The sequence below is a fragment of the Jaculus jaculus genome, chromosome 6 (assembly GCF_020740685.1).
Source record: "Jaculus jaculus isolate mJacJac1 chromosome 6, mJacJac1.mat.Y.cur, whole genome shotgun sequence".
Lineage (NCBI taxonomy): Eukaryota > Metazoa > Chordata > Mammalia > Rodentia > Dipodidae > Jaculus > Jaculus jaculus.
The window spans coordinates 40267031-40388926 of NC_059107.1; the positions used below are offsets into that span (position 1 = coordinate 40267031).

The window sequence follows — 121896 nt, forward strand, 5'->3', positions numbered from 1 at the left end:
TCACCTCCAGAGACAATGTAACCATAGGAGAGAGAAACTTAAGAACCCTGATTTGATGTAACAGGTTATATGCAGAAATATCACACTGTATCCCACAAGAGTGACTTGTTACTGATGATCAAAGGTTTTTTTTAAAGTCTGGGCTGGAGAGATGGCTTAATGGTTAAGTGCTTAACTGTGAAGCCTAAGGATCCCAATTTGAAGCTCGATTCCCCAGGACCCACATAAGCCAGATGCACAAGGGGGCGCATGTGTCTGGAGTTCCTTTGCAGAGGCTGGAGGCCCTGGTGCACCCATTCTCTCTCTCTCTGTCTCTCTCTCTGCCTGTTTGCATGTCACTCTCAAATAAATAAATAAAAATAAACAAAAAAAAGAGAGAGAGAGAGAGAGAGAGAGAGAGAGAGAGAGAGAGAGAAAAAAAAATACCCAGCTCAGACTACTTCTGCAGTGAGAGAGAGCTTGCCACCCGGCAGATGGCTGCATGATGAATGGTCCCAAAGTACCTCTAGGGAATCAAGAAATCCAGGCAGGCTGCTCAGCCTCACCTGGCCAGGGGCCTCTGACAAGTGACCAATGGCACGGAGTCTCAGGTCTGCCACCTATCAATGGGGATTGTCTGTTGGACAGCCTGACACATCTGCCACTTGCTACTCTATCCTTTCAACAAATAGAAAGCAAGTCTCTGGCGCTGAACATGTAACAGTATCCAGGGGAATTTTGTTTGTTTTTTCGAGGTAGGGTCTCATGCTAGCTCAGGCTTGTGATGGGGTCCAGGAACGTCCTTGACCCCCAAACCCTAGGTTTTGTTTCTAACTTTAATGAAGGAATTGAATAAAAAAGAAAACTGAGTAGGATAATTATTAAATTATTTGTTCAGTGAAGTAGATCCAAGGAAAGGCACCCACGTGGCTAGAGGTCCTAGCGGGGAAAGCGTGAAAAGAAAAAAGAAAGTTCAAGGGGCTCCTACCATGTGGGGAGCTGGAGGAGATAAAGATAAAGGAGGGGCCCTCCCAGCTGGGCCTGGGCTAGGGCCTAGGCTGAGGGAAAAACTCACCCACAGCTGGAAGTTCTCAAGTGATGAGAGAGAGAGGCTGCCTCCCCTGGCAAAGGTATTTATGACCTTATGGGGACGGACTGTCTTCAGGTGAACCAGAGGGACAGCTGGTTGGTTAGGGTTAGGGGCTCTTTCTGGAAGAGGTTAGGAACTGAACCTGAGCAACCACAATGTTTAAATCCTATGAAAGACCTCCCTCCCAGGAGGGGTCCTGGCTGTTTGTGGAAAAACAGGTTTGGGGCACTAGGCAAGAGATAAGAAGTCAGATGATCATTGATTTCTCACAAGCGCAAACTTTCCTGCGCTTTTCACCTTCAAGGGTCCAGTCACCCTAACTCTACCCCCCTTTCAAGCTGACCTGGAATTCCCTATGTAGTCTCAGGATGGCCTCGAACTCATGGCGATCCTCCTACCTCTGCCTCCCAAGTGCTGGCTTGAGGTTTTTTTTTTTTTTTTTTTTTTTTTTTTAAAGACAGGGTCTCATGTATCTGAAGGTGGTCTCAAACTTGCTATGTAGCTAAGAGTGACTTTGAACTTTTGATTTTTCTGCCTTTTCCTCCCAAGTGCTAGGAAGACAGTATGTGTTGCCTGTTTATGCAGCACTGGATCAAGCTCAGGACTTCATGAATGCTAAGCAAGCATTCTATCAACTGAGCTACATCCCCAATGCAGTAAATGTGTCCAGCTGGGTATATTCTGGAGCACTCCTTTAATCCCAGCACTGGGAGGCACAGATAGGAAGATCACTGTGAGTTTAAGACAAGCCTTAGACTAGAGTGAATTCCAAGTCAGCATGGACTAGAGTGAGACCCAATCTTGAAAAACCAAAAGTAATAGTAATAATTTCTTCTTTCATAATACTTGTTTCTATGATACACTTTATCAAAGAGTAGTGGCCATTCCTCAAGTTCATTCTAAGAAAATCTATCTAGTCTCAGCTAACCTGGAATTCACTATGTAGTCCCAGGCTGGCTTCAAATTCATAGTGAACCTCCTACCTCTGCCTCCAGAGTACTGAAATTAAATGAGTGCACCACTACAGAAAAATCTATTTTCAAAATTATTTTTATTTATTTAATTGGGGGAAGAGACGAGAAAGAGGCAGATAGAAAGAGAGTGAGTATGGGTGTGCCAGGGCATACTGCTACTGCAAACTCCAGATGCATGGGCCACTTTGTGCATCTGGCTTTACTTGGGTACTGGGGAATTGAACTCCAGTCATCAGGCATTCAGGCTTGACAATCAAGTGTCTTTAACCACTAAGCCATCTTTACAGCCTGAGAGAGAGTCTTTTTAAATGAGCAACCTGGGCAACAGTACTGGGTAGTGGAGTGGCTGAGCCCAAGGACTCCAGAGCCAGAAGGCCCAGTTCAAATCTCCAGTTGGCCTCTTCATAGTTCTGTGCCCTCAGGCTGGTTCTTTGCCTCTGTTTCACCACCTGTGCAGCGTAAGGATAGCCCCAGGATGTCCTGCCGGTCTGAGAACTGTTGTGAGGATTAATGCACAAAAGGTACCCAGAGTCAAGCCTGGAGCTTAGCCAGTGTTGCCTACTGATGGGAAGATTTTAAAAACAGAAACACTGGGGGACTGGAGAAATGGGTTAGCGGTTATGACATTGGCCTGCAAAACCTAAGGACCTGGGCTCGATTCCCCAGGACCCATGTAAGCCAGATGCACAAGGAGGCACATGTGTTTGGAGTTCATATGGAGTGGCTAGAGGCCCTGGCATGCCCATTCTCTCTCTGTGTCTCTCTCTCATAAGTAAATAAATATTAAAAAATAAAAATAAAAACACTGGACCCACAGTGAGCATGGTGGTGCATGTCTCTAATCCAAGCTCTTGAAAGACTGAGGCAGAAGGCAAGTTCCAGCCAGTCTAGGCTACGAAAGGAGTTCTAGGCTAGCCTGGGCTATAGAGTGAGCACCCTGTCTCAAAAAAAAAAAAAAGATTGACCCAGTCTGGTGGCTTGCAGACATTCAGCCTGTGAAAGGTGGCCCAGTTTACCTGGGTCTGCCCTACCCTGTGCTCTGAGGCCTGCTGCTACCGGCCGCCATCCTGTCAAGCCCCTCCTTCCCTGACGCTCTGCCTTCATCAGGTGATTAGCTGGGTGTGGTGGCACACACCTTTAATCTCCGCACCTGGGAGGCAGAGGTAGGCGAATTGCCATGAGTTCCAGGCCACCCTGAGACCTCATAGTGAATTCCAGGTCAGCCTGGGCTTGAGCTAGATCCTACTTTGAAAAACCACAAAGAAAATAAAAACACAAACAACAGGTGATTAGCTTTGCAGCCTTTGTGCTGCTGCTTGCAGAGACTCTGGGCCCATCCCTCCTCCCACCAGAACTCTGACCATCCCTGACACCCAAGGCCCCTGACCTGAGCCTCGGTCTCCCACTCTTGAAATACACAAGGACACCAGCCTACCCCTCAGACCCACCTCAGCTGTGGAGAGAATTGAAGCTTTCATTTCTTTACTCATTCATTGGTTCATTTGAGAGAGAGGGGAGGGGCCAGAGACACAGAGAGAGAATGGGTGTGCCAGGGCATCTAGCCATGGCAAAGGAACTCCAGACACAAGCGCCATCTTCTGCCTAGTGTGGTGGCACATGCCTGTAATCCCAGCATTTGCAAGGCAGAGGTAGGAGGATTGCTGTGAGTTCGAGGCCAGCCTGGAACTACAGAGTGAGTTGCAGGTCAGCCTTGACTAGAATGAGATCCTACCTTGAAAACACACACACACACACACACACACACACACACACACACACACAAAAAAAAAAAAAAAAAAAAGCAAAACAAACATGCACCATCTTCTGCATCTGGCTTACATAGGTACTGGGGAATTGAACCTGGTTCCCTAGGCTTACATAAGCAAGTGCCTTAACCACTAAGCCACCTCCCCAGCTCCCAAGAATTGAAGCTCTGACCAGCACATGAATTACGGTGGATTACCAGTACTGCTCCAGTTACTACATTCACTGTCTGTCTCAAACACCTGACTGCACCTTTCCTAGAGCAATGTGTCCTTGCCCCACACTGGAAGACTTCAAAAGCCACTTGTAACTGTTCCCATGTGGCCCCAGGCCTGGCCCCATGACACAAGATTCTCAAAAGTGCCTCATGTTTCCCAGCTCAGCTGCCAGCCCCAGAGAGACCTCTGGGGCCAGCCGCACCCATCACCTGCGGCCACCACCATCACCCTTCTGGACCTCAGGCTTGCCTCCCAGACAGAGCTGGGACTGGAAGGGACCAAGTCCACCTCAGAAGCCCCTCTCTGACTCCTGTTTCGCCACCTGCGTGCTGCCTGACCTTGGCTGTGCTGCCTGTCCCCAGAGCCTCCGGTTCCCTACCTGGATGACTAGGTAGTATTAGAGATTAAGAATATTGAGCAACTCTGACATCCCAGGCACCCAGCCAAATGCTTTTCCACCATGACCTCATTTTCTTCCCAGCAGGGCAAGGACCAGGGGAACACTGGCACTCGTGATCATGCCCCTTGAACTTCCTTATTTGGCCCTAAGAGTGCCGCAGGAGAGGGATTGGCTATATGTTCACACCATAATTAATGCCAGGATTTGCACATAAATATAGCCATTGTGTGCTATGACCACAGATACTCTCATTTCTTGTTCTTTACATTTTTTTTTTTTTTTTGAGTTGGGGTGGGGTGTTATGTTGCTCAGGCTGACCTCAAACTAGCTGAGAATAACCTGAAATTTCAAATTCTCCTTCTTCCACCTCCCAAGTGTTGGGATTAGAGGCATGCACCACCACACCTAATTTGTAATTTGTAATTTTTGTTTGTTTGTTTGTTTTGAGGAAGGGTCTCCCTCTAGCCCAGTCTGACCTGGAATTAGTCTCAGGGTGGCCTTGAACTCTCAGTGATCCTCCTACCTCTGCCTCCCAAGTGTTGGAATTAAAGGCATGTACCACCACGTTTAGCTATAACTTGTAATTTTTTTAAAAAATCTTTTAATTTAATTTGTTGGATTGTTTTTCCAGGGTACCTGACTGGAATTCACTATGTAGTCTCAGCCTGGCTTTGAACTCATGGAGATCCTCCTACCTCTGCTTCCTAAGTTCCAGGATTAAAGACATGGGCCACCACGCCTACCTCATTTAATTTTTTAATATATATTTTAAAGTTTTATTTACTTAATTTGTGTGTGAGAGAGAGAAAGGAGCAGAGAGAGAGAGAGAGAGAGAGAATGGGCACATCAGGGCCTCCAGCTGCTGCAAATGAACTCCACATGCATGTGCATGTGGATCCTGGGGAACTGAACCTGAGTCCTTTGGCTTTGTAGGCAAGCACCTTAATGCTAAGCAATCTCCCCAGCCCTCATTTAAATTTTTTGTTTTGTTTTGTTTTTTGAGGTAGGGTCTCACTCTAGCTCAGGCTGACCTGCAATTCACTATGTAGTTTCAGGGTGGCCTCAAACTCACAGTGATCCTCCTACCTCTGCCTCCTGAGTGATGTGCCACCATGCTTGGCTCTATCTTTTCTGCTTCTATGGTCCCAAAACCCAGAGAGGGTTGTGATTGTGGACTGTATGGGATTTTCAAAGGTCCAGCCCCTGCCTTGCCTGCATCTTGTCTGATCTTCAGCTCCCTCCCAACAGAGCCTGCTGTGTTTGAGGACTGGGAATTGAAGCACCTTTCCTTGGCCCTCTGTGAAACTGAGGCTAATCATACTCCATGGCCCAATATCTAGGTGCAAAGTGCCTGGTATTAAGCTCTGTACCTCACCTATTTCAACTATAAAATGGGATAAGCCAGGCCTGATAGTGTGTGCCTGTATATCCAGCTACTTGGGAGGTCGAGGAAGGAGGATTGTACCTTCAAGGCCAGCCTGGACCATGCTGCTTCTAAATAAAAGTAGATGAAAGTTTCAGCAGTTTTTTTTTTTAAAGCTAGGGGTGTGGTTTTGCCTCTGGCTCCTTCCTTTGCCATACTTCCCAGGCATTTAACCAGCCTTGGCCCCTACACATCTCACCAGCCCAGCCTTCCTGGCCTCATGACCCAGGAGCACAGAAGCTGTGGTACATTCCCCATCCTAACCCTAACTTTTTGTTTGTTTGTTTGTTTTGTGTTTTTGAGGTAGAGTTTCATTCTAGCCCACATTGACCTGGAATTCACTGTGTAGTCTCAGGGTGGCTTTGAACTGGCAGCGATCCTCCTACCTCTGCCTCCCAAGTACTGGGATTAAAGGCATGCGCCACCATGCCCAGCATAGCTCTACATTTGTTCCTATCCTAGCATTTTCGGGTGACACTACTCTCCTCTTTATCATACCCTGCCACCAGGCAAAGCAAGGGCGGACGAAAACACAGACAGTGCAAAGCCTCCTGCCCAGGGCCACACAGTGGCACCAAGGTCAACATGCAGGCTGTCTGTCCCAACTTGGGAATTGAAACCCAGAGCCTCGAAATCTACCTGAGTCACAACCCAAGCTTCTGAGCCCACCTGCCACCTCTCTGTCCTGGGTGAGACTCCTATTTGGCCCAAGTCACCTCATCCTGGGGGTTATTCGGAAATAGATCAACTGGCAAAGATCGGATGTTACTTACAGGACCCTTGGCACTCAGGGCCACCTCACATGTGGTTTCCTAGAGAGGACATGTGTGGCTCAGCCCAGGGAAGTTTACAAAAATGCCAGGAATTGGCTCTGCCTGCCAGGTTTGTCACAGTGGTGCCTGGTGCTTTCCCTGACAGGAAGGGAAGGGTGGGTCTGTGCCAGGCATGGAGGGTTGATAGTGGGTGGGGGGCAGCCGTGGAGACTGAGAAAAGCAGCTGTTGTTCCCCCAAGGAGGGGGAGGCAGAACAGAGGAGGGGTTTCCTCCTCTGTCCTGAGGGTGACGTACCTGCCCGCCCGAGACACGAGCTTACCGCTGGACTGTGTCTGCCGTTGAATCCTGTGGCCTGCTGAGGAGGGGATGGCCAACAGCCTTGACTCTGAGCTCTGAGACAGCTTTCGGGGCTTTCAGAAGCTTCTTCTCCCTGAGGGCTTGGGCTAGACCTCACACAATCGAGGCAGGAAGACAGACTCTCTTCCTCACCCATCCCACAGGACAGGAGAGGGACATGCAGAGGGATAAGTGCGTCAACATCACTGCCAGTCTCCCACTGTGGTGAGAATTTCACTTGCTGCCTTGGGTGACTGTGTCCTTGTCCCTTTCCAGCTCCTAATTCTAATCCCTACTGTGTCCCCAGAGCCCTACGTAGCACCTGGCATAACACATTTCCAGCACATGTTTGATGGATAAATGGACGGATGAATGGATTAATGAATGAGTCTGGACAAAACCGCTCATAACAGAAGCCCCTCAAATCTTTGCATCTCAGCACTCTGAATGATGGTCCCACCCTGCTCTGGATCCATCTAAGGAAACTGAGATGCAGAGTGGAATCTGGCTCAGGAAGCTCTGATTAAGGGTCCTGGGCAATAGGTATATTTTGGGGGAGGGGCAGATGTTTTCTTGAGACAGAGTCTTGCACTGTAGCTCAAGTTGACCTGGAACTCACTATGTGGCCCAGGATAGCCTTGAATTCATAACAATTCTCCTGACACAGCCTTACAGGTGCTGGGACTATAGGTATGAACCATGACATCAAGCTGGGGAACCACAGTCCCCCCGTGATCCACTTGTCATGTCCTCAACCTGCCTCTGGGCTGGAGAGAGGTCATGGATGGCTGTGGAGCTGAGGGTGTTTCCTGACCACTCTATCCCTAGTCAAAGTTCCCTTTCTGATCAGATGGCCTCCAAGGATAGCTCAGAGGTCTTTTTGTTCACGTACTCAGTGTGAAGACTCATGGGAGCTATAGCATCTGGAAATCATTTGGTGCTTTCCTGCCACTCTGAAGCTGGCTGATCCCACCCAGGCTTGTTAGCCTCTCTGAGCCCCAGTTTTCCCATGTGTAATACTGAGACAAAAGTCATACCCCATGGATAGTGAAAGTGAAACAATGGATTGAGCACTTTCTGTGGGGTACTATACAGCAGTGAAAATAAATGAGCAGTACCTACACATATCAGCAGAGATGAACCTCAGGGCCATATAGTATGTGGGAAAAAAGACAGGTTCCATAAGGACACACTCAGCATGATCCTCTTTCCATAAACAGTGAGGGGGTGGCACAGTGCTTGCCTGACACATACAAGACCCTGGCTTCAGTTGCCAGCGCCTAGCCAGGTATGGCTGCACATGACTGTAATCCCAGCTTGTGGGAAGCTTAGATAATAGAACTGCTGTGAGTTCAAGGCCAGCCTGAGGTACATAGGAAGTACCATACTAGCCTGGGTTACATCACAAGACCTTGTCTCAAAATCCCTCCCCCCCCAAAAAAAAAAAAACAAAATAAACAACAACAAAATAAAGCAAAACACCCCAAATGCATAATACAAAAAATACTAATGACATTGGCCTATATTCTTTGTACATAGACATGTGTGAATTAATAATAAAAGAAGAAAAATACTTTGATTTTATTTTTATTTGTTTGTTTGAGAGAGAGAGAGAGAGAGAGAGAGAGAGAGAGAGAGAGAGAGAGAGAGAGAATGGGTACTACAGGGCCTCTAGCCACTGAAACTAACTCCAGATGCATGTGCCACATTGTGTAGGTCCTGGGGAATTGAACCTCGGTCCTTTGGCTTTGCAGGAAAATGCCTTAACCACTAAATAATCTCTCCAGCCTAGGAAAATATATACTTTGAATGAGATACATCAAGTAAAAGACAGCCGTAGCTTTGGTGGGCCCACAGCGGTAGATCCAGATCTGCCAGAATTTGAGCTTTCTTGGCATTAGCTGTCCTCACCTATCTAGCTGTCCAGGCTAGTGATATTGCTGGATGGGGTTAGTATGGCAACCAAAGAAAGATCATTCTCTAGCAGATCTTAAGAACTTTTTTGAGTTAGGGGTTTGAAATGAGGTGCTATAGATCCAAGGCTGGCTTCAAAGTCACCATGTAGTTGAGAATGACCTGTTGCAGTCAGGTTCGCATTGCTCATAGAAATCACCCAACCAAGAGCAGCTTCTGGGAAAAAGAGCTTTATTTTGGCTTTCAGGCATGAGGGGAAGCTCCACAATGGCAGGGAAAATGATGGCATGAGCAGAGGATGGACATCACCCCCTGGCCAACATAAGGTGGACAATAGCAACAGGAGAGTGTGCCAAACACTGGCATGGGGAAACTGGCTAAACCTTCCATAAGCCCGCCCCCAACAATACAATGCCTCCAGGAGATATTAATTTCCAATTGCCATTAGCTAGGGAACCTAGCATCCAGAACACCTAAGTTTATGGGAGACACCTGACTCAAACCAGCACATGACCTGAGCTCCTGATCTTCCTTGTCTCTACTTCCTGAGTGCTGGAATTGCAGATCTATACCACCACACCCAGTTTATGTCTTGCTAGGAATTGAACTTAAGACTTTGTGTATGCGAGGCAGGCCCTCTACCAACTGACTTACATCCTCAGCTCCCAAGAGGAATTTTAAAGGTCCAATTTGAAAGGACATGCTCAGGGGTTGCACATGTATTTGAGCAATGGACTTAATTCTTGCTTCTAGGCCTGTTTCCTTACCCATGAGTGGGAGAAACACCCCCTTTCTGAATGGAGTGTCTCACTAATTCCAGGCGATGATGCACTATGCATGACACACCCACAGTGACTGTAGTCATTCTCAGCCTGTGGTACAGATGAGGTGATGGGCTAGGTGGGGTCCCTAAGTGTTGGGATCCCACAGCTGGGTAGCTCCTTGTCAGTCACTGAATCTTCCCAGCCCCTGAGGAGGAAGGTCAGCCTCAGAGAAACTTTGCCCCACAGCAATCCCTGAAAATCCTAGAGTCCCTCCCGTGGGACTCAGAGCCCCACTAATCAGTCACATGGCTGATCCCGAGCACAGAGGGTGATCCGTGTGCAAGTCTGCCCCACCTCCTCCCTCTGTTGGCAAGCCCTGCGCTTGGAGGTCTCTGACCAAGGCAGGGGAGGCCCTGTGTGTGCTGGAGAGCCAGGTTGAGGTCACTGCGCCTGCTGTGTCTGCCTGGGCTCTGGATGTCTATGGGCAGGGCCTGAGCTAGGCTGGGCTCTGTGACCTCAACTAGTACTTTGAGCCCCAAGCCTCTGTTTCTTCATCTATCACAGGGGTATATGGTGGTGCCCATAGTAAGGCAGCCTGGACACATTGAATTGCTATAATACCCTTCTTTCCTTTCTTTCTTTCTTTCTTTTTTTTTTTTTTTTTTGTTTTGTTTTTCGAGGTAGGGTCTCACTTTGGTCCAGGCTGACCTGGAAGTAACTATGTAGTCTCAGGGTGGCCTTGAACTCTCAGTGATTCTCCTATCTCTGCCTCCCAAGTGCTGGGATGAAAGGTGTGCACCATCACACCCAGCTTCTTTCTTTCTTTCTATTTTTTTTCTTTGACCTGGAATTTGCTATGTAGTCTCAGGGTAGCCTCAAACTCATGACTATCCTCCTACCTCTGCCTCCAGAGTGCTGGGATTGCAGACATGAGTCGCCATGCCCAAGCCAGCATCATAATTTTACCTGTCACGAGGTCAGAGATTTGTCTATGCTTTCCATTGTTAGGTTTGTTTGTGTTTTCCACTGCTAGATCTCATTGTCCAGAACAGGGCATAGTATGTCACCAACAGGATACACAACATGTGCCCAACAGGAGCCGGGAGAGAGGTGTTGGTGAGTCTCACTCCCCTATCTGCCTGTGTGGCGTAGCACTGTCCCCCTCCTGTCCTAAGCTGTCCTGAACATCCCACCACTTGCATCTGGAGGACCTCCCTGATTCCTCTGGGGCTGGGCAACTCCCTCTCAGGTCTGGGCACATCTGCCAGGGGTCTGAGGCATTGGTATGTGTGCCCAAAAGGCTCCTCCTGGTTTCTGCAGCTCTGCTTTTCCTCTCTGCCCACATGCCTTGTTCACTGAATTAGCCCTCTGATGGCTGGAGTACTTTCTGGAATGTCCATGAGGCCAGGGTCAGGCCTAGCCCAGTGGTCAGCAATGAGGAGGCCCAGAGAGTGGCCCAGGCTCCTCTCTGTCCCTTGCCACCTAATGGCCAGGCACCTACAATGTATATGCGCACTCCCTTGTGCTCACACTCCTGTGAGGTCCAGAGTACATTGCAGAGGGGGTGATATTTAACCCCCAAGGTTACAGCATACGCATTGTGACTGCTCTCTGGGACTCCTAGAAGCCAGCCACTGTGGGCAGATAGACGCCTATATAGGAAAACTGAGTTCTCCCACAAATAGCCAGTGTGCCAGCCAAGTTTTTGATGACAACAGCCCTAGTTGACACCTTGACTATGACTTTACTACATACCCTCCAACCTTCCCTCACTCAAAACCAGAAGCACCCAGCTGAACTACTCCCAAATTCCTGGTCACAGAGAGCAATAAATGTTACCTGTTGGTGGTATTCCATGAGGCTGATTTGCTACAAACACCTGGAGTTCCCACCGCCTTTCCAAGGACAGCAGGATTTTAGGCCTAGACTGAGCCCAGGTTGTCAGGGGTCAGCCTGCCAGGTACCTATTATATGCAGGTACCTATGACATTATATATATGTGTGTATGACATATATATTTATATATATCTGCTTAGGACCTATAATGGTATGTCCTGCAATCCCCTGCACCAAGACAGATGTATGTATATGTGTGAGGTGGGGAGTGGTAGAACATAAGCCCCAAGCTGGGGACTTTGTGTTCGCAAGAAGTCTACCTGACTGTTCTCCACATTGTTTTTTGGAATGGGCAGTGGGACTAATGCTCCCTGAGGACAGAGGAGTGAACTGTCTCAGTGATTCATGAGCTTCCTGGAATAGACCAGGTCCTGTGTGAAGACCTGCCCCAAGGTGCTCTGAGTCTGCAGAAAGCAAGAGTGAAATTTGGTGTGGAACTTACTGACAAAAACTGATCCTCAGGTCCTGAGGCCACTGGAGATGATGGGACACTTCTACATTGGCCCCCTGGTAAGTCACCTATTTTCCTGATCAGGGAGAATACAGAAACCCAGAAACAAAAAATCAGTATACAGTCTGAGACAGGAGCATCACAACTGAGGAAAAATCAGTCCTCCTGGTTTCCAAAGAAGGGAAAACTACTTGGCCAGCCCGGCTCTGACTCATCCTAACAGACAGCAGCAATACTGGAGAAGCTGTAGGGCTGCTCCCGGGTCCCTAAAGTCTCCATTACAGAGCCATTAGAGACCTCCAAAGTTAATCCTTGATAAATGTTGGCTATCTGCTTGGTCTTAAACACTCAGCAAGAAATGTATAACCAAAGATAAAGGGATACCTCAAATATATGAATGGCTTGTTAAGTAACACAAGAGCTTTCCAAGAGGGGAAACAAACAAGGCCTTAAGACATGTTGTTCCCAGCTCTAATAGTTCTAATTCTATAATAAGGAAAAACAATCATAGATGTCAAAAGGGTTGTTTTCAAATCTAAAATATTTATGGATGATTCTGACCAAGGGTAGCTTAATTCAGAAGACTTCCTTATACTAGGAACAATGGTGAATCTCTTCTAACTTGTGCCAGGACATCCATAAGTCCTGAGACCAAAAATATAGTTGTACAGCCTTTATTGGCACCCAGTGGCTCCATAGTACCCTTTGGCCCTGGCCACCCCCAGGACAAATTTAAAAAGGTTCACTCTGGAAGACTATTGTACAAAATATAGTATATTCACCATTACCAAAGTTAAATATTGTGTAGATGTTCCTGAAAAGTCTGCTAATATCTCATGTATTTTACAAGCCATACAGACAGATTCAGGCCTTGTCAGACACAACTGTGCCATTTGATGAACAGTTCTGAAAGAAAATCTTAGCCAGCTCATGCTCAGATGGTTCCAAGACAATCCAACTCCATCGACCTGGGTTCCCTCGAATGCTCCCCAAGGCCTAGAAGTCCATAAGAAGGAAAAACCCTGTAGACAACCAGTTCTCTGTGTGCTCACTTCTCATTAACTCCTTACTTCTTTCTTACTTCTTTCTCCCCAACATTTTCTTCCAAGATTATTTCCCCTCACTCCATCAATACACTTTCAGCCCTTTAGAGCAGTTCTCCTCTCTAGAGAGACTCTCTAACTGCCACAACTTCATGCCCCATTCAGCAGGAAATAGTTCACGATCTGACATCATAGTCCCTTGTCCTCTAACAGCAGTTAGAGTGTCTTCTCATGAGAGGGGGAAATAAGAGGAGGGTAGAGTTAGGGTGACTGGACCCTTGAAGGTGGAAAAGGCATGAAAGTTTGCACTTGCTTGAAATCAGAGATGATCTGACTTATCTCTTGCCTACTTCCTTAGACCTGTTTTTCTACAACCAGGACCCCTCCTGGGAGGGAGGTCTTTCATAGGATTTAAACATTGGGATTGGTCAAGTTCAGCCCCTGGAACTTGGTGTCAGGGATACCCTCTTCCTGAGACAGCCCCTAGCTCTAGCCAACCAGCTGTTCCTCTAGTTCGCCTGAGTCAGAAGACAAGGTCCACAACCATAAGGTTATAAATACCTTTGCAAGGGGAGGGCAGGCTCTCTGACCACTTGGGTACTTCTAGCTGTGGGTGAGGTTTTTCCTCTGCAGGCCCAGCAGGGATGGCTCCCTCACCCTTACTTTCCAAATGGGCTCCTTCATCCCCTCCAGCTCCCCACATGGCAGGAGCTCCTTGAACTTTGCTTTCTCTCTGCGAATTGTTTCCCCAGGCCCTCCACATGGGATCTCTAGCTATGTGGGTACCTTTCCTTGGCTCTGTACTTCCCTCAATAAGTATAATAATTTAATAATTAAAAAAGACACAACTGATCCTGAGCCAGGGGTGGTGGTGCATGCCTTTAATTCCAGCACTAAGGAGGCAGAGGTAGGAGGATCACTGTGAGTTGGAGATCAGCCTGGGCTAGAGCAAGGCCCTACCTCAAAAAACAAAACAAAACAAAAACCTGATCCTGGGCAGCAGCAAGAGATACAATTGGGCCTCTGCAATTTGGGACACAAAGAAGGAAAGAAGAGTGTATTCATAGGACTTCACCTGGCTGGACAATCTCGGCTATCTTGAGATAATATGAAAGACTCATGTGTCTCCCTGGAGCCAGGATCCAATAGTTAACCCCCACATGATTCTAATGATTGTATCTTATTTATGGTTTTCTGGGAAGCTGAGCACGAAAACCAGCCAGTATAACTCAGGAGCAGCAATTGCAGTTATGATGGGATGGATGCAGTCATGTCAAGTTGTCTCCATATAATGGTGTTTCTGGAGAAGGGGTTAAGCATGGTTTTAGAACATTTTTCTTCGTAGTACTGGGGCCAGAAACCCTCAGAAGCACTATCACTGTGCTACACATCCAGCCTTGGCATATTCTTTTTGGTCTTTTGAGGTAGCGTCTCACTCTAGCCCAGGCTGACCTGGAATTCACTATGTAGTTAGTCTCAGGGTGGTCTCAAGTTCTGGGCAATCCTCCTGCCTGACTCCCACGTGCTGGGATAAAGGTGTGCGTCACCACGCCCAGCCTGGCATATTCTTTCTTTCTCTCTTTCTTTCTTTTTTTTTTTTTTTTAAAAAAAAGTTTGTATTTCTATATTTGTGTGTGTGATAAAGAGTACCAGAGAAAGAGAAAGCATGGGCATGCCAGGGTCTCTTGCCTCTGTGAATAAACTACTTTGTACATCTGGCTTTAGATGGGTGCTGGGGAGTCAAACCTAGGCCAGCAGGGTTTGCAAGCTACTGCCTTTACTCACTGAGCCATCTCTTCAGCCCTCAACCCCCTCAAACACTTTTTTTTTTTTTTTTTTTAGGAAGTATCTCACTCTAGCCCAGGCTGACCTGGAATTCACTATGTAGTCTCAGGCTGGCCATGGCCATGATCTCACAGCAGTCCTCATACCTCAGCCTCCTGAGTGCTAGCCCTTAACATATTCTTTAAAAAAGAATTTTACTTATTTATTTGAGAGAGTGTGAGAGAAACAGGCAGATAGGCAGAAAGAGAATGGCTGCACCAGGGCCTCAACCAATGCAAACAAAACCTGGAACACATGAGCCACCATGTGCATGCAGCTTTTTGTGGGTCCTAGGGAATCAAGCCTGGGTCCTTTGGCTTTGCAGGCAAGCATGTTAACTGCTAAGCCATCTCTCCAGCCCCCTAACAGGTTCTTAACCAGAAATTATCACAAGCCCTACTAGGAATAGGTCAGATTGTTGTATTTATTGTAGTGTTCAACCTAACAGTTGAAGGTTCCCTGGACTCAGGCATACTCAAGTGGACTAGCTCCTCCACTCTTCAGGACCCAGGCTAGACACATAAATGTGAACCAGCTATGGTTCCTGCCCTCTGAAAGCTCAGCTCAGGCCAGTGAATGTGGATTGAGCCTCACCATGTGGGGGCTGGGTACTTTTCCATTGCAGCTATATCCTTATGCACTTGGCAAGAGCAGTAGCTTCTCACTGGGCTCCTGTCTCTGCCCCACCCTGACATTCCATTTGCCCAGTGGGCTCGATGTAGTCTTTCCAGACAGCAAACAACATCCACTCACTCCACAGCTCAAAATCTTATACGGAATCTGATGGGAAGCCCGAGACTTGGAGCTAGGAGTTGTGGTTCATACCGTAAACAGAACACTCAGGAGGTTGAGGCCGGAGGGTTGCTATGAGTTCTAGACCAGCCTGGGTAATGGAGTGAGACTGTATCTCAAAATAAACAAGCAAGCAAGCAAACAAAAAGAGACTTGTCAGCCCTCGGTCCCATCACGAGCATGGCAGTAGCCAGGAAGCAGACACAGAAGAAGCAGGTCCCAATGTCTCCTCCCTAGTGACCTCACCTCCTCCCCATTGATGCCACTTCCTAAAGGTTCCATTACCTCTGGAGGGACAAATCTAAATCCAATGAGGCTGTGCCATGTAGTCCATTCTCTGAGGCCCTAGGAAGGTTCAGGGTGGGCATGGAGCTGGGTTCTGGCCAAAGATACATAAGAGAACCTGTTGTGGGGCTGGAGAGATGGATCAACACTTAAGAGGTTAGCCTGCAAAGCCTAACAACCTGGGTCCGATTCCCCAGTACCCATGTAAAGCCAAATGCACAAAGTGGCACATGCATGTAGGGTTTGTTTGCAGTAGCTTAGGCCCTGGGGTTCCCATTCATATTCTCTTCCCTGCCCCCACTATGCTTGTAAATAAATAAAATAGATCAAAGAAAATCTGTTGTGGAGCTTTGGGGAAAGGTATTCCTTCTGGAGAACTAAAAGGGCCGGTGTAGGAGGTGGTTCAGGGATGAAGAGTGTTCGCTTAGCGTGATCAAAGCCCTGGGTTCAGTCTCCAGCACCACACTGAGAAAGAACATTTACATTCTGGATTTTACAAATATTGAAATGATAATTGTAGTGATTTGACTGTGCGGTGTAGCCCCCATAGCGTCATGCGTTTGTGATTAAGCTTCCTATTTGATCCCTCGCTGGTGGGGCTTTGGGGAGGTGGAAACCTGCTGCAGGAGCTGCGTTGCGGCTCTGGGATGGCACGGTGCCGCACAGCCTGCCGGGGCCAGGTAGTCACTCACTCACTCCTGCGCTTCCTTCTTGCCAGGGTGGGATGATGTGACCCAGCTTTCTGTTTTGCCATGCTTTCTCCTACCATGATGAAGCTTAAAACTATAAGCAGAACTAAACCCTTTCCTTCCATAAACTGCTTCTGGTTGCGAAAAATAATCCGATAAGCTTTTTTTTTTTTTTTTTTTTAAAAAAAAAATCAATGTTGGGGACTCTAAAAAGAATTTGTTTGCTTGGGTTTTTTCCTAAATATTATATTTTATTTTTTTAATATTTGATTTATTTAACTATTTATGAGAGAGAAAGAGACATATATAGAGAAAGAGAGAATGGGCATGCCAGGGCCTCCAGCCACTACATAAGAACTCCAGACACATGCATCTCCTTGTGCATCTGGCTTACGTGGGTCCTGGGGAATCGAACCCCTGTCCTTAGGCTATGCAGGCCAATGCCATAACTGCTATGCCATTTCCCCAGTCCTGGGGAATCGAACAGAGGTCCTTTGGCTTTGCAGGCAAGTGCCTTAACTGCTAAGCCATCTATCCAGCCCTGTTTGCTTGCTTTTTGTGTAGTCTCTGTAGCTCAAGCTGGCTTTGAACTTGATCTTCCCGCCTCAGCCTCCCAAACAGATGGTAGCACGATAATACCTAGCTACAATTTGAGTAGATTCATGAGCTGGGCATGGTGGCTCAATCTACCTGAATCTTAGCACTTGGGAGGCTAAGGCAAGAGGATTGCTGTGAGTTCCAGGCCAACCTGGGCTGCAAAGTCTTATTCTCAAAAAACAAATAAAAAGGTGCTGGAGAGATTTCTCAATGGTTAACGCACTTGCCTGCAAAGCCTAATGACCCAGGTTCAATTCCCCAGTACCCATGTAAAGCCAGATGCAGAGTGGCACATGCATCTGGAGTTCGTCTGCAGTGACTAGAGGCCCTCATGTGTCTATTCTTTCTGTGTGCCTTTCTCTCTCTGTGTTTGTCTCTCTCTCTCTTTCTGCTTGCATATAAATAAAAATATTTTAAAAAACAAATAAAATAGATTATAGATTCAGAAAATTTAAAGTAACAGCAATCAAACATGAAATGTAAACTTCCAGTAGATCCTGATACCAGGGATGGAGGGAGGGAGTAAGGGGAAGGAAAGCCTAGGAGAGAAGGAAAGGGGATAGGAGGAGAGAAGGAGGGAAGAAAGAATGAAGAGAGCTAGGGAAAGAAAAGGAGAGGGGGAGGAAAGAGCTGAGAGAAAGAGAAATAAGAATAATAGGGAGAGGAGGAAGGCAGGCAGGCTGCTCAGTGCAGAGATGTATAAACATTTGGGGGACAGTTTGAATATGGACTGAGGATTAGGGAGTGATTTTAACTTACTTTTCTCTGAAAATAATGGTAGTGTCTTATGTAGAAGAATAGCCTTACTCTCTGGAAACATATGATCAATATTTAGGAGCAGGAGTCATGAAGTCTGCAAGTTACCATCAAATGGCTAAACTAAGGGGGAAACTGCTAAAATATTAACAGGGGATTGAACCTGGATTAAATATATATGGCCTCTCTATTATATGTTATAGAATAAAAAGTTGGAGGTACAATGCATGAATTCAGTGCTTGTTCTTTTTTTTAAAAAAAATATTTTATTTCTTTATCTATCTTTCTGAGTGGGGGGCACTCCAGGGCCTCTAGCCACTGCAAACGAACTCCAGACACACGCGCCATCTTGTGTATCTGGCTTATGTGGGTACTGGAGAATTGAACCTGGTCCTTAGGCTTCAAAGGAAAGTGCCTTAACCACTAAGCCATCTCTCCAGCCCCCTTGATCTTTCCTCTGCAGGCAGTGGGAACCACAGAAAGTTCTAAAGGGACAGAAGAATGGCAGAGTGATCTGGAGAACTGGAAGATAAAGTGGAGACCATGGAAAAGCCTGGTTTCAAGCTTGCCTCAGGTGACCAGACTCACTTCTATCCATACCTCTTCCCTCTCAGGTCCTCCGACTGCCTTGTCTCCATACCCCTGCAGGAGGATCTGAGCCTTCTGGTGGCCAAAAAGACAGGCACCTCCTGCTTCCTTCTGGGGATGCAGGTGAGAGGTGGGCATGGTTTGGGTCAAATACACCTCACACTTGCAGGGAACATCTCAAGTCCTCCTGCCTTCCAGGAGGATAGGCAGGGTCAGCTGAGGCTTGCTTTAAAACTTACTGGTATAGGGCTGGAGAGATGGCTTAGCCATTAAGGCACCTGCCTGCAAAGCCAAAGGATCCAGGTTCAATTCCCCATGACCCACAAAAGCACAATATGTATAAAGTGGCACATGTGGCTGGAGGCTCTCTCTCCTTCTCTTTCTCTTTCAAATAAATAAATTTCTAAAAATAGAATTAAAAAGCCTTACTGATGTAATAACTCAGAATCCCTGAAATGATACAGGACCAGCCAAATGGTAAGCCACAGCAAGTTTAGATGGGTCCCTGTGAGATGCTTTCAGTATGCAGAAAGACAGCTTTCAGTTTCTCATGGTCAACTTATATTTAGGGTGGGTGGAGGGGGTTGGTCAGGAGGCTTGATGTTTGTTTGAATGTCTGGCCTCCTCAGGGTCTTCTGTCCTGTCTCTTCCCACCCTGAGGCCGATATTGAGGTGCTGTAGAGGCACAGTGAGGACCAGCCCCCACCCCTGGCCTCATGTCACTCAGTGTGATCATGAGCAATGCATCATAGCTAGACAGGTAGGCTGCTCTGCTACCTACTACCTGAGGAGAAGTTAGTAGCTGGGGGCTTCTGGGAAGGGTTTGGGGAGAGTGGCAGACAGCCCAGCTTGGGGACAGGAGGAGGGTCAAAGGGAGACCTAGAGGACAGAGCTGAAGGATTTCAGTATTCGGATGGCAAGCCAGGTGCGGTGGTGCACGCCTTTAATCCCAGCACTTGGGAGGCAGAGGCAGGAGGAACGCCATAAATTCGAGGCCTTCCTGAGACTCTATAGTGAATTCCAGGTCAGCCTGGACCAGAGTGAGACCCTACTTCAAAAAACAACAAAAAAAATTTTTTTTTTTTGGATGGCAATAGGGAGCCACTAAAGATTCTTTAGCAAGAGAGACATGGTGCACTGGATTTTTCCCCAGGGACCACGAGTGGCGGTGTGAAGCTGGTGAGGCCAGCAGCAGAGCCTAAGTCAGGATTTAGGGTTTGGGGCTCATCGGGTACTGTGGGCCTGGAGGAATCAATTGGCACTGATCATGTGGGGATGTTTAAGCCACCCAGAGGAGTAGGAAGAAGACGAGAGAGGGGAGGTCCTCTGCAATTCTAGGATGCCAGGCTTAACCCCTTTCTACACAGATGGGGCAACAAGGCCTCAAGCCAGGGACCCAGAGCAGGTCTGCAGCAGTCCTGGTGCTGGCCCCGTCACTGCGAGCTTCAGAGCCAAGTGGCCAGGGTTCCACCAGTGCCTGTTTGTCTTTCCCCGGTTGTCACGTAGGGACAGACGCTTCATTCCTGCTGGCACCTGAATGCAGGCGAGCAGTACCTGCCTGGCTGGACTGTTGTGAGGATCAGATGACTGGAAGGCAAACAAAGAGCTAAGAGGGAGGCTGGCTCTCAGTGAGTGAGGGCTTAAAGCATTCTTACATCCAGGAGCCCCTTCCCTTCTCTACTGCCTGCCTCAGCCTGCACGAGCTCTTTCCCAGGCTCCTTCTTCCCTTCCAGACGCAGCCTACCTGCCTGGTGGGATTTGTGTTTGTTTTGAGTTAGGGTTTCATGTAGGTCTTGCTGGACTCAAGCTCTCTATGTAGCTAGGATGACATTGAACTCCTCATCCTCCTGCTCGTCTCCTGAGTACTGAGTACAAGTGTGTGCCACCCTCCCTTTGTTTTGAATTTGCTTACTGAGGATACATGAAGCCTTGGGGTTCATCCTCAGCACTGAAAAATTAAATATAGATAAATAACTAAATAATCATTAGGGTGACTCTAATCCAACATGACTGATACCCTACAAGAATATGGAAATGTAGCGGTAACTCAATAGAGTGCTTTCCTAGCATACATGAAGCCTCGAGTTCGATCCCTAGCACTGCATAAAAACTGGGTATAGTACTGCTTGCCTTTCATCCCAGCACCTCCCAGGAGGTGGAGGATCATAAGTTTAAGGTCATCTTGGGTTGCCTAAGGAGTTCAAAACTAACCTGGGCTACAGGATTACATGAGACCCTATTTCAAAAAAAAAAAAAAAAAAAAAAAGGCCGGGAGTGGCGGTGCACGCCCATAATCCCAGCACTTGGGAGGCAGAGGCTGGAGGCTTGCCAAGTGTTCAAGGCCACCCTGAGTCTACATAGTGAGCTCCAGATCAGCCAGAGCTAGAGTGAGACCCTAACTCGGAAAACAAACCAAACAACAACAACAAAACACAAACAAGCTGGGTGTGGAGGCACATGCCTTTAATCCCAGCGCTACAGAGGCAGAGGTAGGAGGATCACTGTGAGACTACATAGTTAATTCCAGGTCAGCCTGGGCTAGAATGAGACCCTACCTCAAAAATAAAATAAAATAATAAAATAAAATAAAGGTGGTCGGGGGGGGGCAGGATGTGGACATTAGATTAGACACAGGTTGGCTAGATGATGACCCAGGCATATAAGGGAGATGTCAAAGGAGGACAAAGGCAGAGCAAAGATGAGCCACGGACCACAGAGGGCTGAGGGACGGACGATGAAAAGAGCAGATGCTAAACAAGAATGAAGGGTGGCACAAAGAACCCCAGATGCAGGATGCAGGGCACCTTCCTCCAGCCCCGGATACCTATGCTGTCTAAACCACTCACCTCGTGGCACTTCATTACTGCGGCCTGGGGGACTCATACGTTTCCTAATTTTTCTCAGCCAGTTTCTTTTCCAAACAGACCTACTTTTACACTGCTTGCACACACTTTGCTGGAAAGTAAAGCTTCCATTGCAGCTATAAATAGAAGACCAGTATCTTTTCCATAAATAGAACCTTAAAAAAAGAAGACAATGAAAAGCAGCAACCTAGCTGGATGCATTTGCTTGATAGTTGTGTTTTGGGGACAGCTTTGTAGAAATGAAGGCGTTTGGGCAGGCCATGGAGCTCAGTAGCAGGAACCTTGCCTTACATAGGAGTTTTTCAATTCAATCTCCAGCAATACAAAATATAAGAAATAAAGCTAAGTAAATGAAAAGGAGAGACGAAAGTAACAAAGGGCGTTGCAGACATGTGGTCACCTAAGTGAGACAAATTAATTGAAAAGAGAAAAACTTCTTCTTTTTTTTTTTTTTGTTTTGTTTTTTAAGCATTCTGTAGCTCAGAGTGACATAGAATTCACTTTAAGTCTCAGGCTAGCCTCAAACTCGTAGCTGTCCTCTTGAACCTCTGCCCCCCAACCCCCATGTGCTAGGATTAAAGGCATGCGCCACCACACCTGGCCAACTTCCCTTTTTAGTTGTAAATGTGTCCTTCTGGGAAGCTTCCAATGAATGAGGCTTTCTGGAGTAGATAATCAATTCTCTGCCACTCTCCCTTTATACCTCCGGAAACTCCAGCCCAGAAAGGTTGGGTGAGCTTCCCCAGCAAGCCAGAGGCCAGGTGTAAAATAGAGGAGCCCTTCTAGAGTGCAGTCCTGGAATCCACTTGTGGATCTCATTCCAATGTCCCCGCACTTACACAGGTGACCATGGGCTGTACACATGGACAAAGACTAGGGGCAGTAAACTTTGAAGGCCAAGTAAACAGATCACTCTGCATGTTGCAACTAGTGACTGTGGCAGCCAGTGGCAATGCAGGAGGGTCACAGTGCTGTTAAGGAACGGACGGACGCAGGCAATAATCTACCTTATGTGAAAGGTTACAGTCCAAGAGGTATCTCAAGATTTTGATCCTGTTTCACTTGACCTTCAGTGAGGAAAACCAGGCTCCATGCAAGGAGCTGTCTTCTTCCCTCTACACATGATGGAACCTCTGGTGACAACTCAGGGGCTCATCCAGACCCTTCCTTCTGTCCTGGCTGCTTAGCCATCTCCTAAAGTGTTAGGGGTGGCCTATGTTTTCTACATTTTACCATCACCGATGCACAGAGGATAAGAGATGTGCAGGGTTTGGGCTTTTAATATACAAGTGGAGAGCAATAGGTTTAAAAGCTTGTAAATTGGGCTAGAGAGATGGCTTAGCAGTTAAGACGCTTGCCTGTGAAGCCTAAGGACCCAGGTTCAATTCCCTAGGACCCACGTAAGCCAGATGCACGTGGTGGTGCATGTATGTGGAGTTTGTTGTTAGAGGCCCTGGCACACCCTTTCTCCCTTTCTAAATGCCTATTTTTCTCTCTCTCTCAAATAAATAAGCAAAAATAAAAAAAAAATTAAAAGCTTGTAAATTAGCTAAGCATGGTGGCACATGTCTTTAATCCCAGTACTTGGGAGGCAGAGGTAGAAGGATGATGTGAGTTTGAGGCCCACCTGAGACTAGTGAGATTTAGGTCAACCTGGGCTAGAGCAAGACCCTATCTTGTTTGTAAATAGCTGGGATATGGCTTAGTAGAAGAGCACTTGGCTAGTATGCATGAGGCCCTGGGTTCCATTCCCAGCACTGAACATACCGCAGCTAACGTACAAGCACGGGGTGGCAGTGATATACAGGAGACCAGGTTCAGGTTCTCACGTGGTGAGTTACCTCCCCGTCAGAGCCACTGCCACTATGAGGGTGCTAGCTCTGTGCCCCCCTTTTAAACTGTTTTTATTGACTACTTCCTTAATTATAGACCATAAACCATGATAATGCCCTCTCCTCCCCCACTTTCCTCTTCACAAATTTACTCTCCATCATATCCCCTCCCCCTCTCAATCAATCTCTCTTTTGTTTTGATGTCATCTTTTCTTCCTGTCATGAGGGTCTTCTGTAGGGAGTGCTAGGCACTACGAGGTCATGGATATTGAGACCAAGTGGTGTCTGGAAGATTGCACTGTAAGCAGTCCTACCCTTTAAAAAAAAATATTTACTTATTTGCTTTTACTTTATTTATTTGAGTGAGAGAGAGAGAAAGTGAGAGAGGCAGATAGAGAAAGAGAATAAACATGCCAGGGCCTCCAGCCACTGCAAACAAACTCCAAATGCTTGTGCCACCTTGTGCATCTGGTTTATGTGGGTCCTGGGGAATCGGACCTGGGTTCTTTGGCCTTACAGAAAAGCATCTTAACCTCTAAACCATCTCTCCAGCCCACCATATTTATTTATGTGTTTATTTATTTATATGAGAGACAGACAGAGAGAGAAAGAGGCAGAGAGAGAGACAATGGGTGTAACAGGGCCTCTAGCCATTGCAAACGAATCCCAAACACATGTGCCACCTTGTGCAACTGGCTTATGTGGATACTGGGGGACTGAACCTGGATCCTTAGTCTTCACAAGTAAGCACCTTAACCACTAAACCATATCTCCAGCCCCAAAACATTTTATTTTATTTATTTAAGAGAAAGATAGAGGTAGCAAGACAGAATTGGCACAGCAGGGCCCCCACTGCAAAGGAACTCCAGACACATGTACCACCTTGTGCATCTGGGCTTGTGGGTACAGTGGAATTGAATGTGGGTCCTTTGGCTTTCTGAGCAAGCACCTTAGCTGCTAAAACATCTCCCCAGCCCCAGCTCTGCTGCTCTTGATGGACTATCTGCGCTCTCCCTTCCTGATCTGCCAGCTCTTTGCCCGCCCATCCTCCAGGGCAGGCACCTGAGACCCAGGCATTGTGCCTCCATCCTCCCAGCATCCCAGGTCTTCTCGGGCCCATGTCAGCTGTTTTGTCATCGTGGCCAAAATAATCAAGAATGACAGTAATGAGCACGTGTCTTGACCTTCAGTGACCCCAGCTGGGGCTCTACTGCCATGCTCATCCTGGGACTGATCTCATACTTAAGATCACGGATAAGGGACAGGACGGAGAATCACAGCTGTCTCTCTGAATCTACAGCCCACACATCGGTTCCATCTATGTGACCTGGGATAAGTCACGCATCCTTGCTGAGCCTGTTTTCCTGGGAAATGGCCTGGTGGGGGATAGGTACTAGGGCCACCTAGAACTGAGGGATTTGGGGGTTGTAGGAGTGGAGCTTGGCCTACCCGACCCAGGCTCAAAATGACCAGTCCCCAGGGCCCAATCAGGCCAGCCCTGGATCAGGCCATAAGTGGGAGCAACGGGGAGAGCTGCCTCCCTGTTGGCTTTGTTTATTGTCTGGAAGCTAGGAATATTTTGAATTGTTGTGTTCGGGAAGGAAAAGAAAAATAACCAAATATAAGAAGTCAGCCTCTGAAAGGTCCAGGCAAGAATGCAGATGAATTAGGCCTACTTGGGTATGTCTTGGCAGCTGTGATGTTTTTGGGGGCCCAGCACCTCTAGAGTGTTTATCAGGAGGGTTCCCATGGGTTCAAGCCTCACCAGGGCTACACAGCTAGTATCAGGTAATTAGAAGTACATACTAAAATCCTGTCTCAAAACACCTAAATAAAGTTGGTGTGGTGGCCTTTAATCCCAGCACTCTTCAGGCAGAGGTAGGAGGATGGCCATGAGTTCGAGGCCACCTTGAAATTACATAGTGACTTTCAGGTCACCCTGGACCCTACCTCGAAAAACAACTAAACAAACAAAATTTCTGAGAGAGATACCTAGGCACTGGGATTATTTTTCTACTGTTCTGGATCATTTTTCTGTAGTTCTGCAGTTCAGGATCTCTGCAAGTACTCTTCCACTGAGCTCTACCCTACCCTGCATCAGGATTTCTCCAGCTTTCCAGGTGATCACAGTGGGCCTCCAAAACCGAGAGAGCTGAATCCTAGAGCAGATGTTATCAAATTTGAGCTGACTCAGGAATTCCTGGAGTGCTTGATAAATGGGATTACTGCTCCCCTCCCATCCCTTTCCAATTCAGAAAGCCTGGGTGGGGTCTGGAGCTCTGTTTTTCACACCAGTTCCCCAGTACTGAGGTTATTGGGCCGGGAAGGCCCTGTCTCATTAGATGTTCACCTCCTGTCAGGGGAGCTGTACAGAAATTCCAGATCTTCACCCTACTGTCCAATCTGCATGTTGAGAGCCCTGGCAAACAAGTGGTGCCTTTTCCTCTCAGTGGGCTAGGTCACCCTGGCTCAATCTTACCACAGAAGAAAACTGAGGCTTCGGTATAGAGCCACTGAAGATCTATTCAAATCTTGGACCCAGATCTCTCCGGGGAGGGTGAGCAGAGGAAAGACCTACTGATGGGTCTGAGTGTACCATTCTAAAGATGAGCTCCTTCCCCCTGTGACACAGAGTTATTTTGGGTAGCAAACTGTGGGCAACACCAACTCCATTCATTCAATAGCATTAGGGAGATAGATGGTGCCATAGGTTGGGGGTATTGAGCTGCACTCTATAGGCATAGCCTTGCCCACATGGGGCTGGCAGTCCAGTGTCAGAAACAGATATAAACAGCTTGCTAGATGAACTATGCAATACAGTCAGGTTGGTGGGGGCAGGGCAGGCAGATGGCTGCCTGAAAAGCAGTACTGGAGCCCTTGGAGCTGAGGCCCAAGAGATCAGAAGGAGCCGGTCCTGTGAAGGACTGAGGGACAGGTGCTATGGGCAGTGGGGCAAAGGCCCTGTGGCAGAAGGGCACTGGAGATCTGAGTGCCTAGGAATCGGAGATAGGCGTATGGGAGGGGGGATCACAAAGGCTGCCATGAACATGGAGCGGGCATGGCTGTGTGGGTCTGGGCTTTTCCTTTTGGCTTTTGGTTTCTATAAGGGATTGGTTCTAAGCTCCCCCATCCTGCCCCACAAATACCTTGTGTTCAATGATGCCCAGGTAGTACTTGTTTAGAACCTGGGCACATCCTCCTGAGAGATTTTCAGTCATCCCTAGACTGGCTGGTTGTGTAGAGCCTTTCTCAGACTGTGGGAGGCCTATGGTCCATCTTCAGCATTGCCAAAACAAAAATTATAATAATACCTAATGCAATGTAAATACAATGTAACAGTTGTTCTACTATACTGTTTAAGGAATAATGACAAGGAAAGAATCTGTATATGTTCAGAACAAATGAGACTTCTCTGTTTTTTACTTTTTGTTTTCTTTGAGACAGGTTCTACAGCCTAGACTGACCTTGAACTACTAGATGTAGTCGAGGATGACGTGAAATCTTGCTCCTCCTACCTCTACTTTCAAAATGGTGGGATGAGGTGGGGGAGGGGGTTGTAAAATGGGGTTCTCTGGCATCCTTTCTAGTCAGCCTCCTGCCCACCCGCACGTGGCCCTGGCTCCTAGGCCTCCGCACGCACCTTGTCTGTTTTCCATATAAGTGAGGCCCCAGGGAGTCTGGCCGCTCTCCCTCTGGTGTTCTGAGGCTCCCCGGTGGTTTTGTGCATCCCAGGAGCCCTTTTGCTTGAGCTGCAGTCTCTCTGTCTGCTTCTATTTTCCTGTTGATACAACCAGGACTGTTTCCATTTTTAGCTGTTATAAATTGTGCCACCACTCACATTCTTCAGGACTTCATTTCTCATTACCTGGGCATGGGATTGCTGGCTTATAGGACAGGGGCTCAGCCTTACCCGAAATTTCTAGACGTATCTGTAACTGCTGAGCTGTTTTCCACGGAAGCTGTGCCATTCTGTGCGCTCAGCTGGGAGTGAAGACGGGCTGGGGGTGGGAGGAGGCAAAGAGGGGGTGGTTGCTGCAGTTCCCAGACACCCTGAGCCCAGTCGCCCTGTCGCCCTGGCCTAGCAGGTCTGTCTCTGACACTTTCCCTGTCTGGCTCTAGGGCCAGTTTTTGTGTTTGTTTGTTTCTTCTTCTTCTTTCTTTCTGCTGTTCCTACTGAGAGATGAGGAAGTGAAGCTCAGGGACTTGCCCCCTCTGACCACATCCGGCAGTGGTTTCCCAAGCTCCTCTGCGCTGGCCCCATGCTGGGTACTGCTAGGGAGCCTGCCTCCTGGGTCCTTCTGCCTGGGGCCCCAGGTCTGGCTAAGACCCAGGCTGCAGGAGGTCAGTGGGCAACATGCTTTTCTTTGGAGGAAACCTAAGAAGACCAGAAAGCAGGATGGCCCAGGCACACAGGTGTGGGGAGGGCTGGTGGGTGCTTCATGTGCCAAAAGGCGGATGGTGCCAGAGACTATGCAGAAAAACTTCCCATAAGTCATCTCCACTCGACCCTCATGACGATCTGGGGTGCAGGGATTAGGTTTAATCTGGGTATACAGGTCAGGACAGGGAGGCACAGAGAGGTATGTTCTTTGTTCTCTGTAGGTCACACAGCCCATGGGGGAATGAAGCTACTGGCTGCAAGCAGACAGGAAGTGGGGTAAGCAGGAAGCAGATCCTTGAAGGCTTGGTGCTTTTAACGAGACTCTGTGGTGCGGTCATTGATACATGTCCAGAGATGTGGACATGGATTGTGCCCAGGAGAAAGTAACAGGGACAAGAAGAGACTGGCTGGATAGACCTCTATGTTCGACAGAGTTGTCAAGTGCCCTCCCCAAGCTGTCCAGATGGCCCAGTGTGCCACATTTGCTGTGGCATTGCAACAACTCTTGTTTGTGGCCTGCTGGATGAGACAGACACTCACTTGGCAAGGGTCAGGAAGTTTGCTCAAAGTTCTGGATCGATTTTATGTCACTATTGAAGGATGCTAATAACCACACTATCAGTAGCCTTTAAAATTCTCATTCACAGTCTGGCATTGGTGACACATGCCTTTAATCCCAGCACTCAGGAGGCAAAGGTAGGAGGATCACCATGAGTTCGAGGACACCCTGAGACTACATAGTGAATTCTAGGTCAGCCTGGGCTAGAGTGAAACCCTACCTTGATAAATAAATAAATAAATAACCAATGTCTCACTGGACCCATGAGGAGTGAGAGGCTGCAGACTGAAGCATGATACCTGGATAGGCCCTGTGTACATCCTGTAGTAAGTCTGCCCAACATTGATTTTCATTCCTGAAATGAGAGGAGTTAGTCCCAGTGGAATTTCAGCCAGTCCAGTGTTTGGCTCCAGGAGGGGACTTCTGCCGGGCTTTCCTTGAAGTTCCTCCTAGGTGCCAGTGTTTTCATTGCCCTGGTGGCTTTCTTCGATGTGTCTAGCTCCTGCCCTGCCCCAGAGCTGGGTCTTGTCAGCTCTTTGCTGCCAAGGAGCACCCTGGTAACTAGTGCCTCTAAGAGCCCATATCCCCTACGTTTGGAGTAATGGATGGCCTTTAGTCCCAGGGAAATGTAGACAGTGGGTGATGGGCCAGCAGGTAACCTCCATTCTTCAGTTTTTAAGCGAAATTAGGTTTTCCTTTTTTGGGGGGGGGTTCCTTTTTTTAATAACTTTTTAAATTTTCGTTTATTTATTTGAGAGTGACAGGCAAAGAGGCAGAGAGAGAGAGAGAGAGAGAGAGAGAGAGAGAGAGAGAGAGGGAATGGGCACACCAGGGCCTCCAGCCACTGCAAACAAAGTCCAGACACATGTGCCCCCTTGTGCATCTGGCTTATGTGGGTCCTAGGGAATGGAGCCTCGAACTGGGGTCCTTAGGCTTCACAGGCAAGTGCTTAACCACTAAGCTATCTCTCCAGTGCCCCTCCCCTTTTAAAGACATAGTTTATCGCTCAGGCTGACCTGGAACTCACCATAGCAATCCTCCTGCCTCAGCTAACTGAGTGCTGGGATTATAGGCTGAGCAATCACTACTGACTTCTTTCTAATTATTTTTGTTAAAGAGACAGGGTGTCCCTATGTTGTTAAGCTGGTCCCAAACTCCAGTGCTCAAGTGACCCTCTTGTCCAAGCCTCAGAGCAACTGGGGTGAGTGTGGAAATGCATTATATTTTTGGTTTTTGGAGGCAGGATCTCTCTTTAGCCCAGGCTGACCTGGAATTCGCTAGTCTCAGGGTGGCCTCCAACTCACAACAATCCTCCTACCTCACTCAGCCTCCCAAGTGCCAGGATTAAAGGTGTGCACCAGCACACCTGGCTCTCCTAAATATTCATTCATGGCAGTTAACACGGTGAAGCTGAATGGTGTAAAAGCAGTACATCCGGGAGCTGGACTCAGTGCAAGACCCTCCAACCGGCAGTCTCGCGTGCTGAGTGCCTGCTTGGACACTGGCCATACCCCTAGCCTGGGGTTCTTTATCAGCCATCACCCATTCTCCCAAAGCCCCCCAGACCCAGATGATTCCAGCCTGTGACTTGCCACTTAACTGTCTCTGAATAAGTTACTTATTTTCTCTGTGTTTCAGTTTTTCTTTCTTTAAAATGGGGAAAGATAGGAGAGCTAACCCCACGAGGTGTTCTGAGACTAGATGGAGGAGCCTAGTTATACATATTGAATTATACGTGCTATATAAAAGCATGTTAATTACAATAAATGCAGCTAGCTTGGTGGTCCACGGACACTTTCCTGTGGTCCCAGGTACCCAGGAGGCTCTGAGGTAGAAGGATCATTGGAGCCCGAGAGTTAGGTGCCAGCCTAGGCAGAGAGATCCCCATGTCACAATAGAAATCAATGCAAGCGGCATTTGTGGAGTACCTCCTGTGTGCCAGAGGCCTTTGAAAAGACTCCTGGGCTTGATGGTGGTACAGGGACCAGATCACATCCCCCTGAGGGAGCTAATACTAGAGGAGGAAGACAGATGGGTGTCCAAGCCTTGTCCTCTGTCCTGCACAGTGATCACCTGTGTTACACTATGTTGGTCTACCTAATAGGCTGTTCCAGAGATCTTTCCAAATTTCAGTCCCAGAGTTGCCATTTCCCTGTACCCTCCACTGCCTTGGCTCTCTAGGCTCTCAGCACAGTCCTGTGACATTTTGCCTTCAGTGCAGCTTCCTGTGCTGCTGCCCAATGGCCTTTGGCTTCCTTAAGTCTCCCCTTGGTTTAAACTTCAGCCACTTCCCCACTCTGTGACCTGCCCCTTGGCCTCAGCCCTTGTGGTCTGGCTGTGAAACATGCTCAGGGTGTTTGGGGAGTTGTGGATGGTTATTTAAAATATTTTGTTTGGGCTGGAGAGATGACTTGGCAGTTAAGGCATTTGCCTGTGAAGCCAAAGGACCCAGGTTCAATTCCCCAGTACTCACGTAAGCCAGATGCACAAGGTGGTGCCTGAGTCTGGAGTTCATTTGCAGTGGCTGGAGGCCCTGGCACACCCATTTTTTATATCTGTCTTTCTCTCTCAATCTATCTCAAATGAATGTATAAAACATTTTAAAATGTTTTAAACCTGGACCATCAAGCTTTGCATGAAAGCACCTCTAACTGCTGAGCCATCTCTACAGCCCTGTGGGTGGTTATTTATTTACTTATAGTTGAGATAGGGTGTCTCTATAGTCCAGGCTGACCTTGAACTCTGATCCTCCTGCCTCCGCCTCCTAAGGATTAGGGTTACAGGTATGTGCCACTGTCTGGGGCCCCTTCTCGCTTCTGGCCTCAGTTTTCTCATCTACAAAATGGGTGCCATTTCTCTGCTTCTAAAAGAAGAAGCAGAAACACTGGCATTTTGGAGGGGGGAGGCAACATTGGTCTTGGGTGTGTACCTGGGGCCACATCCTGGGTGGATGCAGGCAGGCAAGGAAGGGCAATGGTTAGGAGAGGCTACTGGAGAGCCTGGTGCAAGGACAGATTAGAGCCCAGTGCCTGGGAGTCTGGGTGAGGATGATGCTAGAGTGGTTGGAAGCTTCTCTTGATACTTGTCTGAGTACTAGGGCCCGCCACCGGGTTGCCCCTGAGGAGGCTGTTAGGTACATACCCTCAGGCAATGGGTCTAGGCTGGGCCAGGCCTAAAGAAGACAAAGGCCTGCTGTGCGGTGGCCTTCTGGTATTTCTGCTTAATTTTCTGTTCAAGAGGTAGAAGGATCGTTCGCTCTGCACAACAGCCTGGTAGGTGCAGAGAAGGCAACGAGAGCTAAGGGAAGGCTGGAGCTCAGAGAGGGGAAGGCCTTTCTGGAGGTCACACAGCAACACCTCCGGCTCAGCGAGACTGTGGGTATGGAAAATGGTCTCTCGGACTCCGCTTATTCAAATAAGGGCAAGAATAATGGCACACTCCCCATCTCCATTTAAAAATAGTCTCATTTGCTGACACTCGCTTGGCACTTCCTAGGTGCTTGGTGCTGTGTTAACCTTGGGTCCTTCCTGCTACCAGTCAGTAGAGCTAAGTTCCACTATTTTTATTTCTGTTTTACAGATGAGGAAACCAAGACACGAGAAAGTCTGAGTAATTTGCCCAAGGTCACGCAGCCACCACAAAGTCAGGGGCTCTCCACTGACAGTCTTGGGTGGCCTTGGAGCTACCTAGGACTTGGTTACTGTGCCTATTTTTAAAGGTGCACAGGCAGAACACGAACCCAGGCCTCATCACAAGAGTCAGGTGACGGGTGACGGCACAGTGGGTTGTTAGCCGAGGGAATGAGGTAAGGGTCAGCAACTGTCAATTCTCATCGCCGGGCTGTAGGGGCCTTGGCAGGACCTTGTACCGTTTGGTACCAGCGTTTCGATGGAGTCAATGCTCGTCGCGTCGTGTGAGGGTGCGCGCGCGCGCTCCGCGAGGCGAGCCCAGGCTCTTTGTGTGTCCGAGCCCGTGCGCGTGCGTGCATACGTGTGCGCGTGTGTGTGCGCGCGTGCGCGCGCGTGTGTGTGTGTGTGTGTGCGCGCGTGTGTGTGTGTCCGCGCGTGGGCGGAGCTGAGTACCCAGGCTCCGCCCCGCCCCCCGCCCCCAGCCCGGCCAAGCTGGTATTTTTCCACCCAGCAGGATGGGTGATGCTGAGAGCTGCCTGTTCAGACAACAGACACGCGAGGTCAGGAAGAAGCTGCTTATAAATTACCGCTTCCTCTGCGCCGCCGCCAGCGCCAGCCTCACGGCCCCGGCCACAGCCACGCTCCTCTGCCCAAGCCGAGCCGCGAGCCCCGGGACCTCCGAGCCTGAGACGCTCCAGGAGTCCGTGCCGAGCGCACCCGCCACGGGCCCGACGCAGCCGAGCCCCGCGCAGCCGGGCGGGTTCCGTGCCGCGGCCACTCAGGTACAGAGCGCCGCGCGGCTGCCGCCCTTCCCCGGGCAGCGCGGCGGACGCGGGTCCCGGCCTCCCCGCCCTGTTCTGCGTGCTCCGGTGGCCCTTTCATTAGCGAGGGAGGGTCTCTGGCTCAGCCCCGCAGACGGCGGTGTTATTGTTTCCCGGGCGTAGGTACTCGAGCTGCTGGTGCCTGGGCAGGTGAGCGTGTGTGTGTGTGTGTGTGTGTGTGTGTGTGCGCGCGCGCGCGTGTGTGTGTGCGCCCCCGCGCGCGTGTCACAATCATTGGGTGTATCCATGCTTCGGAGGGTGGCTGTTTCTCCATACCCGGCAGCCAACGTGCACATGTGCGCCTCAGGGTAGATGGTGTCTCTGTGTCCTGGGCTGTGTGTTTGTGTGTGTGCCATACCTGGATATGGTGTGGTTGTGTCCTTGGGTCTCTCCATGATGTGTGCACTTGTGTGTGTCTTGCCTGTGAACCTGTGCTTGAATGCCTGGATTCCTGACTGTGGTGTGGGCACGTGTGTGGCCCCGAGTATGGCTGTATCTCAGGGTTTCTGGTTGTGGACAACCTGGGCGTCTTCTGCAGTGCCTGAGAGGGCATCCCCAGCGCCCAGAGAGGGTCGCATGGCCAGTACTGGTTGTTCAAAGCCTGGGGGAGAGGTGATAAGGGGGCATGGCTTCAAGCGCTGCCTGTGTGTGACATGGAGGTGGTAATGTGGGCTGAGGCTGGAAGGGACCCGGCAATGGCCAGTGGGCATGATCCCTGGGATACATCTTCCTCTTGACTTCTCCCCTTCTTTCTGTGGGTTCCTCTTTCAGACTGGAGGTTCTCATCCCCTCCCACCAGGGGAGGCCGTGTCATCTCCTATCGTCCCAAAGCCCCCAGCCTAGAGGAACCTGGCTACAAAGGGAGCTGCCAGCCGTCCTTCCTGGCTCTGGGAGGGAGGCGTGTGTGTTCAGCAGGGCCACCAGTCTGGCTATTTTGGTCATTGCCAGGCTTCTGCCAGATACTAGCCTCCCCCAGAACCAGCCCAAAAGGCTTGGGAGGCAGCCTGGGCCCCCGCTTCCTGCCCAGGGAAATAAATCACCTCTGTGACTGCCCAGGCTCTTGGAGGGAGGGTCTTGGGACTGAGGTTCAGTGGCGTGTGCCTCCATTTAGATTTTAATAAATGGCCCCTGATTTGGCACAGCTGGCATTCAAATAAATGTCATGGAGGAATTTTTTTTTAAATTAAAAGAAAAAATTTTTTTTTGTTGTTAGCTGGGAGGGAGGGGATTTCATCCAGAGCCTCTAAGCCAGAAGGAGTTTATTTTTATGAGAGAGCGGGTGAGTGCTTAGCAACCTCACGCCTGCTTCCTTCTCAACCAGGGAGTCATTGGAGAGTGAGGGGTGTGGGGAAGATGTTTTGTCAAGATGGTGGTGGGAGAGGGCCTGGGGCACTGGCAGAGAACCCACGATGTCACAGTTGCCGGAGGATGTCTTAAACTTGGCCTCAGCCTCACAGTTGACATTGGGCATTTGTTTCTTTGCCTCAGTTTCCTCCTCTGTAAAACAGGTGGAGCAAACTGACCACTGGGCATGTAAACCAGGGACTCAAGAGCCAGGAGCTTGTCCTGTCTTCATGGTGACCTTGAGTAGTTCTTTGAGTATGAGCTTGGCTGTCCAGGCAGCAAGGACGTCAAGGCCAGCCTCGCCTTGTCCTTGAGGAGATTGAGGGAGATGAGGCTGAATAAGCTTGCCGTAAGCTGTAAAGCTGGGTTCAGCTCTAGAGCTACAGATTAGAGGGTGTCACGAGGTCCCAGGTCGTTGTGGTATGCAGCAAGGACCACAGCGCAGCCTTTGTCCTTTGGGGATATCCCTGTACTCCCCATGGTACAGATGCAGTCATTCTCTTCTCTCTACATCTGTCATGATTGGGCTACATCTGCTTGGCAGCGTCTGAAGAGTGCCCATTCCACAGATGAGCCAACTGAGCCGCGCCTAAAACCCTGTCGCAATTGCAAACTACAGAATTGGGTTTCCCAAAGCCTTACTACAGCGAGCTATGAGTTCTGGCTACATGTAGCTTTGACCACAGATTTGCTGGGGAGATAAAGGTGGACCAGAGTCAAAGAAAATGAAGAAGGAGGTGCTCCCATCCTGAGTTGGAGGCTTAGCAAACGGGGTTCCAGTGCTTTCTATTCCCTCTTTCTTTTTGCTTTCCCAGGGGACTGCCACCATTCCTGAAGCAGCTGTTGCCTCACCCCCCCCCATCCCCGACACACACGAGGCAGCCTGGGCCCTGGGTACCCTTTCAAAAATTATTGACAAGGGATGGAGAGATGGCTCAGCAGTTAAGCACTTGCCTGCAAAATCTAACGATCCAAGTTCGATTCCCCAGTACCCATGTAAAGCCAGATACACAAAGTGGTGCTCACATCTGGAGTTCATTTGCATGGCTGGAGGCCCAGGTGTGCCCATTTTCTCTCTTTCTGTCTACTTGTAAATAAATAAAATATTAAAAATAAAAAATTACTGATAATTTTTATACATGTGTATATACATTTTGATCATCATCCCCTCCTATTACCTTCTCTTGTTCTCTCTCCCAATGAACCTTTCTAACTAGTCCCTCTTCTACTTTGATGTTTTTTTTTTCCCTGTGTGCTTTTGTGTGTGTGCCCATCCCACTGAGTTTAATTAGGGTTGTTTGTGTGATTATGGGTGGGGGATTATTTACCAAAGCATATGTAATTTATCAGTGTATCAGTGGCTATACCACTGAGGAAAATGTCCCCCCACCTCGTCCTGGTTCTTTTCTTTCTTTCTTTCTTTTTTTTTTTTTTTTTTGGTTTGGTTTTGGCTTTTCGAGGTAGGGTCTCACTGTAGCCCAGGCTGACCTGGAATTCACTATGTAGTCTCAGGGTGGCCTTGAACTCACAGTGATCCTCCTACCTCTGCCTCCCAAATGCTGGGATTAAAGGTGTGCACCACCACGCCTGGGTTCATCCTGTTTTTTAACCCCAATTTGCCACAGATTTGGGTAGCTGTACTTTGAAAGTTTTCAAAGGTCAGGAATGATAAGGCACTTGTGAGTTACTAAGCACATTCCTGGACACCGGAAGGAGCAGTAAATTACAAGCACTCACAGGCATGCTCCCAGGCCCTGCTCTGGGCGGCGCACACACCAGGCTTCCCCACCTTCACTGTGGGCCGTGGGCGAGAGTCGGCATCTTTGGGGCTGCAGCTTGTTTTCTGGTGTTTGTCACCAAAGAGGGTGTTTGAATTTATGGACTGTGGGGAGGAGCTGTGGATCTGGAAATGTCCTGGGTCATCTTTGAGTAAGAGTAACCTGGGGCTGGTACTGGATTTAGAGTAGAAAGTTAGCTTTGGGGAAGCTTATTAGCCTGGAGGAAGAGCTGAGTGTGACCATTGCCATCCATGGGATGCCATGAGGAAGACCCAGGAATGAGTGAGTGAATACTTGGCGAGGTGGAGGCAAAAGCAAAGTGATGTAGAGTGGCTGTCTTGTGTGGTACACCTTCCAGGCACAGACGTAGCAGATGCTCAGTGGCATGAAGTAGCCATGTGTGTTTGTAGGCATGTCCCCCCAGACCTCAGCTGGATAGAGGAGCAGAGGCCAAGTTGGATCTAGTAAGAGCAGGTGTTAGAGGGTCATGAGTTCTGAGCAAGTGGGCATAGGGCTTTAGAGGACAGGGAGCAGGGAGAGAAATGGGATCCGACAGAGTCTGGGTGCGGTAGTGTAAGGAACCAGTCAAGGCTGACACCTAGTAGACCCCTGAACATGATCAAGGAACTAGGCTGGGCTCCAGGAGACTGAGGGTGGCCAATCACCCACCGTTGGGTAGGGCACAAAGCATTTTCTGTGCCAGTGAACCTGGCCTGGAGCTCTTTGTGTAAACATGGGGTGAAGCCTGGACATGCTGATTAACAGGTACCAGGCCATTAACTTGTTGGCTTCCGCCTCCTGAGCACGCAGACGTGGCGTCGTGAGGGTGAGTTATGGGCAGGGCTGCGGGCTTTCTTTTCCCACTATTCCTGCTCACAGGATTCTTTTGGAACCTGACCTGAAGCTGAAGCTAAGTCGAGGGCTTAGGGTTGGGGGTGGGGTGGGGAAGACAGCAGGTAAGAATTGCTTGCCATTTTTGTTCTTCTTTTTAATATTTTATTTGCAAGGAGAGAGAGAGAGAGAGAGAGAGAGAGAGAGAGAGAGAGAGAGATGGATTGATTGAGAATGGGCATGCCTGAGCATCTAGGCACTGCAAACAAGCTCCAGATGCTTGTGTCACTTTGTGCATCTGGCTGTACGTGGGTCCTAGGGAATCAAACCTGGGTTGTTAGGCTTTGCAGGCAAGCACCTTAACCACTGAGCCATCTATCCTGTCCCATTTTTCTTCTTTGGTGTTTTGGGGGTGGGAGGGGGTTTGAGATACAGTCTTATTCTGTAGTTCAGACTCATCTGAAACTCTGTAGCCCAGGCTGGCTTTGAACTCACAGCAGACCTTTGCCTTGGTCTCCTGAGAATGTTCCACCATGCTTAGTTAGGAATTGCTTTTCTGCTTCTAAGACACAAACTGCCCAAAGCAAATAACGGGTCTAGATAGACTTGCCTGGGACAAGCCCGAGGGTGGCCTGTACCCATAGTCTGCCTGTAGGCAAGTAATCTACCATTGAGATACAATCTTCAGACTTCCCTAACTCTTCCCATAGGTGGGTGGGGCCTCACTCTTGCCCAGGCTGACCTAGAACTCATTCTGTAGCCACAGGCTGGTCTTCAACTCAAAGTTATCCTCCTATCTCAGCCTCCTTGGGTGCTGAGACTTAAAAGCATATGTCACCTAGCTCCAGACCTCCTCACCTCTTAAGATGACCACTTCATGATTTCTCTCCCCATGAGTTAGTTTTGCTAGGTCTGGAACCACCAAATATAAATAGACATGCGCCTAGTATCATGGTTTATGCCTGTAATCCCAGCATTTGAGTGGTACAGGCCAGAGGATCTCTGCAGATTTGAGGCTGGTCTCGGTTACATAACAAGACTATCTGTCACAAAACAAAACAACAAAATAAAGCAACCCAGGCTAGAGGTGTAGATCAGTACTTGCCTAGCATGCATGCACAAGCCCTGGGTTGGAGCCCAGTGAGTACTGCCTAAACCAGGCATGGAAGCACGTGTCTGTACTGCCAACATTTAGAAGGTTGAGGCAGGAGGATCAAGAGTTTAAGTTAAGCAGGGCATGGTGGCGCATGCCTTTAATCCCAGCACTTAGGAGGCAGAGGTAGGAAAATTACTGTGAGTTCGAGGCCACCCTGAGACTCCAAAGTGAATTCCAGGTTAGCCTGGGTTAGAGTGAGACCCTACCTTGAAAAACAAAAACAACAGAAAACAGCCCAAGATTCACTTTTACAGTACAAAAATAATGTATCTCAAGAAATCCAAAACTTTTACAGACTAAAAAGTGATCCTTTCAGTTCATTGAAAAGTATACAGGCTAGGGTGTGGGGTGTGCGGCTCAGCAGTAGTATATGTTCTTCCTGTGTGTGAGGCCCTGGATTCCATCCCTACAAAACAAATACCCTTAAGGCTGTGTGTTCCCCTCCACACACAGCCTTAGCCAAATCCCTCAGGTGTTCTCAGGGATCTAGACCTATTTTTTATCACTTTCTGGATCTGTTTTCTTTTTAGTTTTGATTTTCCCATTGACGCAGGGGTTGTTTAGGATTTGCTCAGCAACCTAGCACTGGTTTGGTTTTGTTTTTAACAAAAACAGCCTCATACTGTTCTTGGTTCTGCCACTTTGTCTGGTAAGACAACAGACCATTGTGGACCTGATGCTTAGTAGAATGCACTGAGCTACCAGCCCACTGGGCATAGCCAGCCTTGCCTTTGGGAGCCTCTAACTTCTTTGTCCTACCTAACAACCCAGGCTGCAGCTTTGAACTTGTCCAAAGGAGGACAGGGGTGCAGCCTGAACCTCTTCAATGATAGGCAAATTAATTTCATTGTTGTTGCTGTTGTTTTTTTGAGGTAGGTTCTCACTCGAGCCCTGGAATTCACTATGTAGTCTCAGGGTGGCCTCGAACTTATGACCATACTCCTACCTTTGCCTCCCAAGTGCTGGGATTAAAGGTGTGTACCACCACATCCGGCTTAAATATTATATTGATTTGAGGGGGCGGCAGAGAAAGAGGCTAGAACCTCCAGCCACTGCAAATGAACTCCAGACACCCGTACCTCCTTGTACATCTGGCTTATGTGGGTCCTGGGGAATTGAACGTAGGTCCTTCGGCTTCACAGGCAAGCACCTTAACCACTAAGCCATCTCTGTAGCCCTAAATAAAAACAAATTTTAATTGATTAATTTTTTTACTGATTTAGGATTGGGCCAGAACTTTTCGGTTCAAGCAGTCCCTCTGCCTCAGCTGCTGGGTGGCTGAGACTGCAGGTGTTGTTTACTAGTTGTACTACCAACGGTTACTGAACACCTACTGTGTGCTGGGCCAGGAGGGGTAGAGGGACAGATACACATAAAACAGCCCCTTGGGTTGGTTAGTTCACAGTCACAGAGTAGAGGAGGGAAGATCAGCATTGGAGAGGAAAAGATAGATACATATTAAGAGATTAGTGCATAATCCCAAATCCTTTGTGCTAAGGACAGACACACGGGAGCTTATTGCATTGTGCGGAAGAGTGGTCCATTGGCAAAGGAATGTGGGGTCATCCCGCCAGCCTTCCCTTCCCATTCAGATGAGGTCTGTGTGAGGTGTTTATCAGTTCAGAAAACACTTCATCAGGGATACCTTCCAATGAGTTGTTGGCCAGGGAGGTCCCTGATGCTCCCCCAAACATTACAGGCCATTGCCAAGGTTCTTGGGTTTCCCACCAGGAATAGATGGTAAGACCCTGTTACTGAAGACTCCACATGCTTGTGCTGCAGAGATGGCTTAGTGGTTAAGGTGCTTGCCTGTGAAGCCGAAGGACCTAGGTTCAATTCCCCAGGACCCACATAAGCCAGATGTACAAGGGGGTACATGTGTCTGGAGTTCATTTGCAGTGGCTGGAGGTTCTAGCCTCTTTCTCTGCCGCCCCCCTCAAATCAATGAGAAATCCTGCTGGAGCTGAGTTGAAAACCTCCTCCGTGTAGACCAGCTCACAGAAAGCTGGAAAAAGCTACGCTGTATGCAGCTCCATGGGAGAGAGAGGTCATCAGTGGAGATAAACAGCAGTGGACACCTTAAGCCTTAAATTGGGCCATCCAGGCCAATGAGCTGACAAGTACAGTAGTGGCATGTCTATTATGGGGGAAACCAATGGGAGGGAATACATGCCTGATACTGAAAATCTGTAAGTGGGGATGTCATGAGCCCTAGGGATGTAATGCCTGCTGGTGTCTGGCTAAATGCATATATTATGCTCACCAACTTCCTGGCAGGCACTTTTCTTCATGTTCATACCCATATATAAATGCTGCTCTCACTTTTGGTTAGAGAAGCTTCTCTTTTCAGATGGCGGTGACCTCTGGGATGACTCAAAAAACACCATAGTGCTGAGAAGAAGTGGTAGAGGAATGCCCAGTACTAAACATCTCTATCACACCTTCCAAGCTCAGGGTCCATTACGAAAGAAGTGGCAGAAAGAATTTAAGAGACAAAGGAAGGGTGGGACTCTTTACATTGCCCTCCTTTAGACACAAAATGGCCTGGATATCCATGACCTCACAGTGCCTGACACTACCTACACAAGACATAGGAGGAAAAAATGATGACATCAAAATTAAAAGGAAGCCGGGTGTGGTGGCACACACCTTTAATCCCAGCACTCGGGAGGCAGAGGTAGGAGGACTGCCATGAGTTCGAGGCCACCCCGAGAATACATAGTGAATTCCAGGTCAGCCTGAGCTAGATTGAGACCTCTACCTTGAAAAACCAAAAAAATGTAAAAGAAAGTGACTGAGGGGGAAGGGATATATGATAGAGAGCAGAGTTGTGAAGGGCAAAGTGAAAAGGGGAGGGAATTACGGTTTATTGTCTGTAATTATGGAAGTTGTGAATAATAAAAAATTAAAATAAAAAAAATAAAATAAGAAGACAGTCCATCAAAGGAACTATTGTTCCAACAAGGGTGTCCCTACCCCGTGCTGCACCCACCACTATGATTATGTAAAATTCCCTTTTTATGAGGTGATTTGGGGACATTGTCAAAGTCAATGTGGCAACCTTTCTTTTCTGGATGTTGGGGATGAACCCCAGGGAAAGCCTTCTGTTCATAGGCAGGTGTTCTACCATTGAGTTGCACCCCAGCCTTTTGTGATAATTAGTCACAAGGTGACTTGCCCCCATGTGGTGTGCCCGCCTTTCATCCCAGAGCCCAGGAGGCAGAGGTAGGAGGATAGCTGAGTCTGAGGCCTCCCTGAGATTATGCTTGTGCTAGAGTGAGACACTATGCCAAAAAAGCAAAAAAGAAAGAAAAACAGAAATCTATTTTCTTTACTAGTGAAAAACTCCAACAGATTAATAAGAACTAATCATGCCAAATATTAGTATCCAAAGATGGGATTTTGCAGAAATGATTATATAAAATATAGCAGCCAATTTCAGTTTACTGTGTTCTGTGACAACGTACATATTATTTAACTAGGATTCTAGTATTTTCTTTTTCCTTGGATGATTTTTATAAAAAGTCTTGATTTTTTTTTTCTTTTTCAGAGGCAGAATTTCATTCTAGCCCAGGCTAGCCTGAAACTCACTTTGTAGCCCAGGCTAGCCTTAAACTCCTGTAGATCCTTCAGCCTTAGCTTCCTGAGTGCTGGGATTACAGGCGTGAGCCACCACATCTGGCTTCACTTTAGTTTTCAGTTTTTTCTTATTTTTATTTTTTATTGGCTATATACTCTCAGGGTGGCCCTAACTCACAGCACTTCTCCTGCCTCTGCCTCCTAAGTGCTGGGATTAAAGGTGTGTGTCACCACGCCTAGGCAGTTTTCAGTTTTGGTGATGGTGTTCATAGTCTCAGGTCTTGGGATTTTATCACAGCTGCTAGGAAAGGGATATATAGTGAGGTTTCTTGGGCTGGAGAAATGGCTCTGTGGTTAAGGCACTTGCCTGCAAAGCCTAAGGGCTTGGGTTTGGTTCCCCAGAATCCACATAAAGCCAGATGCACAAAGTAGCACGTGGATCTGGAACTTGGTTGCGGTGGCTAGAGGCCCTGGTGCGCTGGAATGGGACAGTTCTGAGGGCTTTGCCTTCCTGCCCGGGTCTAATTGACCTGCATTCCCCAGATGGCACCTGCTGTCACTTCTGCAGGTAGATGTCATCAAGCCTGTTCACCAGCCACCATGCCTCCTGGTTACCTCTCGGCACCATCCAGGCACCAACCGTGAGCATGCTGCTTTCCTACTCAGGAGCCTCTGATGGCTGCCTAGTGCTTTGTGAAGTCAGGCCCAAGCGCTAAGAAAGTTTAGTGTTAGAAACTTCTCACCATTGGGCTCACAGTTTCTTTCTTTTCTTTTTTTTTTTTTTTGGTATTACGAGGTAGGGTCTCACTCTGGTCCAGGCTGACCTGGAATTAACTCTGTCATCTCAGGGTGGCCTCGAACTCACGGTGATCCTCCTACCTCTGCCTCCCGAGTGCTGGGATTAAAGGCGTGCGCCACCACGCCTGGCAGTTTCTTGGTTTTCCTTGTAGTCCCCATTGGGTTCTGCTCCTAGGTTGTCAGGCTTTGTTGGACCTTGCCTGTGCTGGTCCCTAGTCCGTAAGGGCCTTACTCTCTTGTTCCTTCTTTCCATTTTCAAGGGCAGTTTGAAGTTTTCTGGTTCGTGAAGACTTCTTTGATCCTGGCTGCTGTCTGACACATAGTAAGCCCTCCACAATGGTCCTAAGAGGAGCTGGGGAGATGGTTGAGCAGTTGAAGGCGCTTGAAAGCCTGCCAGCCCTGCTTTATTTTCCCAGTACCCACACACAGCCAGATGTACGACATGGTTCATGTGCCTGGAGTTCCTTTGCAGCAGCAAGAGGCCCTAGCATTCTTATTCGTTCTCATTTTCTCTCTCCCTCTCATAAAATAAAAGTATTTTTTAAAAAAGATCCAAAGAGTCAAAGTGGGCTTGACCTTCTCTACTCAGCTCCCATAACTTGGATCCACCGTGTGCTGACCGAGGAGACACTGAGAAGAGGGACAGGTGCTCCTGCGCCCAGTGCGGGCAGCGAGCTCCAGCTTTCAGTAAGAAATCCCGCTTCAATGCAGGTTTGCTACCACTATTAGCGGAAGAATATAGATTCGAGCAAACCTTTAAAAGGAGACAAAAGAGAGCCCATGTCTTCCAGCCCCTCCCTGAAGTTTTGCAAGTCTATTTTTGCCCTTTACTTTTCACTGGTGAAAGATGTGCTTGTTTTAAAGATATCCTGTCACAGGTCGGAAAAAGGCCCCGGTCCCTGCACAGTGACCTATCAGCGTCAGTTCTCAGCCCTGGATATGTTGCGTGTGTTTGTGTCTGTGTGTGTGTGTGCTGAGGATGGAACTGTATTCTACCACAGCCCCGGAGTGTTATGATCTGGGGCCAGTATTTCACTGTGAATTTAAAAAAATTGTTTTATTTTGAGCTGGGTGCGGTGTCGCATGCCTTTAATCCTAGCACTCAGGAGGCAGAGGTAGGAGGATCGCCGTGAGTTTGAGACCACCCTAAGACTACATAGTGAATCCAGGTCAGCCTGGGCTAGAGTGAGACCCTACTTAAAAAAAAATTTTTTTTTAATTTATTTGAAAAATAAATAAATAAATATAGATAGATAGATAGAGATAGAGAGAAGAGAAGAGAAGAGAAGAGAGAATGAATGGGTGGGCCATGGTTCCAGGTGCATGTGTCACCTTGTGCACCTGGCTTTATGTGGGTACTGGAGACTCGAACCTGGGTCCTTTGGCTTTACAGGCAAGCACCTTAACTGCTAAGCCATCTCTCCACCCCGTTTTTTTTTTTTTAACAGGTAGGGTGTCACTTTAGCCCAGGCTGTTCGTGAACTTTTAATTCTCCTGCTTCAGCCTTCTGAGTGCTGAGGTTACAGATGTGTACCACCACCCTGTCATTTAGCGGGTCAAGGTGGGCATCTGAAACTGAGTCTTTCTTTCAACCAGCTTCTGTGAGGGTGCTGCAGGCCTAGGTGCCATTGTTGGAGTCTCCTGAGTGCTTGGCATTTGTTAGATCCTTAAAGCCATTGCACAGTGGGCACACCTGTGGTCCCAGCTACTTGATGGCTGAGGCAAAAGGATGGCCAGAGCTCCTAGGCAACATAGGGAGACCAAGAAGCTAAGAATGAGTAAGACAGTGATGATGTCATCTATCTCCTTAGTCTTCACATTTTATATAGAAAAAAACCAAGGCCTCTCTGAGGGCAGATGACTTCCCCAAGGTCACAGGGCTTGCGGCTGCCCAAGCCAGCATTGGACCAGTGCCACCTTGGAAAGGATACTGGAGGGAAAGCCGTTTACTGCTCGGCAGCGTCCATGGTCCAAGAGCCACAGGAGGTTTTTCCAGGCAGCCAAGTTGGATGTAAGTCAGAGATGAGCTCTCTGGCCAGTCAGGCCCTGCAGACTGCTGGGTGGCCTCAGACTGTGTCAGGATAAGGCCCACAGTGGGATCTGGTATACTGCCAGCTTGGGGATCCTTGGGGAGAGGCTCTCAGCTCCTGGAAGACCCGTACAAGGCCCGATGGAGTCCCTGGAGGCAGCTGCCTGCTGTCTAGTTTAATTCCAGGGGGTGGGGTGGGGGCCTGGAGAGATGGCCCAGTGGTTAAGGCAATTGCCTGCAAAGGCTGAAGGACCTGGGTTTGATTTCCCAGTACCCACATAAAGCTAAATGCACAGGGTGGTGTATGCTTCTGGAGTTCATTTGTTTTAGTAGCTAGAGCCCCTGGCACGCCCATTCTCTTTCTCTCTCTTAAATAACTAAAGTATTTTAAAATAATATAAAAAACTCCAGGGTTGGGGCGGGTGCTGACTGGGACATGGTCCTGGCTTTTCTTTGCAGTGACCTAGGATTTGGTTTAGGGATCTGCTTTGAGGGCAGTGAGGTGGTGTTTGGGTTTCTATACGCCTAGTGCCTATGTTAGCACCAGGCACTAGACCTCAGCAACTGTGAGGAGCAGGGCAGATACAGACCAGCACCTTAGACCATGGTGGCCCCCAGGATCAAGAGCACTGGGTGTCATCATCACCTGGGACTCTGAGCCTTCAGTGGGGGAGGCCACATTCAGATCTGGTCTTCAAAGCCAAGCATGGGGCTTGTAGTCTGACTTGGTGAGTCCTCCAGGTGTTTCTGATGTCTACCTGAAAGAAGGGCTCGTTTGTTTCAGCATCTCTTCCGGTTTTCAGGAAGTAGGGGCTGGAGTTGAGGGGAAAGCCACATGATAGTTAGAATGCCAGGCTTTGGGGTACCTCAGATGTCATCTGTCACCTGCAATAAGGAGGCTAGCATAAAACAACACACCAACTTCTAGGCCATAGGTCTTCTTACAATTTTTTTTTTTTTTGTTTATTTATTTTTCTGTGCTGAGGTTATAACCCAGGGCCTTGCTCCTGCTAGGGAAGTGCTCTGCCTCTGTATCCCTAGGCCTTGGCTTTTTATTTTGTTGTTTATTAATTTATTAAACATATTTATTTGTTTTGAGAGAGAGAGAAGGGGCGTGCTAGGGCTTCCTACTGCTGCAGACAATCTCCAGACATGTGGACCACTTTGTGTATCTGGTTTTAACTGCTGATCCATCTCTCCAGACTTATTTCCTCTTTTCTCTCTTCTTCCTTTCTTTTCTTTGAAGCAGGGTGTCACTCTAGCCTATGCTGACCTGGAACTCACTCTGTAGCCCAGGCTGGCCTCAAACTCATGTGATCCTCCTACCTCAGCCTTCCCAGTGCTGGGTTTAAAGGTGTGTGCCACTATGCTTGGCTATTTTATCTTATTTTAATTTTTTGAGACAGGAGCTCTGTGTAGCTCAAGCTGGCCTTGAACTCGCCATGCGGTCTAAGCTGGCCTCCCAAGTGCTAGGGTAACAGGTGTGCTCCACCATACTCTGCTTGGTCTGGATTCCTATGGTTACAATTGGCACAAATTAGTCGAAATTAGCTTTAGAAGTATAAACATTTACTGATCTTCCCGAAAAGGCCAGGTCAGTACTTCAGTTATGGCTGCATCCAGGTGCTTAGACATGTCATTGAACTATTTCTTTCTCTCCGTTTCTTGGCTTGTTTCCCTCTATACCTATAACACTCTCCCAGAGGGTACTTTAGCTGCTCCGGCAGAACCCTCCTCAGACAAGCCATCTCAGCGTAGAAAGAGCCTTCTTCCCCTCCCCCCTCACTCCCAGGTATTTTTAGCAAGAGTCCAGCCATCATTCTCATTGTCTAGGCATACTCAAGTCCATGAGTGAGCCATTCACCGAAGGTCCCCTCTGATTGGCCAGGCGTGGCTCACATGCCCCCCTGCAAGCAGGAGGCAAGGTCAGTCCTCCTCATCCAGACCCTGAAAGCAAAAGTTGTGGGTCTCTAGGTCAAACTGAAGGTGTGTGGAGGCCAGCAGGCTGGGACCAAGAGCCATTTCTATCCTCTCTGAGCTGGGCTTCCTCTCCTCCCTGAGAGCTCACCTTGGAAGGATAGTGGTTCCTTGGGCACTGTTCTGGGAGTTCTGCTTTAAACACTGACTCCGTCTCTCCCTTTATCCTTTGGCACAGCCCAGGATGGTCAGGTACGTGTTCCCACTTGCCACTTCTACTTCTTTACCCTTGGCAGTCATTCCAGTCCACCCCAGCTTCTGCAGATCATGTGTCCACTGGGAAGCGGAGACGTCTCGATGGCTTTTTGGTCATGTCTCAGCCCACCGTTTGGTTCCTGGCTGTGCAAGAGCAGGGCCACCAGCCTCCTGTCCGCTGCTGTAATCCCTAAGCCCCGGACTGTGTCTGGTACATGGTTAAGTGTTGACTGTTCTGCCTTGTGGTGATCTGTATCCAGTGGAGACCTTAAAGCAGCAATGAGGAGGTCTGATGGGGGAGACTGAGCTCTGTAGGGTGCTGCGCCAACATATACTGATGTGACAGCTGTGGAAAGTGCAACTGTGCTTTGGGTTGGAGAAGAAGCTGGAAGAGCAGGGCTCAGGGAGGAGGGGAGAAGTAAGGTTGAAGTGAGGACAAGTGTCCCCATGCCTCCCTTCCTCCATCACCACCAGTGCACCATTTCTTTCTTTTTTAAAAATTTTTATTTATTTGACACAGAGAGAGAGAGACTGAGAAAGAGAGAGAGAGAGAGAGAGAGAGAATGGGCATGCCAGGGCCTTCAGCCACTGTAAACAAACTCCAGACCCATGTGCCACTTTGTGCACCTGGCTTACATGGGTCCTGAGGAATCAAACCTGGGTCCTTTGGCTTCGCAGGCAAGTGCCTTAACCGCTAAGCCATCTGTCCAACCCCCAGTGCATCATTGCTAATCCCGGTTTAACTAGTCAGTGAAAAAAGATCTTCATTAGTAACAAGTCATTTCCTGGTTTTTCACATTTTTATATTCCAGAAAAGCTGGTGGGTCTTCCTGCTTGCGGGTGGTCTCGGTGGCCCTTTGCTCTGCCCCCCACTTGTCTGTGTACCAAACCCAGTTCAAAGGAACAGAGGCTACCTAATTAAAACAACAGCTAAGGGGCTCGGGTGCAGCTTTGTGGTGGAGCTCTTACCTACGATGCATGAGTTCTGCGTTCTGTCCCCAGCACTGCAGAACTGAATAAGGAAACTTAAAAAAACACATACCAGGCTGGAGAGATGGCTTAGTGGTTAAGGTGCTTGCCTGCAATGCGAAAGGACCCAAGTTCAATTCCCCAGACCCTACATAAGCCAATTGCACAGGTGGCACATGTGTCTGGAGTTCGTTTGTAGTGGCTGAAGGCCCTGGTTTGCCCATTCTCTCTCTCTCTTTGTGTCAATCGGGATGAAGTATCTCTGTGCCCTTTCTATCTGCCGCTTACTCTCTCTCTCCCTCTCTTTATCAAATACATACATAAATAAATAAAATTTTCTTTCCTTTTTTTTTTTGTTTTTCGAGGTAGGGTTTCACTGTGGTCCAGGCTGACCCGGAATTCACCATGGAGTCTCAGGGTGGCCTCGAACTCACGGCAATCCTCGTACCTCTGCCTCCCGAGTGCTGGGATTAAAGGCATGCGCCACCATGCCCAGCTCCTTTTTTTTTTTTTTTTGATAAAAGGACCTTATATAGACATCTGTCTCACCAGACTGCATCCGGCTCCTCACAGCATGGATGGGTTGTGAAGTGATTCACTAGAATTTGGGCTGACTGGGTTCCAGAGGACCGGCATCCTGAGGAAGGACGTGTGTCAAGCAGGTGTGAATGTATTTGTTTGGGTGTGCATTTGATGCCCATATGGATCTGTGTGGCATGTGTAGGACTTTGGGCCTATGTGTGTACATTTGTGTTTGAGACTCGGCAACCCCTGTCCCCAAAGGACCCTCCCCATAGGTGTGTGTTTACCTCTTGATAGCAGATGCACAGCCCTGGGTACACAGGACCTGACCACGTCTCTTTGCTTCCTCTTTGCAACAGGTTGAGAACCAGAACCACAGCCCTTTGTGAGTCGCCTTCAACATGTAAGTAGCTTTTGGCCTCCCTGTGGGCTTAGGTCACCATGATTCATGGTGTGACCCAGTATGTGTGGGGGGACCCAGCTTAGTGTATCCTAAAGGCTCTAGAAAACAGTACCCATTTGAGGTGGCTCCAGGACATTGTTCCCAGCACCTCTGAGTGGAAGGTTGCCTGGTGTGTGGTGGCTCCCTGTGTGACTCTAGCCTGCCTGCCTGTGCTTTGCTAGCAGTCATGTGAAGTGTCATGTGAGGACAGGATCCTCGCTGGTTTCATTCTAAGGCTTAGGTCAGAGGCATGTGCAAGCATAACCTCAGCTCCAGGTAAGATGATCTAGGAGTTGGGACTTTGGTCACCATGCTAGGCTGATGTTCTATCACCTAATTACATCTCAGCTCCATTGAACATTTTATTTAAAAAAAAAATGAGTTGGGTATGGTGGCTCATGCCTATAATCCCAGCACTGTGGAGGCTGAGGAGGCTTTCCATGAGTTCAAGGCCAGCCTGAGCTACAGAATAAGTTCCAGGTCAATTTGGGCTAGAATGAAATTTTGCCTTTTTTTTTTTTTAAAGCTAGGTGTGGTGGCACACACCTTTAATCCCAGCACTTGGGGGGCAGAGGTAGGAGGACTGCCATGAGTTCGAGGCCACCCTGAGAATACATAGTAAATTCCAGGTCAGCCTGAGTTAGAGTGAAACCCTACCTCGGAAAACCAAAAAGAAAAAAAAAAAAGAGGGGCTAGGGAGATGGTTCAGTTGGTAAAGTGCTTGCCCTACAAGCATGAGGACCTGAGTTTGAATTCCCAGCACTCATGTAAATGCCAGCCTTGTGCCTATAAGCCCTGTAGTGGGAAGGCGGAGACAGGGAATCTCCAGGACTTGCTGGCTAGTTTGTGTAGCCTAATTGGTGAGTTCAGGTTCACTGAGAAATCTCGTCTCAAAAAATAAGAGGCAGAACGATTGAGGAGACCCCAAAGTGGACCTCTGGCCTCCACACACTGTTCATCCACCTGCATATGAACATACATACACACTTGTACCACACACACACACACACACACACACACACACACACACACACACAAAATAAAATAATTGAAAACCTTCAAGCCAGGTATGGTGGTGGTAGGCCTTTAATCCCAGCACTCAGAAGGATCACCATGAGTTCAAGGAGCTACAGAGTGAGTTCCAGATCAGCCTGGCCTAGAGACCCTGTGTGTGTGTGTGTGTGTGTGTGTGTGTGTGTGTGTGTGTGTGTGTAAACCTTCAGCAAGGTTTCAAGAATATGGCACATGCCCTTCACATCGATTTCCCAGAATTAACACTGGTCATGTTTGTATCGTTTCCTTCCCGTCTACTCTATGGAAATAGTCACATGAATATTCCTTTTCTGCTGAATCACTGGGGAGTAAGTAGAAGTAGGTTGTTCCTTTTCCCCCAGTCCTTTAGGTATTTCCTAAGAGCAAGGCCATTGTCTTATATAACCACAGCCCAGTCATCAACCCCAGGCCATTTAATGTTGACACACTTCTCTTATCTAATATGCAGACTTTAATGTCATTTTGCTGATTGTCTTGGTATTTATTTAGTGCAATTTGCTTTTCCTTCAGAATCACAGTAATGTCTCTAAGAAGGATTCAGTGAAGACTAGTTTAACTGATTTTAAACATGGGTCTTTCCAAATCCTTTAATCCAAGAATTCTGTAAGAATCATGAGCAGAAACTTATGTGGGGGGCTTTCTCAATACTCCTCGTCTTGCTGCTTGCTAGTCCCTTTCCGACCCTGTCCGCTTAGAAAACAGTCCTGGTACTGCTCATCTCATGACTCACCCGTGGACTTTGCTCTTGAATTTGGGAACCTTGCCTTTCTGGACAGAGATTTCTTAATAGCTAATCTTTCTCCTCCCCTTCTCTCCCTTTCCTCCCCCCTCCCCCACTTATTCTGGGGAAGGAACCCTCAGCCTTGCGTTGTGCCCCGTCCTGAGCTCCAACCCAGCTTCAGAGGGGGAAGGTCGATTTGGGGTTACTTATGAAACCAAGATTGAGGGGAAAAAAGACAGTTTATTGTCCTGAGGACCCTGGGGGAGAGGGGTTGGTACTACGAACCAGACTTGATTACACTGTGGTCTACCTCAGTACTCCGGGGCACACAGAGCTAACCTGAGGGGATGTGCTCTCTGATGTCAGATGGATAATGTAGCTTAGAACACCTCTTAGAGTAGTTGCTGACTGACCAGCTCTTGTGTTCAGAATCCCCATCTTAATGGTTATGTGGCATTGATACTCAGTGCTCTGAATGGTGCCCAGCTCGTCTCAACCCCAACAGCCCTGTGAGGCGAGGGTTCTGCCTGATTACTCTCAGGCGTGGCCACACCCCTTAGTGGCTCAGGTACAGATCCACAGTGGTGCTGCCTATTGGAAATTGATAATTATCTCCATTATACAGATTGGGAAACTGAGGCCCAGAAGTGAATGGACTTTCTCCCCCAAGCCTACACGTTATGAACCTCCTACTTGCCTAACCCAATAGCCTACCCTGCGGACCTGTCCACCCCACAGGCTGGGCTCTACGCATTCAGCCCCTTCCCTTCCCTAGGGGTTTCCTGGTGGTTAATGAATAGCCAGGAGGAGCAGTGGGAAGCCAGGGAGGCTTTCTGCTGTGAGGCAGGAATGCAAGTTTTGCTTGCAGATAGAGTCTTATGCAAAGTGCTAGCCCCATGGGGCCTGGCAGCTTCAAATATTTATTTATTTGAGAGCAAGAGAGGAAGGAAAGAGAGGGGGGAGGGGGAGAATGGGCATACAAATGAATCCAGACACATGTGCCACCATGTGTATCTGGCTTATGTGGGTCCTGGGGAATCAAACCTGGGTCCTTTGGCTTTGTGGGCAAGCACCTTTAACCACTTAGCCATTCTCAACAGCTTCCTGGAAGCTTTATAGGCAGAAAGCACACAGGTACTAGGTGCTCCTCTCCGAGCTTGTTCTGTTTGAAAGGTCTTCTTCGAGGCTGAATGAAGCCTCCCTTCCCCAATCCTCATGACCTGCTCCTTCTGAAAAAGCCCTTTGCCCCTCCCCTCATGCGGTGGGCAGTGGAATTTTCAGAGTGTCTTCAACAGGAGGAGGGTGATTGGCCACCATCACCATCTCACCATGGAAGTCTAAGGGGTTCAGTACTGCAGGCCTGTGGACTCTAGTGTCCTTGGAAAGGGATACCTCATCCCTATTTGCTAGTGCCAACCTCTGCCTCTATTCCCTGGGAGGCTGTGTTAGTGCCAAAATTGTGAGAAGTAGAAAGATGGAAACAAAGCCGAGTCTGGTGGCGCACGCCTTTAATCCCAGCACTCAGGAGGCAGAGGTAGGAGGATCTCTGTGAGTTTGAGCCACCCTGAGACTCCATAGTGAATTCCAGGTCAGCCTGGGCTAGAGTGAGACCTTACCTCAGAAAAAAAAAAAAGGAAACAAACTTCACCTACGTTCCCACTGCAGAGAAGTCTCTCAGTGTTGTCCTTCTACCACTGAGGAGGCTGAGGCCGAGGTAGAAGCATTGTTTCAGCACAGGAGTTCAAGACATGTCTGGGCTATCTTGTGAGATCTTGTCCAATAAAAAAAGAAAAAGAAAAAGCCCCAAACCCACAAAAGTTTCAATGTATTGTTAAGGTTGGTCTAATACTCCTGGGCCCTACTGCTCCTCTTGCCTCATATAATTGATAGTTTTTTCAAGGGGGCTGCCAGTGCTGAGAATGGAGCTCAGAGCCTTTGGCAGGCTAGGTAGGTTCTCTGCCACTGAGCCCCGCTCCAGCCCCATCTAAAGCATCTCTCTGTACTGCTCAGTGCAGTGAGTATATCCATCTGGCTATTACAAGCCAGCTCTGAATTTGTCCATCTAGTGATTCTGAATAAGGAACATGTTTGAGTGGTCCAGGGGACCGGAGACACGAGGATTGTTGGGGTTCACTGGTCAGCCAGTTGAACAGAAAAATGGGGAGCTTCAGGTTTCATGAGAGACTATCTGAAGAAAATAAGGCATTCACAGGGTGCGTGCACGTGCACACACACATGCACACATGCTACATACACACGCACAAAACGGCAATGACAGACCTGAGGTCAGCTATAAGTCAGGACAGGAGTCAGTTTCAGCCATATCTGTGGCTCTTTTCTGTACAGCAGCTGCTGGGACACAGGATTTCTTACAAAGAGAGCCAAAAGGCTTCTCTCCTTGGCCCCACCTGTGACCAGAAAGCTGGAGCCTTGGTTTTAGTGTACTGTGTCTTTCAGTCCCAATGTGTTCCTGTCCTGCACCTTGGTTCCAGCATAGGTTAAATGGGAATTTTTATTGAGATGGTCTTTTCGAAGATCAGAGGGGAACCACTCTGACAAAACAGGGATGTTTCCAGAAGGTATTTCCATGTGTTTATCCATTCTTTTATTTTTAAAATTTAAAAAAAAATTATTTGAGAGTGACAGACAGAGAGAAAGAGGCAGATAGATAGAGAATGGGCATGCCAGAGTCTCCAGTCATTGCAGACATACTCCAGACGCATGCACCACCTTGTGCATCTGGTTTACATGGGTCCTGCGGAATCCAGCCTTGAACCGGGGTCCTTAGGCTTCATAGGCAAGCACTTAAAAATTAGACTAAGCCATGTCTCCAGCCCTCCATTCTTTTTTTTTTTTTTTTTTTTTTTTTTTTTTTTTTTGAGGCAGGGTTTCACTCTAGCTCAGGCTGACCTGGAATTCACTATGTAGTCTCAGGGTGGCCTCGAACTCATTGGTGATCCTCCTCCCTCTGCCTCCCTAGTGCTGGGATTAAAGGCGTGTGCCACCATGCTCGGCATCCTCCATTCTTTTTAAAAGTGTTTTATTTATTTAGTTATTTGATGAAGAGAGAGAGAGAGAGAGAGAGAGAAAGAGATAGGATGGGCACACCAGGTCCTGCAGCCACAGCAAACGAACTCCAGATGCAAGCACCATCTTGTGCATCTGTCTTACGTGCATCCTGGGGCATCAAACCTAAGTCCTTTGGCTTTGCAGGCAAATGCCTTAACCACTAAGCCATCTCTCCAGCTTCCCCCTTTGTAAATTGAGAACATTTTTCTTTGAACGTATTGCAGCTTGTTCATATTCCCATCAGGTTATACTTTTAATGTCTTGAGTCTGATGTACTGGCTCTGCTTCCTGGGGGAGAAGCCTGGGCGGAGAGTGCACCCAGGTAATGAAGACAAGATGGTTAGGCCTCCATTTCCACTTTCCCTCCCCTCCCGTGGGGCGCCTATAGTTTGAATGTGCCCCTCAAAGGCCTTTGTGGTAGGAGCTTGGTCCCTGGCCTATAGCACTGTTGGCAGGCGTAGACCCTTTAAGGGGTGAGGTCTAATGACTGAGAGGAAGTTCAGTCACTGGGCTCATGTTCTTGAAGAGGACTGTGAGCCCTGGGCCCCTCTTCTTCCTGCCGTGATAGACCACCTTACTTATGCCCAAAGTGACAGGGCCAAGACAGTGTGCACTAAAACCTCTGAAATAATGAGCACAAATGACCCTTCCTCATGACCTGATCATCTTAGGTATTTTGTTGCAGTAAAGAAACACTGAGTTACCCAGGAGTCCTGAACATGTCTTCCACACTCATACTTCTGCATGATCATCTTAGGTATTTTGTTGCAGTAAAGAAACACTAAGTTACACAGGAATCCTGAATATGTCTTCCACACTCATGCTTCTGTATGAGCTACCACTTTAGAGAATGGGATCTTTTATTTCATATTCACATTCACATATGTACATGCCCATGCAGAGGCTGGAGGTTGATGTTGGGTGTCTTTCCTGATCACTCCCCACTTTATGTACTGAGGCAGGATCTCTCACTGGGGCCCAGGAGTTCCTAGTCCATTTAGCCGTCTTGCCTTGGGGATCCCCTCTCTCTGCCTTCAGAGTACTGGGATTACAGGTAGCCCCCATGCCCGTCTAACATTTATGTGGGTACTTTGTGATCAGAACTCTGGTCCTCACACTTGTACAGCACGGAGCCATCTCCCTAGCCTCCTTTTTAAATTAATTTCATTTTATTTTATTTTTGCTGGGGTGTGGTAGCATACATCTTTCATCTCAGCATTCAGAAGGCTGAGATAAGAGGATCACTGTGAGTTCGAGGCCATAGTGAATTCCAGGTCAGCCTAGACTAGAGTGGGACCGCACCTCCAAAATCCTCCCCCCCAACAAAAACAATTTTTTTTTTGAGATAAGGGCTTGCTATGTAGCCCAGGCTAGCCAGGAACATGCAGTGTTTCAGCTTCCTGCTTGAGCCTGCTAAGTAAGTGCTGGCATTATAGGGATGAATCAGTATACCTGGCTCAGAGTAGCCTTCTCTAAGGCTGGTTGGTGCCCAGGCAGCTGGTCCCAAAAGCCTCATGGCAGAGGAAAAAAAATGTCACCCTAGCTTCTTACAATCATGGGGTAACATGACCGTGACCATCTTTTCGCTCCTGGCCTTTCAGTCTTTGAGAAAGCTCACCGCTTCACCAGCTCTCATTGCTGCTGTCCCGGGAACAGGCCCCATGAAGGTATTTGACAGTAGTGGAGGTTTGGGGAAAATCCCTTAAGCATATGAAACTGAGAATGGAAAGTCTGATTATTGAGTCATTGAAGAGTTGTGTACTTTTGCTGGCCATGAGCACACAAGCCTATAATCTCAGCACTTGGGAGGCAGAGGAGGCAGATCAGGAGGAGGCCAAGGTCATCATTAGCTATATTGAACAAGTTCAGGTCCAACCTGTGCTACATCAGACCCCTGTTTCAAAAACCCAATTAAAAGCCGGGCGTGGTGGCGCACGCCTTTAATCCCAGCACTCAGGAGGCAGAGGTAGGAGGATTGCTGTGAGTTCGAGGCCACCCTGAAACTCCATAGTGAATTCCAGGTCAGCCTGGGCTAGAGTGAGACCCTACCTTGAAAAACCAAAAAAACAAAACAGAACAAAAAACAAAAACTCAACTAAACAAACAAACAAAGTAGTGGGCTTTTCCAGTGACTGCTGTGCCCTGGGAATGAGAGTTGAGCATCAATTTTTGTCTAGCCTGGGAATTCTCCAGGTCCTGTGGAGATGTTTTGGTGTGTGTTCCTGGACTGGCAGTGGAACCTGGGCTTCATATGCCAGCTTCCAATGATGAGCCATATCCCGGCCCCTACACTCATAGAACATTTCTCCAGGTCTTGAGCAACAGTAGCCTGACAGGTGGGCAGAAGACTGGAAGAATATTCAATCATTGAGGAAGCAGCCCATATAAACACCTAGCCTGGCAGGGAGGGAAAGCACTCACTTTCTGTAGCAGGCTAGGGTTAGGGTTAGGCCTCCAGGGAATCACTGTGCTGGCCAGTGGCCCATTACGTTCTAGCTGAAATCGAGGTAAAGGCCAAGCATGGTGGTGCAGGCCTTTAATCCCAGCACCAGGGAGGCAGAAGAGGTAGGATGATCGCTGTGAGTTGGAGGCCAGCCTGAAACTATATAGTAAATTCCATATGCATGACTCGGCCTGGCTTGCCTTCTGCTCAGTAAGGAGGGCAGGCGAGAGGAGGGGAATGAGGATCTTGCTTGGTGATTTCTAGAGTTGTGCTCAGGGCTTGGACTTGATCCACTTTGGGGAGCTAGCCCCTGGGGACCTTTTTCTATGGTTTCATGTACGGTACGGTTTCAAGGCAGCAGTTGGTGTCTAGACGAGGGTGTTTTCTCAGGAAAGACAAAGTGGGCCCTCATCCCCACGTGTAGGAGAATCACAGCAGCCAGAGGTCTGGGGGTGGGGGAAAACCCCATTGTGATGAATCCTTTAACCTTGGTTGCCACTCTACTTCATGGGGCCAATGAGAGCCACCACTCCTTTCAAGCCCCTTGTTTGCCACGCATCACAATGGAGAAAAGGGTATTTTCTTGCTGGGACACACAGTATTTGTTGAATCATTTGTTTAAAAAGTACATGAAACAAAAGACCATTATCTTTCTGGGCAGGAGATGTACTGTTTCTCCCTGTAGCAAATCTGTATGTTGAGTCATTTCTTTGTACCTTCCTTTGTATAATTTGTGATGGCCCATTTCACAGATGATGAAACTGAGGCCTCCAGGGAATCACTGAGCTGGCCAGTGGCCTGTTAGGTTCTAGCTGAAATTGAGGTGAGGGCCAGGCGTGGTGGTGCAGTCCTTTAATTCCAGCACTAGGGAGGCAAAAGAGGTAGGATGACTGCTGTGGGTTCGAGGCCAGCCTGAAACTATATAGTAAATTCCAGGTCAGCCTGGGCTAGAGCCAGACCGTACCTTGGAAGAAACAAAAACAAACAAACAGAAATCTAGGTGAGGCAGCAGAGGAGGCCAGCAGTATTTGGGCACCAAGAGTCTCCAAGGGAATTCTTGCCTGTCTTGGAATTCAGAAAGCAAAAGCATAGGGGCCCGGTGGAGGAGGGAGGGCAGGCGCCTCCTTTCCACCAATAGCAGCAGGAAGCAGAATTAATGTAGAACTCGGTCATCTGGGGTTCAGGAGGAACTCCTTGACCAAATAAATAGATGAGTCAATTAAAAAGGACGGATTTCTTGGCTATTTATAGTTGTGGCCTAAATCTTAGGTATCCTTGCCTCCAAGGAGGAAAAGGAGACATTTTTGGATGGCACAGGCTATGTACATGGTGAGTAAGCCGATTATTTCCTGGGCTGCAAAGGGTGGGGCAGCTTGGAGGGGGTGAGGGGCAAGGGTGGCTGCGCTGACAGGAGGGATGCAGTAATTTCATTTAAAGAAATGGTGTGGGTTAGAGCAGCCCCTAGAGTCATAGAGATTAGACCCACCTCTGGACTTTGGCCATCTAATTGCTTTAACCTGGCTAAATGTAATGGTTGAAAGAAAGTTCTTCCTTAGTCAGAGGGCTCAATGTTTAACAGTCACAGCTGGTAAACTTGACTCTCACCTGTTCTAGTATAATTAAATGGGAAAGCACTTAGCCAGGCCTGTGTGGCAGTTGGGTGTTTTCTTCTGTAGCGGGGCTACTGCCACCTGGCCCATGAAGAAGCCGTGGTTTGGGCTATTGCAAGAGACGTGGACTTTAATCCATGTTGGTTAAATAGCAAAATGACTTCTCTTCCATCTGATCCTCCTGTGTTTAGTTGAGGAGGGTGGGTGTCAAAGGTCATGACCCGGAAATACTCAAGAGCTTAGTGGTTAAAGAGCCAATACTCCTGGGTGTGTTTCTTCCTGGGTGTGCAAACCTTGGTCAAGTCACTTAGTATCTCTGCAAAACAGGGTAAGAGCCCTCATTTGATAGAGTGGTTGGTAAGATACGGCATCGTGAGCCAGTTGCACGTAGACTGAGCCTGGCACCTCAGACCATTAGCCCTGGTACTCACTACTGGATGTGCCCGTGGAGGGCTCTGCATGTGTGTACAATATTTCCGGTACGCTTTTTGTCCCTGCAGCCTAAGATGCTATAAAGTCTCATTACCTTTGGATTAATTAGGAGATAAGTGAGTCGCTGTAATCGTTGGAGAAGGATTTAAGGAAAGAAGGAAAATATTTAGCCTGATTAATAAAGAAAAACCTCAGCCGGACATAGTGGCACACACCTTTAATCCCAGCACTCAAGAGGCAGAGGTGGGAGGATTGCTGTGTGTTCAAGGCCACCCTGAGACTACATGGTGAATTCCAGGACAGCTGGAATTTCTGGGCTAAAGTGAGACCCTACTTTGAAAAACCAAAATAAAGTAAAAAAAAAAAAAAAAAAAAAAAAAAAAAGAAAGAAAAACCTGCTATTAGCTGGAGTTATATAAAGTGCATAGTACCGTGCCAACCATGTTAGCTGCAGTCAGTTATTTGTGCCATAGGAGAGCAGTTGGAATTAAGAAGAAACGGTTGCTATGACTACTCAAGTTCTCAACACACCTGAACTGAGGCCCAGCCCCTGCCAAGACTTCAATCTGTGGCCACCCGAGAAGGGATAGGATTACCTTTGGGTGCAAGCTTCTAACTATTGCAAGATGGGCATGAGCTAGGCAGGAAAAGGGCTTTCTGGAGGAAGTGGCATTGAGAGTGGCGGCCAGCGGTTGTACATTGGCAAGTCTGGGGCTTTGGGAGCACCCAACAGTGGATGGCCAGGGCCTCCCAGGGAGGGCGGGTTGAGGTGGAGAGTTTTGTTTTGTGATAGATAATCCTGTCTCTGGCTTTAGTTCCATTATGGAACACTTTTCCCCCAATTTGTTTACTATTTATTGGAGAGTGGGGGTGGGGGGGGAGAGAGATTGTGTGTGTGTGTGTGGCACACCAGGGCCTCTTGCCATTGTGCATGAACTCCAGACACATGTGCCACTTTGTGCCTCTGGCTTTACATGGGTACTGGGGAATTGAATCCAGACCAGCAGGCTTTGCAAAAACTCCTTTAACCGCCGAGTCATCCCAGCCCTCCTGTTTATTATTATCATGGTTGTTTTAAGGCAGGTTCTCACTCTAGCCCAGGATGGCATGGTCTTCACTCAGTAGCCCTCGGCTGGCCTCAAACTCACATCCTCCTACCTCAGCTTCCTAGATGCTGGATTATAGGTGTGAGCCACCTTGCCTGGCATGGTTTTTGTTGTTGTTGTTTGTTGTTTTGTGTGTGTTGAGGATGGAACTTGTGCTTTTCAGGCAAGTTATACTTCAGTCTCAAGGGACAATATTTTATTGTTGTTATTACTTAACTTGTGTGTGTGTGTGTGCATGCATGCTAGGTCTCTTGACACTGCAAACATACACTACTTTTTGTTCTGGTTTATGTGGGTTGTCTGGGAATTGAACCGAGGCTGGGAGGCTTTGGAGGCAAATAAATATGCCTTTAACCTGAGCCATTTTCTCAGCTCCTTATGCCACTTTTAATTTTTTTTTTAAAGTTTTTATTCTTTTGCCAAAATCGACCCTTGGCTTATAATAGGTGGTTTAGGAGTTGAACCCAGGCTGGCAGGCTTTGTAAGCAAGCACCTTTGCTACGTTGATGAGCTATCTTTTCAGCCCTTATCTATCTATCACCTATCTATCTATCTGTCCATCTATATCTATATCTAGCTATATGAAGCCTTTCTGCCTCATGTGAGGCCGGGTTTCTTGCTATGGATTCTCATTCTGCTGTTTTTTTTTTTTTTTTTTCTGTGCTCTCATCAAGGTTCTGGGAAAGTCTCCTGTGTCTTCCTCCCATCTCTCTATCAGCTAGCTTACAGGGATTACAGAAGTCCATTGGGGCTTCTAGCTTAAAAAAAAAATTGTTTATTTTTATTTATTTATTTGAGAGTGACAGACGAACAGAGAAAGAGGCAGGTAGATAGAGAATGGGCACGCCAGGGCCTCCAGCCATTTTCACGAACTCCAGATGTGTGCGCCCCCTTGTGTACCTGGCTTACATGGGTCCTGGGGAATTGAGCCTCAAACCGGCGTACTTAGACTTCACAGGCAAGTGCCTAACCACTAAGCCATCTCTCCAGCCCCTTTTTGGCTTTTTATCTAGGGCCGAGGGATTGAATTTAGGGATACTCAGGCTTTATCCACTGAGCCATCTTCCCTAAGGAGGAACAGCCTTTTTTGTTTTTATTTTTTTTCTTTAAGTATTATTAATTTATTTATTTGAGAGAGAAAAAGAGGCAGAGAGAGAAAGAGAGAATGGATGTGCCAAGATCTTCAGTCTCCGCAGATGAACTCTAGACATATGCGCCTCCTTGTGCATCTGACTTATGTGGGTCCTGGGGAAATGAACTTGGGTCCTTTGACTTTGTAGGCAAGTGCTTTAACCACTAAGCCATTTCTCTAGCCCCTGGGTTTTTTTTTTGTTGTTGTTGTTTTTTGAGGCAGGATTTCACTGTAGCCCAAGACTGCGATTCCCTTATCTCAGCTCCCCAAGTGCTAGAATTAAAGGATTAAAGGTTTGTGCCACCATGCCAGGCTCTAAGAGACAATATTAATTGCAGTATTTTTCTGGAAAACCTGTAGTCCTTGAGCATTTGGGGCTGTACTGGGAGAGGTATTATGACCTTACGGCTATGTAGTCCCTACCTGTGGTGCCTCAGTGCCCCGGACACTCTTTCTTGACGTTTTTCTCCTTTGTGACCCTAAGTCACTGTGGAGTGTCTATTCATAGAACCTCTGCCCTTTTCTGGGACCACACTGGCCCCTGTTTGTGACTCATACTCTGTGAGGTCATGAATAGCTGTGGTTGCCTGGGAAACAACATTCTAGGGAGTCCTTCTGCAAGGGAACAATGCAGAGGGCAGATGCTGGAGCCCTTTGGTGTGTCCTCATCCTGAGAACACAGGAGCCACAGCCATCCTCCTCAGGGCCTGACTGTCCTTCCCAGAGCCTGCCCGCCCAGACTGCCCCTACTGCATATCACCAGTGGGAGCCCCTTTTCCCACCTCCTCAGCCAAGCCTGGAGCTTCTGCTCCTAAGCAGATCCAATGATATCCAAATTAGGGTTCCCAGGAACCCCACAGGAGCCTTGAGGGATAGCAAGGCAGCCAGCTTGAGGGGGGGTCCCAGTTTTGGATTTCTGTACTTTCTGTCATTCTGGGATTGGGGTCAGGTACCATGAGGCCACCTTTGTCTCCCAAAGAATGACCAGCTGCCCAAGGCCCCATGTGGCTGGAAGCAAATGGCCAGATAAAGTTCATTCCATTTCCCAGTGGCACCCATAGCAAAGGCCCTCTGTGTTGTCAAGTCCAGACCCTAGCTCCTTTAATTTCCACCTCCCCAGCTTGCCGCCACCTCAAGGCCAGCATGAAGCTTGGTGTCTTGCCTGGGGCATGGCAGGGCAAGGTCGATCTCCTGCTCCTCCTTACTGCTCTCTGCCCTAGAAGCCCCCAGCCCCATTTCAAAGCCAGGCCAAACAGCGGCAGTGGGTTTCTGTGTCTGTGCTCAGGTCCTCAGGGACACCGACTCAAGACCCTCCACATCCTTTTGTCACAATCATGATGACAGAGACCACAAGGTCTCTGATCATACTTGCTGTCAAAGAAGACACAGGAGGCCTGTTTGAGCCTTAGTCTGGCTTGGGGGAGATAGTCCTGTACCAGGATCCGTAGCATATCTGTACCCTAAGCCTTGGCTGCCACCACTTTTAGGGATAATGTTGGTCAAGCATTGTCACAGTTCTTCCAACTTCGGCTTTGAATACCCTGCTCTGCACCACATGCTGCTCTGAGAGCCTCTGTGCCTCAGTTTATCTAATCTGGACAGCGCCACCGAGTGGGGTCTGCTCTCACTCTACTGGAGAGACTGAGACTTAGAGGGCTTGTTCTTTTTTGGCTTTTGAGGTAGGGTCTCACTCTAGCCCATGCTGACCTGTAATTCACTGTGTAATCTCAGGCTGGCCGCAAATTCACTGTGGTCCTCCTACCTCTGCCTTCCAAGTGCTGGGATTAAAGGTATACATCACCATGCCTGGCCTCTTTTTCTCTCTTTCTCTTGTTTTAAATATTTTATTTACTTGAAAGTGAGAAAATGAAAATGGGATAGAATGGCGTGCCAAGGCCTCTAGCCACTGCAAATGAACTGCAGACACATGTCTCACCTTGTGCATCTGGCTTTATGTGGGTACTGGGGAGTACAAACCTGTGTCCTTAGGCTTTGCCAGCAAGCGCCTTAACGGTAAGCCATCTCTCCGGCCCTCAGAGGCCTTTTCTGCTGTGCATTTCTGTGCTAGGCAGGGAATGCCTTTCTGGGGGGGGGGGAGGGGCCCATGTGTGTTTCTATGTGTGAGGGGGATAGTGGGCCTGGGTATATAGGGTCCTCTCCCAGTCTGTCCAAACTGCAGCCCAGTGCGGGACAGCCCGGCCTTGGTCAATAGCAGTCACTGTGCCTCCAAAGCCTTTCCCGCTGTTGGCATTCCATGGCAGTTTATCCAGTTGGGAAGACTTCACCTGCTGCCTCCACTGTATGGACCCGGTGTACTTTCTCCCCCAAGTGCCACACACATGCCCGCTGCTCAGTGCTGTCCTTGGAGATGCTGCTTGAGGCTAGCCGGCTCAGCTGAACTCTGCCTTTTTCATGGTGCTGAGCCAAGGTGAAGCTCTCTGTGCCCCCGTCACCTGCCAGGATTAGCCCTGGCCTCTGAGGCTTCTACTTTCCCTGGCCAGACAGATACCCAGGTCCCACTCGATTAATCTAGCCTCAGGTGTCACCCAGCTTACGCTGCCAGCCCTTGCCTTTGCTAGCCACAAAGTGCGTTGGTCCCATCCCGGGTTTGCTCCCCTCCCTCTGTGGCTGCCTCACTGGCTCACTTGGGTCAGGGCATGTGTCTTCTCTTAGACTCAGTTTCTTCCTTTGTTAAATGAAGGCATGGTGAGGAGAGCTGGAAGACCCTCAAAAGTCTGGGGGACCCCTTGACTTTGTAGGGTGGGTACACTGGTCCCCATGTACCCATAGCCTGGCAGTGGAAACACAGGCCTATTACATCAGCCAGCTGGAGTAACATTACTTGTCAGCATTGTTTACCATTTTACCCAGTGCCTCCCATCTCACAGGCTTGTTCTTCCCAGCCTCCTCATTCTGTGACTCCTGTGAAGTGGACTTAACAGGCCAGATTGCTGGACTCCATCGTTTTTTCTTTTTTTTTTTTGAGGTAGAGTCTCGCTCTAGCCCAGGCTGACCTGGAACTCCCTATGTAGTCTCTGGATGGCCTTGAACTCATAGCAGTTTGCCTACCTCTGCTGCCCGAGTGCTGGCATTAAAGGGGTGTGCCACCATGTCTCGCCTGGACTCGATCTTGAAGACTAGTCAGTAGGTATAGGTATGGAGGGGCTCAGGTGGCTGGACCTTAGCCCATGGCCCAGGGTTTTGCAGGCTGTGTGGCTTGCTTTATAAGTGCAGAAACAGGTTTCCTAAGGTTATACAGTTCTGAATGATGAGGGTGATAGAATCTGGCATGGGCAGAATGCTTCCAGGTGTTTCAAGAGTCCACTTAAATCTCTGGGAACTTGCAAAGCACAAAGTTGGAGAACGAAATGCTGGGCAGAAGGAGGGTATCCTGGGAAAAGGAGAAGCCAGATCTCTGAGGCTGAGTGTAGGATGGAAAGGTGGGGTGAAGTTCCCAGTGGAGAAATTCAGGCTTGATTCTGCAAGCAGCTGGGAGCCATTGCTAGCTATTGCTCAGGAGCTGTCCTGTTCAGCAGATGGGACTGGATGGAAACAGGCTGGTGGAAACAGAGGCTGGGGACAAGCCTCTGAGGAGTCATCAGCGGTTGGTGTGGCTGTGTGAACGATGGACTATGAGAAAGCAGCTGCGTGGGCACCTCAGAGCTTACACAGGAAGCAGCAGAGCAGTGGACATTAGGGTTGTCTTGGAGGTGCCCTGTGCCCAAAGGGGGCCACTGTTGGCTTCCCAGCTGCTCCCCGTGTGAAGATAGTGCTAAGCTTCTAGCCAAGCAGTAGCTGATACCAGGCACCGTCTTGTAGCGCCGGAAGCCGCTCCCTCCGCTGTCCCCTGCACCAATATGTGCCAGCCTGGCAGAGCCAGCCACGAATCCCGTCCACACACCCTGATTCACGGTAGGAGTTTTCCTTTCAGCCTCTGACACCTATGGCATCCATGGTCCATGGTTTGGGGGTGGGTTGGGAGCATGCCCACCCCACCACTTCCATCCAGTTTCACCTGTAGAGCAAGCCCTCTAGGCCATGTAGAAGAGGCTGGAGCCCTAACTCTTCATTGTCTGTCAACTGCTGTGTGGCCGGGTCTCAGTTTCTTTGCCTGGAAAGTGGGCTTACTTATGTGTGCATGTGCCATGGCCTTTGAGGCTTCATCGTGATTTCATTTCGTATAGTTTCTGGCCATCCCAAACAAACCTTTGGAGAAGCCAAGTGAAATTCACTTCAGAGTCATTTTGGGAATATGTTCAGGGAATGTGCTAATGAAGGAAATTGATGTCCTAAAGATTTGGGGCCTGTCTCTCAAAAAAAAAAAAAAAAAAAAAAAGAGCCGGGCATGGTGGCACAGGCCTTTAATCCCAGCCCTCCGGAGGCAGAGGTAGGAGGATCACTGAGTTCAAGAGCAGCCTGAGACTACAGAGTGAATTCCAGGTCAGCCTGGGCCAGAGTCAGACCCTACCTTGAAATAAATAAATAAATAAATAAATAAATAAATAAAAAAAATAAAATAAAAATGAAATTTGACTTTAGGGAAGCTGTGCCCAGATGGTGGAACAGGTCCTGGCTGCCCCTCCACTCTGCTGCTGGCCCTGCTGCCCACATTCTGGGTTGGTGTGTGTCACTGCTTTGCCCTGTAGCTCTTCAGGAGGTCCCTTGGAGCTGCTGATGTGGAATGTCCCTATACTGAGCACGCACAGGGCCCTGAGCCCTCAATGTTCTCTGACGTCTGATGTGTTTACTGTGATTGACGTCAGGAAGCAGCTGGGACTCTTGGTGGCTGGAGGTGACAGACACTTGAAAACAGGCTGGTGGTGTGGAGAAAGTGGCAGTGAGGCTTCTGGAGCCCACAGCGTTACCCTGGAGTCAGGCTGGGTGAGGACACTGTTCATTCTCTTGAACGCGTGTGTTTAGCCAAGAGGCATGCCACCAGCGTGGGGGCACACAGACCCTGCGGCACCAGGGCAGGCTTCTAGGGGAGCGAGCCCTCTGCTTAGGAAAAAAGCCACCGTGGTGGCCTCCCTCCCCTGACTGAGCTTGGTTTCTGAGTCAGTGTAAGGTAAGGGTGGGGCCAGGAAGGAAGAAGAAAGTCCTTCCGGTCTGAGGAGAAAGAAGCTTAAAAGAGGAACTTTGCGAGTGAGGGCTAGCAGTTTACAAGCACCAGGGACCTGGGAGTTTCATATGCCCTGCTGAGATCACTTGCCCTCTGCACACATGGTAATACTGAGGGCCAGAGGGCCAGTGGCTTGCTGAGGTCACAGTGGAGAGTGCCCTGTCTGCTTTTCCATGCTGCCACAATTTGTGACAGTCTGGCAAGTGTTGGAGGCTTGGCTCTGAGTGGCTTGGGACCACAAGGTGCCCTAGCTCTCTGGCTTGGGGTCGCTCCTGGGTCTGCAGAGTGAGGGGCAGGTTCTGACTTTCATGGGAAGCTTTAGGGCTCTGGCAGCTTTTCTCTTTTGAGGCCTCTAAAGATAACCCTGTGCTGTATAGTACTGGTCCCAGGGTTCTATACCCTCACCCCACCCCCACTGCAGCATAGGGCGGGGGTGGTGGGGGAAGTGATGCTGCCCTGCCAGGAGGTGAGTGACAGCCCTGTGGCTGGGTGACTCAGGGCCAGGGGCTGCTGACTCACCCCTCCTGTTGGCTCCTCAGGGCTGAGGGGGAAGAGATGGAGAGGGCCCCTCACACTTCCCTCCCTGGAGCAGAGCTGTCCTTCAGAGCTGTGTGTGTGTCCACTTGAGCTAAAGGAGGTGGCAGTGGCTGGCTAGATCGGGAGCCAGGGCATCCCTGATGGTCCTTGGGTGCAGAAGCCATAGGTGTGCCCACCCCAGTCCTGCCTTGAGCACCCAGGTAGATACCATGGAACTGTTCTGTCTCCTTACTTTCTCTTCCCTCTCCTCCTCCAGCTTGGCTTGTGTCACCACATGCTGGAGTTCTTCTGAGTGGCACCTTATGCTGAAGCTTCCCCTTCCTCTGGGAATCCCCAGGCTTTGGGGACTCAGCTTGAAGGGGTGAGTTATTGGTACCTCCTCTTTACAGCCTTTCTCTCTGCCTTTCACCCTTGAGCTTATGAGGGCCAGCTCTGAACTTGGCCCAATTTTTGTGTCACTTTAACAAAACGGCCTCTCCTATAGCCTCTTGTCTTTACCGTTTGGAGATCAGGAAGGTACCCTGAACCCCCAGGCAAGTCATAAGTAAATGCTCAGCCAGCACTTGACAGCTAAGTGACAGCTTGGGCCTTGCTCCTGACCAGCTGGGGAGACTGCCCCCTGAAGAACGGCCTAGAGGTAGCCCTGTGCCTTTCACAGCGTGTCTTCCTTTGTGGACTTGGGGTGGTCAGGCTCTGTGCCTAGGAAGGCTGTCTTCCCTGTGTCACCAATGTGGAGCCTTTGACCACTGGGAAGGAGGTCAGCCACCCATCCTTGACTGGTTCCTCTTTGCACACCCCATGGGGGCTCAGCTCGTCAGGATGTTATGTAGCTCCAGGATATTTAGAATGTCACATGAAAAACTCAGCCAGGCCCTTGAGACCCAGTCCCTTAGTCTTGGCAGAGGCCTATCAGGGTCTTGGGGATGGCTGGACCTTTGGTGCTGAGAGGATTGAGCTTCACTGGGGCATCAGGAAGCTTAGGATGAACCCAGGTTCAAAAACTGTCCTACAGGGCGGGAGAAATGGCTTAGCGGTTAAGGTGCTTGCCTGCGAACCCTAAGAATGCATGTTCAAATCGCCAGGTCCCATGTAGCCAGACGCCCAGTGAACACAAGCATGCAATGCTGCACATGCACTCATGGGGGCACATGCCTCTGGAGCTGGTTTACAGTGGCTGAAAGGCCCTGACACACCCATTCTCTCTCTCTCTCTCTCTCTCTTGCTCTCCTCTCTCTCTTGTGTGCACTCTCCTCTCTCTCTCTGTTGCTCTCCTCTCTCTGCCTCTTAGAAAAAAAAAAAAAATCTGTCCTACAGACCCTGAACCTTCTGTTGCTGTCATGCTCTGACCACTTGTTCATGTTCATGGTCTTGGTTGTATATGCTGCTTTTCACCTTAGAACGCTGTTCCCCAAGATCTTCCATGCAGAGCTCAAATTGATAGCAACTGGTTGAAAGCATGGACTGTCTGAGTTTGAGTCAAATGGCGTCTTATCCTTTTATTCAGGCCACTGAGAAGTCAATGAGTTAGTTGGTATCTGGAAAGAACTTAGCATAGAGCTGTCCATGGTGGGCCCTCAAATGGGTTCCCACCGTTGTGAAATGCTACCTCTTCAGAAAGGACTCAGTAACCTCTTTGGCCTGTTTCACACTTGTCTTTTCTGTGCCAGTCACTGTTCTAGAGGTGTTCAGTTGAAGCTGCCCCTATGTGCCTGGTGCCTGGGGTAGTGCCTGGTAAATGGTGGGTAGGTGCTCATTGAATACGTCTGTAACAATCGCTGCTTGTTGAAACTACCCTTGCTCTTGATCTGCCTGAGGACCTCCAAGATACACAGGGAGGTGACTTGTCCCTTGTGAGCCAACTATGGTAGAATAGGACCCTGTCTTCCTATGCCAACCCTTTTCTTGACTCAGCAATTTGCTCAAGCTGAGCCTTGGGGAACCCCTTGGGGCGTGATGTGTGCCCCGATTCCCTAACACCTTGGGGGTGGTGCCTGGCACTCCTGTCCACAGGTTAAACTAGGTGTGGATGAGGCAGTTTGCATGTGGCATCCTGACCATACTAGGCAAGTGCTCTACTACTGAGCTGGACCCTTGGCCCCTCCCTTTCTTTGTCTTCTCTGGTTCTCTGGTTCTTTGAGTCTGGTCCTACTAGCTCCAAAAGAGTGATAAAGCAATTTGGGTCCGGCCCTACACCTTGAATTTGCCTGCAAGAGGACTACAGTCGGAACCCACGTTACCCTTTCCCCTAGCATTCATCCTCTCCTGTATAAGCCAGAAAGGAGGATTACCCAGTCGGGCAGGTCCCATCGGAGGTCACGCTGCCCCTGAGTGGCACCAAACTCATGGCGCGTCTGTGGGAATGTGAGGGTGCAGCGTCTAGCGCTCCTAGTCCCTTGCTCCGAGCCGTGGCTACACATGTTACGCTTTGGTGGGGTGGGGCTGCGGCTGGGTTAGGAGAGGGCTGCTAAGCCCCAGGTAGACAGGCACCTGTCCTTGTGGAGACAGTTCCCCAGTGGAGTTCACTTTCACTAGAAGCCAAGCATTATTGCTCATTGTTTTTGGCTGTGTTTCACTCGGGAAAACAATGCTGGGCTTCCTGGCTGACCTCATGGTAGGGACAAACCATCCAGGCTTGGTCAGCATCTCTAGAGAAGCTTTGTCCTATCCTTGATTGGAGCCACTTTGGGTGGCTGACCCAAGCCAGTGGTCTGACCACAGGGGACCAGCTGGCTCCAGGCCACATCTTACTCCTCGTTTGTGTTTGGGGCACTCTGTGTGAGAGAAGTTAGAGAATGTGTACATGTACAAACACATGTGTTGAGGATCCGAGCCCAGGGGACCCTAGTCTCTGAGGCACTTGCAGTAATGGGATCCCAGAATTGTCCTTGTGCCATGGTCCCTGTTGTTCCTTGTGACCTCTCGCTTGGCTGTACTTCGGCCTTTGCCCGTCAGATCTGTGAAGGCAGTTTACTTGCCACACTTGACTTGGCCTCTTCTCAGAAATAGATAACCAAAGGATGCAGGCCACATGATTTAATGAAATGCTTAAATATTTTAATTTTTAGAAAATATTTTTATTGCAAAGAGAGAGAGAAGAGTGGAGGGGAGGGGGAGGGGGAAGGGTCATGCATGGGCCTGGCTCTGCAGCAAACCAAATCCAGGTTTTACATGGGTACTGGTAAATTGAGTCTGGGCCACAGGCTTTGCAAGCAAGTGCCTTTAACTGCTGAGCCATCTCCCCAGTCCCTAATTAAATCTTTTAAAGATGGCCATTTTTTAAAATATTTTTTTTATTGGCAACTTCTATAATTGTAGACAATAACCCATGGTAATTCCCTCCCTCCCCTCACTTCCACCTTTGCAATTTCACTCTCCATCATACCCCTTCCCTCTCTCCATCAGTCTCTCTTTTATTTTGATGCTATCATCATCTTTTCCTCCTATTATGATGGTCTTGTGTAGGTAGTGTCAGGCACTGTGAGGTCATGGATATCCAGGCCATTTTGTGTCTGAAGGAGCAAGTAAGGAGTCCTATCCTTCCTTTGGCTCTTACATTCCTTCTGCCACCTCTTTGCAATGGACCCTGAGCCTTAGAAGGTATGATAGAAATATTTTAGTGCTGAGCACTCCTCTGTCACTTCTCAGCACCAGAAGGCATTCTGAGTCATCCAAGGTCACTGCCATCTGAAAAGCGAAGCTCTTCTAATCAAAAGTAAGAGTAGCATTAATATGAGTATGAACATTAAGAGAAGTGCTTACTGGGCAGTTTGATGAGCATAGTATATACATTTAGCCAGACAGCAGCAGACGTTACATCCCTAGGGTTCATGACTACCTTGGTTGTAGGTTTTCAGTATCAGGAATGTATTCCTTCCCATGGAGTGGGCCTCCAGTCAAGTTAGAGAGTGGTTGATTTCCCCCATAACAGACATGCCACTATTGCACCTGTTGGCTCATTTGGCCTGGCTGACCAAATATAAGGCTTGCAGTATCCACTGTTGAGTATCTTCACTGGTCATTTCTTTCCCTCCCATTGAACTGTATGCAGCATAGCTTTTTCCAGCTTTCTGTCAGCTGGTCTACATGGAGGAGGTTTTCAGCTCAGCTCCAGCAGGATTTCTCAGTCACCTTGCAACCCAAGTATGTAGAGTCTTCAGCAATAGTGTCTTACCATCTATTCTTGGTGGGAAAACAAGGGCCTCGGCAATGGCCTGTAATGTTTTGGGGGCATCAGTGACCTCCCTGGCCAACAACTCACTGGAAGGTATCCCATCCCTGGCACTGAAAATTTTCTACTAACAGTCTATGACTTCTGGGTGTTCCATCGTCCAAAAACGTCATTTTCCATATGACTTATGTATATCCTCTTAGATTTTTTTTGCTTATATTTATTTATTTGAGAGTGATAGAGAGAAAAAGAGGCAGATATATAGAGAGAATGGGCGCAGCAGGGCCTCCAGCCACTGCAAACGAACTCCAGATGCGTGTGCCCCCTTGTGCATCTGGCTAACGTGGGTCCTGGGGAATCAAGCCTCAAACCAGGGTCCTTGGGCTTCACAGGCCAGTGCTTAACTACTAAGATATCTCTCCAGCCCTCTTAAAATTTGATTAGCCCTCCCTCTACCTTTCCTTTACTCAAGGTCTTCCCCTGACCTCACTTAGGCCTTTTCACCACCATTTATCTGTTCTGCTACTTACATATATACAATACCATCCTATTAAGTCCCCCCTCCCTTTTCCCTTTGTATCTCCTTTCTAGCTTACTGGACTTTGCTACAAATTTTATTCCTACTCACATAGAGTTCCCATCATTTGTAGCTAGGATCCATATATGAGAGAGAACATGTGATATTTGGCTTGCTGGTCATGGGTTACCTCACTAAGTATAATCCTTTCCAGGTCTAGTTATTTCCCTGCAAATTTCACAACTTCACTTTTCTTTACTACTGAGTAGAACTCCATTGTGTAAAGGTGCCACATCTTCATTATTCACTCATCAGTTGAGGGGCATCTAGGCTGGTTCCATTTCCTAGCTATTGTGAATTGAGTGGCAGTACATATGGTTGAGCATGTATCTCTAAGGTAGTGAGATGAGTCCTTCTGATCTATGCCTAGGAGTACTATAGCTGGGTCATATGGTAGATCAAGTTTTCGCTGTCTCAGGAACCTCCACACTGATTTCCACAATGGCCATACCAGTTTGCATTCCCACCAACAGTGTAGAAGGGTTCCTTTTTTTCTGAATCATCAACAGCACTTATTGTCATTTGTTTCCATGATGGTACCCATTCTGCCAGGAGTGAGATTTAATCTCAATGTAGTTTTAATCTTCATTTCCCTGATGACTAAGATGCTCATTTTTTTGAAAAGAAAAAGACCTTTTTATTCTCTCTCCCCCTCTCTTTAAATGAGCCAGAATTTCATATAGCCTAGGCTAGCTTGAACTGTGCTGTGTTGCTGAGGATAACCTTGTAGTCAAGTTCCCTACCCCTGAGCTATACCCCCTGGGCATAGCCTTGAACCCCTTGGCCCTCCTGCTTCTACCTCCCAAGTACTAGGATTATAGGCATGGGTCACCACCTTGGATCTTTTATTATTTTCTTTTTAGAAACTCCTATTCTGTTTATAAGGTAGGGCAGGGCTGGAGAGATGGTTCAGTGGATAAGGCATTTATCTGTAGAGCCTAATGACCTGGGTTCAATTCCCCACTACCCACATATGTCAGATACACAATGTGGCACATGCATCATGCATCTGGAGTTTGTTTGTAGTGGCTAGAGGCCCTGGTGCCCATATACATTTTCTTTATCTCTCTGCTTGCAAATATATATATATATATTTAAAAAAGGTAGGGTAGGGCTGGAGAGATGGCTTAACGGTTAAAGTGCTTGCCTGTGAAAGATAAGGACCCCGGGTTCGGTTCCCCAGATCCCACATAACCAGATGCACATGGGCACATGTTTCTTGAGTTTGTTTGCAGTGGCCAAAGGCACTGATGTGCCCATTCTGTCTTTCTCTGATAAATAAATGAAAAAATAAAGAAGTCTAGTAAGAAAAAGTAAGGAAGATAGGGCAGCACTGTCAGCATTCACCTTACTTGCTGCTCCTTCTTAAACAAGGACAAAACCTGAGCAGCAATAACATGCTTGCGGCAGGCATTGCTAATCAATCCCAGCCTTTCTGCTCATTGAGTCTGTACCTTGCCTGCAGTCTGTGGAGGCTTTGCAGTTGGTGCCCTTTGGGTCTGCAACAGCTCCCTGCTTTCCCCAGTCCCGGTGTACACTGCAGCCTCCAGGTTCCCTGGTCCGGTCTCTCGAGCTCTTTTTCTATCTCTGTTCTGTCATGTGGCCCTTCACTTCCCAGTTTGCCCTTGAGCCTAGTTCCTTAATTTGTCAGCTGGTGCAGTGGCTTACGGCTGGCTTCTCCTTTTTAAAATATCTTTATTTATTTATTTGAAAGAGAGACAAAGAGAGAAGAAGTATGGGCATGTCAGGTCCTCTAGCCACTGCAAATGAACTCCAGACACATGTGCCACCTTGTGCATCTGGCTTTACAGGAGTACTGGGGAATCAAATCCTAGGCCATTGGTCTTTGCAAGCAAGTGTGTCTAACTGCTAACCTCAGCCTGCAGTTGGCTTCTTAAAGACACCAAATCCTGTTTCACTGGACAGGGCAGGGCTCACTTCTGTAGGGGCATTCAAGCTCAGATGCCCCCACCTGTGTAATGAGGATGTTCCCCTGTCTCCTGGCCCGGTCCTGGGAGCTGCGTGTCCTATCCACAGTCTGCCTCATTCTACCCCCCGTGGCCTGCTGGGACTGGGTCAACTCTAGTGCAGTTCAAGTGCTCTGGGAGGCCTGCTCTGTGCTAGGCACTTTGGGTAGGCTGGGGTAGGCCAGGTTTTGAGCAATTAAGGCACTGACAGTGAGAGATTTTGATGATCTCTGCTAGAGGATGTTTATTTGTGCCATCCAGATTCTGCAGGGGAGGGCGGACAGGCTGGCAGTAGGGCTGGTTGGGAGAGTTCTCTAGCTTCTCACAGCTTATCTGGAAAATGTGCCAGGGACTTGGTTTGCTTTTGCTTGGGAGTGCAGAGGCGGATGCTGAAGTTGGTGGCTGCTGGTGCAGCTGAGCCCAAGGCCTGGTCCAAGGCTGGCTATGGGGAACCTGAGGGACAGAGGGGTTACATAGGCCCTGGGAAGCCAGTGGGCAGGTATGACGCTGCTGGATTCTTCAGTCCACTTGCTTTGTTCCTGGGCAGACCTCATCTGGCCCAGTAAACCTGTGCTCAGTGCGTACCTTCCTGAGCTTTGTTCTGTGCTGTAGGCATGAGGTGAGGTGGGGCTTTGGGCTCTATTGGCCCTTGCACTGTCTGTGTGTGGCCTTGGGCAGGCTGCTAGCTTCCTTTCTTGCAGCTCTGCTTCTGTCATATGGAAATATATAAAAACCCAAAGCTGTCTCATGATAAGAGTTTGATGAAGGAATAGGAAACTTTTTATCAGCCAGGTCCTGAAAAATCTGATGTGTTTAGGTACAAAGGAGTATCTCGAAGATCCATGGTGTTGCTGGCACTGTATTGAACTTGGCAGGGTGTGCCAAAATCTGACCGGTTGTTCTATGTGCAAGCTGGCATTCAGGCATAGCTGGATCTGGCTAACACTCCTGGAACAGAGACGGGGAATTTTCAGTTGTTCAGGGAGGGAGACTCCATCCCAGAGCCTCTTACACGGTGTGTTTTAATTGCCCAGAGCTGTAATAATCAAGAGGAAGCTCTTAAAATGGGAATTCTGTATCTCCATGACCGCAAAATAACCCTGGGCACGGCGCCAAGAAAAACAGCTCTTGCTGCAGGGAAGCAAGGTGCTAGGAGCTGGTGTGAGGGATGCACTGTGCCATGCCGTGGCCGCTTGGCTATCACAGGGCTGGACTGGCCTAACTGGGAGTCTGTAAAGATAGCTGCCTTACCCCTGGGAGGGTGTTAGGGGAGGCTGGTAGAGGGTCGGTGGAGTCAGGAGCCAAAGACCTGGGCACAGCCTCATGATCTCCATGATTTCCAGCTCAGTGCAGCGACCTTAGTGTAGCCTGAGCTTTTCTGGTCTCACCCAAGTGGGCTGAAAGCCTTGCATACCCCGAGGTTGGAGCAGACCTGGTAATGATTACAGTAACCACTATTTTAGGGAGCATGTGCTATGTGCTGTTCCAAACAATGCTCTGTATTCCCTTATTTTATTGTCACAACCCTAGCGGCAGATACTACTGCTGCTGCTTTATAGATGAGGACATTGCAGACCAGAAAGGTTGAGTAACTTGCCTGAGGTTGCCCAGCCAGGAAGTGGTTATAGACTTCTGGGTCCGGGCTCCCGTGGTCATGCTCCTTACAGAGACTAGGCTGCCACAAGAAGGCCTGGAGCAGCTGGCCTGGGGCGTGCAGGGCACTGGAGAAATCCTGTGTGGGGCTAGTGTCTTAAGGAGAAGTGGGGCCCTGAGGGTCAGTAGGGGACCTGGCATGCCTGCCAGGGGAGGAGCTCGTGCTTCCCTGCTGGAGGGAGCTGAGAAGGCTGGGGCCAATTAAGTTTTTTAAGCTGCCTTTAGCTGTTGCATTGATAACAGACCTGGGGTGGGGGTGGGCTTAGCAGAATAGCAGGAAGACTCTTGGGGAGGCTGCTGCAAATGCCCCTGCTAGGGGCTGATGGGGCCTAGAGTGAAGATTGCTATGGCAACAGGGAGCTGGGGGTGGATGCCAGGAATGTGTAGAACAGATTGCAGATCTTGCTGGAATGGTATTTTGTAAGTCCCGCTTGGTCAAACACCCCAGTGGGGCTTGGAATGAGCCACTGAGAGGGAGAGGGTACGTGTGTATGTGGGGGGGGGCATCTGTGTGGGAATTTCCTTGTGCCCAAGAGCCTGAGATCTGGGTGAGGCCTTCCCTGAAGAGTGGTCCTCCGCTCTGCAGCATGGTTCCTCAGAGGCGGGGAGCATTGAGGCAGAACCCCTGGACTGTTGAGTCCTCCAAGAGCTGGTGGTCCTGTGACCACCTACACTTTCTACAGGTGGGAGAGGTGATGGTAAAGGTACATTTCTGGATGCACCTGAGGTCACTCGGTATCACCTAGGCCTTCATACATCCTAAAGTCTGAGGGAACTCCAGTTGCTGCCCCTCTCATAGGCTAGAGGGTTCTCTGTGTATAGTGTGGTTAGTGGATCTGGGGGTCCAGAAAGTGGAGAACCACGAGGTAGCCATAGGGGAACTGAGCCTGGCTCCTACTAGGGACCAGCCTTGGTCAGTTTAGCTGCCTACTAGATCTGGAGAGCCCTGTCCTTCCTCATGCCCTCTTGCCCGAGGATCTAAGCTGGTATCCCCCCCCCCCCCACCTTAAGTTTAAAGGCTGGGATGACCTTGTAAAGTTCCTTTCAGCCCTGAGGACTGATACGTGTCCAGTGGGTGGACCGGCACTTCTCAATAAGAAGGCTCCGGGTCATTCCCGAGCAGCCCCTGCCCTGGGAGGGAGTTGAGTCTCACATCCTCCAATTATGCATCCACCAACCAGCCCACAATGAGCCACTCAGATAACCATCGGGGCTGCCGGCCTGCAGCTGGAACAATGCTGGCTGCCCATTTTGTTTTCTCAGTGGCCGAGGGCCTGCCGAGCTGCACGCGGCCCCGGGGGAGCGGCAGAGAAAGGCTGTGCGGATGCTCCCCCAGACAGAGGAAAGACTCCGGGGGCTGCCCAGTGGCTCCAGGAAGCCTTTCTTGGTCTGCTTGCCGCCAGATAGTAAAACAATTGGGGTCCCCCACCCCAAGCCAGCCAGGGAGAGGAAAGAGGTGTGGGGGAAGCCGGGATGTTGAGCACTGGGGCCTCCATTCCTTAGTTCAGCCCACCTAGGGGCTCAGCTGCTGGAGAGGCCCGGCACGTCCCGTCCACACACCCTGAGGTTTGCATTTGGCATGAGGACCATTGACCTATCAGCACCAACCTAATGTTCTATTTTATGGCATCACAGTGCCAGGCAAAGGGCATAGTTATGAATGGGACAAGTCCTTGTCCCCATAAACCTCTGTTCTTGTGATGTAGGAGACAGCTGGGGGAAGCCAGTGGGTGAAAATCAGCTCTCAGGTAGAAGCTGGCCACCAGAAGCTGATGTAGCCAACTGAGAGAGGATGTCCTTCCATCAGGGATGAGTTGGAGATGAGACCTGCGTCTGCTCCAGCAGGTTGTCATGACTGTACACGGTGTATGTGGGCCCTGTGTGTTCTAACCTTCCAGCTTTAAAAATATTTTATGTATTTATTTAAGAGGGAGAGAGAAAGAAAGAAAGAATCGGCATGCTAGGACTTCTAGTTACTACAGAGGAACTCTAGGACACAGGCGCCACTTTGTGTATCTGGCTTTACGTAGGTACTGGGGGATTGAACGTGGTCCACCTTAATCTCTGAGCCATCTCTCCAGCCTAACCTTCCAGTTTTGCAGGAGAGTTTTGGAATCTTGACTTTTTCCTGAAAGTTGATATTTCAATGTGAGCTCTCCATTTTTTTTTTTTTTTTGAGGTAAGGTCTCACTCTAGCCCAGACTGACCTAGAATTCACTATGTAGTCTCAGAGTGGCCTTGAACTCAGCAATCATTCTACCTCCGCCTCCCAAATGCTGGAGTTAAAGGCATACACCACCACGCCTGGCCTTGGGCTCTCTGTTTGGATCATAAAAACAAATATGTCCCAGGTGTATGGCTTGTTGTCCTGTTTGATAAAGAAGGAAGCTGAAGCATAGAGAGGGGCAGATAGGGCCACCAGCTGTGAGTCCCCTTAGCTTAGCTGTATCTGGTGACCTCTGTTATGCTGTGTGTAGACTCTTGCAAACAGGGGACCTGGCCTTGACACTGGAACTCTGGATATGTTTGGTCACTCTTACCTGTTCTTTGATGGCTCCTCTTCCATAGACAGCCACCTTGAGATATGACAGTGGACCTTGGGGCTTTGCTCCATGAGGTACTGGGAGAAGCTCTGGCTTGTGGCATACCTCCTCCAGAGTATGGTCCAAGCAGGAGTGACCTAAAGGTGACCCCAAGCTGAGTCTTGGGGCTTAGGAGGGTTCCCCATGGCCAAACCCAACTACACCCATCCAGAAGCTGGAAAATTAGCTTCCAGAGTCCACAGGATAAAGAATGGAGAGTGAGGGCTGGAGATATGGCTTAGCAATTAAGGCACTTGCCTGCAAAGCCTAAGGACTCAGGTTTGATTCCCAAGGACCCACGTAAGCCAGATGCACAAAGTGGTGCATGCATCTAGAGGCCCTGGAGCACCCATTGTCTCTCCATTCTCTTTCTCTGTACCTGTTTCTCTCTTTCTTGTAAATGAATATATACATATACATACACATATACATACACATACACATACACATACACATACACATACACATACACATACACATACACATACACATACATATACATATACATATACATATACATATACATATACATATACATGACATTTGTGCCAGGTGTGGCAGTACACACCTTTAATCCTAGCACTGGGGGGGCAGAGGTAGGAAGATTGCTGCGAGTTCAAGGCCACCCTGAGGATGAGGCTGAGGGAATTCTAGGTCAGTCTGGGCTAGAGTGAGATCCTACCACACACACACATACACACAAAACCAGAATGGAGAGTGATAAACACTTAACCGTTTAGTGCTGGGAATGGAGCTAACCTGTCTTTCATATACCTGGTAAATGCTTTGTCCCTGAGCCATAGCCTCAGCCTCCACAGTCATCCTTGTATAATCCCCAAAATTCCTGTTTTTTAAAAACATGTTAATTTGATAGAGAAAGAGGGAAAGAAAGACTGAGCATGCCAGTGCCTCCAACCACAGACACATGCCCCCTGCCCGCCCCTTCCCCCATGCATCTGGCTAAAGTGCGTCCTGGGGAATTGAACCTGGGTCCTTTGGCTTTGTAGGCAAACGCTTTAATTGCTAAGCCATCCCTCCAGCCCACCTTGTTTCTCTTTTTTATACTCTAAATAGGTGACTCAATAAATTGCAAGTATGTTTCATAAATGTCCATTTTGCATACTCTGAAGGAAATCCCCGTTTTCCAGCATTGTACCTGCTGCGTTCTGAAGCCTCCTCCTGCTTCGCCTCTTGATGTATGAGCAGTGCCTCCTGTGGGCCAGGCTCGAACTGAGGGTTAGGGACTGGCAGCTGCCATTTTCCTGTGCAGACTGATCTGGGAGTATGTTCATGTCAGGAGTGGCATGCAGTCTGTTAATTTTGTAGGTGCCTGGAACTCCCTGGGCTATCAGGGGGTTTGTAAAAGATGATGCCAGTGTTGAAATGTCAGCTGAATGAAGTTTGACATGTGGGTACAATCATCGGAGGCATCTGTTTAGCAGGTGCCTTGGGTTGCAGATGTCTCTAGCCTGAACCCCTGGTTTCCTAGCCTGGTCCCCATAGGGGTTTGAATGGCCTGGTCCATTGGGGGCTGATGGGTGCCAAGTACCAGTTGAAGCCTGGGCAGGTGAGAGCTGTCCTGCAGTGAGATATGAGAGGGGTACCTAAAGCACTCAGATGGGCTCTTATCACCCTCATTGATTCTGTTCTTTTCCCCCTAGAGAGTGAGGAGATGGCCACCAAGGAGAAGCTGCAGTGTCTGAAAGACTTCCACAAGGACATCCTGAAGCCTTCACCAGGGAAGAGTCCAGGAACCCGGCCTGAGGATGAGGCTGAGGGAAAGCCCCCCCAGCGGGAGAAGTGGTCCAGCAAGATCGACTTTGTGCTGTCTGTGGCCGGGGGCTTCGTGGGCTTGGGCAACGTCTGGCGTTTTCCGTACCTCTGCTACAAGAATGGTGGAGGTAAGTCTGGGAATGGCATTGGAGGTGAGGATTGGAGATCGGTGTGTGAGAGGTCTCTCTTTGTCCTGCTTCCCTCCCTAGGCCAGCGTGCCACATCCTTGTTCTGCCCCACCTCCCCTAAGAAACAAGTTGGGCATAACTGAGAATGGGATGCTGTTCTGTTGGGATCTGGTTGTGTGATCTTGAGTCAGTCCCACACCCTCTCTGAAGAGGAGAGATGAGGTCAGGCCCATGACTGCCAAACCTCAGACGTTCACATTCCCCCTTCCTAAATTCTACCAAAGGGGCCTCACACTGTTCCTTATTACTTGTGTGTGTTATGGGTATGTGTATGTATATGTGTGAATGTGTTGTATGCATGTGTGTATACAGATGTGTGCTTCCCATGGTCAAATGTGTGGAAGCTAGAGCAGAGCATTGGTATCTTCCCATGACACTCTTCATCATACTTTCCTATTGCAGTCTCTTCATAAACCTGGAGTTCATATTTTTTTGGTTAGACTGGTTGACCAGAGATTCCCCCTATCTCCGTTCCCGCAGTCCTTGGGTTACAGGAATGTGTGACCATGCCCAGTCTTTTTATTTTTTGTTTTTTATGTGGGGTCTGGGAATTGAACGGGTTCTTCTGCTTGTGCCGTAACTACTTTTACCTGCTAAGCTATTTCCCTAGGCCCCACTTTTGCTTTTTAAACTTGACCACATTACAGTTCAAAAAGCTAGTTTGTTTTCCATAAGAAAAACCTGTATCCTTTGCCATACTACAAAGGCATCCAGGGAGAAAAGTGTACCCGTGAGGATATTTGAACTCTGTGGGCTGGTGAGTTGTTACTTTTGGGTTCTGGGTTTCGTTTTTGTGAGTACATCTGCTGAGGGCTCTGATGAGACCCCTCAATAGTGTTAGGGTCAGACAACACGTGCTGGAGGTTTTCTTACTGGGGCAGCGGCTGGAGGAAGGCGGCACCGTGCGACTGTGGAGGTGGCTGCACCTCAGCGCCGTGGTAGGAGAACTGCTTTTCAGAGAACCCTCCCTTAGTGCCTGGTTTCTCAACCTTTTGTAGGTATCAGGCCCCCATTGGGACTCTGAGGAGTGTCCAAGACATTCCTCAGAACAGAGCAGATAGCCTAGACCCAAGGTGCCCACAGTTTCAAAGAAAGGGTTTATGGACCCACTGAAGCCATTAGTGGACACAGGTAGGAGCCCCCTCCTGATACCTTGCCTCTCCTTGCCCTGGCATCCATTCCCAGCAGGAGATGCTCGCCTCCCGCTTCCCACCTCAGCCCCCGCCTAGACCTTCCTGGCTGCCTGCCTTTGTCGGTCTGTGGGAGACAAAGTCCCTTTTTAGTGGGATGCTGTGGAAAAGACAGGCAGGTAGATGGAAGGCATAGCATAAGCAAAGGCCCAGAGACTTGGAAACCTGGCAGTGGATTTGAAGATCAGTGGGTGGGGCAGGTGGTCAGGGCCTGGAGTTGTCAGCCAGATCTGAGTTTGGCTTTCACACTTGCTGCCCCGCACTGCTCGGATTCCACTGGCTGGGAGGGCTAGGGCCCAGTTACCTTGGCCATCACTCTGCGACGGCCACTGCTCACCCTACTCATTCTGCTCATTCCGCAGGTGCGTTTCTCATACCGTATTTTATTTTCCTGTTTGGGAGTGGCCTACCTGTGTTTTTCCTGGAAGTCATCATAGGCCAGTACACCTCAGAAGGGGGCATCACCTGTTGGGAGAAGATCTGCCCCTTATTCTCTGGTGAGTAAGTGATCAGGCCCTAGTCATTGGGTTTTTACCAGTTTTTTTTCTACCAGTTTTTAGTGAGCTTGCCATATTTGCCAGGAACATTGCCTGTCTGCCTGCGTATCCCATGGCTTTGGGCTGGGTGCACAGGAGCAGCAGCATGATGCCCCTGCTACCCAGAAGCAAAGAGAGGAAGGTACTGTTGGGGCCTGGAACACAGTAGTCAGTAGCTGCCTAGATAGTCCTGGCCGGCCACCTCTCCAGGTGGGTGGGTCGGTGGATGAGCTGACTGCTGTCTCACAGCACAGGACAGCCAATAATTACTCAGACCTGGGAGAACTGTTTGGTTCAGGTTCTACTTTCTTCTCTTCATAGTTGGGTGGCTTTGGGTAAATCTCTTTGCATCTCAATTTCCTCATCTAGAAAAAAAATAGATAATATGCTTAATCTGTAGCATTGGTATGAAAACAAGATGACACAGTCATTTTTATGTACGTAGCTAGCACCAAATCAAAAGTAGCCTTATTTGTCCTGTGTTTGGTACTTAGTGTATGCTCAAAGTAAAATCACTGCTGCGCTGGCGTTGCAAGGACAGGAGTGTGCATCTTTATTCAGCCGTCCACATAAGTACTGTCTCTCCATTACACCTTTGTTCCCTTAAACCAGTCAATAAGTAGGCTATCCATGCCTTTTTCATTCATCTGTCCTTCAACCAACCACCATAATGCATAAATTCAAGAAATTAACTGTGCAACCAATGGCTATTCAGCCATTAATCTAATATCCATCCACTGAGCTATCCATCTGTCCATCCATTCAGCTATCCATCTGTGTTTCCATCTGTCAACCATCCTTCTATCTATCCATGCATCCATTATCTCCACCCATCCATGGCTCTGTCTGTCCTTGCGTATTTCTGTCTGACTGTGCATGCAGCTGCACCTTCACTGATCTGTTCCGGCTTCATCTGTCCCCATCCAGTGACTTATCCAGTCATTGCATTTCTCTGGTCACTTGTTTCCATGTCCATCCAGTTATGCATTGATCCTGCCAATACTTGCTGCTGACAGTTGAAGGCCTCTTCTGGCTACGGGTGTGGGCATACCACAACCTCTCAGTTGAGGTGTGGTCACATTCATGGTGGCCTCTTTTGTGACACATGACCATTTTGCTTGCTCCTCCTACAGGCATTGGCTATGCGTCTGTTGTCATAGTGTCCCTTCTGAATGTGTACTACATTGTCATCCTGGCCTGGGCCACATACTACCTGTTCCAGTCCTTCCAGAAAGAGCTTCCCTGGGCCCACTGCAACCACAGCTGGAATACCCCTCACTGCATGGAGGACACTATGCGCAGGAACAAGAGTCTCTGGATCACCATCAGCTCTACCAACTTCACCTCTCCTGTCATCGAGTTCTGGGAGTAAGACCCTCTCATTGAAGGAGGTGGTTGTGGGTGGGCATCTTCTTCTAGGTGCGGGAGTCCCTGTGTTTGCAGGGAAGGAGGAGATTAGGTCTGGCTTGCTGGCTGTTTGACTTTGAGGCACATCACCCCAATTCCCCTTTTGATTAGCTTCTTTCTTTCTCTCTCTCTCTCTCTCTCTCTCTCTCTCTCTCTCTCTTTTTTTCCCTAGGTAAGGTTTCACTCTAGCCCAGGATGACATGGAATTCACTATGTAGTCAAGGGTGGCCTTGAACTCTCAGCTATCCTCCTACCTCTGCCTCCCAGGTGCTGGGGATTAAAGGTGTGAGTCACCATGCTTAGTTTTCTTTTTTATCTTATCTTAAGGGCAGAGTCCCACTGTAGCTGCTACTGACCCGGAACTTACTTTGTAGACCCAGGCTAGCCTTGAACTCACAGTGATCACAGAGATCCTCCTATTTTCGCCTCTGAGTGCTTGGATTAAAGAGTGTGCCACCACACCCAGCTCTTTGTTAGTTTCTTGTCAAATGAAGGAAATGAGTCATTCTTATCCCAAGGGATTTCTGTGAGAGGATTTTGTTGAAAAACAGGCACATATATGTTTGAAGATGATTTATATGATCATATATATATATGTGTATATATATATATATATATATATATATATATATATATATATACACACATATATACATATACACACACATACATGCATACACACACAGTTTTCTTAATATATTTTATTTCAAACATTTTATTTTATTTTATTTATTAGAAAGAGAGAAAGAAAGAGGCAGGTAGAGGGGAGGATGGGCATGCCAGGGCCTCTAATCACTGCAAATGAACTCCAGACACATGTCACCTTGTGTATCTGACTTACATAGGCACTGGGCTATCGAAACTGGATCCTTACAGTTCAAAAGCAAGTGCTTTAACCCCTAAGCCATTTCTCTAGGACCTTAATATATATTAGAAAACACATTCTCTGTTATTACACAGAGGAAAAAGGCACATACAAATCTGAGGTAATTACTCAGATGTAAAAAGTTGATAGCAAAGATACATATCAGTTAACTAGCTCTCGCTGTTGTAACCGCCATTGCCAGGCTCACTGGCTTTGGACAAGCCCCATTTGTTTACCTCGTGGTAGCTCATGACTTGGCTTGTTGGGAGCTTCAGTTGGCATTTCTGTTCTTGGGCTCCTTCATGTGTATGTGGGTAGCTGCCAGTCCTCAAGGTAGTTCCTCTGCGGGCTGGCTAGCCTGTGTAGGAGGGGTGTCAGGAATGACTAGCTCGTACGGTCTCGTCACCCAGCAGGCCAGCTCGAGCTCGTTGCGGGCAGCTCAGGAGCAGCAAACGCGTGAGCTCCGGCACGTGTGCTCCTTGTGACCCCGTTTCTTGTGTTTGGGAAGCTCCTGTGAGCTGGTGCTCGCGGTCAGCCAACAGTGACCAGAGGCTGATCAGAAACCCATAGGTGTGTAACTTTCCCTGTACAAGCTTAAGCTTTATTTGGGACATCAAATTTGGGTGCCCAAAGAGTCCTTGAAAATGACCGAGATTAGGCCTCACATGCAGCTGAGTGCCAGGGCACTCAAACCACCTTGCGGTGAGATCCCCTCTCCTTGTGGGTGGCTTTGCTTTTGAGGATCTGCCCCACCTCCAAGAATCCAGGGTCCAGCTGGGGAGAAACTGCCTGTTTGTAGGCTCTAGTTATGGTTTGGGGTTGGGCTGGGGAGGCCCAGAGGGAAGGGCCAGCTGTGCCAACTTGCATGTTGCCCGTGCCCTTGGTTGGCACATATACTCTTGGCCCTTTCCTAATATGCTCATGGGCAGGTCCCTGGGCGGCTCAGACTTTGGGGCTACTCACGTGTGGATATTTTCCTTTCACAAACAAAGGGGACATTAAAAGCACATTCATCACCCCCTTTGCTCCCCACCCTTCAAGGAGCTGAGTTTGCAGACAAAGAAATGCTGGCATTTCATTATTCTCCATGGAATAGAGCCCAAGACCACAGCCTTGGTCTTTCTGTTCTGTTCTTGCAACTGCCTGGCCACCTGAGCTGCCCCACCCAGGCCCCTGGCACATGGCCAGTGGGGGCATATGCTGGGCCCCAAAGCCTTCACTGGGGACCCACTGCTCGAGTTAGAACCTTTACTCTGCCACTGCTAGTTTAGGTAGGTATGGTCCCTTCTCTGTGACAGTGTCCCCTGTGCCTGTGACAGTCACAGCACTGTTCCCCCAGGCTGCGATGTAGCTGAATGAGCTCTTGCACGGCCAGCCCCAAGAACCTGCTCCCTAAATGTGGGCACCATTTATATGATGTCCTCATTGTGAGCTAACGGCCTCCCCTATCACCAGAAATCTGTCCCTAAATGTGGGCACCATTTATATGATATCCCCATTGTGAGCAAACTGCTTCCCCTGGCATCAGAAATCTGTATGCGGCACTACCCTCGAATACCCGCAAGCCATAGCCAAGGCTTCAGTCAGGCCCTTCAGGGCTCTGCCAGGCGCCTGTCGGTCGTGGCGCACGAATCTTGGAGAAGGAGCTCAGTGCAGTGCCCACAGCTTCTCTCTGATCATTCCTGGGGATTCCAGCACTGAGTACTTGGCTCCCTTTTCTGGTCTGGAAAACAGGATGATCTTTAGAAAGTCCCTTGTTCCACAGGCGCCAACCCAGCATTCCCCTGGGGTCCTCGTGGACCTGGCCTGTCCAGTGCTTGGCTTCCTGCCCACAGCAGCCTGTACAACCTCTAAGACCATCTGAACATTAAATGTTCTGCCCTGTGTCTTGAACCCTGGAAGGCTGGGGTCCAAAGAGCAGGCCTGGAGAGCAGGCTGAGGCAAAAGCCAGAGGCTGACCCTTGCTAAGCTCATAGGCCAGGGCCAGAATGACAGCAAGGGTGGCTGAGTTCCCTGGGGTCATGAAGATCAGCTTGTTCCCTCCAAGAGCCTCTCCTTGTCTTGAGCCAGAAACAGTGGAAAAGAAAGAACAGAGGTGAGATTAGTGAGCTGGAAATTGGCCTGGCAGTTTCATGTCATCCCTACAGAGGCTTAACTAGGAGAAATAGGGAGGCACAGTGGGAAACTTTTCCCGCATGCACTTCACTGGCCCTCTCGCCTTCTCTCTGATGAGTTCAGAATCTGACCACTCTCCTGTGCATGTCGCACCTTCATGGGACCCTCATCTTCACTCTCATGGACACAGCACTGGCCTTTTGTCTGTCCTGGCCTTATTCTTGCAGATCTGGGATAACGTTTGAGGCTCAGAGCCCCCTCCTGGTTTTTCCTACATTGTGATCGCCCCCTGCCAGAAAGGAGTGGGCAAGAATGTTTCCACACAGCCAAGTTCCACATGTCTACTTACCTGGCTCTGAGCAGCGAGTCCAGTCTGATTTTGTGTCCCCATGTGCAAATAGAGGGGCCACAGGAGTTGGACTTTGAGGAATGAGTATGAGTTCAGAAGGGCAGAAAATGAGAGAGGGGGGGGGAGGGAGGGAGGGAGGGAGAAGATATTCTAGGCAGAAGGGGCAGCATTTTAAAAGCACTTAAGTGTTTGGGAATAGCAGAGTTGGTTTGGTCCGGACAGTGACAGGTTGTTTACTTGGCGCTTTGTCCCCTAAGGTGAGTCATGAAAGGTACCCGAGAAGGGAGCAATGCTGTTACATCTGAACATTGCTTCAAGAACACATTGGTGGGAAACCAAGGTTGAGATATGCCTTGAGCACAGGGCTGCAGAGGACCCACCTCCAGTGGTTTGGGTTCTCTTTGGAATAAAACTCAAATAATACCCATTGGAAAGAGCCTCCAACCCTGCCCTGCAGCCACCAAGGCCTCCGTTGAGTGAGAGGAAGGTCTGTGTGGGGCACCACTGGCTCCTCATCATTGCTGTGCTATATAGAGAGTGGAGGGCTGGCCCCTGATGGCCCAGCCAATGTTTCTTTTATTTCTGTACATGCACCAGACATGAAGGTCTAAGAGCCCAAAGTAATGACGTATGTGGGGACAGTGCTGTCTCCAGTTTATAGGCTCAGGAGTACCTCAGAAGGGGATGTTCCCCTCTTGGGATGGAGACTGATGGGGCCAGACCGTAGCTCTCATGTGTTTAGCCATCTGATGCCCTGTGGTTGCCACACTGCATCCAAAACACTCGGATGTTCATTGCTCTGTTGAGATGGACCCAACAGGGGTAGTCAAGCTCTTGCTTATGTGCCTAAGTGAGTGATGGGCTCCAGAAGAGCTGGGTAATGATGCTCCAAAAGCAAAAATCCTGGCCCCGGCAGTGGATACTGGGACCCACCACTAGAGAGCCGTTTGTGTGGCACATGGTCACAGTACCAGACGTGTGGCTTTGTGCTTGTGTGCGCCCACATGTGTGTCTGCGTCTCTCTAATCTCTAATTATGTGTGAGATCTTTCCTTGCCCTTGACCATTTCTAGCCCGAGTGCTAAAATACCCTCTCAGCAGAAGCTTCCCAGATTCCCATGAGAAGCAATTAGGGCCCCAAAGACTAACATTTTACACGGCCATTACTGTGTGATGCTCAGTGGCTATGCAGTAGGAGAACAGGACATCTGCCCCCGTAGCCCCATCCCACCAGCTTTGGCCCTCTAATGTCACCTCTGTCCCCAAGTCTGCCACTTTCCCCTTCCCCTAGACCCTGGAGGATGGGTGGAGCCAGGTCTGGCCAAACGCCCTTCAGCATGCTGGAGCCTGGCCTTCCTCCTCTGCTCCTGCAGGAGCCCCCTGGGAGCCTGTCTTGGATCATTAGATTCTATTAGAATCAAAGAAATGAGTCATATTTGCAAACAAGCTGGGCTCAGCTAATCTTCCCCCGTCACCGTCGGAAGGAGGCGGTGGCGGGAAGGGCTGCACAGCCCCATGCTTGAGGCAGTCGGCCCTTTTATAATTGTTGCCTCTGTCAGTCTCCAGGGACAGCCATCGCCAATAAACGGCTGGCCCGCAGTCAAAAGGAAACGATTTGGCCCACTCGGAGGACGTATTTACATCTCCAAGTGCTGACTGGACAGCAGTAAGGCAGCTGGCTGCAAACGCCCAGGCTGGGTCTTTTTTCTTTTTCTTTTTTTTTTTTTTTTTGGTTCCTGCTTCGGCATGACGTGATACTTTTCTTGGAAAAGAATGCAGCTTACCTCTAAGAGAGACCAGAAGCTCTGTGCTGGGTGCCCTGGCCCAGGACACACAGGGTGTCCCCTTGATTTCTGCGTTGTGGGGAGGGGTGTTAGGTGAATTCCTAAATCAGACAGCCTCAATTTGTCCGTCAATTGAATGAGCACAGTTAGCTCATTCACCTAATGTTAGCTGATCACCTGTGTGTACCGGGCGCAGCGATTCAGTGAGCCCCACATCCTTAGCTGACATGCTAGTGGGGCAGGCACATGCTCACCAGTCATACAGTAAGCTCGGACTGTGAACACGGTGAGCTGTAATCGCAGGGCTGGAGCTGGAGAGATGGTTCTGTGGTTAAGGTTCTTGCCTGAAAATTTATTTTCACAGAGCCCTGAGAGTAACAGTTAAATGAACAGTAGAACTGTGTGGCCTAGGGAACAGCTAGCTCAAGGCCCCAGAGCAGGACCCCACAGTCTTGGAAGAGGAAGGGGGAGGTGGGGGAGGTGGGACTGGGCAGCTGACCATCCAGCTTATCCACGTCACTTCCCATCTGCGTGCCCTCCCGGTCTTGTTAGATACTGCCCTCACTCTTGAAAGTACCTAAATCTTAGTGGTATGTGACCTGACATTGCGATATCCTAGAGCCCGGGGCTGGAGAGATGGCTCCGTGACTTGAAGGTGTAGAGTCTCTCTGATGCGAGAGTCCGCGTGTAGTCAGGGAGGATGGCAGGAGGCTGCTGCAAACGGCTCAGAAGCAAGCGACCGTCTCTCTAGCCCATGAAAATGAGTTGAGTGCAGTGGGACCTGGGAAGGGTGGCATAGGGGGTAATGTGGGTGGTTAATTGGCACCAGTGAGTGACATTGTGTGGTTGCACACCCTCAGGCACAGCACACTATAGTTTATTGAGCACTACAGCCGCTGAAGGGGGAAGGCCCGGGGTGACCAAGGAACCTCTGAGAGATAGATGCCGAGGGTGGACTGGTGGTGAATCCTTGCTGGGATTCAGATCCATCCACCCTACAGCTTCCACTGCGGCCTCCTAGTGCTTCAGGAAACGGTCTATGTAGGATGCTCGCACCCTGGGCTTGTTTTAAACTTTGTAGGGAAAATCTGATTGGTTGATATATTCAGTGCATTCCTGGGATGTTTGCATGACTCATGGTGAACCTTATCAAGAATTTTAAATAATAGGGCTGGAGAGATGGCTTAGCCATTAAGGCGCTTGCCTGCAAAGCCAAAGAGCCCAGGTTTGATTCTCCAGGCCCCATATAAGCCAGATGCACATGGTAGTGCATGCATCTGGAGTTGGTTTGCAGTGGCTAGAGGCCCTGGCGTGCCCTTTCTCACTCTCTCTTTGTCTATCTCTCCCTCTTTCTCTGTCTCAAATAACTAAAAATAGAAAATAAATTTTAAAATAAAGAACTTAAAATAATAGCAAGCTGGTCATGTTGGAACACCCATAGTCCCAGTGCTTGGGAGGCAGAGGCAGGAGGATCAGAAGTTTCAGACCAACCTTGTCTCTATCCAGTTGCAGGCCAACTTGGGTGACATGAGAAAAATCTTAGAAAAAGATTTATATCCATAGAGGCAACTCATGCCCACTGCAGTTACTCAAGCAGTAAAGGGACTATGCTCACTGGTAAGTGAGCCCCTGTTCCCCAGGCAGCTATTGCACGCAGCCTGTGGGTCCTGCCAAGTCCCCGTGTATCTGTTCCTCCCCGGCACACAACAGGTGTGCTCCTTGTGCACAGGTCTGAGTTGCTGTGGCGCCTCGTCAGCACGCTGAGATCTTGGCGTTGTTCTGCTGGTTGCAGAGTGCTTCACGCTGCCAGTACCATGGCTTGCTGAGCCCTACGGAGGGGCGCTTGGGTTACTGGCAGGCTCTGGTTTGTGTGGGATGCCTACTGTATCTTTGGTTGGCCATGCAGGTAGAAGTGCAGGGGACGGTCTTGAAAATATAATTGCTGGGTTAATGAAAAATCTGCCTTAACATGTCACTTGGGTGGGACCATGAGATTTTCCCAGCAGGGTGGTGGGAGCAAGCAGAAAGAGGGATTTTTTGAGCTTCTCCGTTGATTGCCCTCAACAATGAAAAGACATGGCAGTCTTAGAGCTGTACATCTCAGCATGAACTGAGCGCCTGCCCTGTGCCTATGGGTGAGACTCAGTCCTCATTCTTGGATTTTGAGAGCCTGGTGGGCAAGGTGTTTTTCTGCAGTCTGAGGAAGAACAGGCAGCAGTGAGGACCAGGGGAAGGATACCGGGAGGGTGGCACATATGAAGGTGTACATGTGGAGCCACGTTCTTCTTTTCCTGGTGTGACCCATTCATGCAGGAACTTGGGCTGCTTCCCTATGAGTTCTGGGCTTCCCCTGATGGTGCCCAAGCTCTGAGTGCTGAATGGGAAAGGATTCTTGTTCTCAAGCTGTGGCTGCTCCTGCCAGGTCCCAGTGCTTGGCAGGGTCCCAGAAGGATGTAGCTGGCCAGTAGCTTGCCTTGTGGAAATATCCCAGGCACTGATGATCCCTCCCTCACCTTTCCTGTTTTTCAAAAATTATTTTAAAACTTTATTTGTGCACATGTGTGTGGGTGCACACACAGAGGTCAGAGGACAACTTTGAATTGTCTGTGCTCCACCTTCTTTGAGACATGGTCTCTTGCTGCTGCAAATAACCTCAAATGAACATCAGACTAGTTGACACCAGATGTGTCTAGAGTTTGTTTGCAGCAGCTTAGAGGCCCTGGTGCACTCATTCTCTCTTCTTTGTATCTCTATCTGCTTGCAAATAAATAAGTAAATTAAAATATATATATATATATATATATATATATATATATATAGCAAGGCACTGTTTTCTGTTAAAATCAGACTGGTATTATGGAGGAGTCTGGCTTTGAAGTTGAGTCTGAGGTTTCAATGAAGGCTCTGCCTGTCACCCGCTGGCTTTGTGACTGTGGGTGAGTGGACCCTCTAAGCCTTGTTTTCTCCATCTGTGAAATGGGGCCAGTGACCTCTACTCCTTAGATTGGATTGAGATTAAAAAAAAAAAGGCTCCACATGGCAGTCAGGCTGTCTCTGGCAGCTTTTGTTTTATTTTATGGACAACATTATAAGGAGCACATGCTGACCCATATGTGGGGGAGCACTGTGACTGTTACCAGCAAGAAAACAGAGGAAAACTATACCTCCTAAAGGCTTGAGAGTACTATGGGAATTTGTTCTCCCAGGAGTCTCATTCATGCAGTGCACAGCACAGCCTACTGAAGAAGAGTGAGGATCAGCATTTCATTTGGGTCTTGGGTTCCAAGGACCCAGGCTGTGTGTGTGTCCCTGGGTGGGTTTGGTGGTTTCTGCAGGTAATTATCCTTAAAGCCATCTACCTGCCTCCTCCTTAGACCTTTAAAACCCTGGTAGGGGAGGGGCAAGGAAAGCAGCATCACTTAGATGCCAGGTATGTGGTGGGAGCATCTGTGGGCAACCACACCTGGGAGAGGTGTACAGGGTGCACCTGGCTGCCTCCAGGCCTATGTGTAGAAATTTGTGTGGATTTTTCTTCAGAAATCACTGTAGAGAGAGGTTGCTTCATGCCCATGGGCAGGACCACCCTGCCACCTTTTGGAGGAGTACCTCTTAGAAAAAATCTGGATAACATGCAGAATGCTTAAAAAAAAAAAAAAAAAAAAAGACTAGCTGGGTGTGGCGCACGCCTTTAATCCCAGCACTCGGGAGCAGAGGATTGCTGTGATTTCAAGGCCACCCTGAGAATGCATAGTGAATTCCAGGTCAGCCTTGGCTAGAGCGAGACCCTACCTCGAAAAAACAAAACAAAACCAAAAAATGACTTATTTGCACATGTGTGGGTGTGGCGGTCTCTTCCTGTTGCAAATGAATGCCTTTCTAGCTTTATGTGGGTCACTGGAGAATTGAACCTGGGCCATCAGGCTTTGCAAGCAAGTGTCTTTAACCACTGAGACATCTCTCCAATGCCCCAGAGTGGTTTTTTGTTGGTTTAAATTTTGCTTGAAATTAAAAAATATATATATTTATTTGCAAGCAGAGGATGGGAGAGGGAGGTGGATACAGGCACATCAGGGCCTCTGGCCGCTGCAAATGAACTCCAGATGCATGTGTTACTTTGTGTATCTGACTTTACATGGGTACTGGGGAACTGAACCTAAATCAGCAGGGTTTGCAGGCAAACACCTTTAACCTCTGAGCCATCTTCCCAGCCCTGGTTTGAATTTGCCAACCCCCTTCCCCCATGGAAGGATCTTGCTATGTAATCCAGGCTGCTCTTGAACTCATGGCAATCTTCCTGCCTTAGCCTCTTGGGTCTGGAATTACGGGTTTGCGTCACCATGCCTGGCATGCCACCACACGGCTGTGCTCTGTAGCCCTGATGATCTTCCTGCTTTAGCCTGGGATTTGCTATTGTGCACCACCACTCCCAGCTAAGTCTGTTGGATAAAAGTGGGATAAGAGGGCATTGGGGAAGGACAGCTACCCCGTGTTGCAGGTATGAACACTGAGGCCTCAGATGGCTGGGTAACTTGCCCAAAGTCGGCAGTTGGACAGGGAGGCTGAGATCTGAACCCAGCGTCTCTCATACATAGTTGTCATTGGAAGTTGTCCCGGACTCCATGAGGAGACTGAGCCCTGGGGGTTTCGTGACTTGCCCAAGGCCAGGTTGGATTGAACCTGAATTCACCTGATTTAGGAATTGTCAGTTCCTTGCCTCCTTTGTCTTATTTGTTTATTTATTTGGTGCTGGGGTGGAACCCAGGGCTTGGCATGTGCTAGGCAGGCCCTCTGCCACTCAGTTACACCCAGCTCCCTGACATCTCTCTGTATGTTCTCCCAAAGGCGCAATGTGCTCAGCTTGTCCCCTGGAATCGACCACCCGGGCTCTCTGAAATGGGACCTCGCCCTCTGCCTTCTTTTTGTCTGGCTTGTCTGTTTCTTCTGCATCTGGAAGGGCGTCAGATCCACTGGGAAGGTAAGTTGAACTCTTGTTTCCTGCCCTAGGGACAGCCATCCCGAGGCTGGCATCTGCTGATAGCATCTCTGGTCCCACTGGGCCTTACTGCCTACCCATGGTGAGTCCTGATCTAGGAGGAGGATTGTATGGTGATGAAGTAGTGCTGTGACAAGATGCTTGCATAATACCTCATGTCTCTCACCAGGCATGAACCCTGTAGCCGGTGCCTTACCCGTTCCTCAGGAAACCGTTAGCTGATAGGATAGGTCAGCCACTTGTTCACAGCCAAAATGTTTACCAAAGTGCTGGGTCATTTGCAGCTGCTGCATGGTGTGTGCCGTAAGAACTGGGATGGGGGCCATGAATCAGTGTGGCAGCTGACAATTAAAACATCCCCTCGTGAGGACAGGTTAGATGTGTGCGTAGCTGGTGTGTTGGCAGTAATAAGATTGTCACCCATTACCAGCTAGAGTCAAACACATACTACAGCATTAGCTCACATCACAACTGTTCTGATGTCAAGTGTTATAAAGAGAGGTGTTGACTTCAGACAGGAGCCTGACCCTAACCCTTAACCATCCTCAATCAAGAGACTGGTTGATGGGCTTTAGTCATTGGCCCAGTTGGCCTCCTCTGTCTTTCACATCCTTTCCTTTCCTCTCCTCTCCTCTCCTCTCCTCTCCTCTCCTCTCCTCTCCTCTCCTCTCCTCTCCTCTCCTCTCCTCTCCTCTCCCCTCCCCTCCTCTCCTCTCCTCTCCTCTCCCCTCCCCTCCCCTCCCCTCCCCTCCCCTCCCCTCCCCTCCCCTCCCCTCCCCTCCCCTCCCCTCCCCTCCCCTCCCCTCCCCTCCCCTCCCCTCTCCTCTCCTCTCCTCTCCTCTTCCTCTCTTTTTCTCTTTTCTCTTTTCTTTCAGATTTTTGAGACAGGATCTTAGTAGCCCAGGCTGATCACAGGCATGCACCACCACATCCACCATATTTGGCTGTCATTCACATCTTGATGGGGTGTCCCTTTTAAAGAAATAAATTCCTGAGAGTCTCTTCAGGTCACGGGAGGGGCATCAGTATGCCGGGGACGGCTCTGTCAGTAGAGGGGCTCTTGGCTACCCTAGCCACATACTTGAATTTGGAACACAGGGTGTGTCCTGTTTGAAGCCCCTTAATAGGCTAAATTGTGGATCTGCAAAGATCCCAGAAGTTACTCTGGTCACCTGCTGGATGAGACCTGGGGGCCCAGGGCCTCAGAGGCTTCCAAACAACTCCCCTTCCCCCCTGGGGCTTTCCTGTGTGCTTGTGTTAGCCGTTTCGTCACTGCGATGACTGTTGAGGAGAACCAACATAGGAAGAAGAGGTTCAGTTTACCACAGCTCTAGGCTACAGTCCACTTGGCGTTCCTGCTTTTGGTTCTTGTTTAGATGGTGTAGTGCATCGTGCTGGCACTCTGGGTTGAGGAGGCCTGCTCATTTTGTGATGAGAAGCAGGGTGGGAGGGATACAGAGAGAGAGGGTGGCAGACAGGCCCATGGCACTGCTGCCTGTCAAGGACAACCCCCCTCGTAGCCTCACTTCCTCCCAGCAGACCCTGCCTCTTAAAGGGTCTACCAGTTCCCACAGCACTTTGTGGAACACTTACCCAAACAGTAGTGCCCCTGTGCCCTCTGTCTGTTCTCTGGCAGAGCCCCGCTGCCATCCTGAACCCCAATCTGGAAAGAAAGCCAGCCAGGTCTGGATCACACAGGATTTCTGATCTCCTCAGGAAGCCCTGTCCCTTATCTGAGCTCCCTACTTGTGGTCCTGTGACCACACCATTGTGTGCAGAAGGTCAAGTGACTTGTCTAAGGCCAGCCCTCCATCTGGGCCTCCTCATCCAGCTAACGGTGAGTGTGAGGGTTAGGATGACGGCGTTAAACACCCAGCACGTTGTCTAGCCCAGACTGTTAAGTAAACTGTAATTGCCTCCTACACTCCGCCTGAGTCTGTCAAGAGTCTCTAGGGATGCTGGTCCAAAGCACGTTGGGGAGGATTTATCATTTCCACCCATGCACTGATGTCCTTTGAGCCTCTGGTGTGTGCAGGTGCTGTGGGGACATTGTAGGGATGGGGCCCACAGTGTCCAATGCTGTTGGGCAGGTGGAAAGAGCTGGGTTGCAAAGTGAGAACGGAAAATAGGCAGGAGTCATGTGGTGATAAGAGCTATAGGAGGGCTGGGCCTGGTGCCACACTCCTTTAATTTCAGCACTCCGGAGGTAGGAGGATGGCTGTGAGTTCGAGGCTACCCTGAGACTACATAGTGAATTTCCAGGTCAGCCTGAGCTAGAGTGAGATCCTACCTTGAAAAACCAAAGCCAAAACAAAGAAACAAAAACCAGAGGAGCTATAGGAAGGAAAGGTGAGTGGTAAGTTGGGGGTGGGGGGAAGTTCTGTTTTAAATACGGTGGCCAGGCATGGGTCACTGGGAAGGTAACTGGACAAAGATGATAAAGAGGTGAGGTGAAGGGTTGAATACCCGGAGGAGAACATTGCAAGTAGAGACAACAGCCAGCTAAAGCCCCTGCAGTATGTTTGGCCAGGATATAGAGTGCTCCTAGGCTGAGGGAGAAGACCAGTGTCTGCCAGGCGTAACCAACAACATTAACCAACAACATCTGAGACACAACCTGGTACACAGGGCAAAGAACCAAGACTAAAAGAGAGGGTGCCAGGCTGTAGTTGTGGCACTGGCCAGAGGTACCCCACCACCCCACTCTGAACAACACCCTTCTCCATGGGGCAGGTATGATTTCCAGAACAATAGCAAGGCTGAGTGGGCCAGAAAAGCCCATTCCTGAGCTTAGCACTGAGAGGTCCTCAGAGGCTGCTGGTGTGCCCACCTGCTGACCAGTCTCGACATCTAGCCTTGAGTACAGACCAGGTTCCCAGCCATGAGGGCTGAGTCCAGGCTGCAGATGGACCTCATCCTGACCAGTGCTTCAATTGCTGACAAGGCCCGGTTGGGGGGGAGGGAGGTGAAGATGGGGGCCTGTGGCTACCAGGCTCAGAACCCAAGTTCAAGTTTCTTTGCCTCCTTAAGCTGTAGTTTCCTGTCCTGTTGTTTCCAATTCTCTGAAGGTCTGAAATGTGTTCCAGAATAGGCTGTGGCTTACATTTTTATTAGAGAGAGAGAATAGGTGCATCAGGGCCTCTATCCACTGCAAACGAACTCCAAACACATGTGCTACCTTGTGCATCTGGCTTACGTAGGTTCTGGGAAGTTGAACCCGGGTCCTTAGGCTTTACAAGTTCTTAACTAGTAAGCCATCTTTCCAGCTCAAAAGCTCCTATTCTTTCTTATTTTATTTATTTATTTTTATTAACAACTTCTGTGATTATAAACTATCCTGTGGTAATGCCCTCCTTTCCCCCCACTTGCCCCTTTGAAACTCCATTCTCCATCATATCCCCTCCTCTCAATCAGTCTCTCTTTTATTTTCATGTCATGATTTTTTCCTCCTATTACGATGGTCTTGCATAGGTAATGTCAGGCACTGTGAGGTCATGGATATCCAGGCCATTTTGTGTCTGGAGGAGCATGTTGTAAGGAGTCCTACCCTTCCTTTGGCTCTTACATTCTTTCCGCCACCTCTTCCGCAATGGACCCTGAGCCATGGAAGGTGTGATAGAGATACTGCAGTGCCGAGAACTCCTCTGTCACTTCTTCTCAGCACCATGGTGCCTTCTGAGTCATCCCGAGGTCACTGTCGTCTGAAAAGAGAAGGTTCACTTCCAAAAGTGAGAGTAGCATTAATATATAGGTATGAACATTAAGAGAAGTGAAAAGCTACTTTTCTTAAAAAAAAATGAGTAGTGATGCTGGTGATGAGTGGTGGTTAGTTCAGGCTCCTCAGTGTTGTTTGGTGGGCTCACTTAGTCCTCCTGAGCTCAGTGGTGTGTGCACTTAGTATTATTGTGCTGATGGAAAAGCAGAGGTTCAGGGAAGCTATTAACTCTCTCAGTGCTGTGCAGCTTGTTGTGGCCAAACTGGGATTTTCTTTTTTAAAAAGTTTTTTATTTAATTTATTTGAGAGAGGGAGAGAGAGAGAGAGAGAGAGAAAGAGAGAGAGAGAGAGAGAGAGAGAGAGAGAAAGGGGGGGCCTCTTAGCTATTGCAAAAGAACTCTAGGCACATGCACCGCCTCGCACTTCTGGCTTTATGTGGGTGCTGGTGAAGCGAACCTGGGTCCTTTGCCTTTGCTGGCAAGCGCCTTAACTACTGAGAAATCTCTCCAGCCCCGATCTGGGATTTGCACTCAGGCAACTCCCTTTTCCCACCTGCGATAACATTAGTGCACAGCAAGTATAACAGCAGTCAGGCACGTTCCTGTTCTCGGAGGAAGGCGACAGGCCCTCGTCGCTTTCACAGGAAGGACAGACCTGCCCCCTGTGTGCTGAGGCCGGGCCTGTTGTCAGCCTCCAGAGTGGCTCATTTTGCCCAGTGCTCAGAAGCAACTTGGGGTGGGGTGGGCAGAATCAGAACTGATTTGGGGCTCGGCTCTGCCCCGACAAAGTGCACGACTTCCCAAGTACTTGTCACTGGCTCTGGTTAGGATTCCACTTGTGTAAAGTGAGTGATTCCCCTGCCTGGGTGGTTCTAGGATTGACCTCTGCTGCTGAGGAAGCCGGAGCAGGAGTCGGCATACAGCCAGCTCCCCCCCTCTTGTTTGCCAGCATCCCCGGAACAGGGGAAGAGTTTTTTTTTCTGCTAGTTTACAGAGCAGTTGGGCTGCAGGGCTCAGAGAAGCCGTGGAGGATAGCTGGCAAGAGCGGAAAAATACCGTGTCCCACGGCAAGGCCTGCTGGGCCACCGCCAGGGGCCCACTGGTGGCTCCTGGCGGCTTCTGGCACGAGCGTCTCCCTTGAGAATCCCAGGAGACAGTCACGGAAAAGTTGAGAGAGGGACTCTCGGGTCTGTCTTTGGAGCTCCAGAAGCTGTACGGACAGGAATTGCTTTTCAGTGAGGTGACAGAAGTGTGGTGTGAGGAGGGCCCAGGGCTCTGGGTTTGGGGTACCAAGCAATGTCCCCTAAAGAAGTGATCGTACCGTAATGGCATGCTGGGGGCCCAGGAAAGTCCTTGAACTCCAAACCCTACGTTTGTTTATAATTTTAAAAAGTTTATTTACTAATTTATTTGACAGAAAGAGGCAGAGAGAGGATGGGCACACCAGGGCCTCCAGCCGCTGCAAATAAACTCCGACACATGCACCACCTTGTGTGTTTGGTTTACTTGGGTCCCAGGAAATTGAACCTGGGTCCTTTGGCTTTGCAGACAAGTGCATTAAACACTAAGCCATCCCTCCAGCCCTTGTTTCTAATTTTAATCAAAAAATTGAATAAAAAAGATTGAGAAGGATGATTATTAAATTGTTATATTTATCGAGCGAAGTACAGAGCCAAGGAAAGACACCCACATGGCTAGAGATCCCATATGGAAGGTCTGGGAAACACAGTGCATAAAGAAAAGAGCAAAGAAAGTTCAAGGAGTTCCTGCCACATAGGGAGCTGGAGGGCATAAAGGAGCCCATTTGGAGAGTTCCGATGAGGGGCCCACAGGGCCAGCCGAGGGAAAAACTCACCCACAGCTGGAAGTTCCCAAGTGGTCAGGCAGCTCAGAGTGCCTGCCTTCCCCTTGCAAAGGTATTTATAACCTGATGGTGGTGGGCCTTGTCTTCTGGCTCAGGTGAACCAAAGGGACAGCGAGCTGGTTAGGACTAGGGGCTGTCTCAGGAAGAGACTAACCCTGACACCAAGCTCTGGGGGCTGAATTTGATTAACCACAATGTTTAAATCCTATGAAAGACTTCCTTCCCAGGAGGATCCAGGTTTGTTTGTGGAAAAACAGATCTAGGGAACTAGGCAAGAGATATGAAGTCAATCATCTTTGATTTAAAACAGGTGCAAACGTCCCTGCCTCTTTTTTTTTTTTTTACCTTCAGGGGTCCAGTCACCCAAAATGTACCCCCTTCTCAATCCCAGTAGCAGTTGGCTCAGATCAAATGCTACCTAAGACACTTAACTAACTCAGGATCCCAGGCAGGTGATCACATTGGAGTCTCACTTATTTCATGTGAGAGAGGCGGTTGTTCCTGGACTGAGGATGAAGTGGGTTCTGTGCACCGGGCTCTTAGCATGGTGCCATCACACTACACGCACTGCATGAGTGCTGGTTAAAGAAATACACGGAAAGCCGGGCGTGGTGGCGCACGCCTTTAATCCCAGCACTTGGGAGGCAGAGGTTGGAGGATTGCCATGAGTTCAAAGCCACCCTGAGACTACATAGTGACTTCCAGGTCAGTCTGGACTAGAGAAAGGCCCTACCTTGAGAAACAAAATAAAGAAGGAAAAGAGAAAGAAAGAAAGAAATGTAAAGGACTTGGGAGATAGGTACGTCTGTAAAACGTTCGTCTCGAAGTATGAGGACCTAAGAAGTTCAGTTATCCAATACCCACTCAGAATGCCAGGTGTAGTGGCACGTGCCTGCAACCCCGGGGCTGGGGAGACAGCAACAGGAGGAACCCTGGGACTCACTGGCCGGCCAGTCTAGCCTAATTAATGAGCTCCAGGCCAGTGAGAGACTGTCTCAACAAAAGTGGATGGTGTTCCTGAGGAACAGGGCCCAAAGTTATCTGCTGGCCTGTACTGCATGTGCACACGGGTACCTCCCAACGTGCATGCACATAAAAAAGTAAAAACAATAAAGAAACAAAATGCGCACATGCAAGGGAAGCCATTCCCCACCCCATGTGGCACTGGCTGGGTCTGCTTGCTTTGAAGCTTGGGCCTCTGGGGATCCCCTCCTCTGTGGCTATTGTTCATCAGTCTGGGTGTGGCCTTGCAGGGCCTCTAGAGGATGCATGGCCTGGGATGCTGTCCACAGGAAGGGTGAGTTTTCTTTCTTGTACCCTTTCTGTGGTTTCCTGACAAGCCCTCACCCTGCGTGTCTGCCTGCCTGTAATGGGAAACTGTTGGTTTTCAGGTTCAAGGAATAACACCAGGATGGCTGGGAAAACAGGCCCAGAGGAAGAAAGAGTGTCTGGGAGGGGATAGCAGAGACACAAGGGCCACTTTTCAGCCTTGGGGGTTGTGGCTGTAGTCTTGATTTCAAAGGTTCCTGAATGCTTATCTTTGACCTTGATGGAGGGTGAGGTCAAAATGTCCCTCCAATCTGTGGCCACCATCACCCACTTGGTGGGAGATGGCAGAGTGTGGAGATAAACCATAGCAGGACCTCTGGGCTGTCTACCATCTCTTGCTAATCGCCACTTTTCTTTAATCAATTAATTAATTAATTAATTAGAGAGAGAGAGACAGAGAATGGGCTCACCAAGGCCTTTAGTCACTGCAGACTAACTCCAAAAGCATGCACCCCCTTGTGCATCTGGCTTATGTGGGTTCTTGGGAATTGAACCAGGGTCCTTAGGCTTCGCAGGCAAGTGCCTTAACCACTAAGCAATCTCTCTAGCCCCTCTTTTCTTTCCTTTTCTTTCTTTCTTTCTTTTTTTTTTTTTTTTTGAGGTAGGGTCTCACTCTAGCCCAGGCTGACCTGGAACTCACCCTGTAGTCCCAAGCTGGTCTCAAAACTCACAGCAATCCTCCTACCGCCATGCCCATCCAAGTCTCTGTTTTCATTGACCTTGGCCTGTTAAAACACATGGTGTGATTCAGGGAACACTGTAGTAGGTCTCTTCCAGGCCAGAGACGTGCTGGGCCTCCTCCATTTTGGCCAAGGTCCTAAAGGTTCATTTCAAGTGAGTGTCTGTCAGGCCCTGTTTCTGACAGCCAGGCCCTGACTAATAGCATTAAGTCGTTGCTTACCCCTTGACCCCTGTGCCAACCCACAGGGATGTTGTGATTCTTACCTGCGTTTCCCATGTGAGGAAGAAACTGAGGTCCAGCGAGGGGAAGCGGCATGTCCACTGTTTTGACAGCAGGTGAAGGCAGAGCTCGAGCTGAACTACATTTTCCCCACTTTCGAGGCAAGAGCTTATTATGTGGTCTTCTAGGCTGGCCTCAAACTCAAAATCCTCCAATGTCAGTCTCCTGAATGCTGTGATCACAGGTGTAAGCCACCACACCCTACTGTTTGATCCCAAACCATGATGTTGTACTGGCAGTTACAATGTCAGCCGAGTGCCGTGTGCGGCAGCCACTGGGCTCAGCCTTTTCCACGCATACCTGAGAACCTAGTCTCAAGTTTGTACATTCTTATATTTTCTACTAGAGCATCAGTTCTCAAAAGCAAGGATTTGTTTTCTCTGTTTCCTACTATTATACACCAGCCTTAAGAAATACAAATATTGGGCTGGAGAGATGGCTTAGCAGTTAAGGCGTTTGCCTGCGAACATTGGTTCAATTCCCCAGGACCCACGGTAAGCCAGATGCACTAGGGGACGCACGCATCTGGAGTTCATTTGCAGTGGCTGGAGGTCCTGGCACACCCATTCTCTTGCGCGTGCTCTCTCTCTCTCTAATAAATAAATAATAACATTTTAAAAAAATACAAATATTCATCAGATTTTTTTATTGTTGACTTTTTTGTTTTCCTAGCCCAGGCTGACTTGGAACTAACTCACTCTAGTCCAAGGCTGGCCTCAAGCTCATAGCAATCCTCCTACCTCTTCCTCCCCAGTGCTGAGACTAAAGGCATGTGATACCACGCCTGGAGGATTTTTTTTTTTTCATTTAATCGCAGTGAATCTATCTTGGGTGAGGTAACAAAGGCTCAGAGAGATGACATAGCATGCTGACGGTTACAGAGCAGGTGAGGCTGCAAGCTTGGCTGCAGAGCTCCTGTTGTCACGAGTGTGCCCTGTCTCACCAGAGGGGAGAATGCCTGGCCCAGCAGCAGGCCCACCCGGCTCCCTCTTCCTCCCCACAGGTTGTCTACTTCACAGCCACTTTCCCCTTTGCCATGCTTCTGGTGCTGCTGGTCCGTGGGCTGACACTGCCTGGTGCTGGTGCAGGCATCAAATTCTACCTGTACCCCAACATTACCCGCCTGGAGGATCCACAGGTATGTATGATGGCCTCCCCTGGGGCCAGGCCTGCCTGGGCAGGTGGGGTATAGAGTGCAGGTAGGGACACATTTCCTGTGGTCCCTTGACACTTGCATCTTGCCGGCCATCACCCCCTGATGACTTTCCACTGCTCTATGGTGGGTGCAGGTGTCCTTGTGCTTGAGGCCTTTTCAAGCCGTGAGGGACTGCTGAGGTCACAGTTACTGAGTCCGCCTCAGGCATGGCTCCGGGTAGGATGGGGCCTTCAAGAGCCAATCTTCCCTCACACAGTCTCTTGCCTCTGCCATACTGGGACCAGAGACTCGGTACAAGGCTAGCTGCCACTACCTCAGCTCGGGGTGGAATTTGGAGTTGATGACTTCCTGGAAGGCCCCCTCGTGGAGCCTGGTCATCTTTATGGGCCCTTTGAGACTCTTATCCTAGGATTCGCAGTGAGCCTCCTTCCTCTGGCAGGGTGGGGTCAGCGCTTGCCAGGGGGTAGACTTCTACAATCAGGAGCTACTGGAGGAATGTTCTGGACAACTGCTTTCTTTACAGGTTCAGTGGGGAATTCTGCCCATTCTAACTTGTGTCCCCACATGTGGTGATTGCAGTCACCAGAGCAGCCTTGACTCAAGGCTTTACCGGGAGCAGTCTGTGCCTCCATTGGGGAAAGCGAGCTCATTCTACAGATGTGGAACTCAGAGCTCTGAGGGTGATATTTGTCATTCCTGAGTCGGATTCCAGATCCATCTGGAGCCACACGGAAGCCTGGCATAGGCACCAGCTCTGCCTTCTGGGATTCTTTACAGCATACTATTGCCTTGAAGGGCCACAGGGCTCCCAGCATAGACACCCCCATGGCCCGTTGAGACCCATTGCAAAGCCCCCTTCTCACCTAGTAGCCCAGAACCCTCGTGGCCTCTTCCAGGAAGTTACCCTAAAGTGCCTCCTACTTGCAACCTCCCCGTTTCTCACAGGTGTGGATTGACGCGGGAACCCAGATATTCTTCTCCTATGCCATCTGCCTGGGGGCCATGACTTCACTGGGGAGTTACAACAAGTACAAGTACAACTCGTACAGGCAAGTGCTGCTCCGGCGGGTCCAGTGGACAGTAGAAATGATAATGTTTATAAAGAAAAAGAGAGAGCTAGGGAGCGTGGCTTCCTTGTGTTGTGAATTAACTTGCTCCCTGACATATGTGTAACTTAGGGACTGTATGCTGCTGGGATGCCTGAACAGTGGTACCAGTTTTGTGTCTGGCTTCGCAATTTTTTCCATCCTGGGCTTCATGGCACAAGAGCAAGGGGTGGACATTGCTGATGTGGCTGAGTCAGGTACGGTGGTGTTGGTGGCAGTGGTGGTGGGCACTGCCACCTAGTGTGTAAGATGAGTATTGCAGGCATGAAGCCAGACCCCAGGGGGATTGGGCGGGGAGCCTGGCTTCTATACAGACCACCCCCCTCCAAGTCCCCCATATCACAGAGTACAGAACTACATTTAAAGGTTTTCGCTACGGGGGTGGCTGAGATGGGAAACAGTTTTTATAGCGTGGTCTCCCAACCCTTTTCCAGCAGTAGGATTTAGGCCCAGGTCAGCCACTGGCCCACACTCCATCTCGAGAGCCACATTCTTCTCAGGCTGGGGTTTGCATTTTACTTCTGGCACGTTCCCTCCAGCAAACCTGGTCATCTCTTCTGTCCGTGTCTGTGTACAGAGTGTTCCCTTTTACCACAGTTACCAGGGGTGTGGGCAGGTAGGGGCCAAGGAGGGAAGCCTACTCTTGGGGATGGTGGCAGATCTGATGTGGGGGAATACTGTCACTCCGTGGGGCGTGGGGCCTGTTGGTCCTGCGCTGTTCTTGGAACACATGGAGCCATAGGAGTGGGTGATGAGTCTTAGAGTGAGAGGCTGTGCGCAGGACGGGGCCTTAGCCACGTGGGCTGGAACCCTAAAACCTTGCTGCAGTATTCCAGAGGTCTGGGTTTGAGGCCTTGGCTGCAACTGCTTGAAGCCCTAGGCCTGGAGCTGTAGACACGCTGCAGTGGGGAGAGATGGAGAACCAGCCGTAAGCTCCAGAGTCTCCCTCCCGTTCTCCTGGAGGGCGTTGGGTGATCATCCCAGCCTCTGGTTTCTCATGACTTATGGGAGGCAGGTGGGGGCTCTGGGATGAGGCTCCCTTCAAGCTGAGGGAACAGACTGTATGTGCTGTCATTCCAGGGACCTCACAGATGAGGGGCAGGCAGTTTCAAGTCCCCCTGTTTCTTACCCTTGACCTCTTCCTTCTTGTGTTTAAAACACAAGGTCATTTCTAGCACTTCACTCCTGAGCCCCTTGTGCTGCAGGGTCAGAAGATGCCTCAGCATTGTGTCTAGATGCTCATGTCTTAGATGAACATCTCAGACTTGGATGGGTTAGCATTTGTCAGGGGTCTCTGGGTGCCCCACCCTATCTAGTGCACCTCTGCCCACCACGTGTCCTGAGGCCCTCTAATATGCCCCCCTCCCACTAGTTCCTCTGATTTCTGGGAACCTGTATCATTGGCCTGCTTCCGGGCCCTGGACCTTACACACATCCCCCTGACCCTGACCTAGTGCTGCAGAGACTACCATTAACAAATCCACATATAGAACCCCTAATTCCTCACATCCTAACTGACCCTCAGAAGGACTATTTTCCCTGCCTCAAAGCTCCCAAAAGCAGGCTGGGGACTGAGGGCATAGGAAGTTATTCAAATAATACCCATTTGGCAGAGGTTGTCAGTGAGAATGGCCAGGGACCCAGTACCACTTCCAATTCCTCTGCTCCATTGGCTTTCATACCTTGCAAGATATGTCTAAGTCATTGACTGGGTGTCATCAAGAACATGGAGGGAACTTGTTGGGAGAGAAATATAGTCACGTGAAGGAGATCTTTGAGGAGAGTGCATATTTTCACAGCTCTACCTGGCGTCATTCTAAGTTGTTTACTTTCCACTTCAAAGACCTTGTCACTCATTCCCTACAGCGATGTCTGAGCAGCCATGTCTTTAATAAGCTTTTAACAAGAACCATAGTGAGTGAAAGTGCATTTGAGCATGACATTATATAGCCAAGTGGAGCACAGACTATACGAGATGTGGCATTGCAAGAGGGGTGTCCAGAGCGGTCAGGTATTCTCCTGGACTTCTCCCAAGCTCACCGTGTGGTTTTGGAGAAAGGTTCACTTCCTCCTCCTGGCTTGGGAGAAAGTCAAAATGAAAGACAGAAACGAGTGAAATAAGAACGCTCACAGTGCGTGGCCGGTGGGGGAGTAACAGGGACCCCATTTTTATATCTGTGTTGCAGTTGGCTGGTCCTGAATCCACATGCTTAGGGTATGCCAGGTAGGGCCAGAACTGTCGAATTTAGGGGGACTCATGTGGTCCCACCTAAGTGAACAGCTGCAACTTTTGAGTCTAACTTTGATCCCAGAAGTGTTCTTCAGGGTCTTGGGTGGGAGGCATAGCACTTTGTACCCAGCCCTCATTCTTCAGCCCTGTTCACTTGCGCAGCCGTGGGCCTGGTAAGAGTCTCCCCACCCCTTCCATTTACAGAGCGTCTTAGCACCACTCTGTCGCCACTCAAGGTCACTGTTTTGATCCGGATTCCTAAGGCTGAGTGTATCATGAAAAGACTCACCCTCCTCTGCTGCATTTGGGATTGTTAATGCCGTACAATGATTTCTGGTTCCAATTTCTTGCAAAATTGGTTTGTTTTTTATGGATTTCTATATATTTTTTCCTTAAACCATTCACTTGATTTTTCTTTTTTGATATTTGCCTTGAAATTTAAATATTTTCCATGTCTCCAGCTCTCTGGCCCTTACTTGTTCTCGATAGGTTTGTTTTGTTTTTAGTTGTTGATTTTACTTGGGTTTCTTCCAGTCGTGGCCATTGGGACTTGCTCTTCCTAATGGAGCCCGCACAGATCAGCTAACAGCTAGTCTTTTCCCCCGCAGCTGCTCTGACACTTTTGGAGATGGGAGACTGCTGTGTCCACATGGCTCTGGCAAGAGGCAGCTGGAGCTAACAGCCCCCGCCTCTCCCTCTGATTAGAGGCCTCTGTTCAGAAGTCCAAAGCCCCTTTCTGGGCAGTGATTTCCACTGATCTCTGAGGATCTGAACATTAGAAGGGTTCTGGGTCACTCCCCCTTGCTTTATAAAGTGGAAAAACTGAGGCCCTGGGAGGCACAAAGGGAAAATGGTGGAGAAGGACTGGGAATGTAGCCAGCGGTCTCCCAGGCCTGAAGGCCTGCCCCATGCCAACCTCCCTACAGTGCCAGGCTCTGTGACCCAGCATGGACAGAGGCCCCACAGACACGCCTCCAAAGAGTAGTTTGCCCTACTGGGCACAGTTCTGTATTCTGTTTTTCCTTTCCACTCACGCAGTGTTTTAGCCATTAACTCAAAAATAGAAACCTTTCCATACAAACGAAGACTTGGGTCATCCGATCACCAGAGCCTTCTGCCTGGCTTCTATTCAGTCCGCATGATGGGGCAGCTGTGGTTTGGGGGGGCAGGGTCCCCCTTTCCGTGAGCCCTCCGGCAGTTTTTGCCCTGGGCTCAGTTCCACGTTCTGCCCCCAAGAACCAGTGTCTATATGGATTCCTGTATGTGAGGAGGCCACGCATGCCATGTAGGAGATAGATGCTAAACCGGGGGCCCCCCCTGAGCCCCCCAGAACGAGCCGATCCTGAAGTCTTTCCCTGGCTTCTGCGTTTGGGCCGTCTCAGATGAGTGACTTGCGCGAGGCCCGGGGTTGCGTGTGTGACTTCGTGCTCATGTGTTTCTCCTGCACTCCTCCCCGTTTCTGTCCCTCTTAGGTCCCGGCTTGGCCTTCATTGCCTACCCGAAAGCTGTCACGATGATGCCGCTCCCCACCTTCTGGTCCATCCTGTTCTTTATTATGCTTCTCTTGCTTGGACTGGACAGCCAGGTACATGTATATGTAGGCCGCCCGTGGCTGGGGATGCAGCACCCACGTGGGGAGCCTAATTCTGGGGGTCACTCTCGAGTCCCTCTGGGTGGTAGTCAGGTCCCTCTTCCTCAGGTCACCACTCAGTGGCTTCAGCCAACTGGGGTTCCCAGGGATGGGAAAAGACCTCAACCTCATGACAGGGAGCTATCTACTCTATACCCCAAAGCTTCCCAGCCAGGATGGGGTTAAGGTCAAGCTATAAATGAGAAATCAGAAGTCAGGAACCAAGGTACAAATGTCCACTTATGAGACAATCATTATCCAGGGCACTACAGTCACAAGGACGGCTGGAAAAGCTAAAAGCCACGCTTGGCACCATATGCTCCCAGGAATTCACAGTGCCCTGTCCCCTGTCTGCCGGCCACTGTGGCATCTGCCCACACTGAGGCTCTTTCCTACACTCGCCGCCCCTGCCCCCTCCCCTCCTTTTCTCTGTGCTAGCTCTGGAACCCAGGGCTTCACACATATTAAGCACTTTTACAGAGTCAGACCTCCAGGCTTCTTCCTGTGCCTCTGAACCCCACAACCAGAGAATGCTAGAGAACTGTTCCATCAGGCTCATGTCCTTCCCAGTTTCCTCTTCTTGGGGAATGGGTATGCTATCTTCACACAGTGTCACGTTCAGAGCACGTAGGTGCTTGGGTGATTCACAGGAGCACATGGGTCCCTTTCTCTCGAGTGGGTGTATTTTTATGGGGCCTTGTTGAGGCAGTAGTTTCAAACACTGGCAAGACGCCAGGAGGAGGATTGAGGTGTACAAGGCAGGTGGCCATGGATCCAGGCCAGTTAAGAGTTCCGCAGCATGTTCTCTGAGAGACAGGTAGGATACAAACTCCCATGCTGTCTGAGCTAGGTGTCCAGCGGCATCAGGGAAAGTCAAACTGAGACCTTCTAGGAGATCCAATCTGGTGACTCCTTGTTATAGACTGTAGAGGCTCTGACTAGATCTGTGTCCTTAGGAATTGAAACTGGGTAGGAGGAGAGTTATAGACCAGACAGAAGAAGAGTGAGTCCAAAGAGAGGATGCTAGGACGATCAAGAACACAACAGAGGACTTGGCAGGAAGGGGGACCAGATGAGCAGAAAAAATGTTGAAAACATTCAGGGGATGGAAAACAAAATCCTGTGCAGTTGTTGCTGGGCTTGGGCTGTGAACAAGCAAGAGGGCATTATTAGTCATTCCTGCCTTCCAAGCTGGAACTTGGGAGGGAGGCCCCACACAGTTGCTCTTAGGATCAGAGCTACAAGTGAAAAAAGAAAATAAAAACAGGTTGATAAGTGGCAAGGTATGACATCTCCATGGCCCCAAGCAGACCATTGGGCTTGGAACCTGCTTTCTGTTTTGGCCAAGGCCAATTACTAATTATCTTTCCAGTGGGGGGACAGGACCCGGTGCCAGACACGCCGCTCTCAGCTGGGCCCCAGACCTGGCAGCGAATCTCAGTGGGGGAGGAGTGCTGTCAAAGCCAGCCTAGGGGGCGTGCCCGGCTTGGCAGAGGAGGGTGTTCAAGGCTTGGTGGCTAAATGACCTGCTGATGTCACTGAAGGGAGAGGGCAAGAGTAGGAATAGAACTCATACTGTTGGTTCCCCAGGTCCAGGCCCTGAGGAGGAAGGCATGAAGAAAACTGGAGGAATAGATAGGAGGGCTTTTCAGAGGCCAATGTGTATTGGAGGCAGAGCCCCATTGTGCAAAGTGCCAGATGCCAGGCTGGGCTTGTTGTGGCTTTGTGTGTTCTACAATTTGTAGGACACAAAATTTGCCACACTGCTCATTTTTACACCTGTAGCTTAAGGGCATTGAGCACCATGCCATTGTCACCCTGTAGCCCCAGAGTTTTCCCATCCTCCCAAAATGAAACACTGTCCCTATTAAACACTGGTTCCCTCATCCCTGCACCTGTATATATGCTTTTTCTTCTCTTTTCTCATGGTGCTGGGGATGGGACACAGGGCTTTTTGCACATGCTATGCATGTATTCTTCTATTGACCCACATCTCGGTCCACTGTACCCAGATGATGACGGTGATGATGATTTTTGGGGCAAGGTCTTATTCTAGTCCAGGCCAACTGGGAACTCACTCTGTAGTCCAGGCTTGCCTTGAACTCACAGCAATCCTCCTAATTCAGCCTCCTGGGTGCTGGGATTAAAGCATGCCCCAGATTTTTATACAGTAGTTCCTGTTGATGTGAATTCTTTAGCTGGTGAGACTGAAGTTTGGAGAGTCTGAAGACTTGTCCCTGTGCATTCAGTGGGAAAGAGTCTGATCTCCAAAGTTGCTGCTTTATCCCATTGCTTTTCTGTTTGAATCCCTTGAGGAGGCTTGGTTGCATGGAAGTGGGAGGTCACAACCAGACTGGGGGACTGAGGATCCACACTCAGCCTAAGGTGCACTTGCCCAGGGTTTCTTTCCTTAGTGGAAGTAGCCCTCTGTGGCATATGGGACAGAGTAGGGTTATCCACACGGCAGCTATGCCTGTTGGCATTTGGGGAACCTGAAGGGGCGCACACACTATTGATGAAATGGCTCAAAACGTGAGCTGGGCCTCCTCATCTGGGGAGGGCATGCAGCCTGGCCTCTGACACAGTTACTCATCATTACACTGTCAACATGAAATCCTTCTTAGCACCCTTGCCTAGCAGGCGAGGCCCTCCCATTTTATGGAGGAGCAAACAGAGACCCTTACAGATGAGTGAAGGTCCAGAGAGACTGGTGGAGGGTTGAGGTGAAAGTGTGGGGAACCTGGAAGTTCCTGGTTGACCCCAGCACTGGGTCTTGCTGTTTCGTCCCCGTCTCAGAAGAGGAAGGAACTTTGTCTTAGCTCCTTTCGAAGACTGGTGCCGCAGCTGCAGGTGCTGTGACTCCGCTGCTGCCCAGGCTCAGATTCCCCTCTTCAGATGCACATGCCAGATTCAAAAGCCCCTTCTCCTGAGGCTCAGCTGAGCGACCGCTTTCTCGCCCTGCCTCCCACTCCCTTTCCCTGACTCTCAGCCACAGAGCGCGGTTGCTCAAGGCCCTTTCAGCACATGACAGAGGTTTTCTCTTTGGCAGTCATTTCTTCTACACCACCTTCCAGAGGCCTTGGCAGATGGACCTGTCTTATAGAAATGCCAGGGAAACTTCTGTGCCCAGAGCATGTCCTGGATGAGACCATTTGTATAGAGGATTTTAGTTTTTTAACTTTTTAATTAAAGACTCAACTGGGCCTCCAAGTGGCAACTGGCAGGACATTTTGGACATAGTTGTCCAAAATTAAATGCCTCTGTGGTCCCGGAACCCTGAGGTACTGCTAAGACCTTATTACAGACACAAGCACACTCCCTCCAGAATGTCATTGCCCTTGGCATTGGTTAGATAAATGATGACATGACTAGAGGGTGGATTTTATGCCATTGTTTGTTTGTTTGTTTATTAATTTGAGAGAGAGAAAGAGAGAATGGGTGCACCAGGGCTTCTAGCCTCTGCAAATGAACTCCAAACACATGCGCCACCTTGTGCACCTGGCCTTGTGTGGGCAATGGGGAGTCAAGTCTGGCTCCTTTGGCTTTGCTGGCAAGCACCTTAAGCAATAAGGAATCTCTCCAGCCCCTATGCCACTGTTTAAAAAGCAAAGTGGCTTTCCATAGTGTTAAGGACATAGTCTCTAAGATAAATTGTTAGGCACAAAGACTGTTTTTTGTAAGTGGCTAAGCTAGACCTTTTACAAGTGTGGCGTTGCCCTTGACCAGGGAGGGAGATTTTTCATGGCCACGCATGCATGCTCCCAAGCGTGTGAGGACAGAGAGCTGGCGTTGGCTTTCTAGAGAAGCAGTTACTATCAAGCTGAGTCTCGGATGGTAAGAACAACAGGGTATTTCGGTGGTGGGAATGGTGTGAACAAGGCGTTCAGGTTGTACGCCATACTTGTGCCGTCACACTTCCTGGGAGGGGCAGGTGGGTCTCAGGAAGCAGAGCCCAGGACCTCCTGCTCTGTGTCTCTTGTGCGTGCCCAAGCCTGACCTCCGAGCGCTGGGGCAAACAGCACTCGGCTTCCCCTCACCTCTCTTCTCCGCTTTCCCCCTAGTTTGTTGAAGTCGAAGGACAGATCACATCCTTGGTTGATCTTTACCCGTCCTTCCTAAGGAAGGGTTATCGTCGGGAAATCTTCATCGCCATCGTGTGTTGCATCAGCTACCTGCTGGGGCTGACGATGGTGACGGAGGTAGGTGGCCGTCACCCTGGGCAGCACAAGGACCCTCCCTTCCTGGCTCAGGCCTTAGTGCCCAACCATACGTCTCAGGTGGAGGCAGGAATGAGGGGAGGTCTGTGGGCAGGGCTTCTCCCACCACACTCTCTTCAAGGGCCTATTCTGCCCTGGCGCTGGAGCCTACAAAGGCAACATGAGGAGGCTCAAGACCCAAATCTCAGTTCCCAAGCTACCTGTGTCCTCTTCTGTTTTTCCTCTTTGAAGAGCTAGCTAGTATCAAACCCAGAGCCTGGCACACATGCTTGTCACGTGCTACGCTGGGGATGGCATTATATACTGTTCCCAGTGGGTGGGTGGGGGTCATGATTTGTAATAGAAAGGGAAGCCCAGAGGAGAAGGGAGGTTGCAGTGTCCTTGCTTGTCTCGCAGGAGGGGAACAGATGCCCCCAAGGCATGCCCTGCTGTCCCCCCTCCCCTCACCCACTATACCTACCTGCCCATGTCATCCATGAAAGGGCGTGTTTCATCACCAAAACCCAGTTCAGTCCTCTCACCACTTCTTACAGAAGAAAAGACTTTTTGAAGTGCTTATAAGAAAATCTTCACAAAGTCGGATCACCATCAGAGCATTGAGCAGGGTCCCTCTGGATATAAACTTCAGTGACTTTTTGTGTTGCTAAGGCATACTGTTTGCTTTCATTTTCCAGTTTTCCTTTTTTTTTTTTTTTTTTTTTTTTTTTTGAGGTAGGGTTTTACTCTAGCGCAGGCTGACCTGGAATTTACTATGTAGTCTCAGGATGGCCTTGAACTCACAGCAGCCCTCCTACCTCTGCCTCCAGAGTGCTGGGATTAAAGGTGTGCGCCACCGCACTAGGACTGAACATCTTTTTTTATGTTTATGTATCTGGTTATCCTAGCCTTTCCCATTTTCCTTTGGAGTCTTAAAACATTTCTTGTTGATTTTTCCAGAACTCTTTGTATATGAAGGGAATAATAGACCATATGACAACCGAACTTCTGTGTTTTTTTTCTTCACAGGGTGGCATGTATGTGTTTCAACTCTTTGACTACTATGCAGCTAGCGGTGTATGCCTTTTGTGGGTTGCATTCTTTGAATGTTTTGTTATTGCCTGGATATATGGTGAGTATAGATGCTTGCATGACCTTTCTCAAGTTTTTCTTCTGGGCTTTTCTGCATCAGAGCCTCAGGAGAAGAGAATTTAGCAGAAAAGTTTCCCCCACATAGTAAGGATTCACCCTCTGGCCACCCCAGATAACCCCTGTGCTAAAGGCACAAGATGTGAATGTATGGTTTTGTTTGTTTGTTTGGTTGAGGTAGGCTGACCTGGAACTCACTATGTAGTCTCAGGGTAGCCTCGAACTCACAGTGATCCTCTTACCTCTACCTCCAAGTGCTGGGATTAAAGGTGTGCTTGGAAAATGTATGTTTTGACAATCCACAAATTAGTTGTAAAAGGACTCATGATGATCTATTATTCAATGGCCCAGAAATGGTCCATTCTGAAATAGAGGTCCTAGTTTGGCTGTGTTTAGATGTGGGCTGTGCCCAAGGCTGCAACAAAATATTAGAGTCCCAAATGCATTTGAGATTCAGGTGATTTTAGAAAACATCCCATACTTAGTGTGGGGAGACACAGGCCTTGGAGGTCCCAGAGTCCCCCTCACAACCTTCATGACCCTGCTGCTCGCTCCCAGGGCCATGCAGGCTTTGGTCTTTGTGTCCCCACATGACACACTCCTGTCTCTTTCAGGCGGTGATAACTTATATGATGGTATTGAGGACATGATCGGCTACCGGCCTGGGCCCTGGATGAAGTGCAGCTGGGCTGTCATCACTCCAGTCCTCTGTGCTGTGAGTTCCGTGCTGGCGCGGCTCTCAGGAGTCTTTGTTTGTTTTTTTCTTCCATGGGCTCGGCATTTTCACCCAGAGACTTGTCTTCCATTTAGAATCTGTTAGGTGTGAGCGTGTATTAAACTTTGCTTCCGCTCTACAGGAGCGTGAGAGAGGCTGCTGCAGGCTGTCTTGAATTGAGTAGGTTTTGAAGAACGAGTAGGAGTTTGTGAGGAAGAGGAAACAAGGAAGGGCACTGCTGGTAGAGAGTCGGCTGGGTTAAGAGGGTTTGTCTAGGGGGTGTTAAGAAATCCTGAGGCTCTGCCATCAAGAGAACAGTCCTTCCACAAACGTCTCCAGAGGTCGTGGGCTCAGTGTGGACTGCTGGGATGCAGCCGTGGTGCCTTCGGGATGTTGAGTGGAACTTATAGATACGGGTGTATCTATGGGGTGTTGGAGGTCGGGATTGAGAGGAGTCCCAACAGGGGTGCTCTGGGCTCTGCCAGTGACAAGGACAGTTGGTAGAAGCTCAGGTCCCAGGGCACTTGGGTTCCAGATTGCTTCTGTCTGGTTGCCATTTTGGTGCCTATCTTTGGCAAGGTTCTTGTAGGTATTGTGCATAGTGACTCATTGTCTGAGACTCTCCATGACCTCTCATTGACATTCGTGGTTGGCACCGCAGGAAATCCAGGTGTCCCTTACACCTAGGAACCAATGTTGAAATTACCAAGTCCCCTTCCCAGTGGCCTGTGCTCCTAGCCCTGACTATGTTAGTGTGCTAACTCACCTTCCTCTCTGGGCCTCAGTTTGTCCACCTCTACAAGAAGACCCTGAAGTGAGACGTGATGAGTATAATCACAAAAGTGCAACGTGGCAGCTACTAGCCGCAGCTGGCAGCCTAACCCAAACAGAGCTGCACTTGTCTGGGCTCAGGCCCGTAGCTGCATCTTCTCTGGAGACTTGCGCCTGCCCTGCCCCGGCTCACCGACTCGGTTTCTTTCTCTTCTCCCTGAGGAGTCTGCCGGATCAGAGGCAGGCTGTACTTGGAGAAACCAAAGCCCCTGACGCTTGCCTCACTCAAACCACAACTTCCCAGACAAAAATGACAGAGGACAGCATGGTCAAGTGGGTGCTGGGTGCCGATGGCTGCTCCGGCTTGGTGTCCCGTCACCTCTCATTCTCCCTGTATGGCTTGTGTGCCTCAAACTCAGTCGGTAGGCAAGAGGTGTCCTGCTTTCGCCACAGGCTTCGTCCTAGGCTGCCCTGGCTCTCATGCTAAGCAGGAAGAGGAGCCAGGGCACCCCCACCGGCCCTAGGTGCCCCTCTCAGAGGCAAAGATGGACTTTGAACAGTGTCGGGGGGGGGGGCTCAGAGCTGGCCCCACGCCCCCATTCAGGAGCCCTGGAGAGGAGGGGAGGATAGTGAAAGGCTGATATCCACATCATTAGCACTTATTGTTATGCACCTACTGTGTACACCTAGAGCTGAATCAGACACGAAAAAGGTGCAAGACGTTGAGGGGAGGAGTATGCTGAAGAGGTGATCAGAGCCTCGGAAGGAAGAGTTAGGGTGGGGCCTGGACAAGCAAGGCTGGAGCATTGGCACCAAAGTAGGGTAAGGAGAAGATGAAAGGTGATTTGGGCAGAGGAAACAGCCCTTGCGAAAGCCCTGGGGCTTATAGCTGAGGTGCTACGCAGAGTTGTGGGGGACTGGAGTGCAGCTGTGAAGGTGAAGGTATCTGGAGACAGTGAGAGAAAAGGGAGTACAACTCCCACCCGAGGGGGGAAACTTTTACCTGGGGGGGGGCATGGAAGGCTGTAGAAGACGTAATCAGATTTGCCCTGGGGAGATCCCCAGGCACCAGAGAGGACCTGAAGAGAGGGTGGAGGCTGCCTGACCCCAGTAGCTCCCCAGCTCTCTGATGCCCAGAAGCCCCTCTGACTGTCTCCATCTCTCCACAGGGATGTTTCATCTTCTCTCTTGTCAAGTATGTACCCCTGACCTACAATAAAGTCTACGTGTACCCCACCTGGGCCATTGGGCTGGGCTGGAGCCTGGCCCTGGCTTCTATGCTGTGTATCCCATTGGTCATCCTCATCCGCCTCTGCCAGACAGAGGGGCCGCTCCGCGTGGTGAGTACAGGGTCTGGGCGACGGTTTGCTGTGTGACCTTAGGCAAGAAGATTGCTTGCTCTGGGTCCTGAGTCTGCTTATTCCCTGAAGAGTTGAGATCAAGGGTAGAAGTGCCTTATAGGAAAATAGGAACAGCAGCCAGTTGTGAGGAAGGATTCGTGGTGACATTCACAGTGAGCCCCTGGGAAGGACTGTATGTACCACTAGAGAGTGTAGCAGGGAAGGTGGTCCTGGTGTGAGGCACAGAGGGCTGGCTAGGCTGGCAAGGAGACACTGGCTTTGCATGCTGAGCTATGAGCTGGGGCTGAGTCACAGGAGGAGGGCCACGGTTCTGAGTTAGACAGACAGGAGACGAACGTGTGCCACTCGTATCCTGGGGCCCAGCCCAGCAGTGCCTGGGTGTGTGGCCACCTCTGTCCTGGTCCAGCCTGTGCCTGCCAGTCTCCCTGCAGTGGCCCCGTCCTTCCTCCTGCCGCCTCAGGAATTCTTCCCACAATGCTGGTGAGCCCAGCTTGGCAAGCCCACATTCTTTCCAAGAAATTCTTTTCTTGGACTCTCCATTAACCTTTGGGCCTGGGCAGGCTCCAAGACCCCACTGTTTTGTTCTGAGCTGTTTTTATTGTGATGCTCTTTTAAAAACCTGGAGCCAGGATGTCCTGGGGCCCTTGGCTCCACGCTGGTCGGGCCTGGACTTCCTCCCTGTGGGGCCTGACCTAGAGAGGCTATTGATAGGGAAGAGGGGAGGAGAGGTAAGGAAGTAACCAGGGGGACATCAGCTGGTCTGATTGCTCCAGGAAGGTCCCTGGGGTGTGTTTCAAGAGGACTGTGGATGGGGCTTCAGCCCCGAGCAGAGCATTCAGCCAGAGCTAAATGGCCCTTGGGATGGATGGCAGCAGTTGCTGCTCCAAGTCCTCCAGGTAACCCCCCCCACACACACACACACTATTCCACACCAACCGAGGTCCCTCTCTAAAATGTCCCGTCTCTAGAGGACTGTTCTGATTGGTCAGTCATCTGAAGTAGTCTAATAGCATTGGCTGAAAGGTTACCTAACAGGTTACTCACTTGGAGTCCTTTCAAAGCCTAATTTTAATGATTTATTTTATTTTATTTATTTGATAGAGATATATAGAGTCAGAGAGAATGGGCATGCCAGGGCCTCTAGCCATTGCAAATGAACTCTAGATGCATGTGCCACCTTGTGCATCTGGCTTTATGTGGGTACTGGGGAATCGAACCTGGGTCCTTTGGCTTTTCCGGCAAGCACCTTAACCACTAAGCCATCTCTCCAACCTAGCATTATTGATTTTTGAGATGGAGTCTCAGTCTATAGCCCAGGCTGGCCTGGAACACACTATGTAGAATAGACTGGCCTTAAATTTGTGTCTATCCTCCTGCCTCACTCTCCTAAGATTAGAGGTATAATCCACCAAGCCTGATTTTAAGAGACTTTTCCTGCCTACATTCACAGGGTTGATTGGTGACTGGTAAAGAAGGCCCCTGTGGGCACCTGTGGGCACCTCCATTGAGAATGGGCCACAGCGCAGCCACCACTAGTCTGTCTTGCCAGGGTCCCTTCTGCTTGGGCCGTTCAGGTGGCTTTCCAACTGGGAGCCCACTTCTCACAAACCCAAGTCCCCATCCCCCGAGGATTCTAGCCCAGGCTGAGCTTCCCACATACCTGCAGCCCAGGTGGCTGCCCAAGGCGGATGCCGCTTGACCCAACCATTACGTGTCTGAGACCCGCCACACAGACGCACACAAAATCGCAGGGCTGAGTGTGACCAGGCCGAGGACGGTGGTCCAGGCCTGTCACGTGTGCGGTTCCTCTCAGCGCTCTGCCCAGCCGCTACAGGAGGACCCACAAATGAAATAGTGTTGCTTTTATTTTATTTATTTTTAAATGAATTTTTAAAACATTTTTTATTTCTATTTATTTATTTGAAAGAGAGAGAGAAAGGCAGATATATATAGAGAGCATGGACATGCTAGGGCCTCCAGCCACTACAAACGAACTCCAGACACATGTGCCATCATGTGCATCTGGCTTATGTGGGTCCTGGGGAATTGAACCCAGGTCCCTTTGGCTTTGCAGGCAAGCGCCTTAACAGCTCTGCCTTCTCTCCCGCCCTGTTGTTGCTTTTAATAAGCTGCTTTTTTTGTCCTTTAGCTGTGGAATGAACCAATGGCCTCACACATGCGAGACTTTAAGCAGCTTGCTCAGTTTGTAATTCACAACAGTTGAAGCTAACTGCCTAGAAGGAGGGAGGGCCTTTTTGTTTTTTCTTTTCCTTTCTTTTCTTTTGGGTGCAACTGCTGGCCTATTTAAGTCTGAATAGATACTTGGCAGGAGTTGGGGAGGAAGGAGCCAAACTTAGTTCCCAGCTCGTGGACTTCCTGGCATCTCTGGCTCTTTTCCCTACTGATTCCATGAGCGTCACCCCACTGGGAGGCCAGAACCCTTGCCTAGAATGTCTGAACATCCTGCTGCAGCCTCCCCTCTGAAAGGCTTGGCCCACACACCCATGGTGCACTTACGCCCTGCAAGAGAGCCCATGCATGTGGGGAGCTGTCTGCAGAAGGCAGGAAGGCAGCTGTGAGAGCCCGAGGAAAGAGAGTCTCTCCTTGGGGAAGGTGGGAGCCCAGGATGGTTACCCACCTGTAAGACACACAGACCACAGCAGCAGTGTGGTTTTGCAAGTCAGGGAAACCAGGGGAGCAAATCCCAGGGAGACAAGTTTTAGCTACTTAAGAAGAAAAGTCATCTGTATGCTGGTGTTATGGGTCCCCGGTCCCTGTGTGGGTAAGCAGGGGTTGCCCATAGAAACCACTGCCCCAAGTCAGAGCCTAGCAAGATCTCAGAAGTGTCTTAGTTCAATGCTTTTGTATCCAAAAAAATGACAAAAGACAGGATGCCCAGCAAAAGTGAAATTTTGTCAGACGCCACACAGTAAACATGCGCGGCAAGTTCAGGAAGTGGATGGAAATGGAGACCAGGGAAACTGGCTGTCTTGCTCCCCTGCTAAAACCCCCATCTCTCTCCCTTCTCCAGAGAGTCAAGTACCTGCTGACCCCCAGGGAGCCCAACCGCTGGGCTGTGGATCGTGAGGGGGCCATGTCCTTCAACTCCCACTCCACCCTCAACATGAACGGCGCTCTCATGAAACCTACCCATGTCATTGTGGAGACCATGATGTGAGGTCCTGGCCACAGGACGGGACGGCCGCTTTCCTGCTGTTTACTAACGTTAGATCTCATAGGACCAGGTTTACAGAGCTTTATATTTGCACTAGGTTTTTTTTTATTGTCACAGAAAACATTACTGTGTGTGTGTTTATGTGTGTGTGTACATGCACGTGTGTGTGCACGTGTGTGTGTATGTGTGTGTGTACTGTATGTGTCTATTTTGTTTTGATTTGGGGATATTTTGTACAAAAAGAAAACCCATGGGCTGATGTCCTGGGGAGAGGTTGTGCTTTCATACTGAATTAGATGTATTTTATGGGAACTTGGTAAATTTTTTCTTTGTATTTTTTTTTACATATAATTATATATACTTATAGATTGTCATATGCTTACCACTTGAATTGATCTTGCCAGCAATAGATCTCTTCTTCAAAAGCAATTCTTCGGTGCTTAGACAGCTGGCAGAAAATTCTGCCCTAAAAGAAGAAAATTAAAAAGCTGGGTGGGATTTTCCTACAATGGCAGATGCATGTTAAAGGTGTGGTTCCTTCTGAAGCTGGTTCAGGTGGAAGATGCAGCAGACGGAGGGGCTGCTAGCTGAACAGGCCCAGGCAGTGGGAAAGAGCAGAGCTGCGGGAATACTACTCACTCTTTGTTTCAGCCAACCAGAGAAATGCCAAAATATTAACCCAACCCCTAAGCCCTCAGCATGAAGGTAGGGATTTTTTTTTTTTTTTTTTTTTGAGACAGGATCTCTAGCCTGGGCTGCTCTGGAATTCACTGTAGCCCCCAGGTTAGCCTCAAACTCAAAATAATCCTCCTACTTCAGCCTCCTGAGTGCTGGGATTAAAGCCTGGTTTAAAGATAGGATTCTAAGAGGACCTGAAACCATTGCACCAGGGTCAAAATCTCGCCTTTTTTTTTGTGATGGAAGATGGATAGTTAATAGGACTATCAGAACCAGATCTTAGAGGGAGCAGGCAGGAATGGGGCTCTTGTCTGAGAGCCCTCATGAGGCCTTGGGCCAGCTCACAGAACAGCTGGGGTTCCAGGGATCAGAATGGGTCAGTTGCATTTGCATGGAGTCATTGTGGGGCTCTGGTCTTCCCCAAGTGTGATGCATCTGGTGAGGGCCATGCTGGAGGCCAATGGACCAAACAATGCCACAAGGGCAGGTATACCACAGACGGGCAGTGTACCTCGGGAAAAGCACATTCCTTCTTGCCTTTCCGCCCTCAAGTCTTGTCCACATCGCCCAGCTGCCAAGCTCCTCCTGTAAGCTCTTGTTTTCAAACAAGGAGCGCCGAGAGTGGCTCTTGAGGCCGGGTCTTGGATTTGAGTTCAGGCATGGCAGTAGTGGCCTGGGACTCACTGAGCCCTTCCTTTCCAAGCCCCCGCAGTAGCTGTGGGAAGGCAGTCTCACCATAGGGACTGAGGAGGGAAGGAGGGCTGCGGGTTGGACTGTCACCCAGGCTAGTACCCAGGAACTAGCTGACCCCCACAGCTTAGGCCGGGCTGAGATTCTCCTCTGAGCCAGCAGAGGGCGCTACACCTTTACAGTGCGAGGGCGGCAGTACCTCCCCTCCCAGGCCCCCTTGGGCCAGCCTGTGCCGCCCGGAACAGTTCTTTCTGAAATCAGAGTAGATGTGAAACAGCCTTGTCACTCACAAAGCCAGGGGCTGGCTTCAGGGTTGTGGAGAGTGGAGTCTGCTTAGCTGTTCAGAGCTGGGGTATTCAGAATCCTGGAATCACCCCCTCCCCAGATCTGAGATTTTTTTAGGGGGAGCTTTGGTGCCCCCCCATCCAAAGGGGAAGTTCTGGACCTCTTGTCTTTGACAAGTGTGCACATTTTTCTGTCTCCAAAGCAATGTACTCTGCCAAGCAGCCCTTTCTCCCCTCAGCAATTGATGATTGTTGATTCAGCCATCCACAATTCTACCATGTTCCTGTCGTTCTGTGTACTTCAGGTCGCGGCCGTGTCTTGTTTGAGTGCTGTTGATCCCCCCACTCCCAACCCCTCCTTCCCCAGTCTTACCAAGCAGCAATGTGACCTGTTTTTCTTTTGTCTTATGGAGCCTTAGTACATAACCACTGTTGATGATTAAAGGCTGGTGACGTGTGCGGGAGAGGGGCTTGGCCACCTGCGTGTTTGTGGTTGGTCATTTCAGTCTACGTTTCCCCTCTGTGGGCATGCGCCCTACATGGTGGGTGAGGCTTTAGTATTTTGGGATGTCAGACACATGGAACATTCTAGAAATAGCCTGAGGAAGGCCTCTTTTCATGATCCCCAGACCAAATTACAGACCAAAGACTCACGCAGACCAAGTCCCCAGCCCCACCTGGGTGGAAGGCCAGCCACTTCCCCAAGCCAGTTCTCCCAGGCACTTGTCTTTGATTCCCATCCCCCCTGCCTCACCCCCAGCCCTGAGTATCCTGTGTCGTGATGATTGTCTTCCCACGTCTTCGCTTCAGTGACATTTTGAATTAGAGCTCGTGACTCTGGTCCACCTGTCTCTTGGAGAGGCAGAGCTGTCTGCCCACCCCATTCCCGGGATGGGTCAGAAATTCTGACACCCTCATGGAACCCAAACTGTTCGATCTGGACAAGAAGTGAGGGAGATGAGGACATGACGTGATGGGATCTGGAGGAGTCCCCAGGGAGATTCATTGTTCATGGGCTGGGTGAGCCACACATGGAAGATTCCTGCTGGGCAGCAAGGGAAAGCAGCCGAGGAGCCCCAGTCCAGTGTCCTCACTGTAAACGGGGAAACGGAGGCCTAGAGCAGGGGGACGTCACCACTGTGAACCAGGCATTATGAGGCACTTGCCGTTGCACGTTCTTTGAGGTGAGGGCATCGAGGCCAGCAGGAGCTGGTCTATGTCCAAGTACGACCCCCAGGCCTTCCCTGAGAAGAGACCGGCCCAATGACAGAGACACTCAGGGAGAGGCAGGCAGTAGCCCAACCTCAGCCCTCTTGCTCCTGCTTGTGCCAGCCCACCCGTACTCCCAAAGCTTCGAGTAGCTAGGAATTGAGACCCGTATGTGCACAGTAGGAAAACTGAGGCCCAGAGATGCCCCAGGTGTGAGGCCTTGGTCAGGGTGTAAGGTCAGGCTTCTGGTGTCCATTACAGCTCAAGGCAAACAGGAAGTAGCCCCTCGAGGTGGTCAGTGGACACCCCCCTCTGTCTGTGGTTCATCATCTTTGCCCCACCTCCCCATCACACCCTCAAAGACCATGGTGGAACCCAAGGTGAGAATAGAATACACCCCTCTGCCCAGCACAGGGCCTCAGTGTATTGCACGGGTATCATCGTGGCGGCCGACAGCCCCGCCAGTATCACCCAGCACCCCAGCCTCACTTCTCTGGATGAGGAAGTGTCCTGGATGTATAGACAGAAACAGATGCCAGTGCAGGGGTGGAGACAGCTTACTTCCCTCCAGGACAGACAGCAGCCAGGAAGGCTTCTAAGAGAATGCCCCTCAAGGTCCAACCTCAGTCCTTTGTCCCCACGGACACTGTAAATACCTCTGTGTGCAAATCCCCATCAAGTATAAAACAAAACCCAGACATAACAAGGTGGAGAGGGACACCCTGGGTGCTGGAAACAGTGTCTCCCACATGCCCTCGTTCCTTCACAGACCTCAAAAAAGTTATCTACATAGGAAGCTGGTTTCATTTTTCTTAGTGGGTGTCACTACAGGTGTGTTCTGGCATATTCCCTGAAGGCTGGAGCATCTTGTTATATATCTGGCTTCAAACTGAGATGGTAGCTACATTTTTTAAATCCAATTAATCTTTAATTGTTAACAACTGTGACTATGTATTTAGCACAAGAGAAAGCTGAGAATGTGGGTTTTGCCTCCTTCCAGAAATGTCTGGGTCATCAGGACATTTTTTTAAAACTTCAAAATATTTTTAAGATTTTAAACTTTTATAAAAAAAAAAAAAAAGAAAAGAAAAAGAAAACAAAAAACAAAACAGAACAACCCAACCTGAAACCAACCAACTAGAGGAAGGACATATATCTACATTAATAAGGCCCTTGGTGTGTGATCTAGTCTTGCAGTTAAAAGCTTCTGTGTATAAATGTTTTATGAAATGGACCCTTGTATTTGGCAGGGTTTCCTCCCCTTTTGCTTTTTAGATGAACTGTATATTGATATTTTAAATTCATCTTTGCTTTTTTTAGAAGTTTGTAATCTTATAACCTTATAACATGACAATAAACATTTCCTTTTTAAAATCCAACATGTGTGGTGTGTTTTGGTGAGGCAGGATTTCTTCTGCGTTTGGCAGGCACTTCACAACTTATAAAAGGGCCTTCAGTCCAACCTCAGATGATCTTCAAGGGGGCTGAGTACCCTTCCCCTGAGTCTGCATATACATAGTGGGTTTTCTTGGGGATGGGGCCCGTGTCTGAGCATGAAGTTCATTTGTTCCATATGCAGTGGATACACCCCAGCACGAATTTTATGCAATAAAGTTTGCTGCACCTGTGTGTTGATTGTGACCCGTCACGTGGTATCAGCGTGGATGAGCCCACTGTGGTGTCATCCTGGTGCTCAGAGTTTCAAGTTTTGGATTTCAGGATTTTAGATAAGAAGTGAGAGCTGCTAAGCAAGTAGAGGAAGCTAGCAAGACAAAAAGATTTGCTTTACAGCTCAGAGGATTTACACCCAGGCCTTCAGTGTCATGGGTCGCGCGGGCTGGTTCGCACTGTCTTTGGTAGGCCCTGTCTACCTCCCCCACTTCCTGTCTTTGCTCTGTGGCTTGTGTGCAGATTTTGCCTCCAACCTCAGCCACTTGTGTGGCTTCTGGCAATTACTTAATCTCTCTTTTTTTTCACATTTTTAAAAATTTCATTTTTATTTATTGGGGGGGGGGAATCAGGAGGGAGAGAATGGGTGTGCCAGGGCCTCC

General features: G+C 49.3%; 1 protein-coding gene across 2 annotated transcripts; it reads left to right on the top strand.

The window, feature by feature from the left end:
- The first annotated feature begins 32331 nt into the window (after window positions 1-32331).
- Window positions 32332-121224, top strand: Slc6a6 (solute carrier family 6 member 6). 2 transcript variants are annotated; one of them, XM_045151566.1, is made up of 15 exons: window positions 32332-32603; window positions 48180-48223; window positions 78093-78332; window positions 79945-80079; window positions 81252-81486; window positions 91480-91612; window positions 100502-100636; window positions 101600-101703; window positions 101833-101957; window positions 105463-105575; window positions 109682-109819; window positions 110843-110945; window positions 111577-111677; window positions 113618-113788; window positions 116841-121224. In XM_045151566.1, the coding sequence occupies exons 3-15, from the start codon at window positions 78104-78106 to the stop codon at window positions 116985-116987; spliced, it is 1869 nt and encodes a 622-aa protein (XP_045007501.1). In that variant the 5' UTR covers window positions 32332-32603; window positions 48180-48223; window positions 78093-78103; the 3' UTR covers window positions 116988-121224. The 2 variants fall into 2 exon arrangements, with proteins under 2 accessions (XP_045007501.1, XP_045007502.1); XM_045151567.1 differs by lacking the exon at window positions 32332-32603 and adding an exon at window positions 32742-32792.
- The last annotated feature ends 672 nt before the right edge of the window (window positions 121225-121896 follow it).

Coding starts and splice junctions, on each gene's coding strand:
- Slc6a6 (XM_045151566.1), top strand. CDS start 78,104: ATGGCCACCAAGGAGAAGCTGCAGTGTCTGAAAGACTTCCACAAGGAC. Junction 81,487..91,479: donor CCTGTCATCGAGTTCTGGGA/GTAAGACCCTCT, acceptor GTTCTCCCAAAG/GCGCAATGTGCTCAGCTTGT. Junction 100,637..101,599: donor CCCGCCTGGAGGATCCACAG/GTATGTATGATG, acceptor CGTTTCTCACAG/GTGTGGATTGACGCGGGAAC.